General features: G+C 42.1%; 2 protein-coding genes across 7 annotated transcripts; one reads left to right on the top strand and one right to left on the bottom strand.

The window, feature by feature from the left end:
• Positions 1 to 25,083: 25,083 nt before the first annotated feature.
• On the bottom strand, positions 25,084 to 51,760 carry LOC106563520 (kinesin-like protein KIF18A). Of its 2 annotated transcripts, none has more exons than XM_014129182.2 (18): positions 51,626 to 51,760; positions 50,898 to 51,233; positions 50,499 to 50,656; positions 49,098 to 49,202; positions 48,866 to 48,976; positions 48,546 to 48,743; positions 45,953 to 46,129; positions 45,640 to 45,714; positions 45,427 to 45,530; positions 44,407 to 44,569; positions 44,087 to 44,251; positions 36,207 to 36,328; positions 35,119 to 35,387; positions 32,640 to 32,699; positions 26,794 to 27,199; positions 26,278 to 26,367; positions 26,061 to 26,158; positions 25,084 to 25,495 (listed from the first exon to the last, which is right to left on the bottom strand). In XM_014129182.2, the coding sequence occupies exons 2-18, from the start codon at positions 51,208 to 51,210 to the stop codon at positions 25,359 to 25,361; spliced, it is 2,751 nt and encodes a 916-aa protein (XP_013984657.1). In that variant the 5' UTR covers positions 51,211 to 51,233; positions 51,626 to 51,760; the 3' UTR covers positions 25,084 to 25,358. The 2 variants fall into 2 exon arrangements, with proteins under 2 accessions (XP_013984657.1, XP_013984656.1); XM_014129181.2 differs by having other exon boundaries at positions 45,953 to 46,132; positions 51,626 to 51,759.
• Positions 51,761 to 51,786: 26 nt separating this feature from the next.
• On the top strand, positions 51,787 to 121,472 carry LOC106563521 (12S rRNA N4-methylcytidine methyltransferase). 5 transcript variants are annotated; one of them, XM_045689227.1, is made up of 6 exons: positions 51,787 to 51,922; positions 52,441 to 52,689; positions 98,243 to 98,379; positions 110,718 to 110,909; positions 114,083 to 114,261; positions 119,586 to 121,472. In XM_045689227.1, the coding sequence occupies exons 2-6, from the start codon at positions 52,444 to 52,446 to the stop codon at positions 120,005 to 120,007; spliced, it is 1,176 nt and encodes a 391-aa protein (XP_045545183.1). In that variant the 5' UTR covers positions 51,787 to 51,922; positions 52,441 to 52,443; the 3' UTR covers positions 120,008 to 121,472. The 5 variants fall into 5 exon arrangements, with proteins under 5 accessions (XP_045545183.1, XP_013984659.2, XP_045545184.1 ...); XM_014129184.2 differs by having other exon boundaries at positions 51,817 to 51,922; positions 52,431 to 52,689; XM_014129185.2 differs by lacking the exon at positions 51,787 to 51,922 and adding an exon at positions 52,057 to 52,209.
• Positions 121,473 to 139,651: the final 18,179 nt, after the last annotated feature.

Raw genomic sequence — 139,651 nt, 5'->3', positions numbered from 1 at the left:
GCATCAGCAATCGCTGAGCGACATGACTCCAAAAAAAAGGATCTTGCACGGGGGCTGTTCCAAAAAGGTAATTGATAAATAAATCACTTGGCATCTCATTAGAAGAACAACAACATGTTCTCTCTCATATCTGCAAATACAGCACAATGCAAGGTGGCGTTCTAAGTAGTAGAAAATTCATGAGACTTGTTACCTATGAGAGTTTGTTTGAGGAGATTATTTAGCATTTTGTGTAGAACTTTAAAATGATTTTCAGCGTGTCTGAAATAAAGTGCATCGCAACTGAATTTAAAATGCATAGTTGGGTCACGATTAAGCAAAGTCAGAAAGAGCTAACCAATACTGAGTACCATGCTTTGCTATCCTATGCAATGCTATCCTATGCTATACTATAAGTGTCAGCGCAAATGATCAGCCCTTGCACCCACAGTACACTATGTGTCTGATGAAGGTTACATTGGGTGCCTGATCAGAACTTACTGCCCCTAAACTAAAACTCAGACACACTTACTCATGCTAACATAAGACCATTATATTATGTTGAGCAGTGAACCAAACTGGCTTTCATCATGCCACTTTCAGAATAAAAGATTTCAGACAATCACCAATCCTTTTTCAGAAAATAGACATAATTCTTAAAGTTACGTGTGGGACATCTCCTACTAGGGTTATCTTTGTCAAAAAGTGTCATTGCTATGCAAAAGGAGTTCTCAAGAGTGATGGGTGCTTTACCATGAATGGTGTGGCAAGCCAACATTTCCTTGTTTCACCTCTTTCATAACGTTACAATCCTTGGACAGAAGCGGTATACTCATGCTTTCTTTTACCCATTGAACAATTTTCTACTCAGAAAAGGGCAGCATGATATTTAAAAAAATATTTGTATATAAACATGTAAAGTTAGGCTACTTGAGGTGGTCTGAGCATGCAATTTAGAGCACGGCGATGGAGCCCTGTTCACTCCCATAGGTTCCCTTAGGGTGGCAGTAATCAGAAATCTGAAGTATGGAATATACACTCTCTCCAGCTTTTACACCATTTTCAATGTAAGTGAACATTGAACTTCATTTTGTATTTTGGGTGAACTAAACTTTTAAAAACTAAAACAGACATCAACTTTTAAATAGATGGTTCTGAAGTCCATAAACAAATAATTTAGAAATATTGAATAACGTTTTGAAGTTAAAGTGTGGCTCATACAACATGATAGTCTTCACTTAGCGAACACAAGAAGCACACACTGTGGCACCCTATACCTGCTCTTCACTGACCAGATGCCCAAAACAACACTGATGACACTACACACAGGCATACATCTTTCACATCTTCTCTTGCCAACTGTGACATCATTCTGACAAGTCAGCGATGCCAAGATCCACACTGTGACATGAACATTCAATTAAGACACCTTCAGAAGATACCTCTTGGAAGTAATCAGACGATAGAATAACAAGGCTCTGTGGCAGCATCAACATGGCTATCATAAGCATATCTGCTGAGAATTAGCTACTCTCCCTGTGGCTCAGTTGGTAGAGCATGGTGTGTGCAACGCCAGGGTTGTGGGTTCGATTCCCATGGGGGGCCAGTACAACAACAAAAAAATGCATAAAATGAAATGTATGTATTCTCTACTGTAAGTCGCTCTGGATAAGAGCATCTGCTAAATGACTAAAATGTAATGTAAATGTCTATATCAACATTCACACTTCAGGGTACAATTAACCCTTTCTCTGCTTCCCATGAAACATAATGAATGTCTGGCTATAGTGTTATTAAGAACCAGTGGTAAGTCTGAACTCTAGTCTGTCTATGTATATACTGCCCAAACCCTGTGGGAACACCTGGATGAGAAAATGCATAATGCATAACAAGCTCAGTTCAGGGGAATTTGCAAGAAGTCACATATATCTTTTTCTCTCACACACACACCACAACACAAACAAAACAAAACAAAAACACACACTTTGTTTCGTCAAATTGACTGCAGCACCAACTCACACAAATGAAATGTACAGACACAGAACAATGTTTGTCAGAAAGTCTGGGGGATCTAAGCTGAGCTCTTATTTGAGCACTACACCTAAGTATTTCAATAGGTAAGGTAAATGAGTCGCTCGCCCCTGTCCATAACACAGGGATCCAACTTGATGTCAATACCAAAAGAGTGTGGAAAGCCAACCAGTGGCAGAGCTCAGCATACCATTCCATATTCAAACACTCATGGCAGGTATCCTGAGTCAAACTTTGCCACATAAGACATCTAAAAGTTATGCTGTATACAGATATTAATTAGGCTACTGTACAGACACATATGCATAATATGCATGCACAACAAATGCTTTAACAATTACATCTATTTTTCTGAGCACATTCAGTACAATGCACTCTCTTTAATCAATTACATGTAAGAACAGAATTGAGTTGATTGTAAATATGACAATTCCCTTATGCCTCTTTTCTGTTTTCTGAACAGACGCAATTCATCGGACCTCTTTGTTCCACACACACACACACACACACACACACACACACACACACACACACACACACACACACACACACACACACACACACACACACACACACACACACACACACACACACACATAGACACACACAAACACACGCATACACACAACGAATTGTCCTGCAGTGGCGTCATGCCAGCAGCCAGTCAGACTCTTGTCTCGTTGGTTACAATTACTGGACAAGCAGCACAGCAAGGTATTGGTTTTGGAAACAACAACCTCGACATATTGTGTTGGATCAGCTATTGTAATCGTGTATTCCCATGATTTAAACTAACCAAGATGTGTCTCGGCATCGTTGAATAGATAAATAGCTGGATTCAAACGTTTCAACCCGCCATAACTCATTATGATGACATGATAATTAGATGGGTGGAGGTGTTGATAATGAAAATGATGACGCCACCGCCAATTATAATCCGGTTATTGTAATATTATTATCATTAGCCAATCAATATTATGATAATCATTAGCCTTTTGTTGTTTTTGTTTTTTACTGTTACGGAAATGTTAAACTATCCCCTATCCAATTACGCACAAAAAGGATGGAAAACTGATTTTTTTTGTAAAAATGTTGTGTTGAGACTCAGAGTTCCAACTGGAGTGTTATCAACTATTAGCCTACTTCAGATCCTACCAGGTAAAATAATAAAATACTTCCGAGAGCTATAGGCTACAGCTACAGCTATACATGTTCATAGCCCTCACCATTTAAAGTTCATGAAAGGTTGACTCGGGAAACTAAACACCTTTATAGGAACGCAAACAGAAATATCTCTCATCGCCCCTGTGAGTCATCTATAAAGAATGAAACACGCATATTCTGTCAAATATGATGCCACAATAGCATTTCATGTTATTTGGAATGAAACCCACCATCCTCAGATTTGTTATTGACGCCCACCCCAACTCTGCAGCGCTAAGAGTGCGGAGAGGGGGGCGGGTTGAGGGAGATTCTCAGTAAGATAACACAACCCCATTTATGGACTGATCCGATGACGTACATTGCAGAAAGTTCTAAAAAAAAACTTCATACATACAAAGTGTGTCGTGCCACCCCACAGACCCCCCCTATCCCGCCTCCGCTCTTCCCTCCCTCCGCACGCCTACACATAAACCCACGTCTCCTCTCGCTACGACTTTCCTGAAGAAAATATGTTATTCCTGGGAAAATTATTAAAAGAAAAAGCTGACCAAATTAAGAAATATAACAGATAACCTAAAAATCGAATAAATAACAATATACACGTTGCTTTGTATGCAGCCAATTTGTCATATTGTCGCTGGTCTACTCATTCATAAACCCACTGCAACAAATAAAACGAAAACGTTTTAGGCGATCGATTCGTTAAGCATAGCCCTAGTAATTATCATCTTATTATAAGGCCTATTATATAAAACATTTGATTCATAATAATAACATGATTCCTCTTGTTCTTATTGTTGCAGCTGATATATGTTACAACACACAGCGTCATCCTAGCTAACGGGTCTCCTGCTTTCCTATAGGCAATAGCCTAATAAGTATACTCAATTCGTTAAATTATTAAGTACATTATTTAATTAAATAATGAGTCACGCATGGACTATGTTTTAAAGAGCCTTATTTGGTTCTCTAAAGCAAGCTAGAATTGAACTTAAACATGTCATTTAAAAACACAATGAAGCTGTAATAATTCAGACGTAGCCTATAAATGAGGATAGGCTCAATAATGCATTGAAATGTAACCCCACTGGAAGCCTCTTGATTAAAACAGGGCTGCGAGCGCTTGTGGGCGTTGATATCTTAGGGTTTCTCGCGCAGCTGTTTGCCATTCAATAGCATCATCCTGAAATCAGAATATTTGAACTGAAGCCGTACAAAGAGATAGATTGAATACAGACAATATCCACAGTTTCTTCGCTGGCACGCAAGACGAATTTCTAAAGTCCGTTGGCTGTTAAGTCAGCAAAAACATTGTCGCGGACTAATCAATTTGAAGATCATCGCAATCTTGCATGTCTGATTTTATACTGTCTTAAAAACACACTGCTTTCAGACAATTTGTTATCAAGCCATCTTATCTCGCACCACCTTTAGCCAGCCATAGCCTAACATCTGTGAATAGGCAGTTTGACCACGCCTATCTTTCATGTAATTTCATATCTCTGATTGCATCTTTGAAATTCCTCTGATTTCTATGCGAGGATTTTTCTGTAATGTGTGTGTTATTCATATTTCATTAAATCATTGTGCAATAATTTGTGGTTTTGCTATTTGTTGTAAACGTGGAAGTTGTCTCCGACAGGTCGAATGTGGGCTGCACAGACTTGCGCGCGGACAAAGACGGGTAGCAGGTGATGCTAGCGCTAGAGTGAAAGCGCAGTATGAATGAAACCGAGGAGCGGCCGTAGTAAAAACACAAGTGATTTGATCGCGATGACGGAGGATGGTAAGATGTTAAGCAGATAAGAGTAAGCTATTTTTTGCAGCTTAGGGTCGAGAGAGGAATAAAATAGTTTGATATGAAAAATACATATAGGCCTAGATAGATAGATAGATAGATAGATAGATAGATAGATAGATAGATAGATAGATAGATAGATAGATAGATAGATAGATAGATAGATAGATAGATAGATAGATAGATAGATAGATAGATAGATAGATAGATAGATAGATAGATAGATAGATAGATAGATAGATAGATAGATATGAAGCGAATCAGTGAGAAGGAGGTAGCCTGGGTTGAGACTAATATTTTATTTAGGACATGCACCATTATTCTGCTTAGTGCCGGGTAGAATGATTCATGAATTGCGCATTACAAAGTTCCATTTCGATTGGGAGACAGGATACCGTAGCCTAGATTGTGTTGCAGTAAATGTAAAAAAAATATATTTGAGTGATTCTAAAGGTTCTGTTTACGAGTTGTATTAAGCTTCCCTTCATGCATAGCCTTGGTAAGTCACTCTGAACAAGAGCGTTTGCTAAATGTCTACAGCATAAACCTAAACGAGTGCTTTGCGTGTTTCATTTAAGGCTCCATCATGTACTCATAGTAATGATAAATATTGTAATCTGTGTAAAAATATACATCCTTCAAACGAAACTTTGATGAGGTGAAATAGCACCCTGCATAAATCCATAAACGCTGACTGTTATCAATCAAATCAAATCAAAATAGTAATTCAAATTGGAAAATAATTAGCTGGATATAATTTCACGCAAATCAATGCACAATACCATGACGGTGCATTTGATAGGATCCAAGTTCAATTTGAAACCACAAAACAATATAGTCGATAATGACAAGGATGGCGGATGAATAACAATGAATCACATTGGAGGGAACTCTTACCTTTTTAAGGGCTGACAACCACTATCAGTGGTTAGATCTCCAAGACCAAGACTTGCATTTCACAAAGTTAACGCGGTATACCAAGACTGGAGCTTGAAAAGAACGCACGCCCTATACAGCGGCTCTAAGATTTCAACTTTCACATGCTCTAAGTGGCGAGACAAATCTCAAAGCGCAAGCCCTTCATTGATACGCGCTTTTCTCCTATTTTCCGTTTTAGATCACAGGGCTCCCTCAGCATACTCTTACCAAAAGTTGCAAAAAATTCCCCAGCTTTGGTAAGGGAACAGCAAAAGAGAGTTGATGTCCACTTGGTGTTTTAGTCCATGCAACGACTCCGGTGCCTCTGTCCAACGTGCTGAAAGCATAACACAGCGAGGGTAACTAAGGGGGCAAAAAAAATCTATAGTTTTGTTAAGTGCCATTTGATACTGCTTTACTCTACTGCTACCCAACGCCTTGTCACGTGAACGTTTTTCTCCCCAAGCCCGTCCTGTTAATATTTGATCACATGTTGGCCGGACCTTAAGAAAAGCAGCACCTATACCAAAAGCCTCTAGTCACCACAAAGGCTCAATCAAATAGCATCTCCAAATAGCTGTACACCTAACAATGCTGATCCTACTGCGTTATTGTCGCACTCTTCAAGTCATGTACAGGGCAGAACGACAGGTACACACATGTTGCTTTCATTGGCACCACACTTGAAAAAAAGATATTCAATACATACCATAAAACCCTGGTTAGCAATATACACAACCTTAAAGCCCTCAAAGACAATACAGCGCACTCGCTCATTGCGCGCACAGATGATACAATATATCCCAATACATCATTTACCTGCATTTCTTGAGCTTAGAAATGTCTTCCAATATTTTTACGCAAGCTTTGCCAATATCATCCTTCTTAACAAACACATGGGTCTCTGTTGAGAGTTTCTTAAGTAGCCCACATAGTCCATCCCATCATCCAGCTAGCCTATATTAATTCCCGGATTAAATCGCAAGCATTGCTATTTCTTGGATACCATTCCTGTTTCGATTGTATTTCCATGTTACTTACCATTTTCCTCTTCGCTGTCCTGGAGATAGAAGTGTGTTAATATCCACTCACTCCAACAGATGCAGGTAGGTAATGTGTCTTGTTTGAAGTCATCATATGAGAACTTCTGCTGTGCTCAGTAGATCGCCCACCACTTCCGTGACTTATCAATCTAATAACCCTTTGCAATCTCCGCGTGCTTAAACTCTGTAACACCTTGGTGGCTCTACAGTCAGGACAAACAACAACCAGCCGCGATTTTCACAAAAGCCTGTATAGATAGAAAGACAGATATACGCAATACCCTCTCCCGGACAACGCCATTAGAGGTCTTGCGTGATTGAAATAAGCGAAGGCAGTCAAGTTTATGAGGGACCCTAACTGACCACTCAATGAATACTATCTCAGTTCTTTAAATTAGGCTGTTTGCACAATAATGTTGAGCCCCCCTAACAGTTGTACAATATAAGACATATGTACGAAGTAGCCTAGGTTATAGCTTTTGCTGCCTATCTATTGTTACCACTCAGGCAATATTACGCAAAGCCGGCACAACTTTTAACATTTTGATTTTTTTCAATCAGAGGTGGGATGATACCCGATAAGACAAACAATTCTCAATCTTTTATCGTCCCTCTCGCTAGTGAGATGATGTTCTTTGAGAACTTGTTGCTGCTAAACAATCAAACTAGCGTTGAGGACGGAACAGAGCCAGACTCATATACTTACATTTGTAATATACTGTTATTTGCTTCGTTTTCAAATGCCTAGACAAATCTGAAGTGAATCCACGTCTTCAAGTAGCCTAAGCTATGCCCTAAACTTCTAGATATGTTTAGGTATTTTGTTGTAGCCTACACCTCAATGGTTTAAATCCTAAATATTTCAGTTTACAACCATTAATTCCAAGTTCAAACGCGATATCTGTTTTCAGTAAAATTCCATCAGTTGCACGGCGAACACTCAGCCATCTAATTGTTATGCAGTGACGAAGCGCTATGCTTGGGGTATTCGTCACACCTGTGACACTTCTATATGCGCTACAAATGTACTTGTAAGTAACAAGAGTAATAGGAGATATTTGCCCAACTTTGAACCAGGATTCGAACTATCTAGGGAGTTGTAAAATAAGTGAAACAGAATGGTATTAATAATTCGTCGCTCATGGCAAATACTGTAGGAATGGTAGCCTATGGCTACATTAGATCTCTAGCATATGCACACTGCACGCACCACATAGGCTACGTGGACTGTCGGACTAATTAGACAACTAGGTTTAACAATGTAACACATAACTCAATCAGAGGGCTGTACCCGAAAACACGATGCCACTGACACTTGCATGCATGGTAACCCTCCCTTAATTCTGATTCTGTACATACTGTATGTCTATTTTAACTTCCAGTTCAAAGGACCACTTCTAGAGTAGAGATAGCATTCCCCAGGTAAACATACATAAACTCCATCAACCTGTGTGTATGTGTGTGTGTGTGTTTGTACATATGTGTGTTACTGTGTGTGTGTTTGGGGTGGGTTATGGAAGTCAAGAGGGCTGTGCAAGACTATGAAGTCCCTGAAATCAACTTGATACCTTAAAAAACATCACATAGAAAATATATTTAATTACATAGCTCATCACATACCAACTAAAAGTGGATGTAGTTTCCATACCTGTTCTACAGCAAGGCTATTCCCTAACACTGTTTTTGTTTGGAAAAAATAACAGCACCCAAAAATAAATCAGTTTCCCTCCATGGCAATGGATACTACATTTTCTTTAGTTAAATTCTCACATATTTTAGACGCCGATCAGCTCCGTGCTAAATTAAGGCAAACTGTGGATGAACCACACATTATTAGATCACTCAGATTGATTAGTGGTAGCCCTCCCACAAGCACATAGAAGGTGGTACATTAGAATGTACTTCACCCGTCACCTCTCCGTCTTCTACCGTCATCCTACTCTCAGTCCTCCTTAGTCCTCCTCATAACATGGCAACTTGACTTACATCTACTTGTTATGTTGTTAACGCTTCTTCTGCTCCCACAGCTTTCACACACTCTGCCACTGACTCATGCTCGCCCCTTTTCCACTATCCATGCCCTCCCCCGCACTCTGCACCACAATATCTTATGGCTGACTCCGAGGTCACCAATTGATCACTTGATTCCTGGACTGCGTGTTAGTTGGCATGGAATTCTCCCCTATGCCATATGCACTACCCTACAATATCAGTCACCTCTTGTCTACAAAACATGCACATGACTTTAAGTGTTGTAGATGAACTGGTTTGTTAGGATTATTCTCTTCTTATCTTTCCAAGCTGTGATTGGACAGATCCAAGACTAATCAACACCAAGACCATTCCAGGAAGGGATTCCTACAATGGGGCCATGTACCAAGAACTTCATGTTTAAAGCAAAACAGGTCAGTGAACAGCAGGGACCGTACATTTTAGCAATCTTGAAACAAAAGTCCCAAAGCAATTAAAACCAATGAGACAATGTTCCATTACAGCATATTCACTATGCACACAAAAAGGAACTCAATTTCAGTCAGCACAAAAACTCAGTATGAGCAAAAAACATTGTAACAAACATATGATAACTTGTTACTCCGAGTCAACACATTGATATGATACATTTCCAGTTCCCGAATCCTCAACGAACAGAAACTAGACCTACTCCTGTGATAACTACTCACAGGTCCCACCATTATGCATTCTTCACAGGGTCAGACTGGAACCTGAAATCGGCCCAGGGATTTCTAATACACCGGCCCATTTTTTCCCTTGAGGCCCATTGTTAGCCAAATAATGATAATTCTGTACAAAAAAACCTATTTAGACCTGCCCACTGCTAAAGATGGACCAGACAATATGGCATTTGCCCTAACTGCCCTATGGCCAGTCTGTTTCTGCAGGGGGTGAGCAACTTTTCACCTGCAGCATCATCAACTAACTACCTGTAGGTTCTCTATCCAGGATTCTCTCATATCATACAATAGTCACTAAGGCTTTAGTTTTTTGTTCATTTTATAGCAACAGTACATAGTTTTGAGTTGCAATATCAGTTTTACCCTGATTTAATAATCAAAATCAAATCAATAGATCCACAGTCTGGTAGAATTCAATCACTTTTTTTTATTGTTTTGAAGGGTTTGTAAGATAATTTCCTCAATAGATTCCTCATGCATTATTACTTATGCATGTAGTGCAGTCCTTAGAGATGTGTGATTACATTGGGTTTCTCTCAGTAGGCTCCAACAGGTGAAATAGCGTTAGTATTGCAGTGCTAGCTTGGAAAATGCTAGGCCAAAATACAATCCTTAGCTTGTTTACCTGTAGCTATTTATTTAAAATGTGTGTTTCTTTATAGTTTAACATGTGTTTTAGGTCATCCGGCTTTCTTGTTTACGTCTGTTAATTACATTTGGGCATAGCCTGGTCTCTGAAATCATTACTAAATGTAAAGTGCCCGCCTACCATTTTTTTGTCCATCAGCATTTTCCTTTGTTGCCTGTAACGAAAACTATTATGGGTGGATGGGTCCTAAGAGGACTGCGTATCATTACTCTGTCTCAATCTTTGTTCCATAAATATTGATAATGAGTGCCTCACGTCACGAGTTACTAGTACCTGCGCTAAAAATAGCGTACACACTGATGGCGGGATATCTCTAACCCTCAGATCCCAGTCCATCTCTTCAACTTCTCTCCCCATGTCTCTGTTTACAGGATGTTAGGCTCTACAGATGAGTGCAGACTGAGCACATGGATTGCACAATTACTAGCATGACAGCGAAACTGTTTCACTCCCTTTTTATTTACCATTAAGAATCCAATATGCAGAAAGAGTAAGTATTTTTTCTGTCACAAAAGGACAGAGAGAAAAGAGAGAATTGTTTTAAATGATGCTTTTGTAACACAGACACCCCTCTCGTATTTCGACTGCCCTTTAGGAAGAGAACACTAGCAAACCTATTTATCTTCTCATCACGGTGTGCTGAACTCTTTGTAGTTCTTCTCTGTCATGCTGCACTGCAACATCAGAATCAATCTAGGTTTATCAGATTACATGTCCCCTCCCCAGTCTACCTGCTAGTGTCATACCCAAGTCATATTCTGTTGGTCCAACTTGTGACATAAAGTGACTGGCCTTCATGGCCAAAACCCTGAGGTAACCACAATGATATGGGGTAAAATAAAGTCTAGATGAGGAAAAGGAATAGTCGGCATAGTCATTACAGACTATCAGTCATTTCCTTCATAACAATGTATGTTTTTACTCTTTCTTAACTCTCGTCCTTGTTGTTGTCACATCCCATAGGGCACAGACGTCAGTTCAACTAACATTACCTCAATGTGAAATCAACAAAAAATGTCACCATGATGTTGGATTTAGGCAAAAAGTTGGGTGAAAAAAAGTACTTTTTGAAAATCCAATCAGTTTTCAACATTGATTCAACGTCATCATATTTTTGTTGTTGTTGTTGTTGTTGAAATGATGTGTAAACAACATTGATTCAACCAGTTTTTGCCCAGTGGGGTGATGTGTGTTTGTTTATGGCTCTGCAAGGGCCTGTTGCATGCTGCCAGCTCTGAGCTTGTCATAAATCATACCCTGTCAGGTTTGCCTGAGCTCATCACTAAATTGCAACATTTCAGAACCAAACGTACATTTTAAAAGAAAGTAAATATGCATGTTGCTATTACTTTTGGGGCTTTTGCAAGTCTGTAGAGCTGTTTGCCCTCTCCCTGAGCTGAGGGTAAGAATGAACACACCCATTTCACTAGGGTAAGAATTGCTCCTCTTAATAAACAACATATAGAGACAGATACAGTGATGGTATTGCTCAGTCAAAAAGCAGTAGTTCATTGGCCCATGTATGTGTACAAAGAAGTAGGTGTACATTTGAATAAGTACATTTGCATACGGTTCCTTAGCCAGGCCAAAGGCATTGCAGGCTTCCATGGAGTGCTGACCTGATCATTTGCATTCATGACTAGCCTGACAACCCACACAGTCCATTACACTAATATAAATAAATAACTATCTGAAGTGTAGTAGATTGACCCTCAATTCTTACAATATAATGATATTAGTCCAGTAGTCAGAGACACTGTCTTCCATACTCATGGAAGTTTCTGCTGGGGGCCAAGTTCAAAGCTAACTACTCCCATTACAAATAAGTGAGAGAGAAATACTGGTCATACCATCCCCTTTTCAGCATCCAACTTTCACACCCCTGAAAGCTATCTGTTACTCCATCTTAAGCCCTCACTCTATTCACTGGAGTAGGACTCATATCTATACTTTTGTCTATGCTATGGGAAAAGCAGTTTAGGGGTCATGATCGGTTGGGTTCTATTCATGATGTTGTTCACAGAAGGCAGCTGAGATAAGAGAAAAACTTTTATTCAAGCATACAGTCAGAACAAAGCTGTCAGTCAACACAGAAAGTCAACACACAATTACAGTGTTGGGGCCTTGTGTAAATCTCAAACTTCTCTGGCTCCATGCAGATACTTAGCATTTTTATATTATCAACTTATACCTAAGAAAATGACCAGACCCATGCAGCCGCTGTGTTTAAATCCATTGGACTTACAAACAAATATTATTTAACCTGTCAACATGTTTTCTTTGTTTCACCCCCGTGAGCAATTTGCTACTGATGTTGAATATAATTGAGGTAGAATATTTGTCTCAAAACTTGAAATCCTTTTAAATCCAGCAGGTGCAAAGCTGAATGCCACTATAGGATAGCTAATGAAGCATCAACACAGGGCTAATGTGTTTGTGATGTGATGCTTCTGTAGCATTACTCAACGATTCCTAACATGTCCCTCACTTCAACTGACTATCCACCCCCAACAATAAAGTCATACAAAATTCCTCATTACACTTGAGAAACAGACGGTAGGCACAAAGGTTAAAATTTAAGGTCTTAAAGTGAATAAAGGCACTCCAGTGAATGGTGAGGAATTGTTAAGGATGATACGAAGGAGTGGGATTGCATTTGTCCACAAGGGATATCACAGCCAAAGTTTCTCTATACATCAAAGGGCTGCGGCAAATAAAAGCACACTTGTCAGGGGCGAACAAACTGCTTCCTTTGTGCATTCTACCAGCCAAATTCTGGGACACAAAGCCTTTGGATGTAATACACTGCAAAGAAGACTTACCATTCAGATGACATGCTTTGCTCTGGCAGTTTGCTGTGTGCTTTTGTCTGCCCTGACCATCACAGAAATATAATATCACTGCATCAGAATCATTTCAGTCACTTTTACGACCTGTTAAAGACTCCAATTACACAACTTTATTTTTTTTTACAACCAAGTTAACTTGATGCAGCCAGATAAGACAGGGACTGTTAACACTTGCACCTCTAAGGCCTGAGGCCTAAAATGAGTGTCAGGTTCTTACTGGTTTTAGCAAAGAGGTACTCTCAGATCTGATCGGATTGGACAAATACACATTGTTGTGGCAGCTGGCAGGGAAGCTAAGTCCTCTTTTTTGTTGTCCCATTCTGAAAACCTATGTTAGATGCATGCTTACCCACAGTAAACTGACCTGCAGCGCCACACCAATTTACTAATTCACTATCATAAGAATATGAATTTACTCCAGAGATTTTACAGATAAACTCGCTATTTTATCTATTCCATACACAACATATTTATGATAGGCCATCATTGTAAATGACTTGCCTAGTTAAATAAAGTTTACATTTAAAATGTAATTAGTAAATTATTTCCAGCATGTACTTCTTGGTTGATTTAGTATTATTATGCTATAGCACACCATAATTAACCATGAGATAACATACCGGTCATTTGACATGATTTACTATTTAAAGAATGACATACTGTAGAACTGTAACATGTGATATGCTGTGTAGATCATGTGTTTTGCCATGTGGTAATGCCATTGCAGCCACCTCAGTATGAGCTATGTCACCCAAAGTATGACACAAGCTTATGAATGATTTACAAAGCTGTTATGTCATGTTTGTGAATGACTCATTATTTATGCAGGCTTTATGATTTGCACTTCTATAAACATGACTGATATGTTTGTTGTGCACTAGAACATGAGGGGAGTTTCCAGGGGATTTTACTTGGGAGGGCATTTTTGACAATAACCATGGCCCCATGGTCGCTCTTCACAGAAAAGCTTTACACCATTCTTCTTTCTCAGGGGCACCTGGGCTTGGAATGAAAGGATTTTTAATGTGCTTTAAAAAGTCTTTAAGCGAATGGTATGAGTCATCGTTAAGGTCATTTGCCTATCGCTGTAAATGAGTGTGGGTGTCTCACTAACTTGCTGGATATTGTTTTTATTATTTGAGAGCTATATTTGTACAAACAAGAAGGGATTTGCAATGCCAGTAAGACGTTGCAAATACAGTTAAATGTCAACAATTACAAATGTCTGCTTCTCCTGATGAAGACATGAGCTACCCAGATGTCTATGTAACCAAAGGAACTCCAACTGACATCTTCTCCCTTCACAATTCTAAGTATTCTACCATTCTAAGTACACATAAAAAGCCTTGCCAATGCAAGGACAAAAAGTAATGGACAAAAGATTCTTCTCTTGTTGTTCTGTCAAACATAAGGACCTTTTCAAGTATAAAAGGAAGTATAACACTAAGGGCATAATTGGAGCATAGAAGAACATGCTGTGTATATCATGGAATGATTGATAGGACTGGAAGCGTTGTTCTCGGATCAGCTTTCTCTACTCCAATCATGACCTTAACACGAAGAGTTAATACACAGTGTTGGCACTGCGCCATGTCTTTGAGAGAAACCTTTGGTCTGTGCTGGTCAACATCAGCCACCCCAGTCATAGACTGTTCTCTCTACTACTGCATGGCAAGCGGTACCGGAGTGCCAAGTCTAGGACAAAAAGGTAATCAAAAAGGTAATCAAATGGCTACCCGGACTATTTGCATTGTGTGCCCCACCCACCACCCGCCAACCCCTCTTTTATGCTACTGCTACTCTCTGTTTATCATATATGCATAGTCACTTTAACTATACATTCATGTACATACTACCTCAATCAGCCTGACTAACTGGTGTCTGTATGTAGCCTCGCTACTTTTATAGCCTCGCTACTATATATAGCCTGTCTTTTTACTGTTGTTTTATTTCTTTACCTACCTATTGTTCACCTAATACCTTTTTTGCACTATTGGTTAGAGCCTGTAAGTAAGCATTTCACTGTAAGGTCTACACCTGTTGTATTCAGCGCACGTGACAAATAAACTTTGATTTGATTTGATCAAGGTTAACCTGTTTTGATAGACTATGTTCATGCACAACAGCAGTTCATCTTTCCAAATGTGCATGCTTTACGAATAAATGTTGATTAAATATAAATACATATTGCCCTGTTACAATACAATTTACTTATATCAGCCTATTTTGTTCCTTTTGGATATCTAGGTTCTTGGTAACACTTCACATTAAGTTACACTTATTATTGTGTAGTAAAGCAGTAATTAATAGCAACAACATTGTATTACCATGTTGTTACATGTTAATTTAGTAAATGCTGTGTAATTGGATAGAGAAGGTCAGATGTTTTTGTTTTTACACTATTTGAATAAGGAAAGGTTGAAGGTTGAGGTTGAGAAACTGGGCTCTGAACAGTAATCAGTTCGTAATCCCTGCGTCAAACACCCCTTGAGGTTGAAACCATACAATATACTGTGTTTGTGGCACATCTACCATCATTACAGCTTCAGATTCTGTTTTCCTTTCACAAAGGGCCTCTTTACCAGGTGAAATAGTTTATTTTCAAATAAAAATGGCCAAATATAGACATCAGCTACATAGCCTTCAGTCTATTTTGTCTAGCATGTCTTTTTGAAGATCCCTTACTCAAAACCTAATCGCTTATCAATCTGAAAATCATACTCAGAAGGCACGATTCAGATGGTGAACAACATCGTGGCAAAGCTGGGGTAAAGCTGTAGTGCTGAAATGCAAGGCTACCTGCACAATACAACACATTCCCCTGAGGGTGAGTCATCACAAGCTCTATACATTTTGGGTGTGTTTTGGCTGAGTTCCTGAGTAGAGGTAGCAGGGCTGAGCACACTGCTGAGCCATCACAGCTATATAGTGATTTTATGTCACTTTATTTCACAACAGCAGACATTACCTGGTAAAGAGATTATTTGTACCCACCACCCATTCTTCATGAATCATGATGATGTGGCAACAACTTGCTTTTTGAAAAGTTCTATATCTTGAAAACTTGATTGCTGACATGCAACACATTTTGGGACTCTATCAACAGTGGACTAATGAAAAAAAAGTATACTTTTGAGTGGATTATTCCTTTAAGCAATGGTCCAGGACCAGGATACAGTATATGGGCAAAACACTGAATATATGCATTAGGAATATCCTTCTTATAACCATTCTAACAAACCAACCAACCAATCAGCCAATATATTATATTTGAATACTGGTGTATTCAATCTCCTAGCTAGACACCCTGCTAAGATCTCTCTGCAAATTAACCACCAATAAATCAAGGCAGATTCATGGTACCTGATGATACCAAATAGGAGTTTCAAATCAAAATCAAAATTAAATGAATTCAATCTAATGAAATGAATCCATTCGAATGAAATCATTCACCATAATATACATATATAGAGTAGAAACTGACAACAACTAACAAGCTAATGTACAGCTGTCTATACATTTATGGAATATCGTGGATGACCTATCAGAACAATAATGTTACTGATAGCTACAGGAAACTGCCAAAATAATGGAAACACTTCAATTGAGTAAATGAGGGATAGTATATTGAAAGCAGGTGCTTAAACACAGGTGTGGTTCCTGAGTTAATTAAGCAATTAACATTAAGCAGTGCTTAGGGTCATGTATAAAAATGCTGGGCAGGCCATTATTTTGGCTACCATGGCTATGGTCCAGTAGGATGACAATCCCTCCATCCACAGGGCACGTGTGGTCACTAAATGGTTTGATGAGCATGAAAATGATGTAAACCATATGCCATGTCCATCTCAGTCACCAGATCTAAACCCAATTGAACAATTCTGGGAGATTCTGGAGTGGCGGCTGATAGTGTTTTCCACCACCATCAATAAAACACAAAATTATGGAATTTCTTGTGGAATAATGGTGTCACATTCCTCCAATAGTTCTGGACACTTGTAGAATCCATGCCAAGGTGCATTGAATCTGTTCTGGCTCATAGTGGCCCAACACTCTATTAGGACACTTTATGTTGGTATTTATCTTGGTATTATCTTGGCAGTTACCTGTATAGCTTGCTTTAGATCACTCACCTTGATTGATAAAGCAGATCTAAGGTCATCCACATGTACTGTACTTATGAGGCCAGTTGAAAATGAGACACTAACATCTCCATTGAGGTTATCAAGTTTGACAGGAAACCATGGAAAGATTTGAACCATAAAATATGGCGAAACAAGATCCTGTGGTGCTATTCTACCTGTGCAATCCAAGCATAAAGGAATCTGTGCAGCAAACCTTACCTTATTCTGTAGCTAAAGTAGGTGTCACTTGTCAGGCAACTGCCGATGGACTGCAGTATCTCCTAGCACAGGCCCAGATCCAGGAAATAATATATCAGAACCCCAAATCAATGTAATGCCAGGGTTCTGTCCTGTTCTGTTGGTAGGGAGTGGGTCCCAGCAACCATCTTCTGCTGCCCTGCTTTACATTTCAAATCCAGGGTGCATGACAGAAATTTCCATAAACCCTTTTTAAATATTTAAATTAAGCAACATGGGACAGATACCAAAGCTACCCTTTATGAAAAGCCAGTTTCACTGGATTGATAATGCTAATTAAAACATGGTAATAAAACATCATCATACTGTACTACTCTCCTCCAACTGACTTACTCTAACTTTTGACTTTGGTTTACACCCGCAGCTTCCTCATCATCCTTTCAAATGCATTTCTTTATGTCATACAGTTTCCAATGTTGCAAAAATGAAACATTGGGCTTCAATGGTAGCAACAATTTCTGGTAATAAATTATATTTAAATCACATCAAAATGGACCATAAGCATTTACATGTGATGAAAAATATTGTCTTAATGGTATATACATTTAAAATGAAGTTATATTTTGTCTGAAATAGCCAAATTGATCAACTTGAACAATCCAAATGTTTATATGTTTTAAAGTACACACTAGTTTTTTAGTTTTCTGTGTATGGAGAACATATAACTTACTTTGAGTAATATCTGATTGTCCTTTCTATCTTAAATTGTAGAGAACTTTCAATCTAACTTCTCTACCATAAAATGAATGGTCGTCAACAGCAGTATTCTGACCTTATAAACTACATAAAAAAAGATATACAGTTTTGTTATTTAGATGTGTAGAGAGGGCATCAAAGTTACTCTTGAAGTATTTGGTTGTCCATATTTGCAGAATTTGGAAAGGAAGGGTTCTTCTGCTGTCCCCATAGGAGAACTCGTTTTGGGTTCCAAGTAGAACCCTTTTGGGTTCCATGTAGAACCCTCTGTGGAAAGGGTTCTAAATGGAACCCAAAAGGGTTCTTCAAAGGGTTCTCCTATGGATCAGCCAAAAAAACTGTTTAAACTCTAGAAAGCAGCTTTTTTTCTTAGAGTGTATCTATCAGTGTGTCAACCCTTCAAACCCAATTTAGCCTTTTTTTGCAACACTTACAAAACTACCTCTCGCTCTGATTCAGAATGTTTGTTTCTAGATTATTTTCTTTTGTACATAATCACTACATCTTATAAAAGACAGGAAAACATATTTCATGTCATGTACATGCATGGATGGCCTACAACGTATGCCTGTGTAGGGGCCAGTGTGGTGTTAGATGAGTGGACAGTTTTCAAATTTTCCAGAGGCTACTGATGCTACAGCAATCATACTGACACTGAACAAATATTATTGTAAGATACATCTGGGTCTACGGAGATGTACTATGCAGTGTTTGACATGATTGCAGGATGCAATTAAGAACACACTGTATGCTGCTACCAGCTCTCACGTCAGAATTAGATGTTCATCCATGTTTCTCAAACATCAAATTTCAAAGTTGTTCCAAACGACAAATTTGTTAAAGGTTAAGTTTAGGCATTAACTCCACATTCTTAAGTTTAGGGTTAAGTTCAGGCATTAACTCCAAATTCTTAAGGTTAGGCATTCATTTCGAATGGTTAAGGTAAGGGTTAACTTTCTATTGCTAGATTCAAACTTGCAACCTTTGGGATCAGAGGCAGTTGCTTACACCCATCCACTATCCCGTCCCCAATACCCTAGCAAAATCAAAACCTTCTTGAAGGTAACAGCGCTCACTGTTGCCCCTAGTGACCGATTTCCATGTCCTCTCCTGGCACCCTCAGACATGGATGGACGTCAAATACTGACTTGTATCACGGGTGACTTAGCTGGTATTTTTACAATGTTGGGTCACACAGGGTTAATGAGCATCAGAGACCCAGTAGGAAATAGAGAAGCCAGAGTTAAGTGCAGGCAATTGAATTTCAAATGTGAACAGTTCCAATCTCTCTACAGTTGAAGAGATTAACAAAAACCCTGCATCACAGTTGTGTGGTGTTGTTGAGATCGTAAGGGAGGATGGTCGGCCACCTACTTGGCAGGGATGGCTCAAAGCTGTTTGCTTGGTGCTGATGCTGGGATAGAGCTAATTCCAGCAGACAGGATTCAGTGTAAAACATTTATTTAGGCTCAGGAGAAAATAAGTTTACTGATAAAAAAAACCCTGGTCAAAATAGATTTTAAGCTTGCAAGAGAAACGCTTGATACTATTTTGTCTGTTTTCCCTCCCTGATTACCAAGGACAGAATTCATTCCTACCTTCACAATCACTTTAGAAAAATAGCATTGTTCATTTCTATACTGCCGATACAATGCTATTCTGCAGAGTGATTTACAGTAGCTTGAATGGTAGTCAAAGTCTTAATATATTTAAGTGTATGCAAGCAAAGAGAAATTTAGTATTATGTAGTAACATTTATGACTAGATTGTTTCCACAAGGTGCATTGAAGAACTTGACTTCTATTTGTCTGTAGGTGAGTCTGTGTTCTGTTGACATGCTCTTGATTTGTGGTTTATAATGATAGTCATTACTGTGATATTACTTGTGTAAGATTATTTTGTTTATACTTGTACTGGACCCTCCTGAGGATGAAGTGGTGAATCTTGAGAGGTTTTCCCCACCCTTCTTTTGGGTAATATTTTTGGGTGATAATGTCTTTCATGCACGTAGTATTATGTCACCTTGCCTGATCTCTATGTTTAATATATCCTTTTTGGACTTGGGTTGAGAAACAGACTTTCAGAAACACAGCCACCTACAAAGATAAACCGAACCAAGACACTCCACAGAGTAAAGTGTAGTTAAGTAAAAGTAAAAGCTGAAAAACTACTGGAAGAAAAAAGGGGGGTGACTGAAACAATAAAAAGCAACTCTTCACTCAAGAAGAGTCTTAAGACTTCAGTTTCTCTAATTAGTCAGGAGACTAAAGGATCACAGCTGTGACGCGCTGCCTTGTGGGAGACGGCAGCATTGTAGGAGGGGAGTGCGTATGTTTGTGTGGGAGTCTGTGCTTGTTTTCCTGCTTACCAGTCATGGAAACAGCAAGCTGCAATCTGTCTTAAACTTCAGCATCTACCCCTCAAACCATGTTCTTTCTCGCGCTCAGCTTTATCAGTAGTAGCCTCCCTTAAAAGTCCAGCCAAACTCCCCTCAGCTGGAAAATCATACAATTATACAAGATGCAACCTGACAATAAAGAACATAGGGTCTAGGAAAGTATGGGAATAAAGGTTTCATTTTGTCATATCAATGTTTTTTAATAGCACAACTATAACTATAGCAGTTAGCAGCATTAATTTGATAATAGTAGGCCTTTCCCATTATTCTGCAGTAGAAAACCTGGCCGTTGATTAAGTACTATAACACATTTATGTCTCAATTAAGGAAGGTATTTTCCAATGGGTTGGCAGTATACACTCAGTATACCAAACATTAGGAAAACCTTCTGCTCTCAGAACAGCCTCAATTCGTTGGGGCCTGGACTACAAGGTTCCACAGGGATGCCGGCCCATGTTGACTCCAATGCTTCCCACAGTTATGTCAAATCGAATGAGGCAAAATAAAAATATAATTCGACGTTTCAAAGAAACCAAGACTTAAAGCCCTCAGAACTGCCTCAATTAGTCAGGGCACGGACTCCACAAGGTGTTGAATGCGTTCCACAGGGATGCTGGCCCATGTTGACTCCAATGCTTCCCACAGTTATGTCAAGTTGGCTTGATGTCCTTTGGGTGGTGGACCATTCTTGATACACACGGGAAACTGTTGATCCTAAAAAAAAACAGCAGCGATGTAGTTCTTGACACAAACTGGTGCACCTAGCACCTACTTCCATACCACAGGAGGTTGGTGGCACCTTAATTGGTGAGAACAGTAATGACTGGAGCGGAATCAGTGGAATGGTATCAAGTACATCAAACACATGGTTTCAAGGTGTTGGGTGCCATTCCATTTGCTCCGTTCCAGCCATTATTATGAGACATTCTCCCCTCAGCAGCCTCCACTGTACCATATCCCGTTCAAAGGCACTTAAATCTTTTGTCTTGCCCATTCACCCTCTGAATGGCACATGTAACAGTATAGCTTCCGTCCATCTCCTCGCCTCAACCTGGGCTTGAACCAGGGACCCTCTGCACACATCAACAACTGACACCCACGAAGCATCGTTACCCATCGCGCCACAAAAGCCGCGGCCCTTGCAGAGCAAGGGGAACAACTACTTCAGGTCTCAGAGCGAGTGATGTCACCCGATTAAAACACTATTAGCGTGCACCACCGCTAACTAACTAGCCATTTCACATCGGTTACACTCACCCCCCTTTTGACCTCCTCCTTTTCCGCAGCAACCAATGATCCGGGTCACGGCACCAATGTAACAGCATCGCTTCCATCCCTCTCCTCAACCTGGGCTTGAACCAGGGACCCTCTGCACACATCAACAACTGACACCCACGAAGCATCGTTACCCATCGCGCCACAAAAGCCGCGGCCCTTGCAGAGCAAGGGGAACAACTACTTCAGGTCTCAGAGCGAGTGACGTCACCCGATTGATACACTATTAGCGCGCACCCCCGCTAACTAACTAGCCATTTCACATCGGTTACACACACATACACAATTCATGTCTCAATTGTCTCAAGGCTTAAAAATCCTTCTTTAATCTGACTCCTCCCCTTCATCTACAGTGATTGAAGTGGATTTATGGTGACATCAATAAGGGATCATAGCTTGCACCTGGATTCACCTGGTCAGCCTATTTCATGGAAAGAGCAGGTGTTCATAATGTTTTGTACACTCTTTGGATATTTATCTTATTAAATTAAAAGTGGTCTGACTTAAAGGGACATTGTGCAGTGACATTACAAAAGGAAATAAGGTTTTAATTTAAGTATAAAAACAGACTTAACAACTTCAAATTATTTTACGCATTTAAACAGATGTCATCTTAAAAAGTCACAACACATAACATGTAATGTCTCTCTGGGAGGTAAGATAAGACAATGATACCAACATGATCCTAGATTCTACCTGCAGTTGCTAAGCAACATCCACCTACAATCTCTCAATCTGTCCCATTGGTCAGTGGGTAAAACGCAGTCGTCACCTCATTGGCTCAGAGGAAGTTAATAAACTTTAGTCAAGACCTGCCTCTCTTGGTGAAAAAAATCACAATGAAGAGTTTCTTGTGAATGAGAGAGGTGTCTACTTGCGCAGCAGAGTGCGGATATTTGTATTGAGCAGCACCGTGCACAGACATTTCAGGGGTGCTCAAAATTAAACGTTTTAAAATAATAACTTAATAATATAATATTTATGATCTTCCAACTCATGATATATGGCAGGCTGGCTAGTGGCTCGTGTAGATATTTGAGTGGTGGTTAGCTAGAGTCTAGACTACCTGTGTTGCTGCTGCCCTGACACACGTGTAACTTCCGACTGAAGAAGGGATGGAGTTGAGTCGGAGGGTCGTTGGTTCAGGCGCTCTTCTTTATGTCTTTCTGCCTCTGTGCTGAGCGTATCAGCCAACCAGACCGAATATTGATGACGTAAATCAAGCGTTGCCGTGTGTTAATGAAATGTTAAGCTGCTGTGGTAGCTTGCTACACACACTTGACCAGTGACCGCATCTCAAGCAATGCACGTTTGGATACCGGGCGTGCGCAATCTCCATACAGCGCAGACTGGAAAACAGGCGCAACCCGGACGCGCCGAGCTCTGTACAGGGCAAAGCAACAGGCTATCTTGACGTCATGACGACTTGCGGGCAGTGGGTTCAGAACAACTTTACGAAACAATATGCATACAGTGCCTTCAGAAAGTATTCACATTCCTTGACTTTTTCCAAAATACATGTTAGAATCACACCTGCATTGTACAATATTCGCCCATTATTATTTCAAAAATTCTTCAAGCTCTGTCAAGTTGGTTGTTGATAATTACTAGACAGACATTTTCAAGCCAATTTAAGTCAAAACTAACTAGGCCACTCAGGAACATTCAATGTTGTCTTGGTAAGCAACTTGTGTATATTTGGCCTTCTGTTTTAGGTAATTGTCCTGCTGAAAGGTTAATTTGTCTCCCAGTGTCTGTTGAACCAAGTTTTACTCTAGGATTTTGCCTGTGCTTAGCTCAATTATATTTCTTATATCCCAAAAAACTCCCTAGTCCTTGCCGAAGACAAGCATACCCATAACATGATGCAGCCACCATCATGATTGAAAATATGAAGTGGTACTCAGTGAGGTGATGGATTTAACCCAAACATAACACTTTGTATTCAGGGTGAGTTAATTACTTTGCAGTATTATTTTATTGGCTTATTGCAAACAGGCTGCAAGTTTTGGAATATTTGTCTTCTGTTCATTCTCATTTATGTTAGTATTGTGGGGTAACTGCAATGTTGTTGCGCCATCCTCAGTCATCTTCTATCACAGCCATTAAACTGTTTTAAAATCATCATTGGCCTCATGGTGAAATCTCTCAGCGGTTTCCTTCCTCTCCGGCATCCGAGTTAGGAAGGGTGCATGCATCTTTATAGTGACTGGGTGTATTGATATACCATCCAAAGTGTAATTAATAACTTCAACATGCTCAAACGGATATTTATGTCAGTTTTATTTTTACCCATCTACCACTAGGTGCCCTTCTTTGCGAACCATTGGAAAACCTCCCTCGTTTTTGTGCTTGAAATTCACTGCTCGACTGAGGGATCTTAGAGAATTATGTGTGGGTTACAGAGATGGGGTATTCAATTAAAAATTGTAAAAAGACTTATTGCACAGAGTGAGTCCATGCAACTTATTAAGCACATTTTTACTCCTGAACTTATTTAGGCTTGCCGTAACAAGACATGAGCTTTTCATTAATGAATTTGTAAACATAATTCCTTTTTGACATAATGGAGAATTGTGTTTAGACCAGTTACAGAAAACGGGGGGGGGGGGTGCACCTGGTATTGAGCTTCCTGGCTAAAAAAGATCTACATTGGATGCTGTGCAATGGAAAGGCTGAATTCAAAGTGATGAGTTGGCTTCTTTCCAGACATAATGTAAGTCAGATTTTTCCCCCTTTAAGATATATACAGCCATTACAAAAGAGAGCTGGTATCAAAGTGCATGTACAACACCTATTGTTAGAGCTGGTAGAAAACAAATGCATTTACTTAAGAGCGGCAACTAGATAGGGTCAATACAGCTCTCAGTGAGTAGGAATTCTGAACACTGTTCAACATTTTAAACAATATTTTATGAGCCTTCATTTCTGTTTATGTGTAGCCTGATATTGAACAGTGAAAAAAAGTTCCACAGGTGAATGAGTTTCCCTATACAGATGGGTTACAAGCGGAATGAACGAACATCACAAGTCTCCATGTCAACAGCATTCACATGCATGGCCACATGACTTGACAGTAAAACAGCATGTCTGATAACTCAATCTACCCCTTCCGTTCAATTTCACATTGAAAGGAAATATATGTACAGTAAACAGGGAAAAGCTCAGAAATGAACCATTCGAGAAAAAAAAGACTTGACGAGTTGAATTATTCATGGTAAAAACCAGCCACATACATTAGTAGTTAATTTTTATTACTAAATAACAATAGCAAATTATTGGTACAACAAATGTTAATGTAGGAAATAATGTAAAAACATTAATTCTACAAACAAAAATAAAAATAAAAATAACAATTTCAGAATCCTACACAATTCACGCAAAAACTATTCAAGAAATCCATAGGACTTATTTTCTCTCCATAGCTACACACGATTCCCCAATATCTACACGACATCAGCAACATCTGGCCAAAAGCAGGTCTCACATCCTCTTTGTCACACTCTTGAATTTCTGGGAGGTTTTATAGAATATGGACTTTTTCCTCTGAACATCCATGAGGTGGAGATTCCCCTCAGAAACACTCCTCATAACTCTTCTGGGCTCGTTCTCCTCTGACCCTAAGGAGAAACACAATGCTTAGATACAGACGGGGGCTCTACGGAGAGCTTCAAATTAAATGTTTTTCCTTTGCAGTGTGAAAAATCCATTCATTCATTCAAAAAAAAGTTGGTTATTTTAGATTACATAAATTGAAAAATAAAACAAATTGCTGTCTAAAATGCATCACATCAAAAGTATGCAATCTGATGAGAAACCAAATTCTGCAGTTGTCCAAAAGCCAAACAAAATCCTTCAAAATAAAATGCATGCCATACGTAACAGGCAGACAAGCTCCTTCATTGTTGATTAAAAACAGCTTGGCTTTCTAAAAGCTTGTGTCCTTCATAACAGGCACATAAAAAAAAGCATATTCTGGCCTGGCCCTGCCCTGAACTTTGTGTTGCAGCTGACAGATGTAGGCATAAGCTCTGAGTGTAAGCACTACTAATTGAAATGAACATGGGGATTTTAGAGGGGGAAAAAGCCACACATTTAATATATTTTATAAATAGTGAATGAAAGCAAACTACACTCTTTCCCTGGGTCACTTCAGGGGAGAAATACTGGTATTGTTGCACTCACCAGCAAAACGACGCACTCTTAGTGGTCTGCTTGCTACTACTGTGGAGTCCTGCTTTATGCGCTTGGGTGCTGAAAGAATTTCCTGCTCTCTGCTGCTGCTACAGGGGGAGATGGAAACACAAGGGATGAAATACGTTAATATCTGAGCAGCACAACACTTCCTTCCCTGATGCTTCACTAGAAAAATGTATTTCGTGTACGTCACAACCACACTTACCAGTTTATTTTGCGTTTGCCCTGCGCAGCCGAAGTCATGGCCATGTAGGTCTTGCCACGTCGGATGTCTAACAGAGACGGCATCTCCAGTCTGTGGGAAACAACAAGTCAGGCAATGTCACTTTCCTTCTCAATATTTCAACAGCCTGACATGTGACCAATACATATAAACACACTGGAATGAGTACAGCACTCTGTTACATTAGACAATTCTGAGCTTTGTCACCGCCACTTGCTCATACCTAAAACTTAAGAGACAAGGCAGCTCAACGTTTAGAAATAAGTATTTGGAGGGGCTCGAACCCGAATACAATTTCTGCCAGTCTGTCACCTGGGACAAATTGTAAAATAAAAAATGTGAATCGTTGTAATACTGAGAGGCAAAAAAAAACAATTATACAGAGAAAGTCTTAATCTATGAATGTATGCACTGTTTTACATTGTTCAGCAGCTAATATTAAACTGGACTGTTGAAGTGACGGAGTATGATGAACATCTTTGACAATACCACACCCACCTTTTGGGGGGTTTGCTCATGTCATTGGCTCGGGGAGCCTGCTGTTGGCTTGGACTCAAGGGGCACGAAGTCTCAGCCTGATGATTGGGGCTACATTGGTAAAGGACGACGGTAGCGTTGGCAAGAGCTGCTTCATTGTCACCATCTTCAATGTCAAATGTCATGTTGGGGTCATTGACTGCAGAGTGCTGGAGAGGCAGGAGTGAAGGCCTGTTGAGTGTACTGCTGGCCTCTGGAGTGTAGAGCAGTGGAAACATCCCCTCCTGTCTTAAGACCTCCTGGAGGACCATGGGAACCTGCGCTGAGGCGGAGACAACACTCCCAGGGTTTGGTGGAGACACTGCCAGCTTCCTCCTGGTAGGTTTCTTGGGAATGGGTTCCATCACTGTCACCTGGGCCGCTGGGCCTAGAAAACAACATCAATAGGATTTCATTTTTATGAAGAAGCTACAAAGAACCTAACAAATTTAGGCCTATACATGATCAAATAAATTGCTATCAAGTTACACAACACACTTCATCAAGGTCAATTCCATTTCAATACAGTCCAATCCATGTACTTCGAATTGACAATTAGAGGATTTTTTCAATTTTGGCCTAGCTCTACAAATCACTTAATGAATGTAGGTCAAATGGAATTGAAATTGAAAACAAATCATAAACATCCCCCACCAAGCACTTACATGGAAGTGTATACACCTGGGATGTATTCAGTGAGGTAAAACCTTTGGAATGTTGCGGATATAAAAACGTAAAGGTTTCCATATTTTACTTGACAGTCACGTCTGTTCTACACACATTTATATGGGAGCGTTCTATAAGCTTCTTCCTGAACAGGGTCCAGGGTTCATCCTGTTCAGCCAGAACACTTTCTGTTAGTGGTTGGTGAGGCCTTGCTACTTGGTTTACTAGTTTGAGCTCAAGTGCAAGATAAGAATGCATTATCCAGTCTAAATCACAGTAGGCTGTCAGCATGTGGGTATTCACTAACAACATGGCAGTAGTTTGCCATAGCAATGTCATACATGGCCCAGGGATGAAAGTATATTTTTTAATTTTATGTTTTATCCCATGACTGGAACTGGAGTCGATCTCAGATCGGAGGGAAAATGTTTTGCCTCGAGGTCCACATCGGGATGTCGAAATTCAACGGAGGGCTGCACAGATTTGTTTTATGACCGATATGTTTTTCATGACCGCAAATAGATTTTTAACAAAGGGCAATTATTTGAAAATAGATATGTCCATTACAGTTTCTACATACATTCTATCTAGTCTGAGACATTCACGTGTGGTCTGGAGTGTTTTTATTTTAATACCCCAAATAATCACCCTCCTGGACAACTTTAACCCCTGCATGGCCTTACCATCTGTGTTGAAGCACCATACTCATATTTTAAGAAAACAAATCACATCTGAATAGATCTTAGGTGGCACCGGTATAAAAAGAAGACAGTATCACCACCATTGAAAGGTGAAGGAATAACCTTTCTGTAAAATACTGAAAGGAGAAGTCCACGTCTGCAGTAGGCCTAATATGGGTTCTCATCTTTTGGCAGTTGGAGAAGTGTAGAGGTAGCCAAAGAAAGTGAACCTGGTGACCTTTACACAGTGCAGACATTAATCAGAAGTGTAAGGGAGTAAGGGCCGGGACACATTCATGCCCACAAATCGAGTTTCACCAGTCCCGACAAGCCCAGCTACTGTCACATGGAAGATGGCGAAGTAGAGGAAAGAAGAAAATGAATCAAATCGAATGAGGCAAAATAAAAATATAATTTGATGTTTCAAAGAAACCAAGACTTAAAGCCCTCAGAACTGCCTCAATTAGTCAGGGCACGGACTCCACAAGGTGTTGAATGCGTTCCACAGGGATCCTGGCCCATGTTGACTCCAATGCTTCCCACAGTTGTGTCAAGTTGGCTTGACGTCCTTTGGGTAGTGGGCCATTCTTGATACACACGGGAAACTGTTGAGCGTGGAAAACCCAGCAGCGTTGCAGTTCTTGACACAAACCGGTGTGCCTGGCACCTACTAACATACCCTGTTCAAAGGCACTTAAATCTTATAATCTTGCCTATTCTCCCCCAATGGCACAGATACACAAGCCATGTCTCAATTGCCTCATAAATCCTTCTTTAACCGGTCTCCTCCCATTCAGCTACAGTGATTGAAGTGGATTCAATAAGGGACTACAGCTTTCACCTGGATTCACCTAGTCAGTCTGGTCAGTGTTCATTAAGTTTTGTACACTCAGTGTATATTTCTACACCATGAGGTTGGAATAACTGTTTAATAACAGCTGTTTGAAAATACAAAAATGTAAGCCTGTTTTGGTGGGATGGAGTTTTGGCCTGCCCTGTGACGTCGCCAGGCAGTAAACTAGTTAATAGACCAATAAGAGAGTGTTCCAAACCACTCTGCCAATAACAGCTAGTTTTTAGTTTTCCCCTCCCCACTCAGACCACTCCCAGACAGTCCTAGAACAATTCTTGCTTGAGAAATTACTCTTTGCTAAGAAGCTATTTTTGCTTCTTTTTGACATTTATGGATATACAATCACAGTAAGTTGACTTAATTGTTATCCAGAAATGATTTGATACTGAGATAAAATCTGCTGCATTGGACCTTTAACCAATCAAGCAAAAATAACAAGGCCACATAAAATCCTTATGGAACACAAAGCAAGGAATGAGGGAAAACAACTTATGGCCGACAACGCAGGAGTGGACATAGGATAAGTTATTTCATGGTATAAGTGGTTCACAATCACTAGCCATAATGGATGACTCACACGCTCAGCAACCTGTCGTATAAAGGATACAGCTACACTGAATGGATCACCATATTAGTCATCAGTGAGGATGAGGCATACACACTACATACTGTTAATTATTGGTCATTTGATCAAGACTAACTTAGATACAACTAACTTTACATACAACTGATTAAATGGGAATAATTGATATAGGCTACACAATACATTTTTAATATACACCAAAGTCGTTTTAATAGAAAACGTGTCTTCCATTAACCGGCCTAAATGTTATGAATAGAACTTTGGGATTTCATTCTGTAACCAGAGCTTAAACGTATTAACATGAATAATTATGTTTTACAAGCATAGTATAGACTATGATAAAACCTGGCTGAGATTGATGATTATGTCACCTAAAGAACATAAGTAAGCAGGGTTGTTCGAGGTTAATGGCTGGTGTGTAAAAGTAAAGTGGAGAGCACGTTGCATCAGAGCACAAGGAGGCAGACTCACTTGTTGCAGTGAGACACTGCGGTTGCATCATTTACATGCTGCTGACCACAGCCCTGTGACGCCGCTTTCTACCTACAACATTTTACTGAGGAGGAGGCAACTCCCAGAAATGTGAACTGTGTGGTGGTGGATTTGACATATCAATTTGCCTACCGACCCCCGCACAGACAAAATAGAACTACTAACTAAATTGTTTAATGTAGAAGCTTTTAAGTGACAATGCTAATTTTTTTTAACAACTTACTTGCGTATCATAAAAGGGAGGGGGGAATATGGAAGATTAATGGACCTATTTATTCGTACGAAGAGCAGAAAGCAATATTTAGGAAATTTGAGTCACAGCTCAGATAGCAAGGCAGGATGAGGGGACAGTGATAAATGGTACCGTTTCTGATGGAGATCTGGCCCGGCAATAAATGGCAGCCAAGTTCTTTCAATCACATATTTTTGGCTTGTAGGATTAATACATGCATGAGGTGCTATTTCTGGTGGAGACCGCACCGTATTAGGGTCGCTTGGCTGCTGCCTCCCTCTTTATAGTGCTGCTGCTGTTATCGCTGACGGGCAGGGGCGTTTACGCTTGCCTTGCCTACCTTCTTTTCCCTGCAGTGAATTTGCATTTTCATGAATGAGGTTTGAGCAGCCTGGGTTGGGAGGGCTGGATGCTGGATTGACTGAGTACAAGATATGGAGGAAAGGGGGAGGGGGGCAAGGAGGGAGAGTGTGATCGAGCAGGAAAAAGTAAGACTGGCACAGAACGAGGTTGGAGAGAGAAGAGTGATTGAAATTGTGTGGGCCATCCTGTGCTGAAGGGAGATAAGGTTATGGGTACAAGGCATTGGACTGGCGGGGAGCAGGACCCTATTGAGAGGGTCATGTGTGGTGACCTGCCCTCGTATCCACTTAGAGATGGTGCGGTAATGAAAAGGTTGGAAGAGGGAGGATCTCCATACTCAATCATTATCAAGCGCTGATGCTAGTTGCACAAACACAGAATAAATCAAGGATTTCACACTAAACAGGTAACATGACTTGGACAAGATCTTATTTCATATCTAAAGCATAAATCATAGTGCACAGACAGAGAAGCGATAGTCCAGTGTCCCATTGTGACATAGCTACCTGGCTCTGAGACCACCATCTGCAGGGGACACAAAGCCCGAACACACACCTCCCTACAATTCCCGACCAACGCGTCTCCGGTACGCGTCCTCTACTCACTTGAAAGTGTTGACAGTTGGAGAAACTGCTCGAGGTGCACTCAGAATGAGAAAGTATGAAAGCCAACGGTCCAATATTCTAGAACACGGCAGTGCGAATGTGTACTGGTTTTGGACTATGATAAACCCTTAAGGCCATTCATGTAATGCACAATCACAAAAAGCCATTTTGAAGTAGATAAGACATGCAAAAAATAAGGCTGTGACGGTCATGGAATTTTGGATGACGGTTATTGACCGTGATCACCGTTACTACAGCTCGAATAGCAAAATAAAATACACATATTTTCTCCTCTGCTCTGCTGCTGACTGCATGTGCTGCTGCCTGTTTGCTACAACACCTTGCTTGTTTCAGCAAGGAGCAAAGTTATCACATTGTTAACATTCCATGTTACTGTAGAAACAGACTCAACCGCACAAATGCCCGGCCGTCCCGTCTTCAGTCAGCCGTTCCACAAAAAAAAAAGGTAAAATTGTTATGAGGGTTATTTTATTTTCATGACGGTTAAACAGTAATTGTGCCAGCCCTAGTAAAAAGGGGTTTTAAAGCCATTTCCTGTTGCACTGTGGTCGTCCGGTGTTGTTTTCTTTAAAAACGTAGCCGACCTTTCCCACAATGTGTTTCAATCAAACGTAGACCATCTGTTCAGCAGAAAATATCATTACAGACAATTTGGACGGCCATATTTCACATACTTCCCTAAAGGTTTTCCCAGTCCTTTTCTTTCTCTAAAGGGGTCTGGAGTGTTATTTCATTTTCACAAAATCTCTTTAGTTCCAGACCAGAAAGTCTGCAGTGCTGGAAATCGAACAACTGGAAATCAAATTCTATTTCATGTCAGAATACTTTTTGTAGTTTCTGTAACAGTTTGCCTATTTTATTTTTCCTCGTTTAAGAATCAGTTGAAGTGCCAATTGATATCCCATCATCTCGAGGATGGCAGAAGGGAAACTAAGTTGTTACACTAAACACCAGTGATCAGTGGGAATAAAACAAAAAACACTTAATCCACAGATCAATATTACTAATTTCTCACTTCAGTTTGAGCACTACAGTGGGGATGTTTAATATTGCCAGTTCATTATTTTAACCATTTCAGTCCTTGTGGTCTTCTGAAACAAGCCTTCTCTGTTAACATCCCAAGTTTATACTAGTGAATCCTGAAACCAGTTTTATCACAACTGAAATTGCTGATGAACAATTAACAGCTGAAACAGAGCTTTTACCACAGGAGTGATGACTTTGATGGACATATTTGATCCCCTCTGACTGTCACTATGAAGGATTCCATGTGGCAAGCTGTTAGATTAATGACCAGGTTAGCAGGCCTGAGGGAGAGTAAAGACAGGTTTACCTTTCGATGATGGATTGGGTTGAAGGCGCAGCGAGACTCTCCTCTTATGTTTCTCAGCACCTGAGTGACAGACAACAGTATGTTCAACAACACAGCCTCCTTCATGAATACCATGCCAACCCCCCAGTTATCAGCACAACACACAGCATGACTAGCATCACAGCTCAGCCTGCACAGTTATCAATAGAACAGACACAATCGTGCCTCAGCATTTGGCTGTGGTAAATGTGAATAGTCATCATGAGCTGTGTAGCAAAGTCTGCTATTGTACACTTGCCTGGTTAAAGAATGGGTAGCCCTTTACACTTGTATCTGTATATGGGTTGAAAATGGCAGCTTTGGACAATGATAAGCTCTTAAATTGGAACAATACAGTAACATGCTATACATGACGTCAGAACTCAGGCTCTGCACTTCACAGCTCTGTATGGGTTTTGACTGACAGCCGTTCTGAACTTGAGCGCCGTTCTGAACTTGAGCACCGCACACGACAAGTTGCCCCAATCCCTCCCGCTAATTGGGCAACTTTAGAAAATGTTTTGTCTGTCTGAGTGAGGGAAATGCTGTAAATTACAATTACAAGGACTCTATGTATTTTGAAAGATGAGACGCTAAGGATTATAATAAATACTGCTTTGATGTCATACAAGCAAGCCTAAAACCCATGAGTCCCAACATGCACTTCACATTTCCATATCATAAAACTCATGTAATATACATTGTCAACGTTTATGATTACTATGTTTGATGTACAGTTACAAGATAACATGGCGTTATACCCTGGGTTGTCCTGAACAGAATGAGCCTGTTTGTTGTATTGTGAAGAAAATTTGCCGCGAACCATGCATTTGGATTTACTCATGAATCCATTCCGTGCACACCAAAATTTCAATCTGTTTCTCTGAATTTCTTAGTGTTAGGCTTTCACAAAAATCCTATTTTATCATTTTGCTAGTCATGTTGGCAATAGAACAAGCGCTCAAATTTCACCCACCTGACCCAGATAGTTAAAAAAAATTTAAAAGAAATGCAGCGACAATTACTGTCAATTTAAAAATGCACATAAAATCAACAGTGTAATGTTTGGATTCAGTCTTGTGTCAGCTGAACAGTTGGCCTCACCTTTAGTCTAATAATTTTCCCATAATCTCCAAACTGTTCCCTTGTAATTTATACCATGGTTATGCATTTCCATATTTTTTCTGTAAGAAACATTTCAATTTAGCTCTATCCCTATCCAATTCCCACAAGTGTAAGGGGTTAAAGGTTCAATGCAGCCATTTTTAATCAAAATATGAAATCATTTCTGGGTAACAACTAAGTTCCTTACTGTGATTGTTTTCAATTAAAAATGGTCAAAAAGAAACAAATATTGCTTCTTAGCAAAGCGCAATTTCTCAAGCAAGACGTTTTCTAGGACTGTCTGGGAGTGGCCTGAATGGGGAAGGGAAAACTAGCTGTTATTGGCAGAGAGGTTTGGAACTCTTTCTTATTAACTACTTGGTGATGTCACCAGGCAGGCCAAAATGCCATCCCACCAAAACAGGCAGACATTTTAGGCTGTCTTTTCTTAAACTAAAATGGGCATCCTCATAATTTTTTATAATTTCATAGAGTGTAAATATATATATATAAAATGTAGGAAATCAACTTTTGATTGCACTGGGCCTTTAACTAAATGTAGCTTTAAATAAATAATAACAGTAGTCTTCAGGATAGTCATTGCAAGGTGAAAACGGAGGGAATAGAACAAACAGACGGGACCTATTGAGATCTGGTATCATACATTTGTGCTCATGGCTTGTGAAAGGAGGGTTAAATTACAGGATATCACTCAACTACAAGCACAAGTGGACAGGGCCAAAAATACTAAATAAAAGACACAGGGAAACAAGCATGTGACGGGTGCAGGGGGACAGGTGCGGGGTGCACCTGCTGACATTTGATGGACAGCAACATAGTAATTAAGTATTGCTGGCCAGCTTTGGTTCACGCTCCATTGTCTCCTAGGGGCTGAATGTCATGAAAGGAGGCCTGATGGCGCACTGGTGCTGGGTTATACAGGGTGTGATAGGACCTGGAGAATGGTGGCTCCAGTGTGTGTAGGCTCCCATGATCAACAGTAAATAGAGCCCAATAGCCCAGGGCCACCAGATATTGCTGTATGGCCACTGGTGACCTGAAAATAAAGCTCTACAACAGATGATTAAACAGTCAACCAGGGGGTTATACTACAAAACAAGATCAATGGCCAGCTAACTTGCCAAAATATATTTAGATTTTTTAGAAAGAATGGGCATGGTCTAATTAAATCAACAACCAAAAACACATACTGAACTTTAGCTTTCTTAATGAAGCAGAAAATCAATAGTTTTGTAGTATACCCCTCATGGGGAAATTACATGTCATCGTTGTCACTGGGAGTTGAAGCTAAGTCTGCGTCTTTTAAGACAACATAAGGTGTGAAGTCATGACTTACTACTGCAGGGACTGTTTTGATGGGGACAGATGAGGTGTGAAAATGACAGGATGGGTGCGAGCTCTGGCCTAAGCCTGGAACCCTCAGCCTGGGTCTCCTCGTCCTTCTGCTCCCCTGCCTTCTCCTGATCGGCCCAGACCACACCCCTCTCCCTGAGGACCAAGTGCTCCAGGTCCTGGTTCTCAGCCTCGTCGGCAGCTGTGACCAGGCCCAACCCCCTCAGCGTCCAGTACTGTCTGCTGTAGGCAGGCAGCAGCATGTGCACCATTCTGAACAGAAGAAAGCATGAAACTCAGGCTTAAAAGATGCCCTGTTGAGTCAGTATCACAATTTATAGTGTAAAGTTGCCAAAGTGAATTTTGTTGCACATATATGCAACACCTAGTATAGTATAATTCACAAGACGAATACTCTCTATTCACTAATTCATATAAGTAAGCGATAACGACACTGTACATTCTCTGGAGGTAATGTATGACACAGGTATGGATGGCACACAGCAATTCATACATAGTACAGTGTGAGTCACATGACTCACTCTATTTTTCATAAATATTATTTCATATCATCCCCATCTTAATGTGTCTGTATCTACCTGACCATATTTGCCCATTCATGTAGGATTGAGGCCTGAAGATTCCTTCTAAAACATGTAGCAATATCTGTACAACAGATGTTGTGGAGTATTGGCTCAGATTGACTTAAGTCTACTTGACAGGTCTGAAAAGTCTGACAAACCCCTTTAAGACTTAAGGCCATCTTATGGTAATATCACTGCATTTCCACTCTCTGTCTTCAGTGGATACAGGTGGATGATTCAACTCTGATACGCAATGCCAGGCTTTTGTTCCAGCCCTGCTGTAGCATACCAGACTCCAGCAATCAGCTGCTCAACAGGAACAAAAGCCTGCACACCCAGTAGCTTCCAGCTGGAGCGTTGGCTTGGCCACATGTTTTACACAGTAAGTGAGGTATTTTTCCACTGTGGTAAAGAGTATCAAATACAACAATGAATATCGGTATCGAAGTCCAAATTTTGGTATGGTGACATTACGTGTTTAATACTGAAAAAGAAAAAAATGACCTACTTTTTAGTCTGTTTATTCTCCTGGTCCTGGATGCCGATGAGGTGGGTCATTTGCTCAATGTGCTGCTTGAGGTCCTCTACCTGTAGCTGGAGCCTGTGGCAGCGAAGGTCCTTCTGGAGTACCTGAGGGGGAAAGGGGAAGAGCTGGTGAAATGACCATGAGGGAACATATTGAGTAACCCTGACCACAGCTAGAGAACAAGCTGGCAGGGAGTCATCAGTGACGCACAAGACAATGAGTCTTGAAGGGTTTATTTTGTGCCATGCTTCATCTCTGAGAACCTGTCTTCTGGGTAAAAAAAAAAAAAAAAAAGCTGTCATCCAACTCTGACGTAAAAGAGTATACGAAACGACAGCAGAGAACAGTGAGTGACGTAAAAGAGTATACGAAACGACAGCAGAGAACAGTGAGTGACGTAAAAGAGTATACGAAACGACAGCAGAGAACAGTGAGTGACGTAAAAGAGTATACGAAACGACAGCAGAGAACAGTGAGTGACGTAAAAGAGTATACGAAACGACAGCAGAGAACAGTGAGTGACGTAAAAGAGTATACGAAACGACAGCAGAGAACAGTGAGTGACGTAAAAGAGTATACGAAACGACAGCAGAGAACAGTGAGTGACGTAAAAGAGTATACGAAACGACAGCAGAGAACATTTGACAAGCGGATGAATCATTGTTCTGTGCCACTTCCTAGAAGAGGGATGAGAAAGAGAAATCTACATAGTTTTAGGTAACTGGCTGTGTGAGGGATGCGTAAAGATCATTGATCCATTCACCTCAGTCATCCACCAGTGAACAAGAGCAATAAAATAAACACAGTTCTAATTACCTGGAGAACAGATGGAAGAAAACAAACTGTCACAACAAGTTGGGATATATTTGCAAAAACAAACAAAGTAAAAATGCAAAAATAAAAGTAGCATCACTTCCTGTGATGAGTTCCCATCCTTTCTATAATTCTCTCTGGGAGATGAAAAATGACATATTTAAAAGGGATAGTTCACCTTAACTATAAGTATAACCATTTCTATGTATAATTAGCAATTCGTTTATTATATGGATCTTATCCAGCGAGTCAGCAACCAAAAAGAAGGCTTAGTTTAGGTAGCTTACAATTAAGAAGCATTGTCAATAAATCTTCACAATCCCTCCTGGATTTTGTGAGGATTTTGTGTGATATTTGCGGGCAACAATGCACTGACGAGGAAAAAAAATGTGTGTTGACGTGTGGCTTGATTGAACCATATTATGCTGTAAATGTGCAATGATTGTCTAACATTGAAATTCTTGCTGACTCAAAAGGAACACCTACAGTTGAAGTCAGAAGTTTACATACACTTAGGTTGGAGTCATTAAAACTCGTTTTTCAACCACTCCACAAATGTATTGTTAACAAACTATAGTTTTGGAAAGTCGTAAGGACATCTACTTTGTGCATGACACAAGTAATTTTTCCAACAATTGTTTACAGACAGAATATTTAACTTATAATTCACTGTATCACAATTCCAGTGGGTCAAACGTTTGCATACACTAAGTTGACTGTGCCTTTAAACAGCTTGGAAAATTCCAGAAAATTATGTCATGGCTTTAGAAGCTTCTGATAGGCTAATTGACATCATTTGAGTCAATTGGAGGTGTACCTGTATTCAAGGCCTACCTTCAAACTCAGTGCCTCTTTGCTTGACATCATGGGGAAATCAAAAAGAAAATCAACCAAGACCTCATTGTAGACCTCCATAAGTCTAGTTCATCCTTGGGAGCAATTTCCAAATGCCTGAAGGTACCACGTTCATCTGCACAAACAATAGTACGCAAGTATAAACACCATGGGACCACGCAGCAATCATACCACTCAGGAAGGAGACGCGTTCTGTCTCCTAGAGATGGACGTACTTTGGTGCGAAAAGTGCAAATCAATCCCGGAACAACAGCAAAGGACCTTGAAGATGCTGGAGGAAACAGGTACAAAAGTATCTATATCCACAGTAAAACCAGTCCTATATCGACTTAACCTGAAAGGCCGCTCAGCAAGGAGCACTGCTCCAAAACTGCCATAAAAAAGCCAGACTACGATTTGCAACTGCACATGGGGACAAAGATCGTTCTTTTTGGAGAAATGTCCTCTGGTCTGATGAAACTGAAATAGAACCGTTTGGCCATAATGACCATTGTTATGTTTGGTGGAAAAAGGTGAGGCTTGCAAGCCGAAGAACACCATCCCAACCGTGAAGCACGGGGGTGGCAGCATCATGTTGTGGGGGTGCTTTGCTGCAGGAGGGACTGGTGCACTTCACAAAATAGATGGCTTCAAGGGGAAGAAAATTATGTGGATATATTGAAGCAACATCTCAAGACATCAGTCAGGAAGTTAAAGCTTGGTCGCAAATGCACTTCGCTCCGCAGGTAATATTACATTTCATTACATTACAACGGTTTGATTTGTTTGATCTGAGCAATTGTTTAGCTAGCTACATAGCTGTCTTTGTATCAAAGATAATTGTGTAGTTTAGAGTAATTATCGAGGTTAGCTAGCCAGCTATTTTCGTCCTCCGCGACGCCGTTCTCCTAACTTAGTCAACACTGCTAGCTAGCCAACTTCTACCGACTAGCAGCACTGTAGAAACTAATACATTACAATGGAACGATTTGATTAGTGTAGTGTTAGCTAGCTACATAGTTGTCTTTGCTGTCTTTGTATCTAAGATAATTGTGTAGTTTAGAGTAAATATCGAGGTTAGCTAGCCAGCTATTTTCGTCCCCCGCGACGCCATTTTCCAAACCTAGCCAACTATTACCGACGAGCAGCATTTTAGAAACTAAATACATTACAAAGGAACGTCTTGATTAGTGTTGTTAGCTAGCTACATAGTTGCCTTTGTATCATGATAAAGGTGTAGTACTGAAACTATCGAGGTTACCTAGCCAGCTACACTTTCAAACAAAGTCAACAACGCAGCCACTGCTAGCTAGCCTACTTCACCAGCCAGCAGTACTGTATCATTTTAGTCATCTTAGTCAATAAGATTTTTGCAACGTAAGCTTAACTTTCTGAACATTCGAGACGTGTAGTCCACTTGTCATTCCAATCTCCTTTGCATTAGCGTAGCCTCTTCTGTAGCCTGTCAACTATGTGTCTGTCTATCCCTGTTCTCTCCCCTCTGCACAGGCCATACAAACGCTTCACACCGCGTGGCCGCTGCCACTCTAACCTGGTGGTCCCAGCGCGCACAACCCACGTGGAGTTCCAGGTCTCCGGCAGCCTCTGGAACTGCCGGTCTGCGGCCAACAAGGCAGAGTTCATCTCAGCCTATGCTACCCTCCAGTCCCTCGACTTCTTGGCGCTGACGGAAACATGGATGACCACAGATAACACTGCTACTCCTACTGCTCTCTCCTCATCTGCCCACGTGTTCTCGCATACCCCGAGAGCATCTGGCCAGCGGGGTGGTGGCACTGGAATCCTCATCTCTCCCAAGTGGACATTCTCTCTTTCTCCCCTGACCCATCTGTCTATCGCCTCCTTTGAATTCCATGCTGTCACAGTTACCAGCCCTTTCAAGCTTAACATCCTTATCATTTATCGCCCTCCAGGTTCCCTTGGAGAGTTCATCAATGAGCTTGACACCTTGATAAGTTCCTTTCCTGAGGATGGCTCACCTCTCACAGTTCTGGGTGACTTTAACCCCCCCACGTCTACCTTTGACTCATTCCTCTCTGCCTCCTTCTTTCCACTCCTCTCCTCTTTTGACCTCACCCTCTCACCTTCCCCCCCTACTCACAAGGCAGGCAATACGCTTGACCTCATCTTTACTAGATGCTGTTCTTCCACTAATCTCATTGCAACTCCCCTCCAAGTCTCCGACCACTACCTTGTATCCTTGTCCCTCTCGCTCTCCTCTAACACTTCTCACTCTGCCCCTACTCGGATGGTATTGCGCCGTCGCAACCTTCGCTCTCTCTCTCCTCTTCCCTCTGCTCAAACCTTCTCCAACCTATCTCCTGATTCTGCCTCCTCAAACCTCCTCTCCTCCCTTTCTGCATCCTTTGACTCTATGTCCCCTATCCTCCAGGCCGGCTCGGTCCTCCCCTCCTGCCCCGTGGCTCGACGACTCATTGCGAGCTCACAGAACAGGGCTCCGGGCAGCCGAGCGGAAATGGAGGAAAACTCGCCTCCTGCGGACCTGGCATCCTTTCACTCCCTCCTCTACATTTTCCTCTTCTGTTTCTGCTGCTAAAGCCACTTTCTACCACTCTAAATTCCAAGCATCTGCCTCTAACCCTAGGAAGCTCTTTGCCACCTTCTCCTCCCTCCTGAATCCCCCCCCCCCCTCCTCCCTCTCTGCGGATGACATCGTCAACCATTTTGAAGAGAAGGTCGACGACATCCGATCCTCGTTTGTTAAGTCAAACGACACCGCTGGTCCTGCTCACACTGCCCTACCCTGTGCTTTAACCTCTTTCTCCCCTCTCTCTCCAGATGAAATCTCGCGTCTTGTGACGGCCGGCCGCCCAACAACCTGCCCGCTTGACCCTATCCCCTCCTCTCTTTTCCAGACCATTTCCGGAGACCTTCTCCCTTACCTCACCTCGCTCATCAACTCATCCTTGACCGCTGGCTACGTCCCTTCCGTCTTCAAGAGAGCGAGAGTTGCACCCCTTCTGAAAAAACCTACACTCGATCCCTCCGATGTCAACAACTACAGACCAGTATCCCTTCTTTCTTTTCTCTCAAACTCTTGAACGTGCCGTCCTGGGCCAGCTCTCTTGCTATCTCTCTCAGAATTACCTTCTTGATCCAAATCAGTCAGGTTTCAAGACTGGTCATTCAACTGAGACTGCTCTTCTCTGTGTCACGGAGGCTCTCCGCACTGCTAAAGCTAACTCTCTCTCCTCTGCTCTCATCCTTCTAGACCCATCTGCTGCCTTTGATACTGTGAACCACCAGATCCTCCTCTCCACCCTCTCCGAGTTGGGCATCTCCGGCGCGGCCCACACTTGGATTGCGTCCTACCTGACAGGTCGCTCCTACCAGGTGGCGTGGCGAGAATCTGTCTCCGCACCACGTGCTCTCGCCACTGGTGTCCCCCAGGGCTCTGTTCTAGGCCCTCTCCTATTCTCGCTATACACCAAGTCACTTCGCTCTGTCATATCCTCACATGGTCTCTCCTATCATTGCTATGCAGACGACACACAATTAATCTTCTCCTTTCCCCCTTCTGATAACCAGGTGGCGAATCGCATCTCTGCATGTCTGGCAGACATATCAGTGTGGATGACGGATCACCACCTCAAGCTGAACCTCGGCAAGACGGAGCTGCTTTTCCTCCCGGAGAAGGACTGCCCGTTCCATGATCTCGCCATCACGGTTGACAACTCCATTGTGTCCTCCTCCCAGAGTGCTAAGAACCTTGGCGTGACCCTGGACAACACCCTGTCGTTCTCCACTAACATCAAGGCGGTGACCCGATCCTGTAGTTTCATGCTCTACAACATTCGCAGAGTACGACCCTGCCTCACACAGGAAGCGGCGCAGGTCCTAATCCAGGCACTTGTCATCTCCCGTCTGGATTACTGCAACTCGCTGTTGGCTGGGCTCCCTGCCTGTGCCATTAAACCCCTACAACACATCCAGAACGCCGCAGCCCGTCTGGTGTTCAACCTTCCCAAGTTATCTCACGTCACCCCGCTCCTCCGCTCTCTCCACTGGCTTCCAGTTGAAGCTCGCATCCGCTACAAGACCATGGTGCTTGCCTACGGAGCCGTGAGGGGAACGGCACCTCCGTACCTTCAGGCTCTGATCAGTCCCTACACCCAAACGAGGGCACTGCGCTCATCCACCTCTGGCCTGCTGGCCCCCCTACCTCTGAGGAAGCACAGGTCCCACTCAGCCCAGTCAAAACTGTTCGCTGCTCTGGCACCCCTATGGTGGAACAAGCTCCCTCACGACGCCAGGACAGCAGAGTCAATCACCACCTCCCGGAGACACCTGAAACCCCACCTCTTTAAGGAATACCTAGGATAGGATAAAGTAATCCTTCTAACCCCCCCCAAAAAAAAGATTTAGATGCACTATTGTAAAGTGGTTGTTCCACTGGATATCATAAGGTGAATGCACCAATTTGTAAGTCGCTCTGGATAAGAGCGTCTGCTAAATGACTTAAATGTATCTTCCAAATGGACAATGACTTCAAGCATACTTCCAAAGTTGTGGCAAAATAGCTTAAGGACAACAAAGTCAAGGTATTGGAGTGGCCATCACAAAGCCCTGATCTCAATCCTATAGAACATTTCTGGGCAGAATCGAAAATGCGTGTGCGAGCAAGGAGGCCTACAAACCTGACTCAGTTACACCAGCTTTATCAGGAGGAATGGGCCAAAATTCACCCAAAAGACCCTGGGACTCAACACCTCCCTCTGCAACTGGATCCTGGACTTCCTGATGGGCCACCCCCAGGTGGTAAGGGTAGGCAACAACACATCTGCCAAGCTGATCCTCAACACGGGGGCCCCTCAGGGGTGCGTGCTTAGTCCCCTCATGTACTCCCTATTCACCTCCGACTGCGTGGCCAAGCATGACTCCAACACCATCATTATGTTTTCCGACGACACAACAGTGGTAGATCACGACAACGATGGCCAGTCAAAAGGGAGGTCAGAGACATGGCAGTGTGGTGCCAGGACAATCACCTCTCCCTCAACGTGAGCAAGACAAAGTAACTGATCGTGGACTACAGGAAAAGGAGGGGCGAACAGGCCCCCAATAACATCGACGGGGCTATAGTGCATCTAGTCAAGAGTTTCAAGTTCCTTGGTGTCCACATACCCAACTAACTATCATGGTCCAAACACACCAAGAAAGTCATAAAGAGGGCACGACAATGCCTTTTCCCCCTCAGGAGACTGAAAGAGTTGGCATGGGTCCCCAGATTCTCAAAAAGTTCTACAGCTGCACCATTGAGAGCTGCATGGCATCCGACCAAAGGCGCTACAGAGGGTAGTGCGCATGGCCCAGTAGATCACTGGGGCCAAGCTTCCTGCCATCCAGGACCCATATATTAGGCGGTGTCAGAGGAAGGCCCCCCAAAAATTGTCAAAGACTCCAGTCACCCAAGTCATAGACTGTTCTCTCTGCTATCGCACAGCAAGCAGTACCAGAGCACCAAGTCTTGGTCCAAAAGGCTCCTTAACAGCTTCTACCCCCAAGTAATAAGACTGCTCAACATTTAATTAAATGGCCACCTGGACTATTTACATTGACTGACCCCTGCCCCCATCCTTTTGTTTTTACACTGCTGTTACTCGCTGTCTATTATCTACTGTATGCATAGTCACTTTACCCCTACCTACATGGACAAATTACCTGGACTAACCTTAGCCCCTGCACATTGACTTGGTACCGGTACCCCCTGTATATAGCCTAGTTATTGTTCTTTTATTGTGTTACTTTTTTACTTTATTCAAGAACTCTTTCTTGAACCACATTGTTGGTTAAGGGCTTGTAAGTAAGCACTTCACAGTAAGGACTACTACACCTGTTGTATTCGGCACATGTGACAAATAACTTGATTTGAACTGCGAGCCCTCTTTTTGTACTGTGGTAATGGGTCAGCTTTGTGATAATATTGCAATGTTTTTACTGTTTTATGCAGAAATAGTGCAGTGATTGGTCAAATTTGCAAGCCCTCACATAATATGCAGGGAAATGTTGATTTAGCAAAAAAATTACAAAAATACAATCCCGGAATCCTGGAGGGACTATCTTCCTCTACATCTCCACCTACGAGTATATGAACAAAATAAACCATATACCACTAACACCAACCCTGGGTCAAGAGCTACCATATATCCTGACCCCTCCAGCAGTTGCCTCACCACTGGTGGCTGGGAGTCCTGTCCCAGTAGCTTCATGTCATTCTCCACACGGTGCAGCCAGCTGTTGTTCTCAAGGAAGCGCAGCTCAGCCTCCTCCAGCCTCTTGCGGATGTGCTGCTGCTGTGTGAGCAGGGAAGCCAGCTTGCGCTCATGCTTGCAGGTGGCCTATTCAACAACAGAGCCTATCAGATTGGGATATGACAAAGGAGTGTATGCACTTTAAACATCCATCTATCACTGGTACATCCTAAAAGACAAGCTCCTTCTGGGACCATTTTCTGGCTAAAACGACATGGTGATAAGCAGGGCCTTTAACAGACCTTCTCAGTCTTGTCTTTGGCACCGAAGAGCTGGGCCTGCTGGTTGCACTCCTCGCTGTGGCGCTGACGTAACTCGTTCTCCTTCAGCTGCCGCTCCAGAACAAGGTGCTCCCTCCTGATCTGAGAACGACTGGAGAAAATGCTCTGTAGGGACTCTGACACCCTATCCAGAAAAAGGAGCAACCAGCCAGTTATCATTAAATAGAGTTTTTGCTTAATAATGGAGGGCAAATGTTTATATAAAAAAAAAAAAAAAACATTTCAGTGTTTGCCCTTCCTCAAGTAAAAATGCTATGTCATGTTATTGTTCGACTCAACAGGTTGAACAGTGTTCAAATCAGGCAGCTGCCCTGGATCACCCCCAGCAGCTTTTACCCAATAAGGCAGAGGCCTTGCAACAATGTCTCATTCTGGTAAAGGAAGAGGGGTATGCAGGTAAATAAATAAACAGACAGTGGAGAGCAGCCGCTGAGATGTGACTGCAATCTCCAATGTAACCCCTGTGACGTAGGAGCCGCCGTGGCCTTGCCAGACTGATGAATTTTTTATTGTGTGAGAAGCATGCTGCCTCTCTTCAGAGCCTCACATTGTGCGAGTTGTGAATTCTGATGCCGGTGAATGAAATGCGTGGGAATGAGACTCATTCAGCTTTCCACCCCCCCACCCTTCCCCTCGCTCCCTTTTTAAACAGATGCCACTGCAGCCCTTAGAGGGGACTGAAGGAAGGACATTTTTAGCTAATATCGATATATTGTGTAGTTTTATTTACATTTTTTACGTGGCTCACAGCTGCCCCTATCAAAAATGCAGAGCAAACTCTCCACCCACCAGGTCCTTGGGCTTTGTACTTTTCCCTCAATATTATAAATTATCTATGGATTTCAATTAAAGTGTACAAGTTTAAAGGACAACACTCAAGTGTGGTGCACATTATGCATAACAGAACTTGTATTAGTATATAAATACAAGTTTTGCCTTTTGGTTGTTGCATGCACATTGGCACAAGAAATAAGTGCTTACTTGTGAATCTCTGTTTGGTTCTGACTGGAGATGGTATTAGAGCCTCCAGGAACAAGAGGGCCCATCTTCTCATATTCTTTCAACTTCTTCTTCAATTGAACGATCTGAAATGGCATAAACCATTGATAAATTGTGAAATTTATGTCCACACCTTTTCTGGCCATAAAGGCCTCCAGTCTGTGTAGTAGAGATGGGTGCTTCGTCTTATATTACCTCTTCTCGCTGACTCTCACATATCACTGCATACTGGCCGATGTGACTGTCCAAGCTGACAACATTCCTCTTGAGCTAAAGGACAGGTAGATGCATGTAAAAATGTATGGAGGGAGAAAGAGAGGCATTACAAACAGAAATATTGTAAGAAATGCCATGTAGTACAAGTTTCACTGTCAAAACCACCTCTGAACTTATGTTTGGCTTTTAAAAACAGAGTTTATTACAAATGAAGGTACACTAAGGAGAGCACGGCCAAAGAGGCCTAAGTAAATCCTATAACATTGTTGGGATGGGTGAGTAGTTTACTGACCGATGATTTGATCTCTTTGGCCCTGTTGGCGTATTTCAGTGTGTTGTGGGTGTCGTCATAAGATTTGGAGGAGGGGCTAATGTTGGCGATCATGACCGTCCTGCAGTTCCCGCCAAGAGAATCTTTAAGGAGTCGTGTTAGCTTGCTGTCCCTGTATGGTATGTGGGCTTTCTTACTCTGCTAAAATAAATATAGCAAAAGCAACATTAGCCTGAGAAAAGAGTAAAAGTGCAAAACAGGAAAAGGTTAGGCCTACACATTCAGGTTTGAGGTGGGGAAAGGTCTGAAAAACCTCACTGGACATTAATGCTTTTTTATTTATATCAATTCATTCCAACTTGCTTGCGTTAAAATGGAATTTACCACAGTCCTATGACCCCATTGGGACTCAAGGCATACAGTAAATGCCCAGTGACAATGGGACAACACACAAATAAGGCTGTATAGGGGGGGCGTTTTAGAAGTGAAATACACTGAATGTACAAAACATTAAGAACACCTGCGCTTTCCATGACATAGACTGACCAGGTGAAAGCTATGATCCCTTATTGATATCACTTGTTAAAGCCACTTCAAAATCAGAGTAGATGAAGGTGAGGAGACAGGTTAAATAATTATTTTTAAGCTTTGAGACAATTGAGAGATGGATTGTGTATGTGTACCATTCAAAGGGTGAATGGGCAAGGCAAAATATTTAGGTGCCTTTGAACGCGGTATGGTAGTAGGTGCCAGGCACACCAGTTTGTGTCAAGAACTGCAACACGGCTGGGTTTTACATGCTCAACAGTTTCCAGTGTGAATCAAGAATGGTCCACCACACAAAGAACTTCCAGCAACTGTGGGAAGCATTGGAGTGAACATGGGCCAGCATCCCTGTGGAACGCTTTCAACACCTTGTAGAGTTCATGCCCTGACAAATTGAGGCTGTTCTGAGGTATTCTTAATGTTTTGTATATACACATTCTTTTTGGCAGACAGTAACTATTTGTTTCCATAAACAGGTTCATTTCTATAGAATTTGAAAACGCCCAAGCACATTATCTTCTGCTGGTGTGAATGTGCTATGTCTGAATTCAGCCTGGCTTCACTAATGGCACAGATGCGTCTTGAGTACATTACATCTGTTCAGGTGAGTCACAGTCGCATGGAGATTCAAATGGCAGGAATTACAGGAACTTGCAGAGGAAAAGTGATCTGCAATGGGCTGGGGGCTGCCCAGCTGTTCTCCCTGGCCGAAACCTACATCTGGAATCAGGAAACCCTTATATTTCCAGCGGATCCTATGGGAGCTCAAAGTTTGCAGCTAAAAGGAGGTTGTCCCAATTAAGCAGAGCGAGTCTTTCGCCAGAGCAGGATTTACAATGTACAGAGAAACAGCCTGAGAGAGAGGAAATGGGCCAATGGAGAAAACCACAAAGGCTAAATGTGCCACTGCAATTCATAGCCATGGGACCAGTCCTAGCTGGGACATCAAGGTATCATTCCCTATAGCAAACAACGGTGCCATAAAAATAAACTAAATAAAAAAATACATTTCAGTACAGCGGTGGCATGTTTGTGCAGCATTTCCTAAATGCAAGTGGCCTGCTTGTGGAATCCCCAGGGTCAGTGGTAAACCAAGAAGACTCAGTGACAGGTTAATATATGCGACTGGAATGAAATATTACCCAAATACTTGGCTTGCTAACAGACCAAGCAAGGCTCCTTGAGTCACAGGGAGCTGCTCACTTTTTTTCTGGCAACGACTGAGCAGGGGAGTATTGCTGCCAGTAGGATGCAAAATTGCAATCAATTAAACAAAATAGAGACAAAATGAAGGCAGAATAAATTAGACTAGACCGACCTAAATATCCACAAAAAGAAAAAAAATTACCTTAAAAAATGCAGTGTGACCACAGAAATCAACTGGCACAGAGAAAATGAACGACAGCAAGGGATAACCCTAACACCATTCACTGGTGAGATAAACATATGAAATCAGTTGTAACACCAGGGTAGTGGGTTCAATTACCGGGACCACCCATAAATAAAATGTATGCACACATGACTAACTTGCTTTGGATAAAAGTGTGTGTGTGTGTGGGGGGGGGAATGAACTCAATAGTTTAAAATGACTAAAACCAAATGGAAACTGTGTAGAAATTATAATGATCCTACATTCATACAGTTTCTTGACTGTGTCCAGCTCGCTTATAATCCCAAAAATGAAAGCCAGACAGTCCGGGAGCATTGAAAAGTCCAAATGATAGATAGAGGACTATCTTTAGCAAATTTTGATGGCAAGGAAATATAAGTTTCAGTGCATCCCTCTGGACTTTGAAGACCGAATGCGGCCCCCAGGGCAAAATTAGTTTGACACACCTGTCTTAGTGTTAAATCTAGACATAAGTTTGTGTATTCTCAGTGGTGAGGTAGCAGCACCCAGGCCTGCTCAACATTGTTTATGAGTCACACAGAAATGCCTGTGGGTGTTATTGTCAAAAGATCAACCAGCATTTTGAATTATATTGAATTCTGTGAGCAGAAACATTTCCTTTGAATAATTTAAGGTCCTATTCAAACAGAAACATGAATCAAGATGCTTTACACATACCTTAGGGTCAGCCAAAGCGTTGATGACATTTCCCAGGGCAAGGAGTGAACGGTTGATGTTAGCGCCTTCCCGTTGACGTGCTCCCTTTGCGTTAGTGGCACTTGCTCGCTCGGAGCCAGCGAGGTCAATCAGGCTCATTTTGGCCACACGGACATTTGGATTAAGGCTGGCCGTCCTGTCCTGTTGCTTCAAGTAAATCTAGTGGGACAAGAACACCAACAATTTAATCTTCACCTGTTCAGTGACTGCAGTGGGTAAACCTGCTTGCCGTCTGGTAAAGGAGGAAAGGTAGATGACACCACTCCATTAAAATAGCCTACCTGAAATACAGCATGGGACCGTGACGAGGTGGCATTCATGTCAGTGGGGTGCTGCGTTCTATTCCGATTGCCATAATCCAAAGCTTCAAGGATGTGCTCAGCAGACTTAGGCTACAAGAGGTCACATGAATACTTTTAAACAAATAAAATCAGAACACATCGAGCAAAAAGAGATTTTAAAAAAAGTACAACACACCTGACAGACACAACAAATGACCTGTTGATCACTAACCTGGTGCAGAGTAAGGCCTTGGATAACCACTCCTTTCGAGGGGTCCTCCCTCACTGCAAGAGGGCCCACATTAGCTAAGAGATCCCGGATCTGCTCATTATAGACCTGCAAACCAGTTATGACAAAAACTTGACTGATTTCTATTGACAATTTAAATTCTGATTGTTCATTAATAAAATGTGTTTATTTCCCAGGTATGATGGAGGAAGATTTTTCCTTCATTTCTGTCTCCGCACCATGCGCTCTCACCACTGGTGTCCCCCAGGGCTCTGTTCTAGGCCCTCTCCTATTCTCGCTATACACCAAGTCACTTGGCTCTGTCATATCCTCACATGGTCTCTCCTATCATTGCTATGCAGACGACACACAATTAATGTTCTCCTTTCCCCCTTCTGATAACCAGGCGGCGAATCGCATCTCTGCATGTCTGTCAGACATATCAGTGTGGATGACGGATCACCAGCTCAAGCTGAACCTCGGCAAGACGGAGCTGCTCTTCCTCCCGGGGAAGGACTGCCCCTTCCATGATCTCGCCATCACGGTTGACAACTCCCTTGTGTCCTCCTCCCAGAGTGCTAAGAACCTTGGCGTGATCCTGGACAACACCCTGTCGTTCTCCACTAACATCAAGGCGGTGACCCGATCCTGTAGGTTCATGCTCTACAACATTCGCAGAGTACGACCCTGCCTCACACAGGAAGCGGCGCAGGTCCTAATCCAGGCACTTGTCATCTCCCGTCTGGATTACTGCAACTCGCTGTTGGCTGGGCTCCCTGCCTGTGCCATTAAACCCCTACAACTCATCCAGAACGCCGCAGCCCGTCTGGTGTTCAACCTTCCCAAGTTCTCTCACGTCACCCCGCTCCTCCGCTCTCTCCACTGGCTTCCAGTTGAAGCTCGCATCCGCTACAAGACCATGGTGATTGCCTACGGACCTGTGAAGGGAACGGCACCTCCATACCTTCAGGCTCTGATCAGGCCCTACACCCAAACAAGGGCACTGCGTTCATCCACCACTGGCCTGCTGGCCCCCCTACCTCTGAGGAAGCACAGTTCTCGCTCAGCCCAGTCAAAACTGTTTGCTGCTCTGGCACCCCAATGGTGGAACAAGCTCCCTCACGACGCCAGGACAGCGGAGTCAATCACCACCTTCCGGAGACACCTGAAACCCCACCTCTTTAAGGAATACCTAGGATAGGATAAAGTAATCCTTCTAACCCCCCCCTTAAAAGATTTAGATGCACTATTGTAAAGTGGTTGTTCCACTGGATATCATAAGGTGAATGCACCATTTTGTAAGTCGCTCTGGATAAGAGCGTCTGCTAAATGACTTAAATGTAAATGTAATTTCTGTGCAAATTTATTAATTGAAAAATCTGACAGACAAAACCAAAGAGTCACCTCGAGATAAGAAAATGCTACATCGAATATTTTCTCTTCCTTGACTTGATCCATACGTTTGAAGAGCTCCGTCATGGTGCGATACATCACACCCGGGTCATTGCTTGAGCCCAACATGGTGTGTGTCTTGCCTGCTCCTGTTGCGCCATAAGCAAAGACTGCAACATTTCAGAGGATTAGTAATTAAACATTATCAAAACTTCCACTTCAAATTAAAATAAATCCGATTTTGGTAGGTTTAAATGTGACACCAAATGTATTGGAATTTAACTGCTAAATGTGGTACAAAGATGTAGGCTACTGTAGCATACTAATTACTATTTCTAAAATGGGCCAAGGGCCTACTAATCAGAAGGTGTAGTCGTGTAAAGATTAGTAGGTTTAGGCCTATTTTATTACCTGTACAGTTGAAGCCATTCAACACTCCATCAAGTATCCTTTTAGTGGTGTTCTCAAAGATATCCACCTGAGAAGAATCCTCCCCAAAAACATTATCAAAGACAAATTTCAGGTCCTTATTGGCTCTCTTGTTGACATCTCTGTTTCGAACTCTTGGTCCCCCGAAAGATGTAATTTGCTGTTCCTTGGGGTCAAATATTAGCATGTGGTTGTCCACAACTTGGACCACATTCCTGAAGTTCTCGCACTTCTTCTCATTGTCGTTAGTTGGCCGCACACGAACAACCACTTTGACATGGCTGCACACGTCCATGACTCTTCTTATTGTGTATTGATCTAGTTGAGAGATCACAAGGAAGATGCTTTAGCTGACAAAACTCCAAGATGAATGATGTATCTGATATACTCCAATGGAGTGGCGCAGAGACCAGCCTTTGTGGAATTGGGCGTGGCCAGATGTAATAACATAGCTAGCTACTTGCATTCGACAACATTACATTTTAAACAGTGGACATATACAAATATGTTGTTACATAAAGAACAGGGCGACTTGAATGTCTCGTGTATTCGTCGCCCGTAGTGCCTTGTTGTGGCTAGCTAACGTTAGCAGTCAACAAAGAGCTATATAAGCTCACCTCCGAGCGAAAACAGCAAGTGCCGCGAGTTGTAAAATACATCATAAACATTACTTTTGCTCTGGAGCGAAGTATAATACACCCACAGCTTACCTTTGACTATAATTGTTTCACATTTGCAATTGCGGCTTGCTAGCAAGTAACGTTACAGCCACCGCTACTTTTTCTCCCAAGACCAGCGCGTCTTTTCAAAAACAAGCCCACTCTTCCTTCGCAACAGCTGATTGGCTATGCACCTTGAGTGACGTCGATGGGCTTGGTGTTGCAGTCATTTGATTGCTGTGCTGGTGGAGGAAGTGGTTTAAAAACTATTTTCGTATTCTAGCTATTTTCTAACAATTTTTTAATCATGTAAATGAAACCATTATGACACATAGCTAACATAACAAAGTAAGTATAATATTGCGTCAAGACCAATGTCCTAAGTACGATTTCCATCGTCCAGTTGCAAGCTATTCAAGGTGTTGTAACCCTAGCTACGACAGCTGAACGGAACTCACTTATCCGAACACTTTTCCCCGAGAGTTTTTTTATGAAGATGCACCTGAGAATAGCTAGCTAGTAGCTGTCTAACGCTAGTAGCTACACAAATCATTGTTCGCAGTACTCCACTTTGGAATTTGATAACTCTTCAACGTGGTTTTCTTCTACTGAGTACTGTACTCTACTGTAAAAAGGTGCCCTGGAGCCCACTTTGATTTTTAGTGTATAGTTGGCTAAGTAGCTAGCTATTTACTGTAGCTGGATAACTAGATAGAAATAACGGATCAATGATTTATATTTTCTGATACCTAGCTAGCTTAGCTAGAAATGTTAGCTACATATAGTGGCATGTATTGCATTAGCCACTAGCTAGAATATTATCTTACAAAGTTGCTGTGTGTTTGTCCCCTTCCAGTTCTCTTCAGACCATGGCATGCCAGCATGTGTCGGCTTGTCCCACCTTGAGATCATCATGGAGAGTGGCTCTTGATGCTGCTTGTAGAGTCAGCCAGCCATGGAAGGGGAGTAGGTTGTCCTACTCTGGCTTTGCTCCCATGGAGCCTGGTCACCAGGACAGACGTAAAGATGACTCCACCATCTTGGCTGAACAGACACTGCACACACCTGTTATGCTTAAAGAAGTGCTCCGATGTTTAGATATTCAACCTGGCGAGGTAAGTCTTTCTTCTCTAACAAGCTGTAAGTGTGTGTCAACCCACCTTTTCTTAGTGAGCCCTTGATGGTTAAATATTCTATTGAACAGCAGGTAAGGTTTGTTGTGCATTTTGCCTGTTTTTACCCCAATGATGAATCATATGAAAATCTGCTTTCTTTGAAAGATTGTTCATGGCCTAACTTCGCTTCTCAGTTCATAAGATTGGCTACTTCTCTTGAGAGGGCACATTAAGTCACCAGGATCCCACTACCTTGGCTTTCCCTTACATACTACCAGGACAGATGGACATGAGTCAAAGGCCTTCTGTTTCTGGTGGGCAGTGCCGAGGGAGACTTGATGGGCCCCCTGGGTGGCCGAGAGATGCTGCACGGACAGGGCAGGTGGGGGCCATGGGTCAACATCTTAGTCAGGCATTGTGCCACCGTAAGGCTGTTGGCAGGACATAGAGTGCTGCCTGCAACACTCCTGCCTGAACTTTAGCGCCTCTTACTGTAACTCCTTCAATGTCCGCCCATTGGCCAACTGTCCCAATAAAGCTTGCCAAGAGCTTGCCATTAAAAACAAGTGTTACATGGATTTTTTATGTAATTCTAGTCACTGCACATTGACAGGCTCTATCTAGGGTGTAGCCTAGTTGCATATATATTACGGTATTGCTTTATACAGTTTGTGCTTCAACCCCAAATGCTGAAATAAAACATATTAAAAGCTGGAAGACCGGCAACGTAGCACAGTAATTAAAAGCTGTAATACTTTACATTAAAGCAGCAATCTGCTGTTTAAACAATAATAAAGGCCACCCCGCCACTGTTTTGGTAAAATGCTGAGGGAGGGGGCTTAAGAAATGTAACCACTCTCAAATTCATAGACACCTATGTATGGACTGATTATCCATCATGCAACATTTAGAGTTTTAACCATGTTTTGAGGCCATAGTGTTTTATAATTACATTATTTACAAACAAGTTTAGACAATATTTTGTGTTCTGATGGGGTACGACAGTTGAACTAAGCTCTTGAGGAATTTCTAAGGTATATTCTTCAAGAATCAGTGGGTATACATCATTCATTTAAAAGTCCATGTGGGTTGTAGTAGTCACAGATTGCCCCTTTAAGTTGTGCTTACCTGTGCTGTAATTACACTCGTAGCAACATTGTCAAACCAGCATTCCAGTATATACACATTGGCATACTCAGTCCCCTCCCCCATACTCAAATACATTAGCAGAATATTTTTGGTACTGCACATCCATCTTACCTTCTTCAGCTTTCAGACTGAGACACTTGTGTGTGCCGGAAGTAGGCTAGTTGTGTAAATAGAAACTACATAAACACTAAGCCTACTTTGGCATGTTTTATTGAATCCAGCTCTTACTGTAATTTGTCTTTGATGGAGAATTGAAATGCGTCATGTTCAGACTGCTCGCTGAAACATTGCAACGACAATGGCAACTATTTATAAACTGTAATATAAGGTCTCACAAACCTGCTCTTAATAAATAAAATGTTTATTCATTCATGTGGTCTATTAGGCTATGTGTAATAGCAGCCTTGGTCAAGGTATACATGTAAATAAACAGCTACCAGCACATGTAAACACTTAAGCAGTCTTACAATAGAAATTCTTATGGTAGAGATTCTCCATGTGAAATCCCCCCACCATTTCTGTTAATGAACCAGTCAGGCAATCAGGTGTCTGCACTCTGTTTCCATCAGCTGTCCTGTAGAGCAGCTAGGTAGTGTAATCACAGACCCTGTTTGTTTAAGTGGGGGTTTCACTGACAAGTCAATGACTGGGAGGAAACCCACGCTCCATGTTAGCCAAATACTCACTTAAATCACTGAACTGAGTCAGATTAATATTTTGATCTGCTATTGTAAAGCAATCAACCCTGCGTAGTTGCTCTTGTCAGGCTAAGCATAGTGTGTATGAATGGAGCACTTAGAGAGATGATGGGTATCTGAGAGCAAACGCTGTAATTACACTAAAGTGGGTAAATGGCAATGTAGCCTTTCACGCCCCGCCGCCTCCCACGCATGAAGTCCAGCGCAGATATCTACACAGGTGGACTGTGATATTTCCCCACATTTCTCTCACACTGTCACGGCTAGTAGTGATGCACATGCACAGCCCTTAAAATAACAAGTGATTGTACTACTTACAGAAATGACGATAAGGTTGTGGGCTTAGGTCTTAATTGTGCTGATCAGTCTAGAGATAGTTGATAAGTCTAGAGACGGACCTTGTAAAACCATTTTATACTCCAGAAATGAGCTTTATCTCAAGCAGCCTCAGTGTTGCTCTCCTGCTGGCCTTCCTTCCCTTCCCATCAACCATAAATTACCCAAACTAGATTGGCCTCATTAACCACCAAATTAGCTCTTAAAAGATTACAGTTTGTACAATTGAATATTTTTCTATTCACCTTGAACGTGAATGCGCTTAGCCAGCCAGATAACCATTTTAACCTAATTATCTTCACCATCTTGATGCAATTGTAGCATTTGGCTAATTGAATAACGGGCAGTGTGAGGCCTAAAGGTGGTTATAAACCGTGATGTGGGAGACAGCGGTCGGGGGCTTGGAGAAGGATATCCTTTCTCAGGGCAGAATCAGGCTTTTCCTGACCTGGAGGTTATTAGTTTACTCAAGACAGGAGTAGCTGGAGGATAGGGTGTTTTATTTACATGGAGGAACAGGATTTCTTTCTGCTTATTGCTATGAAAATGACTAAAATAAATCCAATTGAATCAAAGTAAGAAGGTGTCAGAAGATGATTAACACTAACAAAGTGCCACTACGATTTTGAAATAGATGAATAGGATGGCCATATTTTAAAAGACCACATTATGTACATCTGTCACTCCTTTTGATACTTGCAAGTCATTAGTTTAAAGACTGATCATAATCCACTTGAGAAGGTAGTGTCAGTCAGCATCACCACATAATGTCAGGGCCGCCCCGTCAGCTAGGAACATACAGAGAGTATCTATGTTCCTAGCCCATCAGTCAGTAATCATAAATCACTGTGGTACACCCTGGCTGATGATATAATTAGGCTTTTTTACTCAGGCTAAGTTAATAGCCTTGATGAAACCCCCTGCATCATCCCTGACACTCCCTTTGTTGTAACCTAATTGTTTGAATGAAACAATGAAGAAAACTGTCTTGTACAAGTGTAGAACATAGCTTTTATACAATGTTTAAAAAGAAAGAATAACTTTAAACTTTTCTCAGCAAGTTGAACCATTTATCCAGCCCCCATTCACGACCTGCCCAATCATTCTAAGGAAAAGAGACATCTTTTCAAAATGTATGGACTAAAAGCCTGTCGCCCAGCCCCGGAATTCAATATTGTTGAGTGTTTTGTCTTTGTCAGATCCACCCACAACCACTGCAATAGATTTTCTCCTCCAGCATCCCTCATTACCAGCCCACAGATGATAGCGGGTGAGTGTTTCTCCGTGTGTGTCGCCCCCCCTCCTGCTTTCACACGCCCACTCACAGAGGGCATCCCGAAAGTGATTTCTTTGTTTTTATGCTGCCAGGAATCCCTCATCTTGTTGTTGTGGCCCTTGTCCCCTCCTCACCTCAGTGGTTTGCCCAGGCAGGTGAGAGTGAGGACAAGGTGTGGGGAATCCTTTTCTCTGGTGCCAGGATTGGGGACCTCCGCCAGGGCAGATTAATGAGCCGTCAACTGAGTGTCCAGGGAAAGATCCACTACTGCTTTAGCAGGGAAAACGAGGAGGCCACTGCAGTCTCACCACACTCCCCCTTGTGGAATTAAAATGGCCTCCCGTGTTACACCTTCTCCTTACCTGAATTTAAATACATAACAAGAACAATGTCCTTTTACAAGAGTGTTTTAGTTCCAATAAAATTTGTTAGCCAAATAATGAAATACATTTTAGGAAATCAAAGCACCTTTATACTTTCTGCTGTCTGAAAAACAGGGAGACAGGAAAGTGTATGTGCTGAACTGCGGAGATTCAACTTACTCAGCATAAATAGTTTTTTAAATATATAGTTCAGTCTGTTAATTAAAAAAATAAATAAGTGAAGAAATGGATGACCTAACTGGCTCTTATCCAGAGACTTTTGCAACTGTTTGTGGTTGCCTATGCATTTACATAAATAGCTCTATTTACATAAAGGCTACCGCTGCTAAATCGTTGCCTCCACTCCAAAAAATGATAAAACATACATATTTGTTTACATGTTTCAGTGTAAACTTAACGACTAAACCATATATAAAGTATCTAGAAAAGATAATGGAGCTATATCTACAGTACCCGTCAAAGGTTTGGGCACACCTACTAATTCAAGGGTTTTTCTTTAGTTGTACTATTTTCTACATTGTAGAATAATAGTGAAGACATCAAAACTATGAAATACCACATATGGAATCATGTAGTAACCCAAAAAGTGTTAAACAAATTAAAATATATTTTAGATTTTAGATTCTTCAAAATAGCCACCCTTTGCCTTGATGACTGCTTTGCACACTCTTGGCATTCTCTCAACTAGCTTCACCTGGAATGCTTTTCCAACCAGCTTCACCTGGAATGCTTTTCCAACAGTCTTGAAGGATTTCCCACATATGCTGAGCACTTGTTGGCTGCTTTTCCTTCACTCTGCGGTCCAACTCATCCCACCCCATCTCAATTTGGTTGATGTCAGGTGATTGTGGAGGCCAGGTCATCTTATGCACCACTCCATCACTCTCCTTTTTGGTCAAATAGCCCTTACACAGCCTGGAGGTGTGTTGGGTCATTGTCCTGATGAAAAACAAATGACAGTCCCACTAAGCGCAAACCAGATGGGATGGCATATCGCTGCAGAATGCTGTGGTAACCATGCTGGTTAAGTGTGCCTTGAATTCTAAATAATTCACTTTTTTTTTTATTTATGTATTTATTTATTTATTTATTTCACCTTTATTTAACCAGGTAGGCCAGTTGAGAACAAGTTCTCATTTGCAACTGCGACCTGGCCAAGATAAAGCATAGCAATTCGACACATACAACAACACAGAGTTACACATGGAATAAACAAAACATATAGTCAATAATACAGTAGAACAAAAGAAAACAAAAAGTATATATACAGTGAGTGCAAATGAGGTAAGTTAAGGCAATAAATAGGCCATGCTGGCGAAGTAATTACAATATAGCAATTAAACACTGGTAGAGATACCAGAGATACTGGGGTGCAAAGGAGCAAGATAAATAAGTAAATACAGTATGGGGATGAGGTAGGTAGATAGATGGGCTGTTTACAGATGGGCTATGTACAGGTGCAGTGATCTGTGAGCTGCTCTGACAGCTGGTGCTTAAAGCTAGTGAGGGAGATATGAGTCTCCAGCTTCATAGATTTTTGCAGTTCGTTCCAGTCATTGGCAGCAGAGAACTGGAAGGAAAGACGACCATAGGAGGAATTGGCTTTGGGGGTGACCAGTGAGATATACCTGCTGGAGCGCGTGCTACGAGTGGGTGCTGCTATGGTGACCAGTGAGCTGAGATAAGGCGGGGCTTTACCTAGCAGAGACTTGTAGATAACCTGTAGCCAGTGGGTTTGGCAAAATATATAATATTGCAGGAAACTAGCTTTAAAACTGTAAAATTCACTTCGCAGGATGTTCTCCCACACTAACTTTGAAAAACATCCCAGGGAAAAAACAGAAAACCATGCCAATGACTGTATTTTGGAAGTGGGTAATTTCATGACACCTACCATCTCGGATTGTTCTGAAATAGTTTCCGTAGTTAGAAACAGATAAGACTAGCATTCCTGCAACATTATTTTGTTGAAATATAATTTGATCTCTGATAAATTAAGCTAATTAAATTGCTCCCAAATTGGCATTTTTTTAATTTATAGGATTCATATACTATTCAATAAATGCCTAACATCTGATTTGGACCAAACTTTTTTCTAAGAGGGAGTAAGATTTGAGGAATCCAAATAAATAGTCAAAAGCCACCCACGGACCCCCTGCACCCCACGCCAATCCCACCCTAACAACCAGTATACAGAATCTTATCAGTTTCTAACAACAAACAATTTCAGAACAATCTAAGATGGTGGGTGTCGAAAACCCTCTTTCTTGTGCTTTTTGAAGTAGAACGACCTCAATATTAGGAACACCTTCCCTTTTCCTTCAAAACAGCCTCAATTTGGGGACTCTACAAGGTGTCAATGCTTACCAGACAAAGGATGTCCTTTGGGTGGTGGACCATTCTTGACACATGGGAAACTGTTGAGTGTGAAAAATCCTTGACAAAAACCAGTGCTCCTGGCATCTACTACCATACCCCGTTCAAAAGTACTTCAATATTTTGTCTTGCTCATTCACCCTCTGTATGGCACACACACCCAATCCATTTCTCAATTGTCTCAAGGATTAAAAATCCTTCTTTAACCTGTCTCCTCCCCTTCATCTATACCGATTGAAGTGGATTTAACAGGTGACATCAATAAGGGATCATAGCTTTCAGCTGGATTCCCCTGGTCAGTCTATGTCATGGAAAGAGCAGGTGTTCATAATGTATTGTACACTCTGTGTATGTACAAGAGCAGGGGGTTAACTGTCCCCCAAGGGTAAAATTGGGCCCCCCTGTGGGCCACGGCCACTGTTTTTTTTTTCTCACTCCTCCATTGTTTTTCGGAGCACAGTGTAGTGAAAGAGGAGGCTGGTGAATAATTGATCCTTGTAATTAAACACTCCAGCTAGGGGCACCGGGGCTGATTGACGGCCAGATATTAAGCCCTTGTCTCGTAAGGTTGCAAGTTTAGTCTGAGGTTATCAGTGGCCAGCAGAGTCTCTCTCCCTCCCTGGCTCATTACTTTCATGAGTAGACCATTTCATAGTGGTGATGGGGGCGTGGTGTGAAAGAGAGTCTGGGACTTCATTAGTGAAATGGGGTGCCTGAGTCTATAGAGCAGCAGGTGGTTCAGCATTGCTGAGCAGACAACCCCCTTGTGGGTGCTCCACCGGACTGTCATGTTGAGCTACGTTAACCCTTTCATCTTACACAGTCTGTGGCTTTAGTTTCATATAGATACATGTACATCAATGTACTGTACATGCAAACTATTAGTGGCATAAGTCCATAATGTGTGAATATAGCCGTTTTTATCATATCACACCCAAATGTATCCTTGTGCCAGTTTGTTTAGTTGCTTACATTACAAATGAGAACATTACTGTGCCGAATGTGGTTGTTTTGTCAACAGGTTCCATGAATTTGACTTCAGTTATTGATATCTTGAGATCAAAATGTACAATTGAATATCTGCCTTGATGGTTACTCATGTTGTCAATAATGAGGATGATATTTATACTAATGATGAAAATGGCAGGAGAGAGAGCATAAGGCACAGAATAGAGAGGAGGCTGCCTGTAGAAGAATCTCAGAAAACTGCACCTGAAATCCAGTTTTAATAACTGTTATTTGCGTACTTGCTCACAGTCATACAATATGGCTGAAAGTGGGAAAAATAAACAAAGCAAAGCCTTTCCAAGACACGGGAGCAGTGTTATTACGGAGGGTTTTATTACAATATTTACATTTGCGCCTGGTGTGTGAGCGTGGGTATGCTAATCAGATGTATGCCCCGTGGACAGCTGGATTGAGATGATGACTCATCTCTGCAACATGTCCTTGATTGGGGTTTGAATGAGGGCTCAAAAACTGCATTTTTTGAATGAGGATTTCTCTTAAATGTATTACTGTAGATCTCCATAATGAAACCTTTTCCTGAAAAAGTACATCTCCAGCTATGTTTGTGAATTTAATGTTATCATTATGTCCACTAATATTTCCTTTATTAGTTTTATCTTTGGGGTGAGGGGGAGTATGGGGTTTAGTGTTCCCCTATATTTATTTAGCAGCGGCGCACGACCGCTGCCAAATCATTGCCCCACTGCACATTAAAAAACATATATAAATGTATTTATTATAATAAAAAAATTCTGCCGAGACATGCTTTTAAGATCAGATTGACAAGTTACAAGAAGTTACATATCTTCCTCATATTCTCTTCAGATCATCTGAGAAAACTCCTAGGTAACTAGCTAGCTTGTAATCCTGGAAGTGTAGCCAACCCATAGAGATGGATAGAGGACTCTAGTACCCCAAAGCATGTTTTAGATTAGGCAGTGCCATTGGGGACTTTCACCATTATGAAGTAGTCAACTGGTTGGGACTTCCTATGGGTTAAGGAAGGATCACATAATTCCATCCAGGTCACTAGGAGGGATCAGCCAATGAATTATACACATGAGCAAACATTCCATAACTGCAGGTGGCAGTAAATTGCCAACCTTGGCTTTATACCTGTTCAAATAACACACTGCAGGTGGCCGTATGGACCCTTTCAGTTTGTTTACCAACTCATAAAGTAGTAGTAGAAGAAGAAAATGTACTACTTCAAAATGGTGATGGCCTCAATTCATCTGACCATGCTCTAATGATGCCATAATGGGACAGATACAATGTTTCGTCCTCTATCTATCTCTGAGGCAACCCTATTAATAGATGTATGTAATAATTGTTAGCTATGATACAGTAAAGTTACGGCAGATAAATTCTTTTTTGGGTTAATATTAGGGATGTAACGATTTACGCATCGGTCCCCAATTCAAAAATGTTTAAGATAGAAGTGCATCGGTCTGCGGATCCAAATGTAGCATACATCAGTCAGAACATGTATTTAAACATTACGAATTGCCGGTTCACAAAAATGGTTTCTTTCTACCTTCCGAAAATACCTCTCATCTTTTGTGATAACTGATGCGTCTACTTCAGTGTCGAGCTGCATGTAACTGTGTTAACAGTCATTGATCTACAAGTATTTTTGCATGCCAAACAACCCCAGGCAATATCAGTAGCCGAGACAGAACCTTCATCTGGCTATACCTGCTGAACAGGGCTTACAATAGATTTTATTTTGATTTGTTCAGGTTTTGCTTTAAACAATCAGTCCTCAAAAACAAGTCCTCAAAGTATGTACCCCTATTTCTTTCTTTCTTGTTGCAAGTATGCTCATGCCACCATGGATCCCCCTAGCGGTTTTGTGTTTATTTTGACAATCGTGGGGGGCAGCTAACAATGCATCGATCCAATAAATGCATTCATAAGTAATGGGGCCTGTGTATAGTGCATACATAGGTCACAGAGGTTTGGGTAGGCATATGGAACAATTTTAGTGCTTTGTAATACAGCGCTGGAAATGAAACTAGCTCTCTTGTCTGAGGCAAGTTCAGAGGGGGCGAGTTGAGAAGCCTGTCATTTTGTCTTGTTTCATTTTGTGACCCTCCCTAACACTGTGCTGTCATTTTCATATGATACAGGACATGTCAAACATTGTGGCGCTGTAATCATCATTGGTTATTGATGTACAATTCAACATTTTAAACTCATCACTGATGTAAAACATTTCATGAATTTGCCAGCAAACCCAGTTTAACTGATTGTCGACATAATGTAGTCATTTTGGCATGACCTTCAGTCTACAGTGTTATGTCTAGCCTACTTTAGACCAGACTGACTTTGTCTCATTTACACAGGTAGCCCAATTCAAATATTTTATTTTGTTCCTTGACCAATCACATCAGATCTTTTCACATCAGATCCTTTTCAGAGCTGATTTGATTGGTTCAAAGACAAATTTAGTGAGACAAAATATCACAATTGAGCTACCTGTCTAAAAGCAGCCCATATCATCTAAATCAGTGTTTGCCAACTCCGGTCCTCAAGTACCCCAACAGTACACATTTTTATTTTAGCCCGGACAAACACACCTCTTTCAGCTCATCTGGGGCTTGATGATTAGTTGACAAGTTGTATTGGGTGTGCTTGTCCGGGGCTACAATAAAAATGTGTGCTGTTATGGGTACTGGAGGACTGGAGTTGGGAAACACTTCTCTACGTGGCTCTCTATTGAGCTAATGGATAGTACTTGAATGATGGTTGAGTGTTTGATAAACATCACTTTTGCCTCTTTATCAGAATTTTCCTGTACTTGTGTCTTGTTAGTTCTCTAAGCATCAGCCATCAGCAGCCACACGGCTCACTATCTCATGGGAATTAACTAATTGATTAATTAAATACATGACTCATTTATTTATGTAAAATATAGCTAAAAATAGGGTCCGGGAAAAATAAGGAATCACTCCACTGTTAGTAATATAATTTAAAAAATTGTAACTTTCATGATGATTTCACTTAGCAATGTTAAAAAGTACTGCTGAAGGTGAATTTTTATAAACATGAATGTTTCACATTCAATAAAACCCCTGAAAAGATTATAACAGGGATTTGGTCAATCTGCATTGGGCTTTAATATACCAATATGTTAAAAATATTGTATTTGCAATACAAACTCAATGTTTCTGATACAAATTCAATATCCAATAGGAGCTCAAGGCTTTTAAACCTCATAGCCAAACAACAATACGATACAATATCGACACTAACGGCAACAATACCATATGTTGAATTTATCTACGAATTCATAAGGTCATATGCATTCACTATGCACATGATTGTGTAACGTTAAATAATGGTTTTCCAGTGCTTTAAATGTTCTACACTGAGCCCATTGATAGTAGGATTATACTGCAGTGTTGGCCTTGTTCCTGCTCAGGCTGCTTAGTGGCCCAGGGTTCAGGTGGGGTAGGATGCATTACTCCTTGTGGTGCTGAATTACACCTGCAACTAGTCGGCTGTGGAATAAAAATCTAATAAATATATATATATATATATATTCTCACTCTGGCAAAACCAGAATGAAAAGATATGTAGTTAAGCAGTCTTCACCAGCAGAAGTTAGTCCACATAAATGATGTCTCACAAACCCAAATGGTTGCATCATGAAAGATGTGAGATTTGATATGCAGATATAGCTGCAAGGGGCCACCAAAACAAAAGCTAGGACTGCCCAAGCCAAAGTAGAACATTTTGGGTTTCCAACATGGTAAATGTTCAAGGCTCAAAGTGACAATCGAGTAATCTCTCGGTTAGCATATATTGTTGTCTAACAGAAATTGGGGCAACCGGACTAGTACCAGTTATGAATGGTCTAGTCTACACACACATTGCCTTAGCTTGTACGAAACAGGCTCGTAGAGCTTCCTGTATGCACTGTGATTGTTGCTTATTGTTAGTTGGGTAGGTCATCTGTTTGCATTGTATCTGTGTCATAGTACAAGCACACTCAATGCGGCTCAAACAGCCCCAGAATAAACACTCTGCTAGTGAAGGGAAGTGAAGTGCCATATATTTGGCTTGTAGGTAGGGTTGAGTTGACTCTGTCATTCCCAGGATGATGCTGCTGTTATTGTTATTGGGGAAACATTGGTATGGGATAGTGAAGGGCAGGTGCAGCAGGGCTTTTAACACTGTCAACAAGCAGTCTTCAGTCTGATTTCATGCATAGTCACTTTACCCCTACCTACATGTACAGTGAGGGAAAAAAGTATTTGATCCCCTGCTGATTTTGTACGTTTGCCCACTGACAAAGAAATGATCAGTCTATAATTTTAATGGTAGGTTTATTTGAACAGTGAGAGACAGAATAACAACAACAAAAATCCAGAAAAACGCATGTCAAAAATGTTATAAATTCATTTGCATTTTAATGAGGGAAATAAGTATTTGACCCCCTCTCAATCAGAAAGATTTCTGGCTCCCAGGTGTCTTTTATACAGGTAACGAGCTGAGATTAGGAGCACACTAGAGCTGAGCTGAGATTAGGAGTGCTCCTAATCTCAGCTTGTTACCTGTATAAAAGACACCTGTCCACAGAAGCAACCAATCAATCAGATTCCAAATTCTCCACCATGGCCAAGACCAAAGAGCTCTCCAAGGATGTCAGGGACAAGATTGTAGACCTACACAAGGCTGGAATGGGCTACAAGACCATCGCCAAGCAGCTTGGTGAGAAGGTGACAACAGTTGGTGCAATTATTCGCAAATGGAAAAAACACAAAAGAACTGTCAATCTCCCTCGGCCTGGGGCTCCATGCACGATCTCACGTCGTGGAGTTGCAATGATCATGAGAACGGTGAGGAATCAGCCCAGAACTACACAGGAGGATCTTGTCAATGATCTCAAGGCAGCTGGGACCATAGTCACCAAGAAAACAATTGGTATCACACTACGCTGTGAAGGACTGAAATCCTGCAGCACCCGCAAGGTCCCCCTGCTCAAGAAAGCACATATACATGCCCGTCTGAAGTTTGCCAATGAACATCTGAATGATTCAGAGGACAACTGGGTGAAAGTGTTGTGGTCAGATGAGACCAAAATGGAGCTCTTTGGCAACAACTCTACTCGCCGTGTTTTGAGGAGGAGGAATGCTGCCTATGACCCCAAGAACACCATCCCCACCGTCAAACACGGAGGTGGAAACATTATGCTTTGGGGGTGTTTTTCTGGTAAGGGGACAGGACAACTTCACCGCATCAAAGAGACAATGGACGGGGCCATGTACCGTCAAATCTTGGGTGAGAACCTCCTTCCCTCAGCCAGGGCATTGAAAATGGGTCGTGGATGGGTATTGCAGCATGATAATGACCAAACACACGGCCAAGGCAACAAAGGAGTGGCTCAAGAAGAAGCACATTAAGGTCCTGGAGTGGCCTAGCCAGTCTCCAGATCTTAATCTCATAGAAAATCTGTGGAGGGAGCTGAAGGTTCGAGTTGCCAAACGTCAGCCTCGAAACCTTAATGACTTGGAGAAGATCTGCAAAGAGGAGTGGGACAAAATCCCTCCTGAGATGTGTGCAAACCTGGTGGCCAACTACAAGAAACGTCTGACCTCTGTGATTGCCAACAAGGGCTTTGCCACCAAGTACTAAGTCATGTTTTGCAGAGGGGTCAAATACTTATTTCCCTCATTAAAATGCAAATCAATTTATAACATTTTTGACATGGATTTTTCTGGAATTTTTTTTCTGGATTTTTTTGTTGTTATTCTGTCTATCACTGTTCAAATAAACCTACCATTAAAATTACAGACTGATCATTTCTTTGTCAGTGGGCAAACGTACAAAATCAGCAGGGGATCAAATACTTTTTTCCCTCACTGTACAAATTACCTCGACTAACCTGTACCCCTGCACATTGACTCAGTACCGGTACCCCCTGTATGTAGCCACATTATTATTTTATTGTTACTTTTTATTAAATTTTTTGTTGTAGTAAATATTTTCTTAACTCTATTTTTGGAACTGCATTATTGGTTTAGGTGTAAGTAAGCATTTCACGGTAAGGTCTACACCTGTTGTATTCGGAGCATGTGACAAATAACATTTGATTTGATGTGCCTGCCAGCTAAGTATTAGAAATCTACATTTTTACTATAATTGTAATATGGTTTGATATGTTTTGACAACTTCAAAAGTCTGTTTCAAAGGAAGTTCTTATTCAAACATGCCTGTAATCTGGAATACCCAGAATCTGTCACAATAATATTTTCTGAGATGTTTTTGTATTTTTAGTTGTCCAATAATCCTTAAAGCACTAGCCTTGAAGGGCGGCAGGTAGCCTAGCGGTTAAGGCTCGTAACCAACTGCTCCCCGGGCGCCAATGATGTGGATGTCGATTAAGGCAGCTCCCCGCACCTCTCTGATTCAAAGGGGTTGGGTTTAATGTGAAAGACACATTTCGGTTGAATGTATTCGGTTGTGCAACTGACTAAGTATCCCCCTTTCCGTTTCGCTAATTGGAGCTAGACCAATCCACTGCTCCCACACAAACAAATAAGAGCCTTGGAGGGGAAGACCAGGAATCTGAACACATGCAGTCTCCCCCACTGTTCAACTCCTACCCTGGGCACATAGCATAGACCTAAACCTGCCTCTTGATTGGGTCTTGAACATTTTCTCCCTTAATAATACTGATACTAAGTAGTATAATGTTGATGATAAGTAGCGAACTTGTTTTTATTTATTTTTCATACTTTCATTCATACCTTTACACCGTGTCTTCTATTTTATGGCAGCATAGGCATATATTTTGTTTGTAATTTATCAAACTCCGATATAAACAGCCTCATTAATATTTGTTTACTCATTAGATTACTCAGCTTTTCCAATGGTTTTGTTTGGTACAACTTTGGAAAGTGTATTTAGTATAACACCTAGACTACAGCTTGTTTTCCTTGCAAACTAATTATACTACAGTTATATTGGGGATAGTGCTTGCTCCAGAAACTGTACTGAACAAAAATATAAATGCAACATGTAAACTGTTGGTCCCATGTTTCATGAGCTGAAATAAAAGATCCCAGACGTTTTCCAGACGTACAAAAAGCTTATTTCAAATCAAATCAAAGTTTATTTGTCACGCGCGCCGAATACAACAGGTGTAGACCTTACAGTGAAATTCTTTCTTACAAGCCCTAACCAATAGTGCAATTTTTTAAGTAAAAAAATAGGTATTAGGTAAGCAATAGATAAGTAAAGAAATACAAAATAAAAAGGAAACAGTAAAATGACAGTGAAAATAACAGTAGCGAGGCTATATACAGGTGGTACCGGTACAGAGTTAATATGTACATGTAGGTATAGTTAAAGTGACTTTAACTATACCTACATGCAGCAGCGTAAAAGAGGAGGTTGGCAGGTGGGGGGTGAACAGAGTGCTCCATGGTGGTGGTGGGGTTATGGTATGGGCAGGCATAAACTACAGACAACGAACGCAATTGCATTTTATCTATGGCAATTTCAACACTCAGAGATACCGCAATGAGATCCTGAGGCCCATTTCCGTGCCATTAATCCTCCGCCATCACCATGGTTCAGCATGATAATGCACGGCTCCATATCGCAAGGATGTGCACACAATTTCTGGAAGCTGAAAGTGTCCCAGTTCTTCTATGGCCTGCATACTCACCAGACATGTCACACATTGAGCATGTTTGGGGTGCTCTGGATCGACATGTACGACAGCATGTTCCAGTTCCTGCCAATATCCAGAAACTTCAAACAGCCATTGAAGTGAGTGGGACAACACAGGTATCTGTGAGCAATCTGTATTCCCAGTAATGGGAAGTCCATAGATGAGAGCCTAATTCATTTATTTTGATTGACTGATTTCCTTATATAAACTGTAACTCAGTAAAATCTTTGAAGTTGTTGCGTTTATATATTTTTTCAGTATAAGTGCGCTGATAAATTGTCAAGCTCAACGGCCCATCTATTGTTCAAAGGAGCTTCACTACGAAGGCTGTTTACTGTGGATCAATGCTTGCTTTGTGGCTTTAACAGATCAGGCCCACAACACTCTTTTCCGTCCTACTCCTCATCCTTGCTTATTCTGCCCAGTCCCATAGCACATCCAGGAATGCCAACCTCTGCATATTATTGGCAACATTGAATTATGTGTCATTTAGCATATTGCTAGACGATACAACATGATACAACTGTACCATACAAAACATATATAAGACAATATATATATAAAACAATATAAGACACAAAACAAAGATAATAGATTAAAATCTGAGGAAGTTTTAGTGCCTTAATGACTTTCAGGGGTTTCTAAGGCTTAAAAAGTGAAAATTCTCTTGTGTTTTGATAGTGTCTGAGAGGTTGAACTAGAAATGCTGTGCACTTAGGCTACACCCCACCCCCTTTCTAACAGCTAGATGTATACAAAATAGCTAGCTATGGACTGATGATAATTCCTGTCTTCAAAATGCCTGGGGCATCCACTTTATCAGGAAATCTTTAAACCGTTGCAGTACATGATGAAGGATGGCACAGTCTCTCAACCCATCCAACACTCCCTGCCCCCAATTCTATTTCTTTCATCGGTTATTGTGAAAGCAGCCTTCAACTACCGGAAGCATCTCTTCATATGCCTCTAGATTTTTTTCTTCTATGAGTACTCTTTCACTGGGAGGTCTTCATTTAGCTTGACGCCACACTTGACACATACTAATGGACATGACCCTGTTCTTCTTTTGTCTTCCTTTAGTACCATAAAATTCACCTTCAGGAGGGAAGCCATTTCTCCTTCTGCTTCTTTACATTTTGTGAATATACAGTAGTTAGAGGATTCTACCCCCGAACCCCCTCCTTTCAATTTGGTTTCATTTGGGCTATAAATACTTTGCATTGTTTCCTTTGCACGCCGTGTTGACAAACTTTTACACTCTCTCATCCATTTGACAAAGTGGAGTCTTAAAATGGGCACCAACTGACCGCATAGTCATTTTGAATGGATCCGCTGTATCATGTTTGACCCTGTTTTTGTTTTGTTCTTGTTAAAATGAATTAAGAAGAGCTTTTTGGCATTGCCATTTCTTTTAAATCCTTCCCCTCATCCCCCAACCTCTGGAGCTTTTCTCATCTCTATAGTGGCAAGAAATATTTCAAATTAATGGCAATCAAAATATATTGGTGCAATATTAAGCTACGCCCCTAGTTGAAGCTTTATAATAAATGATTTGATATTCTCAGTTCCACCCCCTCCCAGAGACAGCAGGCATGACTAACATAATTTCCGTACCTCAAAGCTATGGCTTGGATTCAGCCTACTCATCAAATTTCACTCTCGTTAGACTTGCTTTTTTTCTTCAAATCAACACTTCCTTCAGTTGAGTGATGTCTGCGTACATCTGTTGACACTTTTTCACAAGCCTTTTTATTTTAAACCTTTTATCTATCTGCATATTATTTGATGGTGATGATATAAATGAGTAAGTCCACATTTATTTGGAAATAAGTGGTGCTGGTGAATAACTAACCTACAGGGCAAAATCTGTCTAGAATTCTGGGTATGGGATGATGACTCATGTTCACACTTAGAAGAGTTTTCTCCTTCTCCTTAACCTGGAACATTCAAATAACTCATTATCTGCTGCCATTCATTGCCTCCAGACTACATTGCCACCATATTGGACTTTTACCTGTGAAACATTTTGGCTTGTCTTTGACAGAGGAAAAAAATACTCTTCACATCAGATATAGCTCAGACATTTGTCTAGCAATGTATTTTGCTGACAAGTTCAGTATGTGATTCATTGCAGTCTATTTTAACGGTGGAATTAAGTGCTTCATATACAGGCTCCTCCTTACTTTTCCATCCACCACTGTATCTGTTAAGGCAGTCTCAGGGCACCTGCCGTGGGAGGCAGGGTTGACAGGGGCTTTATGAAGAGGAGGCTCGGACAGGAGTTGTCGATGGCATTTGTAACATCTAGAAACATCTTTGGGGGCGTTGATGGAGAGAGAAGATTTATCTCCCAATTCCCTCTGTCCTCCTCCACTCAGTGTGGCTTGGGGACACGACGTGGTAGCCTCATGATCTGTAAAACAGCAAGTGATTGTAGGATCATTAAAGAGTTGATCACCGGAATGAGACAATTAATAAGCCATGAATTTATGACAGAATTGGTTGCCATAAAAAAAAAAAATCCTTTGTTTGTTCTCACCCCATGTCCTGTGATTCTGAGGATGATGATGTAGGCCTATGTGGTTTGATGTTAGGCTAGATATAAGGGCAATGCCAATTAGTTTAAAATACACTAGATCCTAAGCCCTAAAGGAATTAATATAGATTTAATTGGTTATGTTGAGTCCATCTAATAATGAGAAACTTATTAAGTGCAAATATATATATTTTTAATGCAGCTTGAATACCCTATGTGGTGTAGTAAAATGTAGCTATTTTCCTTGCTAGCAAAGGGCGAAAGAAGGTAGAGCTCGTCCACTGACTGTGTGTGCTAGGTAGAACTGACTGAAACATTGGATAGCTAATTTCACCTCTGGGTCCCGGGGACAGTTCCTCTTGCACACTAAGTCCATTTCTTTCTTCCAATTAATTGCAGCATTACCACAAATATGGAAGAGGCAAGTAAGGAACTTGTATGTCGGCCCTGTATTAAAGAACATAAATGGTTAAAGAAAAGTGTGATAAATAAAAACATATACCAATTTCATTTAAGGACCATAAAACTGACAGCTGTGCCGTATAGATTACAAAGTAGTTGGGAAGAGATTTTTGATGTACCCATTCCGTGTCACATGGTTTATGAATTGATACGCAACGCCGGATTCAAAACTTCGAATTTTTCAATTGAAATTACTATACAAAATTCTTGCTACCAATTGAATGTTATATATATGGAGGATACAATCTTCCCAGCTCTGCAGATTCTGCTGTGAGGAGGCAGAGTCATTAGATCATTTATTTTGGGATTGTCCATATGTAGCTTGTTTTTGGTCACAGGTCCAGGAATGGCTGAAGAATTGCAACATTTGCCTAGAACTAACGCTGCAGATAGCAATACTTGTTTTTTTTTTAAAGCCATAATCAATCAATAATATAATAATTATTTTAGCCAAAATGTTTATTTTTAATTTACAATCTGTAGAAGCTATGCGAATCGAAAGGTTCAATACTTTTGTGAAGCATCACTGCACAGTTGAAAAATATATGGCAAATAGAAATCCAAAATGGATGATGTTGAGAGATAGATGGGAGGGGTTGAATAGAGCTGAAGGGTGGGACCAATAAGATAACCAATGTAAAACATACGGGGTCTGTAAAATGTATATAGGTTCTGAACTTTTGTGAAATAGCACAGTTACAAATAGAAATCAAACTGGACGGACATCAGAAATAGAGGAAGGAGTAAAAACAAACAAAATATAACTATTGTAAAATAGATTGTGTGTAAAATGTGTATAAGATATATAAACTGAAGGTAGAAGCCTAAGTGATTATTGGTTTAAGTAAATTTCTTTCATCTGAAAAATCACAAAAAAAATCACTTGTTTTTATAAAAAATATGTTATATTGTAGTTTTGTTATTGATTTGCATGCAATCGGTTTTTTTCATGCTGACTTTTTGGACTGAAAAATCTGTCTTGGTCTACAAAAGGCAGTCACGATTTTGTGAACATCGTGATGGGTCTAATCTCTCGTAACAGACATTCATTTAAATTTGAAGATCGAGTTAGCTAGCTACCTGGCGAGAGATGTGCTAATGGGTTCCGAGGTTAGGATGGGTCAGATCTCTAGTATGGCAGCCATTGGCCGGACTTCCACAGAGGGCTTATGGTAGGGTTCTAAAGACTGTGTGCTCTGGGCTTCTGAATCTTTTTCCTGATGGAATTCAGCTGGTAATGTATTCATTTCTTTGGGAAATATTCCCTTAACCTACTCAGACAGGGTGGTTATAGTAACAAATGTTTTGGCTCATGCAGTTCTGTCTTGTCCTTGCTAGCTTAAAAGCTTTCTCCAAAATAAATCTTTACTTAAAATCTCTAGAGGTTTGAATAGACAAAGAATACTTGTATTTGTTGTAACTCTACTGCATTCCATTAACAGAAGGGAGATTACCTCTACATACAGTAAGGTAGTTGAAGACGGCCCTCTTGCCATCTCATTTTTTGTCAGGCGGCGCACACACACACACACACACACAGAGAGGGAAGTTTTTCAGGTAGGTCTATTCAAAGCCTGTAGAGACAGTTGAGGCAAGAGACCACATGTGTCTTGGCCACGAACAGCAATGAAGCCGATAAACATAATAACCTCAGTCTTGACAGAGTAATTGCTAGAAGTTTTCTTGTCCGTGAGATATTCACCTCTCATTTGTCGTTGCTGCTGTTCAAGCCTTGGTGTATGGAGTTGATGCCTAGACAATTATTTGTTTTCTGATGTAGCTTGCTATTTCTTTTCTGTAACATTTTAAACTTCCACTTGGTTTGTATTGGATTCTGTTAAGAGTTTCTGTGACATGTTTGTATATAGTAAGTTATCCTAGTGGGAATGAGACTGACCTTGGTTAATAATGTGAAATGCAGATACAACATCTTGTGCTACAAAGGTCCATACTGTATATTAGTGCAAGTTCTTCAGCGTGGCTCTGGCTTGCCTGTTCTGAAGCAGACCTATTTTAAATTAAGTGTGAACTCTGTTTCACTGTGGTGGGTTGTAAATTATATGTGCATTTGGAGCAACAGAACTTGGTTTAAAGTAAAGGGAAAGTGGGATACCTAGTCAGTTGTACAACTGAAATGTGTCTTCTGCATTTAACCCAGCCCTCCTGTATCAGAGAGGTACGGGGTGCTGCCTTAATCCACATCCACATCATTGCTGCCCAGGGAGCATTTGTTGTTGGGGGTTAACTGCCTTGCTCAGGGGCAGAACAACTGATTTTTACCTTGTTGGTTCTGGGATTCGATCCAGCAACCTTTTGGTTACTGGCCCATACCCGCCAGGCTACCTGCCAATTGCCTTGTCCAGATACTGTACATCTTTGTTTCAGTATTATGTTTTATTCCCTCCCTGTGTTCGGCCTACACTTATTATAATTCCTGAACAGGTGTGCAGCGAGAAATACCGAATTAGCACTGATGTTTTTTCTTTGTGAGATCTGCACGTGTCTGTGATGAGAGGGAAATGTTGACCCTAATAAACAAAACATCTTCTTCTGTAAAGCACATTGACCTTATTCCAAGATTTTATCTCCAGTCTTCAAGATTCAGTGTAAATGTAGATGTTTAACAGTTCTTTACAGCTTCTTAATAGCCTTAACCAGTAAGTGCCAGTTGGCTGCCTGCCTTCCGTGCAATTGATTGAATCCATGGGCAACGGCTATACAGGAGACACTTCTGCTTCTCAACCATAAAGCCATCCAGTCGATGACAACTGCCCTCACCCCCATCACATTCTGCACCTTTATTAGCCATTGAAGACACTGAGCGCCCTACATAAAATACACACACTCCATCACAAGATTGACAAATGGATGTATACTTAATCTTGCTCTGAACTTTGAGTGACGGGGGAAATGCAAACCCACTCCCCCATCCCTGTCATGGCAACAGATGCGACAAGGAAAGCGATCCTGTACCAGTGGATCGGTCTCCCTAATGGTCTGTCTGTTAGTGTAACAAGATATTTAAAAACTCCCCTCAATGACATTTTAGATCCCTCACTGTAACTGACCCGGGCTGGGGAGTCACAAGTAGGATTTTTGTGAGTCCTCTGCCATCTCTCAGGTTCCTGTTCCCTTTTCCTAATGAACTGAAGAGGAAGATTATCGAGATGTGAACTTTCTTTCCATAAGCCAGAGACTGTCATATGTCTGCATGAACTAAATCACTAATGAACTCAATATGTAAAACCATTTTATAAAATGCAAGGGCATCCCTGAAGGATTTTCATATAGGCTATTGTGTAACTTTACCCTTTAGCAGTATCTAACTCTTCTCCTCTTTTTCTGTTAGGATGTTGAGCATAGAATGTGTTTAGAGGAATGCAGTGAGGGGACTGTGCCCAACTGCCCTGCAAGCTACAGTACCACTGCCTTGTAGTTTCAATGCCCAACTGCCCTGCAAGCTACAGTACCACTGCCTTGTAGTTTCAATGCCCAACTGCCCTGCAAACTACAGTACCACTGCCTTGTAGTTTCAATGCCCAACTGCCCTGCAAGCTACAGTACCACTGCCTTGTAGTTTCAATGCCCAACTGCCCAACTGCCCTGCAGGCTACAGTACCACTGCCTTGTAGTTTCAATGCCCAACTGTGACACTTGGGGCACTCCTGACTCTCCTGTTCCCTCTGCTGGAAAAGGCAGATATTACATCCATTGATTAGTGGACATGCATGCAACTGTATATTGACGATCATTCATTCACAAGGCTAAGGTTCAAGATGTGTGTCTCACCTGTTATGATTGCTTTACCTTTCCTCCTGCCTTGTCAAATCAGATTACAACCTCATCATTAACATATGTTAATCTAAGACAGGGGTGTCAAACTAATTTTGTCTCAGTGGCCGCCTTCGATCTTCAACGGGGTCTGGAGGGGCCGCACTGAATATTGGTTATATTTCCTCGCCGTCAAAACTTGCATAGTTTTTGAACATTTCTATACTCTTCGACTGTGTAGCTTTAATTCCGGTGATTATTAGTGAGCTGGACACAGTCAAGAAACTGTATAAATGTAGGTCCATTATCATTTCTACACCGTTTGATTTAGTTTTAGTCATTTTAAAGTATACTGAACAACAATATAAACTCACAACAATTTCAAAAATGTTACTGAGTTACAGTTCATATAAGGAAATCAGTCAAATTAATTAAATTCATTAGGCCTTTATCTATGGATTTCACATGACTGGGAATACAGATATGCATCTGTTGGTCACAGATACCTTAAAAAAAGGTAGGGGCATGGATCAGAAAACCAGTCAGTATCTGGTTTGACCAGTATCTGGTTTGACCACCATTTGCCTCATGCAGTTCGACACATCTCCTTCGCATAGAGTTGCATCAGGCTGTTGATTGTGGCCTGTGGAACGTTGTCCCACTCCTCTTCAATGGCTGTGCGAAGTTGCTGGATATTGGCGGGAACGGGAACACGTTGTCGTACACGTCGATCCAGAGCATCCCAAACATGCTCAAAGGGGGGCATGTCTGGTGAGTATGCAGGCCATGGAAGAATTGGGACATTTTTAGCTTCACAGAATTTTGTTCAGATCCTTGCAACATGGGGTTGTGCATTATCATGCTGAATGAATGGCATGACAATGGGCCTCAGGATCTTGTCATGGTATCTCTGTGCATTCAAATTGCCATCAATAAAATGCAATTGTGTTACGTGTCCGTAGCTTATGCCTGCCTATACTATAACCCCACCACCACCATGGGGCACTCTGTTCACAACGTTGACATCAACAAACCGCTCACTCACACTATGCCACGCGACGTGGTCTGTGTTTGTGAGGGCTGTTGGACAGACTGCCAATTTCCCTAAAACGACATTGAAAGCAGCTTATGGTAGAGAAATGAACATAAAATTCTCTGGCAACAGCTCTGGTAGACATTCCTGCAGTCATCATGCCAATTGCACGCTCCCTCAAAACTTGAGACATCTGTGGCATTGTGTTGTGTGACAAAACTGCACATTTTAGAGTGGCCTTTTATTGGCCCCATCACTAGGTGCAGCTGTGTAATGATCATGTAGTTTAATCAGCTTCTTTATATCTTTCCCCTCCTGCCTGATCCAGGATGTCTTGGTCCAGGCAGACTTGGCTAGAGCACTACAGACACCCCTCTGTATGTATGCGAATGATTTGCTCCAACTTCAGTGTCAATCGTCATTGCAAATGCCAAGCCCATTATAGCCAAATCCTTCAGGGAGTTGTTTGGTCCGTCTGGTTGCCGAGATGGCAGGTTGCTTAAAGGGGAAGGATCACATAAAATGATGGCCTCTGGAGATGTTACACAAGGCATTCATATTTGAGGCCTTTTCTCGTTTTCTTTTTCAAAACAGACGTCATGCTCTAAAAGTACATCACAGGAGGAGAGTTGTGGGTAAACAAATGAAAATACCCTCCAATGACACTGCTGGATCTGGTAGACTTGTTGCATTGCATGCTCCCTGCGTAGTAGGATATGTTTCCATTTGTCACATGACGTTTAACACATAGGCAGGGTTTTTTTCTGTATCAAAATGGGGCTTAGGTATGTGGGGGGTGACAATGGGCTTGGCCATTGGTGCGGCCGCCGACCAGAATTTTTTGCGGCACTTCTCTTGGCCACAGAGACAAAATGTTGCTTTTTTTAAGCCAATTTCTTGAAATTCTACAAATTTTGTGATGGAGCATGGAGAAACAATTACAGTTTTAAAGTCCTAATCCAGTTTCTTGAAATTCTACACATTTTGGCATGGCTTATGCTATCTGAGTGACTCAAACATAACAAAATCCTGCCATGACAAAAATACTCCTGAATGTATACATTTTTGATTCTCCTTTTTTGTTGTTGGTGATTGATAGTTCTCAAAGATGATCTTATTAAAAAATATATAAGTCAATTTCATTTTCTTTGTAGTGTATGTATATCTGGTTTTAGTCGATGTAGTGTACACTGAAAACGTTTTGCCATTCCCCCCAAAATTGGACTGTGGGGTATATTTGGTGCCCGAAGCTTGAAAGGTCCCATGTGTTCACACGCCTAATCCTCAATGAGCAGTCATGGTGGTGATCTTCCCATCATACATCTAAAGCATGGATTAAAAATGTAATAGATTATCTGTTCATGCCCAGAGGCAGTCCTTGTTATCCTAGACTGGGCTAGGAGACATCATGAGGATTGGTGTCTAGACTGGAGTGGGTTGTACTGTGATTACATTAACAGGTTTACTAGCTTCAGGTTAGTACTGTATTAGAAGGCATTTTAAAATAATATTAGTTGATTCTCATAGGTGAATTCCTCCTTATCTAACTCTGATTCCAATACTGCCACATAGCCTAGTAAGCCTACACTGTTTATTATCATATTTGACTCTAGCAATCCACATCACCTAGGCATGATCAGCATTGTTGTTTCTATGGCCACAGTTCTAAAGATTTAGGAGGCCTGAGCTGAGGTAGAGTTGATGAGATTGGATCCCCTGCTTGCCCCAATAGAAGACTAGTTTTCCTTTTTTTTTTAACGATTTTATTTTTAACAATACAAAACATCAATTTACAAACGACAACATACAGACTCTCACAAACATCCACAACATCACTCTGCCCAGACCCACCTGCTCACGCGCCCGTATCACTCTCCGCCACATGGCCTCAAATGGCACCATTTTGTTTCTCTCCGTCGCCCATATACTTCAAAAATGTAGATAATAGAGCATTTCACCTTTCCATTGTGTTAATGATGCAGGATTGGCTGATTTCAGTTTTTAAGTATATGTTTTTTCAAGATGATTGATGAGGAAAGTATTGCCCAACCCATTGGGTATCTTACTGCACCCTCAAATGCCATGTCTTGACATATGCAGACAAACAGATTAAAAGTACATTTACATTGTAATACTTCTGACAGCCAACTTTCTAACTCCGCCAATAACTTTTGGATTTTAGAGCATTCCCTGTGTCATTTAAGCAATAAGGCCTGAGGGGGTGTGGTATATGACCAATATACCACGGCCAAGGGCTGTTCTTAAGCACGACGCAACGCAGAGTGCCTGGATACAGCACTTAGCTGTGGTATGTTGTCCATATACCACAAATCCCTGAGGTGCCTTACTGCTATTATAAACTTGTTACCAATGTAATTAGAGCAGTGAAAATAAATGTTTTGTCATACCCGTGGTATACGGTTTGATATACCACGGCTGTCAGCCAATCAGCATTCAGGGCTCGAACCACAGTTTATAATATTAGTTTTACACTTAAGACATGACTAGAATTTGTGAATTTTTGTTTAGTCTAATAACTAGTTTGCCTTTTAGTAGCATATGCTTACCCTTTTGGTTTTGAAACGTTTGGTTTATTCGCATCCCCATTAGCTTTTGCCGAAGCAGCAACTATTCTTCCTGGGGTCCACACAAAAACAAACCAAAACACAACAAGAACAGTCACACAAATGTTAAATACAACAATATACAAATAATACAACTAAAGAAGGCGTGTGTAGATTGTGTATGATAGTGTTTGTGTGTGTATCATTTCACAGTTCCTATTGTGCCATGAGATGTTGTCTTATAAAACATGTTGGTTAAAGGCCAGCAGACTTTGCAGTTTGTATTTTTGTTGTTTTTCTTTTTTTTTGTATTGAATGGCACAACAGGCGAGTTCATTATGCGTGTGACTCATCCCACTAGCCCACACCTCCTCCCCATCTGCTGCTGTGCTTTAGATGGGGAGATGGGAGAGGGAAACGCCATTGATCACCTCTTCTCTCACATGCACGCACACACCCCATCTCGGACGTCACTATCGATCGGCATGTTTAATGTTTTTGTGGGGAACGGAAGACATTTCCCATTGTCATTTTCCATCTGTTGGCCACCAAAAAGCTCTTTTTGTTGATGCAATGTGACAAAAGGCAGAAGTCATAAGCCATAGACAACTTGACTGCAATGTTTTCCTTTTACTTTCTTAAAAAATGCAATGGTTAGGGGAGCATCCACTGTTGAGAGACGCTGAGAACAATTTCCCTTCAAACCCAAAATAAATAGGCATATGGTTGTAAAGGCACAGAAAAAAAAAAAGATATTGAAAGTACAGTATGGCTAAACTTTGTTTACTGAATACTTATGGTTATGTACATGTGACCGACTGAGTTCGAACCCGGGTTTCCTGCACACCACATGACTGTGTTAGCTCACTGTTTTTTATGAATTTTTTGCGGCTGAATGTATTATATCAAAGTCCTCAACTTTCAGGCAATGCACAAGCATGTCTTACCAAACCATCTTTATTCAACTTTAGCCCCTTTTGAGGATCTTCTTGTAAAGACCGATCTGAGGCATGGCACCAATGTCAACAAATAGGTTCAAACCCGGCTGTCTCACATGCCACAAGACTGTTATCCCGCTGAGCTAAAGCCTAGCCATACACTCTGGGAGCTAACACAAGTCTTAAGGCAAAGTTACTCTTCACACAACCACCATGAACCACATCACCCAGATGAGCTGAATACGTTGGTAGGGATCTACACAAACTATTATCAAAACAAATTCTATTCAAAATGATTTGTGGTCTAATCAAAAAATGTGATGCTTGCCGTTTTCTTTCTTCCGTCATACATTTTTTCCAAAGCCATGCCCCATTACACTGGGAGCATAACAATTTGACCACAGCTGCTGTATTTGGATGCAAGTGCAATGTAGATAATTGTACTGTAGGCCGCTCTGTAATTGGGCATTTGTGCACTACATCAATCATTTTTACATAACATTCTTTATAGTAGAAAAATAAAATGAATGGAAAGGCAGTAAAGTAACATTTTGTCACAGAGTTTGTGTGGATAAGTTGGCCCCCACCTTCTGTTTGACAGTCACAGAGTTTGTGTGGAGAAGCTGGCCCCCACCTTCTGTTTGACAGTCACACAAAAAAGGCAAGCATGTCCTGACAGGGAAAAGCTCTGTCTCTGTGACAGGATCAAATAAAAAAACATACCGAGTGACATTTAAACCCCTGGTCAACCCCTGCCACCCTGTTCTTATGGCAATAGAGTGGATCATGTCTGAAACAGTTAGAGGTGACAAGACTAGAATTGTATGGTCGCTCACCCAGACTTTGCCGACAACCTTAGTCTTCTGTCTCAAATAAGACACAAAAGTTGGCAACTTGTTTCCTTTCCAAAATGTAGAGATGTATTTTTGGGGGGTGTAAAACATATACAGTACCAGTCAAAAGTTTGGACACACCTACTCACTCCTACTTATTCTTTATTTTTACTATTTTCTACATTGTAAAATAATAGTGAAGACATCAAAACTATGAAATAACACATATGGAATCATGTAGTAACCAAACAGGTGTTAAACAAATAAAAAATATATTTTTCAAAGTAGCCACCCATTGCCTTGATGACCGCTTTGCACACTCGGCATTCTCTCCTTCACTCTGCGGTCCAACTCATCCCAAACCATCTCAATTGGGTTGAGGTTTGGGGATTGTGGAGGCCAGGTCATCTGATGCAGCACTCCATCACTCTCCTTGGCCAAATAGCCCTTACACAGCCTGGAGGTGTGTTTTGGGTCATTGTCCTGTTGAAAAACAAATGATAGTCCCACTAAGTGCAAACCAGGTGGGATGGCGTATTGCTGCAGAATGCTGTGGTAGCCATGCTGGTTAAGTGGGCCTTGGATTCTAAATAAAAAACAGACAGTGTAACCAGCAAAGCACCCCCACACCATCTCACATCCTCCTCCTCCATGCTTCACGGTGGGAACCACACATGCGAAGATCATCCGTTCACCTACTCTGTGTCGCTAGGCGCTTGGAACCAAAAATCTAAAATCTGGACTCATCAGACCAATTTGGACTCATTCCACCTGTCTAATGTCCATGGCCAAAGGACAGATTTCCACCTGTCTAATGTCCATTGCTTGTGTTTCTTGGTGCAAGCAAGTCTCTTCTTTATATTGGTGTCCTTTAGTAGTGGTTTCTTTGCAGCAATTCGACCATGAAGGCCTGATTCACGCAGTCTGATGTTGAGATGTCGGTTAATTGAACTCTGTGAAGCATTGTATTTGGGTTGCAATCTGAGGTGCAGTTAATTGCCGATTTCTGAGGCTGGTAACTCTAATGAACTTATCCTCTGCAGCAGAGGTAACCCTGGGTCGTCCTTTCCTGTGGCAGTCCTCATGAGAGCAAGTTTCATCATAGCGCTTGATGGTTTTTGCATCTGCACTTGAAGAAACTTGAAAAGTTCTTGACATTTTCTGGATTGACTGACCTTCATATCTTAAAGTAATGATGGACTGTGGTTTCTCTTTTCTTATTTGAGCTGTTCTTGCCATAATATGGGCTTGGTCTATTACCAAATACCGCTATCTTCTGTATAACACCCCTACCTTGTCACAACGCAACTGATTGGCTCAAATGTTTTAAGAAGGAAAGAAATTCCACAAATTAACTTGGCACACCTGTTAATTGAAATGCATTTCAGGTGACTACCTCATGAAGCTGGTTGAGAGAATGCCAATAGTGTACAAAGCTGTCATCAAGGCAAAGGGTGGCTACTTTGAAGAATCTTAAATATATTTTGATTTGTTTAACACTTTTTTGTTGCTACATGATTCCATAGGTGTTATTTCATAGTTTTGATGTCTTCACTATTATTCTACAATGTGGAAAATAGTAAAAATAAAGAAAAACTGGAATGAGTAGGTGTATCCAAACTTTTGACTGGTACTGTATACACTCCCGTTCAAAAGTTTGGGGTCACTTAGAAATGTCCTGGTTTTTGAAAGAAAAGCAAAAAATGTTGTCCATTAAAATAACATCAGATTGATGTTACACTCAATAACTGGTTGTGCCACCTTTAGCTGCAGTGACTACAAGGTTCTTACTGTGGAATGCAGTGTTTGGTTTTCGCCAGACATAATGGGACCCATGTCATCCAAAAAGTAATACTTTTGAATAATCTGTCCAAAAACATTCTTCCAAGAGTCTTGATGTTCATCCAGGTGCTTCCAGGTGCTTGAGTCAACTTTTTGGATGAGATGGGTCCCATCATGTCCAGCGAAAACAAAACACTGTAAGAACCACAGTAAGAACCTCATACCAATGGTCAAGCATGGTGGTGGTAGTGAGATGGTTTGGGTATGCTTTGCTGCCTCAGGACCTGGATGACTTGCCTTAATCTTAATAGAAGGAACCATAAATTCTGCTCTGTATCAGAGAATTTTACAGGAGATTGCTGCGCAAGACAATGATCCAAAACACACAATCAAGTCTAAATGAAAATGTCTGAAATGTAACAAATTTAAGTTTTGGATGTTCTAGTCAAAGAACGGCATAGGCAAGATGCAGTGGATGGTATAGAGTACAGTATATTCATATGAGATGAGTAATGTAGGGTATGTAAACATTATATGAAGTGGCATTGTTAAAAGTGGCAAGTGATACATTTATTACATCAATTTTTGCATTATTAAAGTGGCTGGAGTTGAGTCAGTATGTTGGCAGCAGCCACTCAATTGTCATGACGTTGGCCTGTGGGTAAGATTTATGACCCCCCCATAAATACCTTTCTCCCTTCCCCTCTCTTTCTGACCCTACTGAAGGACTGTTGAATAGCCTTTGTTAAATATAGAGAGTCTGGGAACATCAAACAAATGGGGAAAAGGAACCATATTTTGGTAATAAAACCAGTTGGAAATATGCTTTGGAACTTAATGAGTATGGATGTCAGTTAGGTTGTCATCTGAGACATTATGACTGATGACAGGACGACATAAACTGTACCTGGGAAAGTATACACCCTCTAGTTATCAGAGTCACATCGAATTGTTAAGCAATTGAAATGTTTGATATTGAAACTGTTTGTTAGGAGATTAAATGTAATTTTAGCTTCCAATTAAGAGAATTGGGTTTTCATAAGGAAAGTGCCCTGCTTTATCAGTGGCCCGCCCCTGTGAAGAGACATGGGTTATAAACGATGACACACCCTTCTCCCCTCGCCACTATATAAGACAATGACACAATGTAACCGGTTTCCACTACGTGAGGTCTGCAGCCTCTGCGTTACAAGGACACACATGTCAAGTACAGAACTAAGCCAACCTCGGCGTGAGCTTTGGTTGTGAATGGTATGAACTTTGAACTTATTCACTACAGAAGTGATACTTCCTAGCCGTTGAGTTAGCAGCGGCCGCTGTAGACGTGGGCTAGGAAAGGACGGACGACAGGTCCAGTCTACCACAGACGAAGATACCACCACGTATCCAATTTACCACCAGAGACATTCTTCCGAGGACCGGAAGATCTGTTGGCCAACCCGGCCAGCATCTACGACCAATCTACCGAATCGCAGCTCAGAGTAAATATTTATTGCATTTTCCTTTTCCAAATGGGCGGTAATTTAGAATGCATAAGATTCTGTATTTACGATAGCATAGCTGCTGTTTCTTTGTTCCTAAGTCTTCCCGCTCTTTCATTCAAGCCCAACCCTCTTTCTTTGTGTAACAAGCCACCATGTCAGCTCTGTCCACCAGGGTCGTTTTCTGTATGACCTCATTTGTATTCTGTGTATATGTAATTCTGTGTGATTAGTTAGGTATTTAGTAAATAAATAATTAAACCCAATTTTGTATTGCTGATTCAACTTGTTAGCCAGGGTTCGTGAAGATAACCAAGAATTTACAACTTTCATTATGAGACTGAAAATATGACGATTAATATTGACTGCTATCGATGTAAAATAATACTACGTTTTTAAGAGTTTATTCGGAAGATACCGGCTCTATAAACACTCTTCCGTGGTGTCCCGACTTTCTGGTTAATTACATTTACATGATTAGCTTAATCAGGTAATATTAATTACAGAGAAAGGATTTTATAGAATAACATGTCATATCACTTAATCCGGCATAGCCAAAGACACGACACAATGTTAGTGATGGCTGTTTAACAGTCTGATGGCCTTGAGATAGAAGCTGTTTTTCAGTCTCTCAGTCCCTGCTTTGATGCACCTGTACTGACCTTGACTTCTGGATGATAGCGGGGTGAACAGGCAGTGGCTCGACTGGTTGTTGTCCTTGATGATCTTTTTGGCCTTCCTGTGACATCGGGTGGTGTATGTGTCCTGGAGGGCAGGTAGTTTGCCCCCGGTGATGCGTTGTGCAGACCTCACTACCCTCGGGAGAGCCTTCCGGTTATGGGCGGAGCAGTTGCCGTACCAGGCGGTGATACAGCCCAACAGGATGCTCTCGATTGTGCATCTGTAAAAGCTTTTGGTGTGTGTTTTTGGTGACAAGCCGAATTTCTTCAGCCTCCTGAGGTTGAAGAGGCGCTGCTGTGCGTGATGTGTTTGTCCGTGATGTGTACGCCGAGGAACTTAACTTTCTATCCTCTCCACTACTGTCCTGTCGATGTGGATAGGGGGGTGCTCCCTCTGCTGTTTCCTGAAGTCCACGATCATCTCCTTTGTTTTGTTGACATTGAGTGTGAGGTTATTTTCCTGACACCACACTTCGAGGGCCCTCACCTCCTCCCTGTAGGCCGTCTTGTCGTTGTTGGTAATCAAGCCTACCACTGTAGTGTCGTCTGCAAACTTGATGAATGAGTTGGAGGCGTGCATGGCCACGCAGTCGTGGGTGAACAGGGAGTACAGGAGAGGGCTGAGAACGCACCCTTGTGGGGCACCAGTGTTGAGGATCAGCGGGGTGGAGATGTTGTTACCTACCCTCACCACCTGGGGTCGGCCCGTCAGGAAGTCCAGGATACAGTTGCACAGGGCGGGGTCGAGACCCAGGGTCTCGAGCTTGATGACGAGTTTGGAGGGTACTATGGTGTTAAATGCTGAGCTGTAGTCGATGAACAGCATTCTCACATAGGTATTCCTCTTGTCCAGATGGGTTAGGGCAGTGTGATTGCGTCGTCTGTGGACCTATTTGGGCGGTAAGCAAATTGGAATGGGTCTAGGGTGTCAGGTGGAGGGTGGAGGTGATATGGTCCTTGACTAGTCAGCTGGTCTGCGCATGCTCTGAGGACAAGGCTGGGGATGCCGTCTGGGCCTGCAGCCTTGCGAGTGTTGACACGTTTAAATGTTTTACTCACGTTGGCTGCAGTGAAGGAGAGCCCGCAGGTTTTGGTAGTGGGCCGTGTCAGTGGCACTGTATTGTCCTCAAAGCGAGCAAAGAAGTTGTTTAGCCTGTCTGGGAGCAAGACATCCTGGTCTGCGACGGGGCTGGTTTTCCTTTTATAGTCCGTGATTGACTGTAGACCCTGCCACATACCTATCGTGTCTGAGCCATTGTATTGCGACTCTACTTTGTCTCTATACTGAAGCTTAGCTTGTTTGATTGCCTTGCGGAGGGAATAGCTACACTGTTTGTATTCGGTCATGTTTCCGGTCACCTTGCCCTGATTAAAAGCAGTGGTTCGCGCTTTCAGTTTTGCGCGAATGCTGCCATCAATCCACTGTTTCCGGTTTGGGAATGTTTTAATAGACGCTGTGGGTACGACATCGCCGATGCACTTGCTAATAAACACGTTAACCTCTATGGGCCTACTCAACAGCCAGTTGAATCCTGTGGCGCGTTATTCAAATACCTTAGATATGCTATTACTTCAAATTTTTTTTTTTTACACCATTTTAAAGACAAGACTCTCGTTAATCTAACCACACTGTCCGATTTCAAAAAGGCTTTACAACGAAAGCAAAACATTAGATTATGTCAGCAGAGTACCCAGCCAGAAATAATCAGACACTCATTTTTCAAGCTAGCATATAATGTCACATAAACCCAAACCACAGCTAAATGTAGCACTAACCTTTGATGATCTTCATCAGATGACAACCCTAGGACATTATGTTATACAATACATGCATGTTTTGTTCAATCAAGTTCATATTTATATAAAAAAAACAGCTTTTTACATTAGCATGTGACTAGCATGTGACTAGCATTCCCACCGAACACTGCCGGTGAATTTACTAAATTACTCACGATAAACGTTCACAAAAAGCATAACAATTATTTTAAGAATTATAGATACAGAACTCCTCTATGCACTCGATATGTCCGATTTTAAAATAGCTTTTCGGTGAAAGCACATTTAGCAATATTCTCAGTACATAGCCCGGCATCACAGGGCTAGCTATTTAGACACCCAGCAAGTTTAGCACTCATCAAAGTCAGATTTACTATAAGAAAAATGTTATTACCTTTGTTGTCTTCGTCAGAATGCACTCCCAGGACTTCTACTTCAATAACAAATGTTGGTTTGGTCCAAAATAATCCATCGTTATATCTAAACAGCGGCGTTTTGTTCGTGCGTTCTAGACACTATCCTAAAGGGTAAATAAGGGTGGCGAGCATGGCGCAATTCGTGACAAAAAAATTCTAAATATTCCATTATCGTACTTCGAAGCATGTCAACCGCTGTTTAAAATAAATTTTTATGCCATTTTTCTCATAAAAAAGCGATAATATTCCGACCGGGAATCTGCTTTTAGGTAAACAGACAAAGGAAAAGAAAGCATTCGGTCGAAGCGGGCACGCGCCTAAGCCCATAGTACTCTGAGTGGCCACTTGCCAAAAGCGATAAAGTGTTTCAGCCAGAGCCTGCCTCGATATCGTTCAGCTTTTTCCCGGGCTCTGAGACCCTATGGAAGCCGTAGGAAGTGTCACGTTATTGCACAGATCCTGAGTCTTCAATAAAAAGAGCCAAGATGAAACACTACTTCTCAGACAGGCCACTTCCTGCTTGAAATCTTCTCAGGTTTTGGCCTGCCATATGAGTTCTGTTATACTCACAGACACCATTCAAACAGTTTTAGAAACTTTAGGGTGTTTTCTATCCAAAGCCAATAATTATATGCCTATTCTAGTTACTGGGCAGGAGTAGTAACCAGATTAAATCGGGTACGTTTTTTATCCAGCCGTGTCAATACTGCCCCCTAGCCCTAACAGGTTAAAGCACTAATAAACCCGTTAAAGCAGTTCTGCATGCAAGAGTGTGCTAAAATTCCTCCACAGCGATGTGAGAAACTTATCAACAACTACAGGAAGAATTTGGTTTCAGTCATTGCAGCTAAAGGTGGCACAACCAGTTATTGAGTGTAAGAGGGCAATTACTTTTGTTCCATAACTTTGTTAATAAAATAAGTAGCAATTTTTTTGTAAACTCAGGTTCCCTTTATCTAATATTACGTTTTGGTTGAGATCTGATAACATTCAGTTAAAAAAAATATGAAAAAATAGAGAAAATAAGCAAATACTTTTTCACAGCACTGTATGTGGTAGTTGTTAACAAGATAACTTTATTAGTTGTTCTCTGTTCTACATTAGCTTGAAAATGAAACCAATAAGCATTTGGCTAATTATATAGACTGTAAGTAAGTGTATATTTATCTGCAGCCATTCATTTTCTGCTGGTCGACGTTCCAATGCTACGGCACATTTTGCATAAGGTTTTTTTGGAGCACATTTGCAGAACTTTAAATCAGTCGCTTAGAAAATGGAAAAGAATGCTGAGCTTCGGCCTTAAAACCTGTTCAGGACTAATTCTCGTACCTTTATTAGTATGCCCGAGTAATTATTTTTCTTCATGTGAGGGCCATGAACAGTACCTAGTAATGCTGTGTACTGTTAGAAAGTTCTGATCCTCTGATCTTTATTTAAGCAATAAGGCACAGTCACAGGTAAATTGCATTGTTCCGCCCTACACGAAAGCAATAAGGTCCTTTAGTTATTTTCATCATGTTGCTCCAGTCGTTAATTATTTAGCATCGTTGCTATGTAAAAGTACTGGTCCTACATTCTAACAAAAATTGTTGCTATGCAGGCTGACTAATGTTTCTGACCATTTCTAGCTAGCTAGCCAACTTCAGCTAACTCAGTCACGTCAAACATTTCACCTGGAATGACTAGCTGCATTTTCATTTGTTTTAGCTTATTTTCTATTTGAATTTACTTGGCTATATCCATAATAATGACGCTGATGCATGATATCGCCTGGCTCAAATAAAGTTGAGTTCTGTCTGGACACCCGTCCACTCTCTATGTAGGTTTCAGGGGAGTTTGCGTTTCAAAAGTGAAACAAATCTTCAGAGGCCGGACAGGCAGACTGCTAGGCTTATATTAACCCCTGCTGTACCAAACCAAATGCTAGGCTGGAAGCAAGGGGAAATAATGTGCAAGTGGCGATAAATACAATCAGGGATTTGGACAGCAATGTGAACATAATGAAATTCTTATGGAGGCACAGTGTTATTTCAGATGGAATTGTTAGCAGGCATAGTGGTTTCCACTAGATTATATAGTCACAAAGTCAAAATTGTTTATATCATAAAAATGGATGAAAACCTAACATAGCAGGTGTAAAATTAACACCTCAAATTAGATCCCCTACATACTGGTCTTGAGGAGAATTTTTTTTGGGGGGGGGAGGTTCTCTTCTACACTATTCAACCAATCCAGTAAATGTGGAGGAGGAGTTAAGATGGAGTGTCACCTTGTTAACGTCCAACAACGGAAGTCGTGTCACAGGCTCTCTGTCCATTCTTTCCACTCGGCAGAGGCAAGGGTTAGGCATAAGGTTAGCAGTGTGGTTAATGTTAGGGTTATGTTTCAAATAACATTTTAAGAGGCTTAATTGTAGAAATAGGTGGGGTTTAGCCGTAATTATAACTTTGTGGCTATAGGTCATTATCAATAAAATGTCACAATAAGGTGCAGAGCGTTCGACTTGCCTGCTGGGGTCAAGGAAACCTGCAGCTCCGCTAAAACAATTGACATCTGTGTGCTGTTTTCAAGGGATTGTTAAATAAATGTTAACTATTTGGTTGTAATATCATCCATCACCCCTTGAAGAGCATAGTCAGAACTACACATTTCAGATTATTCCATGCAAAAGAATTGCACACATTTAGCTCTATCGTAAGTTATAGGCCTACAGCAAGTAACTGAAAGCTTTTCATGATCAGTAAACATCATTTTATCATGCCATTTCACATAAGTGAGGGTAGCCACACACTATCTTTCCGTATTGGCCACCATTAATTGGACATTTGAGTGATATAAAATGAAAGTGAACAATACCTGACAAATATGAGTGGTTTAGGTTAATTTCCCATCCCTTGTGGGGTCTGCCTTTCAAACCGCAGAAGAGTGCATTTGCCAATGTAACGTTACTATTTGCTGATGTTTACTTTGCAAGCTACAGGTAGAAACTTTGCAGTTGACTAAACATAGTGGTCCCGTGTGGCTCAGTTGGTAGGGTTTTTTTAATGAAATGTATGCATTCACTACTGTAAGTCGCTCTGGATAAGAGCGTCTGCTAAATGACTAAAATGTAAAATGAAAAAAGTAAGTAGAGTGTACTAGTGTACTTCTTACACCAACGTAGGCCTACCTAGTGGAGTTGGCAAGCAGTATCCCCTTTCAACGTTGTTTTTGTGTTTGATCATGATTGCTGCTGACAGACATGACAGCTAGCTAATAACAGATCAGGTCAATATGGCTAGTTAACAAGCTCACTTTCAGGAGAATAACTAGATGGCTATATCCAAATATTGTTTGATTTGCTTTCCATCCATAATGTTGATGACAGTGGTCCAACTTGACAACTTTACCAGGACAATGTCAAGCTCTTTCCAAAATCCTAATCTCTGATGAAGCAAGCTAAATGACACGTTGTTTCCTTTAGCTAGCTAGCTACATGATGAATGGATCTGGCTACCCTCACGTATCTGAAAATACATGATCAATTGATGTTTACTGATTGCTGTATTTTTTTAAATGAACTTTTATTTAATCAGGGGAGCCCAATTTGAGACCAGGGTCTCATTTTCAATGGTGGCCTAAGACCACAAAGCAAAAGATACAAAATATAACAAGATACAATAAGAAGTACACTACACCAGAACATCACAGCCATCATAAACAAGTTACTAAATCAATCACACAATTTTACACCTTTGTGAACTCATTTATCATCAGGGGTTTAAAATGCCCTAGTGGCACCAGGGAATCCAAATGTAATGCATTTTGTAAGCGATTCCAAAAATGTGAAGTGTGAAAACGGATTTACTTAATTCCGTGTAGACCCTAGGAATCTGCAGCGCTAACCAACCCTGTGAACGGGTTTGGTATCACATTATTTTATACGTTAGCACTAAAGTTAGGTAAGTTGGAAACTTGTTAGTAGGGCTTTGTAAACAAAAAAAGATGATCAATAATTCATTGATCTACGTGACTTTGATGAGGACCAGCCAACCTTTTGATACAGGATGCAGTGGTGAGTATTAAAACTGTCACGTGTCTGCTGTATTTTGATAAATGGTGTCACCATAGTCAGAAACTGGCAGGAAAGTTGATTGTACAATCTGCTTCCTGGTGTTTACAGTGAGGCAATATCTATTTCTAAAAAAGATGCCCACTTTAAATCTTAGCTTTATAACTAGCTCTTCTGTATGTTTTTCAAGAGTTTTTTTATCAATCCAAACACCCAGATATTTATAGGCTGGAACCCACTCAATGAGAGAACCATCCAATGAGTAAAAATGTAGTCCATCTGTGACATTTTTGCCTGAATTATAGAACAACATATATTTAGTTTTTCCCGCATTAAGTAAAAGTTTTAAATCAACAAGGGCCTTCTGTGATGAAACAAAATCACATTGCAGCTCAAACAGCTTGGCCAACAGTTGGTGCAATGGCATACATAACCCTATCATCTGCATACAGATGAATATTACAGGATTTAATAGACCAATATTATTTATATACATAGTAAAGAGAATTTCTCCCAAAATCGACCCCTGCGGTACACCTTTCATAATAGAGGACATTTTACAATTTCATATGCTTTGAACAACCTATTGAACAACCTATTCAACAACCTATTAATGAAAAATGGGTGAGTAGGACCTGAATATATATTTAAAAAAGTTGTGACACACATGTTCATTCCAGGGTTTTTCTTTATTTTTGCTATTTTGTAGCCACCCTTTGCCTTGATGACAGGTTTGCACACTCTTGGCATTCTCTTAACCAGCTTCATGAGGAATGCTTTTTCAACAGTCTTGAAGGAGTTCCCACATAAGCTGAGCACTTGTTGGCTACTTTTCCTTCACTCCATCTCAATTGGGTTGAGGTTGGGTGATTGTTGGGTCATCAGATGCAGCACTCCATCACTCTCCTTGGTCAAAAAGCCCTTACACAGCCTGGAGGTGTTTTGGGTCATTGTCCTTTTGAAAAACAAATGATATGCCCACTAAGCACAAACCAGATGGGATGGGATGGCATATCGCTGCAGAATGCTGTGGTAGCCATGCTGGTTAAGTGTGCCTTAAATTCTAAATAAATCAGACAGTGTCACCAGCAAAGTACCATCACACCTCCTCCTTCAGGCTTCACGGGGGGAATCGCACTTGCGGAGATCATCCGTTCACCTACTCTGCGTCTCACAAAGACACGGCGGTTGGAACCAAAAATTTCAAATTTAGATGTCACCAACAACCGGAACGTCAGCACTCCCCGATGCTTTGTATGAAGGCTTCTGCATTCTGTAAGTACCAACGCCGGGGATGAGAAGCAGGTACGGGGAGTCAAATATTCAATCAGGAACAGACATAAAACAAGACAGGAACAATGTCAGCACACGGGTATACAAGGACATAAGACAATCAATGCAGAAACCTTCATACGAAGCATCAGGGAGTGCTTCTTATGAAGGCTTTCTTGCCCCGGTTAGTGCAGGAAGGCGCCCATCCCACGTCAGGCCTCAGCCGGATCGTCAGGCTGCTACGCCGCCGCCGGATCATCGGGCTCCCACGCCTCAGCGGGATCGACAGGCCTTCATGCCTCAGCCGGATCGTCAGGCTCTCACGCCTCTGCCGGTTTGTCGGGATTTCATACCCAGCTGGCTTGTCCAGCTCGCTTTCCTCGGCCGGCCCGTCAGGCTTGCCCAGGTGGGACGCTGGGTGGTGCCGGGCTCCCCCTCCCTGGAGCTCAAAGATGCCAGGCTCCCCAGCATTACGCACTCCTGCCACCATCGGTACACACACCTGCCTTTCCCCGTCACTCGCATCAGTGTATTATTGGACTCACCTGGACTCAATCACCTGTTTTATTACCTCCCTTATATTTGTCAGTTCGCCATCTCTGTTACCTGCTGCTGCATTGATTGTTGATTGTAATTGTGTACCCGTGTGCTGACGCTGTTCCTGTCTTGTTCTTTGTCAGTTCCTCATTTAAATGTTCTACTCCCATACCTGCTTCTCGACTCCAGCGTCGGTCCTTTTACTGTATACCAACCCTACCTTGTCACAACACAACTGATTGGCTCAAAAGCATTAAGAAAGAAAGAAATTCCACAAATTAACTTTTAACAAAGCACACCTGTTAATTGAGAGAAGCTGGTTGAGAGAATGCCAAGAGTGTGCAAAGCCGTCATCAAGGCAAAGGGTGGCCACTTTGAAGAATCTAAAATATATTTTGATTTGTGTAACACTTTTGTGGTTACTACATGATTCCATTGTGTTATTTCATAGTTTTGATGTCGTCACTATTATTCTAAAATGTAGAAAATTGTAAAAATAAAGAAACTCTTGAATGAGTAGGTGTCCAAACTTGTACTGTATATTTCCTATAAACTTCATAAATTACATCCTATAATAGTTCAGCTGCCTTTTTACTGTAATAATTAATCATATAACTAGTGGGTTAGAAAAGTATCCTTATTTCTTGCAGCACTGCCTTGATTCATTCTTTCCTCCCCTCCTGTACATCTCACAGAGTTGGTTAGTGACTCTATGAATTTGTTAAGATCTCAGCTTTCGTCTCCTATAAATGTTGTCCTGCTCTAATGAAGTACGAATTATGACTGTCTACAAATTGTTCATTTTTATAATTTATAAAAACATTTGTTTATTGTAGAACAACTAGTTGCTATCAATGTGGACGGTTCTTAGTTTTCCAACTCTGTGCTGCATATGAGGGTGCGACCTATCCTTCCACCAAAAGTGTACGGAGAGTCCGACCAGCGAATGAAAGTTTAGGCGGGACTTCCCAGCCTCCAACGGATGTGGATATGATACCCGAGAGTCTTAATTTCAAGCTGGAAAAACGCAGCTGTGAGCCAAAACAGTCGGGAAGTGAATAGACTTTACATAGACTGATCTATAAGCAAATTACCTTGATAAACAAGTTATATCTTAACTGGTTTATGCTCATTGTGTTTTGTTCACTGGAAGAGAACAACTCTGTAGGTGTTTTAAAAAGATGTCTGGATGACTCAATTATTTTACAAACCACTGAAGTAAAAGAGAGAGACGGCTAGGTAGTGATTTTCTCAGACAAATACTTTTGACAAATGTCATCAATTTTATTTACTCAGTTCAACCATTTTACCATTTGTTGATTTGAATGCTCATTCACAGACAACCATTTTCCACAATCCCCATTCACAGTGATGATGCAGAGAGTGATCAATCAATCAATCAAATGTATTTGTAAAGCCCTTCTTACATCAGCTGATGTCACAAAGTTCTGTACAGAAACCCAACCGAAAACCCCAAACAGCAAGCAATGCAGGTGTAGAAGCACAGTGGCTAGGAAAAACTCCCAGAAAGGCCAAAACCTAGGAAGAAACCTAGAGAGGAACCAGGCTATGAGGAGTGGCCAGTCCTCTTCTGGCTGTGCCGGGTGGAGATTATAACAGAACATGGCCAAGATGTTAAAATGTTCATAGATGACCAGCAGGATCAAATAATAATAATCACAGTGGTTGTCGAGGGTGCAACAGGTCAGCACCGCAGGAGTAAATGTCAGTTGGCTTTTCATAGCCGATCATTCAGAATATCTCTACCACTCCTGCTGTCTCTAGAGAGTTGAAAACAGCAGGTCTGGGACAGGTAGCACGTCCGGTGAACAGATCAGGGTTCCATAGCCGCAGGCAGAACAGTTGAAACTGGAGCAGCAGCGTGGACTGGAGACAGCAAAGAGTCATCAGGCCAGGTAGTCCTGAGGCATGGTCCTAGGGCTCAGGTCCTCCGAGAGAGAGAAAGCAAGAAAGAGAAAAAGAGAGAGAATTAGAGAGAGCATACTTAAATTCACACAGGACACTGGATAAGACAGGATAAATACTCCAGATATAACAGACTGACCCTAGCCCCCAGACACACAAACTACTGCAGCATAAATACTGGAGGCTGAGACAGGAGGGGTCGGGAGACAGTGTGGCCCCCGTCCAACGATACCCCCGGACAGGGCCAAACAGGCAGGATATAACCCCACCAACTTTGCCAAAGCACAGCCCCCACACCACTAGAGGGATATCTTCAACCACCAACTTACCATCCTGAGACAAGGCCGAGTATTGCCCACGAAGATATCCTCCACGGCACAACCCAAGGGGGGGGGGGCAACCCGAACAGGAAGATCACGTCAGTGACTCAATCCACTCAATTGACGCACCCCTCCTAGGGACGGCATGGAAGAGCACCAGTAAGACAGCAAGGGTGGTTCGTTGCTCCAGTGTCTTTCCATTCCCCTTCACACTCCTGGGCCAGACTACACTTAATCATAGGACCTACTGAAGAGATGAGTCTTCAATAAAGACTTAAATGTTGAGACTGTGTCTGCGTCTCTCACATGGATAGGCAGACCATTCCATAAAAATGGAGCTCTATAGGAGAAAGCCCTGCCTCCAGCTGTTTGCTTAGAAATTCTAGGGACAGTAAGGAGGCCTGTGTCTTGTAACCGTAGCGTACGTGTAGGTATGTAGGGCAGGACCAAATCGTAAAGATAGGTTGGAGCAAGCCCATGTAATGCTTTGAAGGTTAGCAATAAAACCTTGAAATCAGCCCTTGCCTTAACCGGAAGCCAGTGTAGAGAGGCTAGCACTGGAGTAATCTGATACATTTTTTGGTTCTTGTCAAGATTCTAGCAGCCGTGTTTAGCACTAACTGAAGTTTATTTAGTGCTTTAGCCGGAAAGTAGAGCATTGCAGTAGTCTAACCTAGAAGTGACAAAAGAATGGATTCATTTTTCTGCATCATTTTTGGACAGAAAGTTTCTGATTTTTGCAATGTTACGTAGATGGAAAAAAGCTGTCCTTGAAACAGTCTTGATATATTCGTCAAAAGAGAGATCAGGGTCCAGAGTAACACCAAGGTTTATTTGAGACGACTGTACAACCATCAAGATTAATTGTCAGATTCAACAGAAGATCTCTTTGTTTCTTGGGATCTAGAACAAGCATCTCTGTTTTGTCCGAGTTTAAAAGTAGAACATTTGCCGCCATCCACTTCCTTATGTCTGAAACACAGGCTTCCAGGGAGGGCAATTTTGGGGCTTCACCATGTTTCATTGAAATGTACAGCTGTGTGTCATCCGCATAGCAGTGAAAGTTAACATTATGTTTCTGAATGACATCACCAAGAGGTAAAATATATAGTGAAAACAATAGTGGTCCTAAAACGGAGCCTTGAGGAACACCGACATTTACAGTTGTCAGCGGACAAACCATCCACAGAGACAAACTGATATCTTTCCGACAGATAAGATCTAAACCAGTCCAGAACTTGTCCGTGTAGACCAATTTGGGTTTCCAATCTCTCCAAAAGAATGTGGTGGAAGATGGTATCAAAAGCAGCACTAACGTCTAGGAGCATGAGGACAGATGCAGAGCCTCGGTCTGACGCCATTAAAAGGTCATTTACCACCTTCACAAGTGCAGTCTCAGTGCTATGATGGGGTCTAAAACCAGACTGAAACGTTTTGTATACATTGTTTGTCTTCAGGAAGGCAGTGAGTTGCTGCGTAACAGCTTTTTCTAAAATTGTTGAGAGGAATGGGAGATTCGATATAGGCCAATAGTTTTTTATATTTTCTGGGTCAAGGTTTGGCTTTTTCAAGAGAGGCTTTATTACTGTCACTTTTAGTGAGTTTGGTACACATCCGGTGGCTAGAGAGCCGTTTATTATGTTCAATATAGGAGGGCCAAGCACAGTAAGCAGCTCTTTCAGTAGTTTAGTTGGAATAGGGTCCAATATGCAGCGTGAAGGTTTAGAGGCCATGATTATTTCCATTAATGTGTCAAGAGATATAGCACTAAAAAACGTGAGTGTCTCCCTTGATCCTAGGTCCTGGCAGAGTTGTGCAGACTCAGGACAACTGAGCTTTGGAGGAATACGCCGATTTAAAGAGGAGTCTGAAATTTGCTTTCTAATGATCATTATATTTTCCTCAAAGAATTTCATGAATTTATCACTGCTTAAGTGAAAGCTATCCTCTCTTGGGGAATACTGCTTTTTAGTTAGCTTTGCGACAGTATCAAAAATACATTTTGGATTGTTCTCATTTTCCTCAATTAAGTTGGAAAAATAGGATGATCGAGCAGCAGTCAGGGCTCTTCGATACTGCACGGTACTGTCTTTCCAAGTTAGTCGGAAGACTTCCAGTTTGGTGTAGCGCCATTTCTGTTCCAATTTTCTGGAAGCTTGCTTTAGAGCTCGGATAATTTTCTGTATACCAGGGAGCTAGTTTCAGATGACAAATGTTTTTTGTTTTTAGGGGTGCGACTGCATCTAGGGTATTGCACAAGGTTAAATTGAGTTCCTCAGTTAGGTGGTTAACTGATTTTTGTACTCTGACATCCTTGGGTAGGTGGAGGGAGTCTGGAAGGGCATCTAGGACTCTTTGGGTGTCCGAGAATTTATAGCATGACTTTTGATGATCCTTGGTTGGTGTCTGAGCAGATAATTTTTTGCGATTGCAAATGTAATAAAATGGTGGTCCGATAGTCCAGGATTATAACATTAAAATCCACAACATTTATTCCACGGGACAAAACTAGGTCCAGAGTATGACTGTGGCAGAGTAGGTCCGAAGACATGTTGGACCAAACCCACTGAGTCGATGATGGCTCTGAAAGCCTTTTGGAGTGGGTCCATGTGAATATTAAAGTCACCAAAAATTTGAATATCATCTGCCATGACTACAAGGTCCTTTAGGAATTCAGGGAACTCTGTGAGAAACGCTGTATATGGCCCAGGAGGCCTGTAAACAGTAGCTATAAAAAGTGTTTGAGTAGGCTGCATAGATTTCATGACTATAAGCTGAAAAGATGAAAACGTTTTTTTTTTGTAAATTGAAATTTGGTATCGTAAATGTTAGCAACACCTCTGCCTTTGAGGGATGCGCGGGGGATGTGGTCACTAGTGTAACCAGGAGGTGAGGCCTCATTTAACACAGTAAATTCATCAGGCTTACGCCATGTTTCAGTCAGGCCAATCACATCAAGATTATGATCAGTGATCAGTAATTAGTTCATTGACTATAACTGCCTTGGAAGTGAGGGATCTAACATTAAGGAGCCCTATTTTGAGATGTATCACAATCTCTTTCAATAATGGCAGGAATGGAGGAGGTCTTTATTCCAGTGAGATTGCTAAGGCGAACACCGCCATGTTTAGTTTTGCCCAACCTTGGTCGAGGCACAGACACGGTCTCAATGGGGATAGCTGAGCTGACTACACTGACTGTGCAAGTGGCAGACTCCACTAAGCCGGTAGGCTGGCTAACAGCCTGCTGCCTGGCCTGCACCCTATCTCATTGTGGAGCTAGGGGAGTTAGAGCCCTGTCTATGTTCGTAGATAAGATGAGAGCACCCCTCCAGCTAGGATGGAGTCCGGCACTCCTCAACAGGCCAGGCTTGGTCCTGTTTGTGGGTGAGTCCCAGAAAGAGGGCCAATTATCTACCATTTCTATCTTTTAGGAGGGGCAGAAAACAGTTTTCAACCAGCGATTGAGTTGTGAGAGTCTGCCGTAGAGCTCATCACTCCCCCTAACTGGGAGGGGGCCAGAGACAATTACTCGATGCCGACACATCTTTCTAGCTGATTTACACGCTGAAGCTATGTTGCGCTTGGTGACTGTTTCATCCTAACATCGTTGGTGCCGACGTGGATAACAATATCCCTATACTCTCTACACTTGCCAGTTTTAGCTTTAGCCAGCACCATCTTCAGATTACCTTAACGTCGGTAGCCCTGCCCCCTGGTAAACACTGTATGATCGCTGGATGATTCATTTTAAGTCTAATACTGCGGGTAATGGAGTCGCCAATGACTAGGGTTTTCAATTTGTCAGAGCTAATGGTGGGAGGCTGGGGTGTAGCTTGGACGGCAGGCTGAGTTGAGAAAGATCTTTCAAGAGGGGCAAGGATGACTCAAATTGACTTTTGGATGCGAATGGAGAACTGGATAGCTGTTGTGTGTTTTCTGACAACTAAAAGAGACTCAAACAGTACGGTTGGTTAAAAGGTTCTTCAAATGTTCACAACTATGTTTAAGTGCATGATAGCAATTAATACAATGGCAATAATATATAATATAATTGCAATTATATGATTGGCCATTTCATGATTATTTTGTCTTTCATAGTGTAATGGTGCATTAGGAATTGAGGTATGCTAACTAATCATTCTCTGAGCAATTACCATAGAAATGAGGACTATGTATAGGCTAATTGATAGAGGGTTGTCATTGTAAGGCCTCTGAAAGCACTGTCCTTGACATCAGACTACCTATTGTCTGTGTCCATAGGTTGTTCTGGACATGACCTTTGGAGGTGGAGGTCACACCAAAGCCATCCTGAGGGCCTCTCCTGAGGTGACAGTAGTGGCCCTAGACCGAGACCCCACAGCATTCAGCTTAGCTCAACAGCTGGCCAAGGAACACAGGTGATTGCCTTTTTTATAATAATTACAGTGGTATGTATAATATTGGTACAAATTGTACTTAAGTCACATATTTCACAGATTTGCAAGTCAAAATACATTTGTTTGCAAATGTAATCTGCATGTAGAAATGTCAATGAACATCAAAGGGATCCTTTGTGATTTTGGCAATGAGGCCCTTTCTTCTTCCCCAGAGTCAGATGAACTTATGGATACCATTTTTATGTCTCTTCGTGCAGTATGAAGGAAGTTGCTAACTAGTTACAAATTGTGCTAACGTTAGACGCAAAGACATAAAAATGGTATCCACGAGTTCATCTGACTCTGGGGAAGAAGAAAGGGCCTCATTGCCAAAATCACAAAGGATCCCTTTAACACATCTTAATATGCAATAACATAAAAGTCATTGTAAATAATGTAGGCTACCTACAATGCAATTAATTGCACTGTACCTGCTTACATTATGATTAATATATACATGCTTTAGAGACACTTATTTGAAGTGAGACTACAAAACAGAGTAGACACTCTAATGAAGTCTGTTTCACAATATCTCTACTGCCGAATGTGATTGGTATGTGCTTGCATTGTTAATGCTGTTATGTGGGTTATTTTCCCTCAAAGTTATACAGTCAACAATTTATGGATCATAGTTTAGATTGAAGGTTAGCTAGATCACAATACAGCCTATTGCATGCATCCCACCTCCCAACCCGCTCCACCTCCCTGCCAACCCTCAAACCCTGGAAAAAAAATGAATCACTGAGTAACTGCTGCTAAAGCCCCTCGTTTCACAATCCATCCACATCCATTGTGTCAGGGAGACTTAAACCCAGTCCCCCCACGCTTAGCTGGTGGGCCTGGCGTCTCATTTGTCAGAACAGGGGCCCACGGCCCCAGTGTGAGGGAGATGCTGCCTCCCACTGAGGTTCCGTCAGTGGTGAGTGGGAGGTAAAGAGAGAGGAGAGCCCAGCAAACTTCGAAGAGAGAGGAGGGAGACACCGGGCCACTGTGTTTAATAATGAGGGAGAGAGTGTGTGCGAGAGCGAGCGAGAGCGCATGAGGGAGGATGAAAATGAGATGTTCCTAAGACCATGGCGTGGGTAGGAATCCTTTTACGTAGATTCCGGGGAAACCTCTCTCGGGGGAATGTCTGCTACAGCAACGCGCCTATGAGAGGGGGATGAGACGGAAAAGAGAAAATCAGAGTACGCCATTCTGTCAGCAGCAATATACCCCAGCTATAAACCCTTCCACACCCACTCACGATTTGAGTTGAGAGAAGCCAGAGAAATCTAGCAATTAGCTAATATTATTGGAAGCCTGTATAAAAGACCCTTGCAGCCCACGCAATGCCTCCACACAACAGGGCTGGAGAGCGTTCTCTTCTCTCTCTCTCGTATTTCTATCCTCACTGATTTCACTTCTCTTTTGCCTTGCAAAAAGTACAGCCTTGATGCAAACTATTGAAGAGCGATGTGAATCTGCACTTATGTAATTGCTTAGATTAGAGCCCAGAGGAAGAGTTAGATTTTCTAGTGTAGTAGACGCCCTGACAACTTTCACATTGGTTGCAGTGGTCTGAGGGGTATCCTACGAAGGAAGCTGGATCTACTCAGGGTTTTCTAAAGCTAACCAGCTTCAATTAGCTTCAGATTCCAGCTCAGGCTTCATCTGTACTACTACGGTATGAAGCCTGCTGCTAACTCTAGCAGGCTTGTAACGGCGCGTACATGTCACACATGGCTAGTCGAATGCTGAACTCTTCATTGAGACAATACTGAAACATCAAGCAATGGGCAAATCAGTTGCACATTTTCATTTGTGCCAAAATCAAAATGAAAGAAGGCCTGGGACGATACCAGTATCACAATATTTTTTTCCTTGCCAAAAATGCAAACGAGAAGCAGATCAAAGTCTTTGGTCCTTTATAAACCTGCTGTATGTGAAATAGTGTGTGTTATAGCTTGGAAAATCAATACATGTGACTCTGAATGACATCATGTTGTTTGTTTCCAATATTAGGGCTGTTTTCCTAAAGAAGGTAAATCCGCTGTGTTTTGTTTCCTTGCCACGACAATGAGTATTGCGAAACTGTTATTGTCCAGGCCCTAATGTTGAGACTTAATTCTCTATTCTGAGTGTGACAGTATTGTGGAGATTCTACGCACTAGTCTATTACCAGAGATATCTTTCTTATTGCTATTACTTGCGTACAGGGGACTTTATGTGTGTGCAACTTTTAGGTAGAAAATTAACAAAAGCCACATCTGGGGGGAAAAAGAGAAAGTAAATTACTAGTGATTGGTGTCTGCATGTCATTGATTTGCATGGGGTGATTAGCATTTAGCAAGTAACCTGATGTATCATGTTTACTATAGACACCATTCCACTCTCCTAGGGCGACAATCCTTAAGAAATATAGTGAACAGGCCTACCAGGGAGAAGAAAGAGGAAACGACATTAGTTGTGGCACTCTACTGATAATCTACGTAGCTCTAACTCTCTTTAGTCTTAGGCTTACATCTTAAACACATCATGCTACATTTGTTTATTTTGAAGTTTAGTTTAAACTTCCAGAGTTGAGGTTGCTTAAGTTCACATTCCAAACCAAACACAAGCATCTTTCGCCGGTGGTACTTTGTGTGTGTTCTTTTTTCATGTCCTGTAGATATTTTCATCACTGCTCCCCTGCTGAAAGCAATCAATCAGCATCTTGTCTTAGGCCTTAGTGACGCAGGTAGAGGAGCTGAGCAGGTCAGCACTGGGGAATATTTCAGACTTGATTTGTGGAGAAGCAGCGCGTCACGTTGGACACACACACACACACACACACACACACACACACACACACACACACACACACACACACACACACACACACACACACACACACACACACACACACTTAGCACTCAACAGTGAGGACTCCTGGCACTTTTACCTCAAGATGGGGCGTTGGGAGGGGAATGGCATCTGCAGATGTGTGTTTTCAAGTGCTGCTGAAAATAGTGCATTTTTGTGTAATGTGTTCAGTTTACAGTCATGAAAATGGAAAACAAAGGACGCGATCTTTACACAGTACATCCGTACTGTACATCTGTGTCATCCGTCAGAGGATGCGCTTAAAAGATTAAACAAACCAACAAAGGATTTATTTTATTTATAAAAAAAATATATATTATTGAACCTTTATTTAACTAGGCAAGTCAGTTAAGAACAAATTCTTATTTACAATGACAGAATATGTGTACCCTTATCTGCTCTACTTCAAACCCAGATAAACAGGTGACAGACGTTCATATGAAGAAGACTGCAGCAGCTCAAAGCTCTGTTCCTTTATTAAGGTCCAGCTCCAGGGCAGCAATACTGCCACCAATACTTACTTACAGGATGGGCCTACAGTACACAGACAGGGGAAGGGCTTTCTTTATAACATTTGTGGACAACTGGGGACATTTTCTGGAGCAAACTGAGTAGTGAGAATAGATGCAGGCTGAGCACTTGTGGAGAACCTTGCCAGAAATTGGAACAGGGTGTTGATTAAGAAAGATGGAAGTTTCGCCATTTAATGGCCAATCTTCACACTTCCTGAAGACCCTAATGGAACTTATTTTATTTGATTTCTTTATTTCACCTTTATTTAACCAGGTAGGCTAGTTGAGAACAAGTTCTCATTTGCAACTGCGACCTGGCCAAGATAAAGCATAGCAATTCGACACATACAACAACACAGAGTTACACATGGAATAAACAAAACATACAGTAGAACAAAAGAAAACAAAAATCTATATACAGTGAGTGCAAATGAGGTAAGTTAAGGCAATAAATAGGCCATGGTGGCGAAGTAATTACAATATAGCAATTAAACACTGGAATGGTAGATGTGCAGAAGATGAATGTGCAAGTAGAGATACTGGGGTGCAAAGCAGCAAGATAAATAAATACAGTATGGGGATGAGGTAGGTAGATAGATGGGCTGTTTACAGATGGGCTATGTTCAGGTGCAGAGATCAGTGAGCTGCTCTGACAGCTGGTGCTTAAAGCTAGTGAGGGAGATATGAGTCTCCAGCTTCAGAGATTTTTGCAGTTCGTTCCAGTCATTGGCAGCAGAGAACTGGAAGGAAAGACGACCAAAGGAGGAATTGGCTTTGGGGGTGACCAGTGAGATATACCTGCTGGAGCGCGTGCTACGAGTGGGTGTTGCTATGGTGACCAGTGAGCTGAGATAAGGCGGGGCTTTACCTAGCAGAGACTTGTAGATAACCTGTAGCCAGTGGGTTTGGCGACGAGTATGAAGCGAGGGCCAGCCAACGAGAGAGTACAGGTCGCAATGGTGGGTAGTGTATGGGGCTTTGGTGACAAAACGGATGGCACTGTGATAGACTGCATCCAGTTTGTTGAGTAGAGTGTTGGAGGCTATTTTATAGATGACATCACCGAAGTCGAGGATTGTTGCGATATAGGAAGCCGATTCTAGATTACATTTTGGATTGGAGATGCTTAATGTGAGTCTGGAAGGAAAGTTTACAGTCTAACCAGACACCTAGGTATTTGTAGTTGTCCACGTATTCTAAGTCAGAGCCATCCAGAGTAGTGATGCTGGACGGGCGAGCAGGTGCGGGCAGTGATCGATTGAATAGCATGCATTTAGTTTTACTTGCGTTTAAGAGCAGTTGGAGGCCACGGAAGGAGAGTTGTATGGCATTGAAGCTCGTCTGGAGGTTAGGTAACACAGTGTCCAAAGAGGGGCCAGAAGTATACAGAATGGTGTCGTCTGCGTAGAGGTGGATCAGAGAATCACCAGCAGCAAGAGCAACATCATTGATGTATACAGAGAAGAGAGTCGGCCCAAGAATTGAACCCTGTGGCACACCCATAGAGACTGCCAGAGGTCCGGACAACAGGCCCTCCGATTTGACACACTGAACTCTATCAGAGAAGTAGTTGGTAAACCAGGCGAGGCAATCATTTGAGAAACCAAGGCTGTCGAGTCTGCCAATAAGAATGTGGTGATTGACAGAGTCGAAAGCCTTGGCCAGGTCGATGAATACGGCTGCACTGTAATGTCTCTTAACGATGGCGGTAATGACGTCATTTAGGACCTTGAGCGTGGCTGAGGTGCACCCATGACCAGCTCTGAAACCAGATTGCATAGCGGAGAAGGTACGGTGGGATTCGAAATGGTCGGTAATCTGTTTGTTAACTTGGCTTTCGAAGACCTTAGAAAGACAGGGTAGGATAGATATAGGTCTGTAGCAGTTTGGGTCTAGAGTGTAGGGTTTGCAACAATTTTGGCAGAATTTTTTAAAGAGACGGTCCAGATTGTCTAGCCCGGCTGATTTGTATGGGTCCAGATTTTGCAGCTATTTCAGAACATCAGCTATCTGGATTTGGGTGAAGGAGAAATGGTGGGGGCTTTGGCGGGTTGCTGTGGAGGGTGCCGGGCAGTTGACCGGGGTAGGGGTAGCCAGGTGGAAAGCATGGCCAGCCGTAGAGAGATGCTTATTGAAATTCTCAATTATAGTGGATTTATCGGTGGTAACAGTGTTTCCTAGCTTCAGAGCAGTGGGCAGCTGGGAGGAGGTGCTCTTATTCTCCATGGACTTTACAGTGTCCCGGAACTTTTTTGAGTTAGTAGTACAGGATGCAAATTTCTGTTTGAAAAAGCTAGCCTTAGCTTTTCTTACTGCCTGTGTATATTTGTTCCTAACTTCCCTGAAAAGTTGCATATCACGGGGGCTATTCGATGCTAATGCAGAACGCCACAGGATGTTTTTGTGCTGGTCAAGGGCAGACAGGTCTGGAGTGAACCAAGGACTATATCTATTCCTAGTTCTACATTTGTTGAGTGGGGCATGCTTATTTAAGATGGTGAGGAAGGCACTTTTAAAGAATAGCCAGGCATCATCTACTGACGGGATGAGGTCAATGTCATTCCAGGATACCCCAGCCAGGTCGATTAGAAAGGCCTGCTCGCAGAAGTGTTTCAGGGAGCGTTTGACAGTGATGAGTGGTGGTCGTTGGGTCGCAGACCCATTACGAATGCAGGCAATGAGGCAGTGATCGCTGAGATGTTGTTTGAAAACAGCAGAGGTGTATTTGGAGGGCGAGTTAGTTAGGATGACATCTATGAGGGTGCCCGTGTTCACGGATTTGGGGTTGTACCTGGTAGGTTCATTGATAATTTGTGTGAGATTGATGGCATCAATTGATGGCCAGGGTGTTAAGCATCTCCCAGTTTAGATCACCTAGTAGCGCGAGCTCAAAAGATAGATGGGGGCAATCAATTCACATATGGTATTGAGGGCACAGCTGGGGGCAGAGGGAGGTCTATAGCAAGCGGCAACAGTGAGAGACTTGTTTCTGGAAAGGTGAATTTTTAGAAGTAGAAGCTTGATTGTTTGGGTACAGACTTGGATAGTAATACAGAACTCTGCAGGCTATCTCTGCAGTAGATTGCAACACCGCCCCCTTTGGCATTTCTATCTTGGCAGAAAATGTTATAGTTAGCGATGGAGATTTCAGGGTTTTTGGTGGTTTTCCTAAGCCAGGATTCAGACACGACTAAGTCATCCTGGTTGACAGAGTATGCTAAAATAGTGAGTAAAACAAACTTAGGGAGTAGGCTTCTTATGTTAACATGCATGAAACCAAGGCTTTTATTGTTACAGAAGTCAACAAATGAGAGCACCTGGGGAGTGGGAGTGGAGCTAGGCACTGCAGGACCTGGATTAACCTCCACATCACCAGAAGAACAGCAGAGAAGTAGGATAAGGGTATGGCTAAAGGCTATAGGAACTGGCCGTCTAGCACGAGTAAAAGGAGCGGGTTTCTGGGCACGATAGCATAGATTCAAGGCATAGTGTACAGACAAAGGTAAGGTAGGATGTGAGTACATTGGAGGTAAACCTAGGCATTGAGTAATGATGAGAGAGATATAGTCTTTAGAGACCTTTAAACCAGGTGATTTCATCGCATATGTAGGAGGTGGAACAACATGGTTGGTTAAGGCATATTGAGCAGGGCTAGAGGCTCTACAGTGAAATAAGACAGTAATCACTAACCAGGACAGTAATTGACGAGGCATGTTGATATTAGAGAGAGGCATGCGTTGCCAAGTGAACATATGGGTCAAGTGAGTGGTTGGGCTGACTGGGGACACGGCGATTCAGACAGTTAGCAGGCCGATGCTAACAGTTAGTAGGCCGGGGCTAAACAAGCCAGCAGTTAGCAGACCGGGGCTGGCAAGCTAGCAGTTAGCAGACCGGGTTAGCAAGCAAGCAGTTGGCAGACCGGGGCAAGCAGTTAGCATACCGGGGCAGGCAAGCTAGCAGTTAGCAGACCGGGGCAAGCAAGCTAGCCTTTGGGGGACGTCGCGATGGGGGTAAGTCTGTTTTTGCCTCTTCGTGCGGTGACGTCGATAGACCAGTCATGGAATTAGTAGGGCTCTGGGTAGCTAGTAGGCCGCGGTTAGCAGAATGGGCCTTCAGCGGACGTCGCGCCTGAGGGGCCTGTTGGAATCCTCGGGCAGATTATGTCGGTATTCCAGTCGTAGAGGATCGGCGGGGTTCCGTGCCCCGTACCGGCAGTAGAAGGGGTCCGGATATTGTAGCCCAGGAGTGGGCTTCGGTGGTAGCACAGGAGCCCTGGCTGGGCTAGCTTCAGGCTAATTGGTGCTTGCTCCGGGATGGAAACGCTAGCCAGGAGTAGTCACCCGGAATTGCGGTTAGCTAGTTGCGAAGATCCAGATGAAAATGTTCAGCGTTTGCGGTAGGAATCCGGGGATATGGGGGGAAAAAATAATAATAGGTCCGTTATGCTCTGGTTTGAGTCGCGTTGTTCGAACTGGCGAGAGCTTTCCGAGCTAAAGGTTAGCTGATGACCGCTAGCAATGGTTTGCTGACTGATAGCTGGTAGGTAGTTAGCTGGCCAGCTTCAGTTGAGGGATTCCAGATCAGAAGTAAATCGAAATAAATACTTTAGAAAAAAAACACATCCACGCCACATTGGGTGAGGCGGGTTGCACTTAAATGGAAGCAGTTCCCAAAACCTCTTTTAACCTGTTAGGGCTAGGGGGCAGTATTTACATGGCCGGATAAAAAACGTACCCGATTTAATCTGGTTATTACTACTGCCCAGAAACTAGAATATGCATATAATTATTGGCTTTGGATAGAAAACACCCTAAAGTTTCTAAAACTGTTTGAATGGTGTCTGTGAGTATAACAGAACTCATATGGCAGGCAAAAACCTGAGAAAATTCTGTACAGGAAGTGCCCTCTCTGACCATTCCTTGAGCTTCTTGGCTCTGTTTATTGAAAACTGAGGATCTTTGCTGTAACGTGACACTTCCTACGGCCCCCATAGACTCTGGGTAGAACCCGGGAAAAAGCTGAATGATGTAATTCCAGCCCCTGACTGAAAAACATTATCGCCTTTGGTAAGTGGCCGATCAGAGGACCATCAGACTGAGGCTCGTGCACGAGGGGATCCCATGTTTTTATTTTCTCTCTCTTTGAACGTAAACACGCTTTCCCGGTCGGAATATTATCGCTTTTTTACGAGAAAAATGGCATAAAAATTGATTTTAAACAGCGGTTGACATGCTTCGAAGTACGGTAATGGAATATTTAGAAATTCTTTGTCACGAAATGCGTCGTGCGCGTCACCCTTCTTTACACTTTACACAAAACAGAGGATATTTGAACATAACTATGGATTATTTTGAACCAAACCAACATTTGTTATTGAAGTAGAAGTCCTGGGAGTGCATTCTGACGAAGAACAGCAAAGGTAATAACATTTTTCTTATAGTAAATCTGACTTTGGTGAGGGCCTAACTTGGTGGGTGTCTAAATAGCTAGCCCTGTGATGCCGGGCTATCTACTCAGAATATTGCAAAATGTGCTTTCACCGAAAAGCTATTTTAAAATCAGACATAGCGAGTGCATAGAGGAGTTCTGTATCTATAATTCTTAAAATAATTGTTATGTTTTTTGTGAACGTTTATCGTCAGTAATTTAGTAAATTCACCGGAAGTTTGCGGGGGGTATGCTAGTTCTGAACGTCACATGCTAATGTAAAAAGCTGGTTTTTGATATAAATATGAACTTGATTAAACAAAACATGCATGTATTGTATAACATAATGTCCTAAGATTGTCATCTGATGAAGATCATCAAAGGTTAGTGCTGCATTTAGCTGTGGTTTGGGTTTATGTGACATTATATGCTAGCTTGAAAAATGGGTGTCTGATTATTTCTGGCTGGGTACTCTGCTGACATAATCTAATGTTTTGCTTTCGTTGTAAAGCCTTTTTGAAATCGGACAGTGTGGTTAGATTAACGAGAGTCTTGTCTTTAAAATGGTGTAAAATAGTCATATGTTTGAGAAATTGAAGTAATAGCATTTCTAAGGTATTTGAATAACGCGCCACGGGATTCCACTGGCTGTTACGTAGGTGGGACGAAATCGTCCCACTGGCCCTAGAGAAGTTAATGTGATATGTGACATGGAAGTTGTAGTGACTACAGAGCCTCAGTGTTAACATCTCATCTGACGAATGGCGCTCTTTGCAGGACAGTAACCCCAGTCACCACCCTGGGGCATTGGGGTCTACCTTGTCCAGAGGGAAGACTGTCCCTACTGGCCATAGTTTGACACATGCACGTGAAGGAGAGTGGTTGTAACAATAACCAGTTGATCATTATTTTTTAAACAAGGTTGCCCTTGTTACCTCACTCAGCAGGGCAGGGCATCCTCCAGCATTACTTAAGGTCATTCAATCCACCATATGCCCCAATGTGGCCTTCTCTTCAATCATTTAACATGTTGTAGGTGGACCAGGGGAGATGGCATTTAAAACAACGACAACCTTTATTCAGTTCTAAGTTAAGAATGATGTCAATGTTGTGGGTTGCACAATTACGTATAGATCAGTTCTCTAAAGCAATTATACTTGGACCCCCCCACACACACACACACACACACACACACACACACACTACCGAAACTGGTCATGTTTAATAATATAACACCTTACATAAGGCATTTATATATCCAACCATGTGTCTAAGCCACATAAAGAAGTTAATCAATAAAAAACGTTGTAACTGTTTTGCATATTCTTAAATCCTTCTGTGGCTCACAGAAACAGAGCATCGGAGCCTCCTCAGCGTGGAGGGGAGTTCAACTGGCATAGCTGAGGGTGTGTAGAAAAAAAGTACCAGGATCTTAAATATAGTAACTGAAAATGGTTACTAATGATAAGGAAATTGCCCACTTGGCCAGTGTCTCATCTCTTGCAATTATCAATTAATAAAGTCCATAGATTAAAATCCCTTACTAAGAAAGCTCCATCATAATCTTTTGTAGTTCAACACGTTTTAGCCATAACTACTATAACAGTTTGTTAGGGTCTTTGTCTCTTCATTACTTAATCCTCCTCCTCTCCTAGCTCGCCTGCCTTATTGCCGAAGACAATGTACGATTTGTGGAGGAGGCTAGAAGAATTGACACGACACCATCTGTACCAAACCAAGTTTATGATTAAACCTTACGAATCATTTAAACAAGTCAACTACCTGGATGAAATGAAATGCATCTCCACACACTGTGTTGTTTACCATGGTAACCAAGTTTAATTGAATTAGGGGGATAACAAAGGTTTGTAAATTTAGATGTTATGTCCATGAAACATTGTATGGATAATATCAGTTTTCCTACACTTTATTACATTTTATACCCAATGTAACTTTTTAGGGGTCTTCAGTCTCTGAAGGGAGTGAAATACATCAAGAGTCCTGATTGATGAAAACGGTCTTAAACCAATGAGCTGCAGAAGCCATAAATTCTCAGCATATTGACATAAGGTCTTACTGTATACTGCATTGGTACACAGTAGGCATGGTTGCTCTGTCTGGGGGCACTGCTCTGTTGAGATGGGACCGGGAGGGGGTGGACGGGTCTTGTGAAGCACGTGGGTGTGGAGAATGCCTTGCTATAGATTTTACAGCATATTAATGACTGCTGCGAAGAATGAAAAACTTCTAGAGCATGATAAGGAAAAGCCCTGGCCTGACAGCGCGGGGGAGATGCTCCACTCAACCTTTGGTCTCTCAAGCTTCAGTGGGTGTATAAACACAAGGACCCCAAGGCCTGCTTGGTAACGCCCCTTGCTAAGCCGTTAGTGGGAGAGACCTTATCGAGATGGCCACTGCTATTATATCTTTATTGCAGCAATGGGGGTCCTTTATTTCATTTAAACAAGACTATTGAGAGGAGACTAGAGGAGGTTAGATGAGGAGGAATCGCAATTGTCTGCGGTGCTGAGATGTGGAAGACGTTATATGTCAGGTTGGTGTGGTGTCTAAGACCCCGCCTATGTCTCTCCCTTTCTGTCTGCCAGTGTTGGGTGACCCCTTAGGCTGATTTATGGCTGCCCCTCTAGCTCACACCAGCCATCATCTCTGCTGACTATCTGAAAAGGTCACATGAAAAATGCAAGACCGTGATGGGAAGATCCCACAACCTGTGTGTGCGGCAGGAGGCTGTGTCTTGTACAGGGCTGTGTGTGTGTGTGTGTGTGTTGAGGCAGGAGACTGTGTCTTATACAGGGCTGTGTGTGTGTGTGTGTGTGTGTGTGTGTGTGTGTGTGTGTGTGTGTGTGTGTGTGTGTGTGTGTGTGTGTGTGTGTGTGTGTGTGTGTGTGTGTGTGTGTGTGTGTGTGTGTGTGTGTGTTGAGGCAGGAGGCTGTGTCTTGTACAGGGCTGTCTGTGTGTTGAGGCAGGAGACTGTGTCTTATACAGGGTGTGTGTGTGTGTGTGTGTGTTGAGGCAGGAGGCTGTGTCTTGTACAGGGCTGTCTGTGTGTGTTGAGGCAGGAGGCTGTGTCTTGTACAGGGCTGTCTGTGTGTGTTGAGGCAGGAGGCTGTGTCTTGTACAGGGCTGTCTGTGTGTTGAGGCAGGAGGCTGTGTCTTGTACAGGGGTGTGTGTGTGTGTTGAGGCTGTGTCTTGTACAGAGCTGTGTGTTATACAGGAAGGATTTGCATGGGGATGGGGTCCAGAGGAGACAGGGGTGTTGAACAGCAAGGAAAGGGTGACTTTTTCTGTCAACCACTTTTGCTTTAAAGGTTTTTATAGTGCTTTTTATTTGTCTCATTAGCGTTCATAACAAACAGGAAGTGTCAACAGGAGTTTTTGTACACATTCTTGTACAGTATTTCTGACCTGTGTTGAATGTGTTTACATAATCTGTACCCATTTCTCCATGTCTCTTTCCTGACATTTAATTATCTGATGAAAGGTTTTCTCCCCCCCTCCCTCCCTGCCTCCCCCAGTGGCCGGGTGCACCCGTTACTGGGGCGTTTCAGTGAGCTGGGAGCCCTGCTGTCTAGACTGAGGTTGCAGTCAGGTAGTGTGGATGCTGTTCTTCTGGATGCTGGCTGCTCCTCCATGCAGATGGACTGTCCCGAGAGAGGCTTCTCCCTCAGTAAGGATGGCCCTCTGGACATGAGGATGGATGCAGACAGGTGGGACCACGCATAATCACCCCGACACTGCTGATGCGCTCTTAAAGTGGCAGCGCACGGTGAAGGCTCCGTGCAGGATTTCGCCACAAGTTGCACAAAGCATTATTGTCATTTTATGTCCATCACTATGTATTATAGGGTAGCATCAGTGATTAGTAATGATATAGGCCTATGTGTCTGGAGGATACATTGAACTACCTTCAGCCCAGGTTACTCTAACATAGTATGTGTTCCTCAACACACATACGGCATTTCCTTCCTACTTCATGCTGGGAAATTTTATAATCTGTGGTGGCAATTTTATTTCCCTGCTTCTGTCACTGGCATGAGAGGAAAGTCATTTGGGTCAACAATTTATTCCCGTGTGTGTGTGTGTGTGTGTGTGTGTGTGTGTGTGTGTGTGTGTGTGTGTGTGTGTGTTTGTGCGTGTGTGTGTGCACATTGAGTACTCATAAGGCCTGGAATTTGTAGTCTATCAATCTATCCTTGCCTCCGAGGACTTTGACAGTGATTTGACATGAGCTTTTCAAATTGACAGGTATTATGTTTCTGTGGAGAGGAACGGCAATTGTTATTGTATAATCAGTAGGATTCTGCCGCATCAGCCAACCCTTACAGCAGCAAAATGAAAATGATCGATACATCTCACCGTAGCAAAGCAGAGTGGTTCATGAACTAGTATATCATGTTAGTGTTCGATGAAGGAATGAGTCACTCTTGCTGTGGTAGATTAACAACATATTAGGGCTTGCATCTGTTTTTTATCTTTACCTCCCATTTACACTGTAAAAACCCATCTTGGTCAATTATGTGGTTTATTTTTGCCCCATTTGAGGAACCCCGTAGGCAATGTATTTTAAACACCATTTGAAGCTACCTATTTTTGTCTCTTATGACAGCATAAACAGACATGGAGCAAAATATCCTTTGTTTTTAGGTTATGATAAGGTGTGACAATTGTACTTAACTCATTAAGGCATTTTATTGTAATTCATATTCCTTAAAAAAAATATTTATTACATTACCCTTGTTCTGTTACCCTAGTTGAAATGACCAATGAACCTATTTCAATAATTGTTCATATCGCAGATCTCAAGTTTATACAGTTGAAGTCAGAAGTTTACATACACTTAGGTTGGAGTCATTAAAACTCGTTTTTCAACCACTCCACACATTTCTTGTTAACAAACTATAGTTTTGGGAAGTCGGTTAGGACATCTACTTTGTGCATGACACAAGTCATTTTTCCAACAATTGTTTACAGACAGATTATTTCACTTATAATTCACTGTATCACAATTTCAGTGGGTCAGAAGTTTACATAAACTCAGTTGACTGTGCCTTTAAACAGCTTGGAAAATTCCAGAAAAGGATTTTATGGCTTTAGAAGCTTCTGATTGGCTAATTGACAACATTTGAGTCAATTGGAGGTGTACCTGTGGATGTATTTCAAGGCCTACCTTCAAACGCAGTGCCTCTTTGCCTGACATCATGGGAAGATTTAATGAAATCAGCCAAGACTTGGAGACCTCCACAAGTCTGGTTCATCCTTGGGAGCAATTTCCAAATGCCTGAAGGTACCACGTTTATCTGTACAAACAATAGTACGCAAGTATAAACACCATGGGACCGCGCAGCCGTCATACCTCTCAGGAAGGAGACTCGTTCTGTCTCCTAGAGATGAACGTACTTTGGTGCAAAAAGTGCAAATCAATCCCAGAACAACAGCGAAGGACCTTGTGAAGATGCTGGAGGAAACAGGTACAAAAGTATCTATAGCTACAGTAAAATTTGTCCTATATCAACATAACCTGAAAGGCTGCTCAGCAAGGAAGAAGCCACTGCTCCAAAACCGCCATTAAAAAGCCAGACTACAGTTTGCAACTGCACATGGGGACAAAGATTGTACTTTTTGGGAAAATGTCCTCTGGTCTGATGAAACCGAAATAGAACCGTTTGGCCATAATGACCATCGTTATGTTTGGAGGAAAAAGGGAGAGGCTTGCAAGCCGAAGAACACCATTCCAACCGTGAAGCACGGGGGTGGCAGCATCATGTTGTGGGGGTGCTTTGCTGCAGGAGGGACTGGTGCACTTCACAAAATAGATGGCATCATGAGGTAAGAAAATTATGTGGATATATTGAAGCAACATCTCAAGACATCAGTCAGGAAGTTAAAGCTTGGTTGCAAATGGGTCTTCCAAATGGACAATGACCCCAAGCATACTTCCAAAGTTGTGGTAAAATGGCTGAAGGACAACAAAATCAAGGTATTGGAATGGTCATCACAAAGCCCTGACTTCAATCCTATAGAAAATTTGTGCGAGCAAGGAGACCTACAAACCTGACTCAGGTACACTAGCTTTGTCAGAAGGAATGGGCCAAAATTCACCCAACTTATTGTGGGAAGCTTGTGGAAGGCTACCTGAAACGTTTGACCCAAGTTAAACAATTTAAAGGCAATGCTACCAAATACTATTGAGTGCATGTAAACTTCTGACCTACTGGGAATGTGATGAAATAAATCCTTCTCTCTACTATTATTCTGACATTTCACATTCTTAAAATAAAGTGTTGATCCTAACTGACCTAAAACAGGGAATTTTTACTAGGATTAAATGTCAGGAATTGTGAAAAACAGAGTATTTGGCTAAGGTGTATGTAAACTTCCAACTTCAACTGTAGATAGTAGTCTACACTGTCTATTTCAAGGTCTACTGTACAGGTGATGTTTGTATGCCTGCTCCTTTTCTATGCATTCAAATCTGTTGAGGCATATGTGGATTATTAATATGCAGAGGTCAGCATGGATTCTTCCTCTGACATAACCTTTTGCATTTGTTTTCCAGCACCAACTAAAACGACACATGATATGTATGATCATTGGCACGTTATTCTTCTAAAGCGTTAAATGTCTTTCCCTCCTAACACTTTGTTGTAGTTGTATTTTTATCCACATGAATTATGTTTCTCTAACGAGATGTACCGAGAACCTGTCGATGAGTAAATGGAGACAAATGAACTGGCAAATATAGACATATGGCTCTGCCACTGGCTACATCTCCCTTGTTAGCCACAGAGGTTTTCAGCTGTGTCTGAGATATGTCAGACTTCGCCGCTGTCAGCAAGGACGTGACGTCAAGCAGCCTAATTGGGCTCTTCTTTGTGCGTAGGTACCCCGACATGCCCTGCGCCGCTGACGTTGTGAATGCCTTAGATCAACAGGCTCTTGCGTCCATCCTCACTGCCTATGGGGAGGAGAGGCATGCCAGGAAAATAGCCTCGGCCATGGTGGAGGCACGCAGTGTCTACCCCATCACCCGGACACAGCAGCTGGCCAGCGTGGTGGCAGGTACCCTCATTAATTCCCTACATTGTCTTTGAGGCTCAGGGCAGAAACGATAGGGAAATATTAAGCCCCTGTCTCCCTGTGGGACCTATTTGTCTGGGGAACAATCACGATGGCTCTAATCTCAAGCATCATCCTCTCCTGTCTGGGTTTTGGGTGCCTTTCACACCCCTTTGCTGATGAGATTACTATTAATAAGGAGGAGAGAGATGTGTCTGGAGTAGGGTGTGTCTGCCGCTCTGACAAGAGAGAGTGACTTACCTCTCTTTTTCACACGAGCCCCCATTCTCCCTTCCCTCACTCCCGTCTTCCTCCTCCCCTTTGTTGCTTTTGATTTCGTTTCCCACCCTATCTTATTTTATGTCCATCCCCGCAGCCCGTCTCGTTCACACACATGCACACACACTCATGCACAGATTGAGGATGGATCATCATTTTTTAATGCATTTTTGTAAATGTTTTTTTTGCCTCCCTCTGAGAGCTAGAAAGAGAGGTCTTCTCAATGGCTGTTACGGAGCGAGGCGCTACGTGCGTCACACAGGGAGAACAGGTGTGAGGGAGGACAGTTGTTTGATCTCTTTTGAAGAGCAGAGCGAGTCACCAGCAATCTTTATTCCAATCAATCCAAGAGGTCCTGACTCGTGCAGGTCCCAGGGGGTCAGCTAGGCTGCTGGTGACACCGTTGCCTAGGGAAGAATGCCATGTGGGCGGAGGGGAGGTTGTATTTGTGTAAGGGGGCACACTTTGTAGCGCAATGGTTGGGGGTGTTCAGGACTGAAATGATAGTGTGCTATAGGTTTATTGGACGGGTCTTTCTTTTTCTCTCTTCATCTCTCTACCTTTTTGCAGGCACACTTAGATCAGGAGGCAGATCTCTTAAGCCCCATAGACTACAGTGGCTGGAAGCCTTCCAGACTGTTTGGCCATGTTGGGGTGCAGAGCTTATTTTGAGCCAGGGCTCAACACTGTGTTTGCTACCGATAGCCCTGCAGCGCTTCTATAAGGAGTAGTAGCCCTGCAGCGCTTCTATAAGGAGTAGTAGCCCTGCAGCGCTTCTGTAAGGAGTAGTAGCCCTGCAGCGCTTCTGTAAGGAGTAGTAGCCCTGCAGCGCTTCTGTAAGGAGTAGTAGCCCTGCAGCTCTTCTATAAGGAGTAGTAGCCCTGCAGCTCTTCTATAAGGAGTAGTAGCCCTGCAGCTCTTCTGTAAGGAGTAGTAGCCCTGCAGCTCTTCTATAAGGAGTAGTAGCCCTGCAGCCCTTCTATAAGGAGTAGTAGCCCTGCAGCTCTTCTATAAGGAGTAGTAGCCCTGCAGCTCTTCTATAAGGAGTAGTAGCCCTGCAGCTCTTCTATAAGGAGTAGTAGCCCTGCAGCTCTTCTATAAGGAGTAGTAGCCCTGCAGCTCTTCTATAAGGAGTAGTAGCCCTGCAGCTCTTCTATAAGGAGTAGTAGCCCTGCAGCTCTTCTATAAGGAGTAGTAGCCCTGCAGCTCTTCTATAAGGAGTAGTAGCCCTGCAGCGCTTCTATAAGGAGTAGTAGCCCTGCAGCTCTTCTATAAGGAGTAGTAGCCCTGCAGCGCTTCTGTAAGGAGTAGTAGCCCTGCAGCTCTTCTGTAAGGAGTAGTAGCCCTGCAGCTCTTCTATAAGGAGTAGTAGCCCTGCAGCTCTTCTATAAGGAGTAGTAGCCCTGCAGCTCTTCTATAAGGAGTAGTAGCCCTGCAGCTCTTCTATAAGGAGTAGTAGCCCTGCAGCTCTTCTATAAGGAGTAGTAGCCCTGCAGCTCTTCTATAAGGAGTAGTAGCCCTGCAGCTCTTCTATAAGGAGTAGTAGCCCTGCAGCTCTTCTATAAGGAGTAGTAGCCCTGCAGCTCTGCTATAAGGAGTAGTAGCCCTGCAGCTCTTCTATAAGGAGTAGTAGCCCTGCAGCTCTTCTATAAGGAGTAGTAGCCCTGCAGCTCTTCTATAAGGAGTAGTAGCCCTGCAGCTCTTCTATAAGGTGTAGTAGCCCTGCAGCCCTTCTATAAGGAGTAGTAGCCCTGCAGCTCTTCTATAAGGTGTAGTAGCCCTGCAGCTCTTCTATAAGGAGTAGTAGCCCTGCCTCCTTCATTTCCTTTCCATTTGCCTGTATTATGAAAATGTAGTGACGTACTAAATCAAATAGTTCCTGCCTCAATAGAGCCATTCAGAGTTAATTGTACTGAACGTAATTCTGAAATTTGAATTTGATTCATCTGTTTATAAACCTCTTTAGCAGAGCTAGCTAAAGGACATGGATCTGATTTCATGAGGAGAAAAACACCACAGAAATAGACAAACCAGTCAAATAAATATGACTTAACCAACCCATAGTTTATATAAATTGATATGAATACAACTAAAACAATTTGGGGTGTGATGAACAAAAGCAACAATCCACTAACAGATCAAATATTACACTATTAGAATTAATTTTGTGTGTTTAGCTTCCCTACATTTGCATAACACAATCATGCAGTTTTGCTTCAGTTATGGCTCCAATATATTAATTCTAAGCCGATTGTCGCCCACCCCCTTCCCTGCCAGAGTCAACAGTAATGCCTAATGAGTCTTCCCTACCCCCTCTCGCTTGCACCCCAGCATCTATTTTGTTACATATTAAGCAGTGGTGGTTAGGTTGTTGAAGGTGTTGAGACATCATAATGACAGATGCCTTGAGAGCCTTTTACTCCCCCCACTCACTCACTCCCTCCCGCCATACATCCCCTTGTCTCTCTCTTCCTTCCTTTGTGTAAACCCACACAGCTGTGGCTGACTGAGGCCACCACCAGTACATTAATTCTCCCCCCCCAAAAAAGTGTTATATATATATATATATATATATATAAATGTCATGTCTCAATGTAATCAAGGTATGAAATGATTGTTATTTTCAAATACAATCTCTTTTTAGGCTAAGATGTGGTCAATTTGCAGTGTAACATTATTCTAATTATGTTCCGGCCCCCTGACCGTCCGCTCTGACAAAAATAGGCCGGCGGATGAATCTAGTTTTCTACTCCTGCCATATAGGCTCTGTTATTCACTGGGTCAGAGTGGTGTATCCAACCACTAATGCATCTCAAATGGACTCAAGGTGTTGAGAGTTAACGCAGCAGAGTGAACAGGCACATCCTTGATATGGTGATGGACACAGCTAGTGAGGATAACATGATTGACTGTTGTAGGAGTGTGTGGCCTTTCAACCCAACATTCACTCACGTGACGGATGTGGTTAGTAATGGTTGTTTTCCTCGCAATAAATGCATTGTGTCAGTGTGAAGTTTGCCCAGCTAAATGGACACCCTAGTTTTCTTCAATTACAAATGAACAGCCCTTAGAATTGCAATGCTGTGTTGATTTCTAGATCACACTTTCCAGTGTTAAACAACCTCAAAAGAATAACATTCTAATGTGAATTCTAAGTCAAGTTGAGAGAATGTTTTCTATCCTCGTCATGGTGTCTGCAACTTGGTGACATTTGGCGGTGGTGTTTCACTAACCACAGACTGTGAATGAGGCGGTGGTTTCAGCTCACAGAAGCGAATAATCATCACGGCACAAGCCCAAGCTCCATGGAGAGTTCACGAGCAGTCCGTTGCACTCATGCCTCAAGCCCTGACAATATTAATGATGTAATACATCCTCAAGTGCCTCACTGCTTTATAGAACACAGGATTTATGAACTAATAATCAAGCATCACTCTGAAATACTCTTGTGCATAAACATGCAGCGTATGGCTGCCTAGGAATGGTTCTTCCAGGACTCCAAATGAAGCCATGTAATTTGGATCCCTTATCTTTAGTGGTGTGTTGTTCCACAGTGCAGTACTGTCCTTATTGAGATGCAATTGCTGTAATATGATTGTGAAGTGAATGCCTTTCCCTGACCCCCTTTATAGAAACAAATGAGATGGAAAAGAACATGTACAGCTCAGCGATACCCTTTCATTTCATAACAAGACAGAGTCCATCACGTCAGCCTTCGGACCAGACAATCACCAGGGGTAACATCACCTGGAGAAGAAATGTATTTAAACAAGGGCATTCTTATGTTTCTTAAACTCAATTCTTCTTGTAGCAAATACCATTAGACAAAAGTATTTTTAGAATATTATTTATCCATTAGCGATGAAGACAAAGTGATTGGTCTTATAAAATGGTAATAACCACTACATCCCAGAGGGGTTTCAGTACTCCGCTGCCTCCAACAGGTCTGGAGGATTTGGTGTCTGTTTGGCAATGCTATTTGTTCAGCCTGTTCAGTTGATCAATGAGATTGTTTGGATGTAGCTAGATTTGTGTTATCTTTCCCAGTCTGCTGCTTTGTGGCATCTTTGCTTATTTTTTTCTCATGCACTCTAGCTGTGAGACCCTTGAAAGATAAATTAGAGAGAGAGAGCACAACTTGGTGAGGCTGGGCCACGGCCGCAGCGCAGGTTTTCTATTGATTGCTGGGTGACTCACAGTCAGTGCTGTTGAACGCAGGAGGAGAGAAATGCCACACTGCTCTCTCCCTTTCTCTCTCTCTCTCTCTCTCTCTCTCTCTCTCTCTCTCTCTCTCTCTCTCTCTCTCTCTCTCTCTCTCCCCCCTCGTGCTATCTCTCTCCCGCCCTCCCCGTCTTCTCCTCTCACGTACACACATGGGCTGGGTCCTACGTCAATGCTGGCATTACTCTGGACAGGGGACACCAAAGCTCCAGATAGGAAACAGAGCAGCGCTTCAGCAGCCAGGAAGGCACTGCAGTCTGGACCCCTTCCCTGTCAATCAGTGCCAGGGAGAAGTGGTCGTGCTCTTCACCCAGCACAGATTGTTTTGTGGCACTTCAAACAGTACCAAATGCAAACATGACCATCTGAGCTTACTTGAACACAGTCTGTCTGAACATGGCGTCATCAAACCATACAAGCAAAGGCAACCATTATAGGCTATTTGCTAGAAATGGGGGGATGAAAAGAGAGTAATCTGAAAGAGAACCACAACTTTATTTTCAAGTATTATCACAAGCACCTGTTTATTTACAGGTTTTACTTACTGTCATTGTCAATCACATATTAAAGCTGCAGCCTGGACAGGATATGGGGAAATGTGGCTATGATTGGGGCTTATTCAGACTGGGAGTTAGGTTAAAAACTAAGAGTCATTAGAGAGCTGTGAGACTTTTGGTCTGTTGCTGAGAACCATGTGTCTCCTGGATAGAATGTGAAACATTTCAGGTATGCTGCTCTCCAGATGAATAACATGCTTTCTGCGCTATATAAATGCTTCATGTCATTTGTTTGATTTATTTAAAATAAAAACATTTCTTTGTCTCTAGGATCTTTTGCAGCCAGCGCTCTCTATGCCCGCAAAGATCGGCTTCAGCGGCCCTCACACGTTGCCACCAAGACATTTCAGGCGCTGCGTATGTTTGTCAATGATGAGCTGAATGAACTGCATGCTGGACTCTGCACTGCTCAGACAATGCTTAAACCTGGCGGCCGCCTCTGTGTGCTGACCTTCCATTCACTAGAGGACCGCTTGGTAAAGCGTTTTCTCCATGGAGAGGATGTAGGTGCCCCACCCCGTCGGAGTCTCTGTCAGAGAGTCCAGCGATGGGAGGAAGAAGAGAAGGATGGGGAAAAGGACAGTGGTCACTGGGTTGACCTGCAGAGAGGGGTGCTGATGCCACAGGCAGAAGACGTACTGAAGAATCCACGGGGACGCTCAGCCAAACTCAGGGCAGCATTCAAACAATAACCCTCTGGAACTTGGCCTCAAACTGCACCAATTAAATCCTCCTTGTTTTTTAACTAGACTACAGAACCACCAGGCTGGTCTTCGTCAGACACGACCATACTGATCATATCCAGGCAGTCTCACTGGTGTCGGTCGGGTGACATACAGAACAAGTGCCTTGTTAATGGTGGAACGCTGAGGCTGACTGGTATTTAACTGCCGTGCACTAATAGTCAACAATCCATGTAGGCATGTGCTCCGTAGTTCGTAGTATACTGCGTGTTGGCACTGAGTATTTATTTAATTTAGTTTAAGTGACTTGTGTACAATTTTTGAAGTATAGGAAACACAATTGTGCTGAAGCCTAAGTTGAAGATAACAAAGGTTAAGACAAGGATTCTAATATCCCATAACTCTTTGCATAAATGAGAAGGAATTAGAAAACAAAGGGGCCAGCTATGCTAGTTCGCAACGGCGCTGGTCCCATGAATCTGTTTATTTTACGAAATATTCTAATCTGGGTATCTTCAACCTAGGCTGAAGCCAGAGATACGGAAGACAAAAAGTCACTCTCACTCACTCACTCACTCACTCACTCAATTTGTACTGCATTACTTTATGGCTGAGCTGACACAGTTGCATACAGTAACAAGTTCTGTCTTGAATTCTGAGTTTCCTCAGTTCTCCCCGTTGGCTGAACCCATAATTGTCTTTGCTCTTTTGACTAATTAATTCATCAGAACAATGTTGCCTCCAACCGACTGATGAGTATCCAGATCAACGGATATAGGCACTAACCTCCCTCACTGATGTCTGTATACTCCAGCAATGAGATGACAACTTCCTAGGTAGTTTTGGCCGAATGTGTACTGCACTGCATGAATCAGTAATGTCTTTAAATACCAAGTGACTCAAGTGTCACAAGTGGCGGTGAATGAGCGGATGACTGTTTCGTTCATGAGCCTTCTCCAACTGTTAACAGATGAGGTGTTTTGATCTGTACTATTGGACCTTGTCTATTTGTAATTGCTCCATCAAGAGGATCAACAATTTTCTTCCCCTCTGCCTTGTTCTGTACACTCTAAATATACACTTCTTGTTACCTTGGAAACTAAACAGCACAAGTAACATTAAACTGTGTTTTAATCTTCTGCGAAACGATGCCGTATGTAGAATTTTGACGCCCCTCCCTTTGAGGTCAGTCGACGTCACACAGTCGTCATGGTTATTTGAATTCAATTTGAAATAAGAATGGTAATCCTGTTTGTTCTGTTCTTTAATGGATGGTCCAAGGGTTCTAAGCCCCTTAGTCTGTAGACCCCCATTCCTCCCATCTAATCAGGAATGATTCAGACTCAACAATTGTTGTCAGTTTTCTCTGTTTTATGCTCTTGTTCATGGATCCTGATTTGGCAATATTAAGACTTGTAACGTACAGTTGTTGCCCAAAATTTTGAGAATGACACAAATATACATTTTCACAAAGTTTGCTGCTTCAGTGTCTTTAGATATTTTTGTCAGATGTTACTATGGAATACTGAAGTATAATTACAAGCATTTCATAAGTGTCAAAGGCTTTTATTGACAATTACATGAAGTTGATGCAAAGAGTCAATATTTGCAGTGTTGACCCTTCTTTTTCAAGACCTCTGCAATCCGCCCTGGCATGCTGTCAATTAACTTCTGGGCCACATCCTGACTGATGGCAGCCCATTCTTGCATAATCAATGCTTGGAGTTTGTCAGAATTTGTGGGGTTTTGTTTGTCCACCCGCCTCTTGAGGATTGGCACCCCAATGGTGGAACAAGCTCCCTCACGACGCCAGGACAGCGGAGTCAATCACCACCTTCCGTAGACACCTGAAACCCCACCTCTTTAAGGAATACCTGGGATAGGATATAACCCTTCTAACCCCCCCCCCCCAAAAAAAAAGATATAGCTGTACTATTGTAAAGTGGTTGTTCCACTGGATATCATAAGGTGAATGCACCAATTTGTAAGTCGCTCTGGATAAGAGCGTCTGCTAAATGACGTAAATGTAAATGATTGACCACAAGTTCTCAATGGGATTAAGCTCTGGGGAGTTTCCTGGCCATGGACCCAACATATTGATGTTTTGTTCCCCGAGCCACATAGTTATCACTTTTGCCTTACGGCAAGGTGCTCCATCATGCTGGAAAAGGCATTGTTCGTCACCAAACTGTTCCTGGATGGTTGGGAGAAGTTGCTCTCAGAGGATGTGTTGGTACCATTCTTTATTCATGGCTGTGTTCTTAGGCAAAATTGTGAGTGAGCCCACTCCCTTGGCTGAGAAGCAACCCCACACATGAATGGTCTCAGGATGCTTTACTGTTGGCATGACACAGGACTGATGGTAGCGCTCACCTTGTCTTCTCCGGACAAGGTTTTTTCCGGATGCCCCAAACAGTCGGAAAGGGGATTCATCAGAGAAAATGACTTTACCCCAGTCCTCAGCAGTCCAATCCCTGTATCTTTTGCAGAATATCAGTCTGTCCCTGATGTTTTTCCTGGAGAGAAGTGGCTTCTTTGCTGCCCTTCTTTTGACACCAGGCCATCCTCCAAAAGTCTTCGCCTCACTGTGCGTGCAGATGCACTCACACCTGCCTGCTGCCATTCCTGAGCAAGCTCCGTACTGGTGGTGCCCCGATCCCGCAGCTGAATCAACTTTAGGAGATGGTCCTGGCGCTTGCTGGACTTTCTTGGGCGCCCTGAAGCCTTCTTCACAACAATTGAACCGCTCTCCTTGAAGTTCTTGATGATCCGATAAATGGTTGATTTCGGTGCAATCTTACTGGCAGAAATATCCTTGCCTGTGAAGCCCTTTTTGTGCAAAGCAATGATGACGGCACGTGTTTCCTTGCAGGTAACCATGGTTGACAGAGGAAGAACAATGATTCCAAGCACCACCCTCCTTTTGAAGCTTGCAGTCTGTTATTTGAACTCAATCAGCATGACAGAGTGATCTCCAGCCTTGTCCTCGTCAACACTCACACCTGTGTTAACGAGAGAATCACTGACATGTCAGCTGGTCCTTTTGAGGCAGGGCTGAAATGCAGTGGAAATGTTTTGGGGGGGATTCAGTTCATTTTCATGGCAAAGAGGGACTTTGCAATTAATTGCAATTCATCTGATCACTTTTCATAACATTCTGGAGTATATGCAAATTGCCATCTTTCAAACTGAGGCAGCAGACTTTGTGAAAATTAATATTTGTGTCATTCTCAAAACATTTGGCCACGACTGTACATTGTGAACATCAATTGAGTTAATCTTGTGTGGAGGGGAATGAGCATAAAGCAGATATGTCAGTGGTTGTAAATGAGACCTGACCTGTGCTTGTATGTTCTCAATTACCATGGAAACAGTGGCTTAAGTAAACAGTCGTTGGGATAACTTGCTCTATTATTAACAGCCATGTATCAATCCATGGATTGAATTACTACCAAGTAATACCTACCAGGAAGATGTTAATCAGTTCTCAGAAGCCCGTTTCTGGCTAAGTCTTTCAATGTGCAGACAAGAGTTACACACGTCTGTCCCCATGTACTAACAAAAGGTGTGTATTGGGTCAGTTGCCATAGGAACAAACTCACAAAACCGGTTTCTTAACTCACCTCAGTTTTCTGAGAAAGGATTTACAGAGGAAAATTGTAACTGAATGCAAATAAAAATTGAAATCCAGTCCTTTTCTCTGTGTATGCTTCGGTTGTTTGCTATACGTCTCAAAAAGGAATAGATTTGACAGCCTTGACCATATTGGAATAAGCCTGTCTGTCAGGAGACAAAGGATAAGGCTATGAATGGATCTGCTTTCTACATTAACAACGATTTGACACTTTTCCAGATGTTTCCACAAATTTGGCTATATTTACAGTGGGAGGGGCAATGAAGAATGTTTAACACTTCCTGTTACCTGCTCTGTGCATTAGCTTTGGGCTGCTCATTCTAGACCAAAACGAATACATTCATCGCCTAACTCCACCCTGACTTTGCATGCTGTTTCTTTTAATGTACCAATTAAAAATGTGAGTCAACAGAATATCTGGGCAAGTAATGAGATACCTGCTTGCATTCATTCTAATTAGCCATAATTAGACACCTTTTGTCCATTATTTGAAATCCTGAGTGGGCTGAGTGGAGATGGTATGGTGGTGGGGGGTAGGCTATTTGTGGAGGTTGGGCGTGCACGCTGGATCCCCGCTGTCGAGTCACCTTGGAAAAGGGAAATTATATTTATAATAAGTCTTGGAACACTATCCATAGCTTTGAAAAAGGGAGTATAGAATGAAGAAAATAAAAGAAAGATAATATATGAAATATGCATTGAATGAAAAAAGCAGGCAGAATCATGTTAAGATTCAATGAGTATGGCTGAAAAAATGGCATCCTCTTGAAATTGGGAAAACGTCGATGATTGAAGACATGCCCATGACCCAACCAATGGAATCGGAGCTCTGCAGTACATGCGTGTGTAGGCTGTGTGTGTGCTGTGCATTCTTGCTAAACTGGGAGATGAACAAAGGAGCTGAAGTATTTTTGCCTGTTTCCAAGTCTAGCTCACTGTTTCACTTAACCTGTCTGCACTGCTGTAGCTTGAGCCAAAAGCCTTCTCTAGCCAATCCCTAACCAGAGGGCTATTCCAGCCAAGGGTTTACTGTTCAATAGTTGCACGGTCTGACTGTTGCTTGCTCCAGCCAATTTTTCACTATCCGAAGCTGAAGAGATATGTATCTTGGCCAATAGCTCGTCACACGAGATGAAACAGACACATGTGCCGGCCAATGGCTCCCCCTCTGAGAGATGGAGAGGAGCAGAAGCAGTGGCTCAGAGTACATTGCTAGTCAGGTAAGGACAGCACAGTCTGCAAACCCCCTCCCTTCACAACTCCCACCCTCCTGCTCTCACTCACTCCCCGCTTGTCTCTGCTGCTCCTGCTATAAAAAGATTTCTCAATGAAAAAGGCTTTGAGGTCAAAGCCATTTGAATGATTTTTGTGAATGACGCAGGGACTGTGGGAGGAGACAGACATGGAAGCGGAGCCAGGGAGCACAGCTACTGTAGGGGGGCATCTGCTGCATTTAGCTGACTTTCAATTAAAACTTAGATATGGAAAATAAAATATTAAATTAAAATAGTATTTATGAAGTCCTCCCCCTCCTGAGAATGCATAGCTAATGCCTTGAACCCAACCATAAATATCCCCACTCTGACTCAGTCTGTTCACAAAATAATCTATTTTATTCTCACCTGTAACAGAATGCACCCCTCTGCGTTGTCAGATGACATAGTAACCTGAGGTAGTATGGTCTCGTCTCAGGAGAGTAGATACCCTGGAGACAGACTCCCCAGTGGACTGTATGAATGGACTGAATTCCACATCACTCTGCTCATATGGTAATGATCAACACACTGGACAGGCTGAGAAGTCCCAGAGCTAGAGGATTACCTTGTGCTCAGTCTGTAACATCATATACACAGGGCACAGACATTACTATAGGACTTGGGGCCAGGAGTTTTACCTCATCAGTAAATTCTCCAGACCTGAGGTTAGATGTGCTCTAGCTTGTAAGCACAGTATGGCTATTGGAAAAAGTATGTTGGTTAAGGCTTCACCAAAGTCCATTTATGAATTTAGAGTTTTGAAAAATGCAATTTATTTTCGTACATGGGAATAGATTAATTGAGATGGGTTATTTTTTACCAATCTCTTTTTATTGGTCGTTGGTTAAAATAACAAAATAGGTGCTATAAAGTAAATCACACTGACAGGAGGATTCTTTGGCACAGTGAGGAATGACAAAGCCCAGAAACCAGAAGCTATCAGTAATCAACACCAATGAGGCAATGTATTGGATAGTGGCGGCAGAATAAAATCATCTTCCTCACAGTGGGGGGCCCTGACTCAGTCCAGCGGCCCCTCCACTTTGGCTGCATTATCCTTCTCTGGGAAAATCATGTTTGCACTGCGACCTGTAATATTCCCAGTGGCTGTCCATGGGCTCTCACCACGGCACCATTTTAAGAGGACAGTGAATTGGAGGTTGCAGACATAACAATCACCCTTAGGTAATGGCAGGGTTTGTTGCAGGTGTCATTTACTCCATACAAAGCAGCACATCCTCCTGTACGGCCCAAATGGAGTCCTCCTCAGCCTGGTCTCTCCTGGCAGCTTATCAGCAGCTACCCTGTTGGTGTGTCAGATTGCTGGAGCAGTGTACCAATAGGAGTCCTGTGGTCTGTCTATAATGGACACGGCATCTGTCTCTCATCGTTAGTGAACTCTAATGCAGTTAGCGGGGAGGGTGATTCCTTTTTTAATCAGGGCCAAAGAGACTGTTAATGATCCCTGGTGTTGGATTTGTGAGCTGTGATGGAGCATTTAATTAGATGATGAGAGGGAAGGTTCCTATGATTCCTCCACTCCTCGGTTAAACCTTTTTATGTCTTTATGATGACTCCTCCCTCATTTTACACTGTCACCTTGTCTGTTTGATCCACACTGTTACCAGAATCAATCTGGTCCCAGGTGAATTGAAACACTTGTGATCAGTCCTATATTATTCCACTGTGCTGCATGGTGTAGCTGAAATGATTTATGGAACAGTATGATCAAGTGTCAAAGATAATAAAAAAATGTGTTTGCTATGGGTCAAAATCACATGAGGTTGGAGGCACCTTAATTGGGAGGATGAGCTTGTGGTACTGGCTGGAGTGGAATAGTATCAAACAGATCAAGTATCAAAACGTATTTTTGTAGTTTTGAATGGCCTTGTTGAACCACAGCTCTGTCAATATCTTTGGATAATAATTGTTCATTGAGGGGCTACTGTCTTTGATGCATTTTAAGTACAGTATGTACAACACAAATATGGAATCCAGTGGAGGCTGGTGGGACGAGCTATAGGATGATGGGCTCAATGTAATGGCTGGAATGGAATAAATGGAATAGTATAAACACATCAAATATATGGAAACCACATTTTATTCCACGGAAACCACAATTTTATTCCATTCCAGCCATCACAATGAGCCTATCCTCCTATAGCTCCTCCCACCAGCCTCCTCTGACTGAATCACGTCACATGCACACACTCGTACACACACACAGCTATAGCTACTGTATCTTCCATCTCAGTTTTAACACAATGATTTTTTGTCTAATATTCCACATCAAAACATTCACTCTTGCAGCCCAGCAGCATGACTAAGACTGTCCTTATTCATTATTAACAGATACAATTACCATTGAATCAGGCAGTTGGTTATTTTACCGCATGCTTGACATTTTACCAGAGAGAAAGAAAGGGAGCAAGAGGAGGCAGGGCAAAAAAAGAGACCGGAATAGTTGTTGGTATTTCTGGTTTCTACCAGGCAAATTATATGATTATTGCTGATTACAAGTAATTGATCAAAACAAGTCGTAAGTGCCACAGCAATTACCACTGATGCATTATTTGCCAGGCGAGATAATAACGTACAATTTTCACGTTTGAGGAGGCCCACTTATGATTTAATTGCAATGTACCCCTGCCTCTTACTGATCTATGCTTTGTTAACTTGTGGTGTTTGTGTGGTTCTCTTGCATAGTTTTCATTCAAAAGGAGAGGCCACCAATGTACACAAACCTGTAGCATCATGGTCCTTTAATGCACAGTACATTCATTTTCCCCTGAGTAGTAAAACCAGTGATGTTCTCCCCAACTTAACAAAAGGTATAAACCAAATTGGTCAGCCCAAACCCCATTGAATAATGTGATGCAACTATTGCATCATGAGACCTGTGCGTAGGTGGCAAACAGACTAAAACTGTCACTTTTCTGGAGAAAACAGTTGATCTAGTCCAGTGTGATTGTTTTTCATTTAATTTGATCTTGTAGACATGATAAAATGGCAATATACCCAGCCATTTACATCTGTTTCCAGCACTAAGTAGCCAGAAGGTTTTGGCTGAGGGTTAAGAGGGAATCATTAGGTAGACGAGTGTTGACATGAGCAGCAATAAACAGCAATATGCCAGAAAAGAGGCTGTGAGTGAATGAGACTGCAGGAGGGAGTGTACATATTTGTGTGAGTCTTTTAGAGGAGAGGGTTCGAGTGCGCCTGCCTGCAAGTGAAGTTGAAGCAGAGAAATGCCACAGCCCGCCGAGTGACGTCAGCCAGGAGGCCTCGTGGGGATGAGGTGAGTCAGAGCCAGGGCCGCGGCCTCGCCAGCTCTCCGCAGCCATGAGCGCGTCATCACCAGTCTCACTGACACCCTCTCACATTTCTCTGCATCTGCTTCAATGTGCCGCCTCCTCACGAGGATCACTTTATCTGTGGCGTACGCCAGTCCTCTCTCTCCCTATCCTCCTCACAGGCAGGCATGCTCACAGGGGAGAGAGGTGCACATCAGCCTTCATCCTTATTATTCTTCAAAGCCAGCACACAAGCTGTTAAGTTTCTGTTTGTGAGCTCAAATAGTGAGGAGACTGATTAAAACAAAAGAGAATATCTGGAGCTGGACAGGATGTTTCATTGTTTTCAGTTGTTAGGTAATAACGCGTTGTATCACACTCGAATATAGGTGTGTACTGTACCCTTTTGCTTAAAACACTAAATGCACTGTACAAGGGCAAGCAGTGGGAGTTGACAGGTGTGGTGTGGAGGTGCTTTCCATATTGATATTTATTTTACATTTATTCTTTGGAAAGAACCTGTTTTGCAGCCCAAAGTGCATCCTGAGACATTACTACCATCCATTGTTGTTGTTCTGCTGCTGTTTGGGATTCATATGACTTCTGATGATTACAGCTAGCTTTCAATCATGGGAGGGATTGTTGTTCAGAATATTAGGCCACTAAACCTTGATTAGGCTGATATCAATCCTTATTTTGTTTTATGATTTTCAATTTGAGTGTCATTTCTGTATGTCCAACACTTTCTCATTCTGAACTAACGCGGGTGGGATATAAGGATGGGTGTGGTTTCGTCACAATGACCCCAACAGCAGCCACTCACCAATTTGACAGCACCAATGCAGTTACACCTCTGACATCGCCTAAACAAAAGCAATGATATGCTATGCGTTTGTCGGTTATTGCGGGTAAACTAATCTGATTGAATCCTGGCCTTAAAGAGTAACTTTCATAAACATTTTAAATAAATGCTTTAGGCTTAGTAATAGTGAAACACATCAATTCTGGTCTTTATTTTGACAGTTTGTTGCAAAAGTGATATAAACTCAGCAAAAAAAGAAACGTCCCTTTTTCAGGACCCTGTCTTTAAAAGATCATTGGTAAAAATCAAAATAACTTCACAGATCTTCATGAACCATAAACAATTAATGAACATGCACCTGTGGAACGATCGTTAAGACACTAATATCTTACAGACGGTAGGCAATTAAGGTCACAGTTACGAGAACTTAGGACACTAAAGAGGCCTTTCTACTGACTCTGAAAACACCAAAAGAAAGTTCCCCAGGGTCCCTGCTCATCTGCGTGAACATGCCTGAGGCATGCTGCAAGGAGGCATGAGGACTGCAGATGTGGCCAGGGCAATAAATTGCAATGTTCGTACTGTGAGACGCCTAAGACAGCACTACAGGGAGACAGGACGGACACCTGATCGTCCTCGCAGTGGCAGACCATGTGTAACAACAACTGCACAGGATCGGTACATCCGAACATTACACCTGCAGGACAGGTACAGCATGGCAACAACAACTGCCCGAATTACACCAGGAACGCACAATCTCTCCATCAGTGCTCAGGCTGTCCACAATAGGCTGAGAGAGGCTGGACTCAGGGCTTGTAGGACTGGCAGACATCACTGGCAACAACGTCGCCTATGGGCACAAACCCACCGTCACTGGACCAGACAGGACTGGCAAAAAGTGCTCTTTACTGACGAGTCGCGGTTTTGTCTCACCCGGAGTGATGGTCGGATTCGCGTTTATTGTTGAAGGAATGAGCGCTACACCGAGTTTTTTTCAAGTAAAAAGAAAATCGATACATGCAATGACTTGTTCAACTACAAATCTTTGTTTATTTATTGAGGCTACCAGACAGCTCTTTTGATTATTTTGTCTACAGCACATTTTTGATGATGTAATTGTAAAATAGGGACCTTGTAGCAGTGGTAAGGGAATGACATCAGCAGAAGGCAAGGCAGGTTGACTATACTAATTATACTAACCTGCTATGCATTTTAGCTAAGCCTAACCCTTTTCCTAACCTTAACCTCACTCTCCTAACCTGCTACGTTAATTCTCCTAACCTGCTACGTAAGTTCTCTTAACCTGCAATGTAAACATTAAGCTGACCAGCGGTGATCCTGACTATGGCCGGTCTGACCAATAATGGAGCGCTGATTTTACACCCATCACTGTTGAGCCACCCACTTCTTTTGCAACGCCCACTTTCAGAAACAGTCCAAGTATGCAGTTACCCATAGTTGGAGCCTCCCCTTGAGAAACCAAATCGAATCTGTGTAATTGGAGCTCAAACAGGTTCAGTACATAAGCACTTGGCCCCTCCCAGGATCATACAATTACAACATTGGCAATTACAACCAATAAACTGGTTCTACATTGTAAAATACAATTTCCACATCCATTGTTACATTGGTTCATTCATCTTTATCAGAATTAATGATTATTAATGATATTTCATCCCCATTCATAGATGGAACAATAATTGTATCTTGTTCAATGTACTGATTCCAAAGCGTAGTGCGCAGGCAACGTAGCCTATTTCTGTTTGTACGTTCCTATTATGCACAACCAGAATGATAGAGTGTCACGTCCTGACCAGCAGAGGGAGAAATTGTATTAGTTTTGGTCAGGACGTGGCAGGGTTTTTCTGTGTTAAGTGTTGTGTTGGTGATTGGACTCCCAATTGAAGGCAGGTGTGTTGAGTTGCCTTTGATTGGGAGTCCTATATAGTAGTGTGTGTTTTTCTTTGGGGTTGTGGGTAGTTGTTTTTGCACTGCGTTTGTTAGCCTGCAAAACTGTTGCTGTCGTGAGTATCATTTATTGTTTTTTCACTGTGGATGCTCTGCGTGTTTTTTCATTAAAGAATATGAGTATCCATATACCCGCTGCGCCTTGGTCTTCTCTCCACTACGACACTTGTGACAGAACTACCCACCACCAAAGGACCAAGCAGCGGACGAACGAGGAAGAAGGATGGACGTGGGCAGAGATAAGGATGAGCGTTTCCAGGGCTATGGAAGAGTTAAGTAAACTCGAGAGGCAGCCCTAATAATTTTTTTGGGGGGGGCACAAGGGCAGTTTTGCGGGGCAAGAATGGAGCCCCAGGCCAGCTCCCCGCACTAGCCCTGAGGTGCGTGTCTCCAGGCTGGCACGTCCAGTACCAGCCCCACGCATCAGGCGTCTAGTGTGTCAGCCCAGCCTCGCCAGTCAGGAGCCGCCAGAGCTTCCCGCCAGTCAGGAGTCGCCAGAGCCGCCCGCCAGTCAGGAGTCGCCAGAGCCGCCCGCCAGTCAGGAGTCGCCAGAGCCGCCCGCCAGTCAGGAGTCGCCAGAGCCGCCCGCCAGTCAGGAGTCGCCAGAGCCGCCCGCCAGTCAGGAGTCGCCAGAGCCGCCCGCCAGTCAGGAGTCGCCAGAGCCGCCCGCCAGTCAGGAGTCGCCAGAGCCGCCCGCCAGTCAGGAGCCGCCAGAGCCGCCCGTCTGCCCGGAGATGCCAGAGCGGCCCGTCTGCCCGGAGATGCCAGAGCGGCCCGTCTGCCCGGAGATGCCAGAGCGGCCCGTCTGCCCGGAGATGCCAGAGCGGCCCGTCTGCCCGGGTCTGCCAGAGCGGCCCGTCTGCCCGGGTCTGCCAGAGCGGCCCGCCTGCCCGGATCTGCCAGGGTGCCCCGTCTGTCCTCCGACCCAGCCCGAGTGGCCCGCCTGTCCTCCGGCCCAGCGCGAGTGGCCCGCCTGTCCTCCGGCTCAGCCCGAGTGGCCCGCCTGTCCTCCGGCCCAGCCCGAGTGGTCCGTCTGCCAGGGTCAGCCCGAGTGGCCCGTCTTCCCGGCGCAGCTATCGGCGCCACCGAAGTGGGCGACGCCGAAGGTGGAGCGAGGTCCACGTCACGCACCTGAGCCACCTCCAGGATAGGTCGGTTGGGGAGGGAGGGTGTAGCACAGTGCCGTCGTTGACGGCAGCCACCCTCCCTTCCCTCCCTTATTGTTTAGGGGTTATTGTTTATGGGTTTTGTTGGGGTATTGGGGATATTTTTGTGTTTTCTTTTGTAAGGTGCATTCCGGGGTCTGCACCTTGAGGGGGGGGGGGGGGTACTGTCACGTCCTGACCAGCAGAGGGAGCAATTGTATTAGTTTTGGTCAGGACGTGGCAGGGTTTTTGTGTGTTAAATGTTGTGTTGGTGATTGGACTCCCAATTGAAGGCAGGTGTGTTGAGTTGCCTTTGATTGGGAGTCCTATATAGTAGTGTGTGTTTTTCTTTGGGGTTGTGGGTAGTTGTTTTTGCACTGCGTTTGTTAGCCTGCAAAACTGTTGCTGTCGTGAGTATCATTTATTGTTTTTTCACTGTGGATGCTCTGCGTGTTTTTTCATTAAAGAATATGAGTATCCACATACCCGCTGCGCCTTGGTCTTCTCTCCACTACGACACTTGTGACACAGAGACAGGACACAGACACACAGAGATAGGACACAGACACACGGAGACAGGACACAGACACACGAAACTCTAACATAACCTGGTAAATATGAACAAAGGAAACCGTACATTCAATTATACTGAACAAAAATATAAACGCAACTTGCAACTATTTCAAAGATTTTACTGAGTTACAGTTCATCTGAGGAAATCAGTCAATTGAAATAAATTAATTAGGCCCTAATCTATGGATTTCACATGACTGGGAATACAGATATGCATCTTTTGGTCACAGATACCTTAAAACAATTTACCTCACAATGGGCCTCGATCTCGTCATGGTAATTCTGTGCATTCAAATTGCCATCGATCAAATACAATTGTGTTCGTTGTCCATAGCTTATGCCTGCCCATACCATAACCCCACCGCCACCATGGGGGCACTCTTTTCACAACGTTGACATCAGCAAACTGCTCGCCCACACGATGCCATACACGTGGTCTGCTGTTGTGAGGCCAGTTAGACATACTGCCAAATTCTCTAAAATGACGTTGGAGGTGGCTTATTGTTTAGAAATGCACATTAAATTCACTGGCAACAGCTCTGGTGGACATTCCTGCAGTTGGCATGCCAATTGCATGCTCCCTCCAAAACATGAGACATTTGTGGCATTGTGTTGTGTGACAAAATTTTAGAGTGGCCTTTTATTGTCCCCAGCACATGGTGCACCTGTGTAATGATCATGCTGTTTAATCAGCTTCTTGATATGCCACACCTGTCAGGTGGATGGATTATCTTGTTAATGGAGAAATGCACACTAACAGGGATGTAAGGACATTTGTGCACAACATTTGAGAGAAATAAGCTTTTTGTGCATATGGAACATTTCTGGGATTTCAACAAGAGAACAAAGCACTCTCCACTGGTGGGAGTTTGGAGAGCACAATTGGAGCGACACCTACAGTAGGGTGCTTCTTCACCACAGTTCAATTCATTTTCACATCAAATTCCATATGCAAGCTTTACAAGTAAATTGTCCCTTTCAACCAATTTTGACATACCAAAAAACAGTAGGTAATGCTGAGCGATTAAGCCGAAATATCTGTTATTTTTTGTTTGACCAAAGTCGATTCAATTATTTTAATTCAATTTCCTTCAGGGTTTTTTTCTGGGAGCTCAAAGTGCACATAGCAGTTTCTCTAGAGATAAATCAGATCCAGCCTGAACTGTGCGATGTAGTATGGAGTTCTCAACAGGCCAATATTCTACATAGTTTAGCGCATAAAATGTGATAATAACCTACAATGACCATAATCCACCTTCTTGTCTGGTCTGTGTTCTTTAAAACTGTTAAGGAAGAGAGAAGAATGTGCGATCTTGAGGTGATATAGAGAGCAGTTTTTGATTCGCCAGGTATCTCTACCTGAAAATACATGATCTAAGTGATTGATAGTTGGTATTCAGCAGTCATAAAAGTATGTCTTGATTACTTTGAAGAACTACAAAATAGGGATTTTGTCAGACAGCATAGGCAGAAAATCTATAGATATGAGATGATGATTTGGAATGAAATAAAGTAATCAAATAAAACAAATGTAATATACACAACAAATGAAATACTGATTTTGTTAAAGTAATAGTGATAAAAGTGATAAGCAGTAATGCGCAGTCACTATCCTCATGAGACTTTTATTAATTGTTTTATTCTGTGTTGTTACAGCATTCAACCCACATAATGCATAGTGCATTTAATGTAAAAAATAATATTCAAAACCGAAAACGAAAACCGTGATTATTTTTTTATAATTTAACCGAAACCGAAACAACCTCAAAACACACTTGGCTTAGCACTACCAGTAGGCCTTAGCTAGTAATTGTTGGTTGATGCCCCATTGCTGGCAAGTTTGCAAAAGTTATTGATCACCAAACAACTTTTGGAGCTGCATATTTATTTATTATGGCTATCCTCTCTCCCTACAATTTGACATTTGCGCTACACCCAATCCTGTAGCTTTACCACAAATCAGCAATCTGTTCGCTAGCTCACCCTGACCTGCATTAATTGACAGTTTTCTGGTCCAATCAGAGGGCTGAGTGTGCGTTTCACTAGCCAATCTAGTGAAACGCGATGCTGCGGCTACTGTCTCTGGCTGAGTGGAGAGTAATCCACGGAGACTGAGTGACAAAATGAGTGACAAAACCTGGCCAGATCATTTCAAGTCATCAGTCTCAAGTCAAAGTCGAGTCCCAAGTATTGAGGCTCCAAGTCAAGTCTCAAGTTATTTTATTTTATATCAAGTCGAGCCTCAAGTCATCAAATTTGTGACTCGAGTCAGATCGTCCAAGTCATGTGAATCCACAACTCTGTTACCACCTCAAGGCTTACTATAAAAGCAGGTGACAGCGTGCCTTATTTGTCAATGGTCTTGGTAAGTGAAGTGCGCCAATATATTTTCCATGATGCTTCCTTGACTAGACTACATGTTACACAAAATACACAAAATTCAAAAGGCAGTAAGGCACATTTATGCATATGACCAAATTCGATGTTTTTGCTTATCGTTTATGGGATTTTACAACAAAAAAAAAACATGTAGTCTATGTGGATTATATGTTTATATTCGTAGATACATCCATCTTAACAAGAAATAAATGACAATGGTGGACAATGGTATGTTTTCCCGACCGCTAGACTAATTGGTGCTGTAGTCCGCTAAAATAGTTGGCTCATAGATCAATGGTTCGGAGTTTTAATCCCACATGGAGCAGATATATATTTTCAAATCCTTTATTTAAAATATTCATCCCGTGCCCACCCACTTCTAATTCTGAAAAGTGAAAGCATACCTGTGAAAGGAGTCGCCCTGGTAGTAGTTGTAGGTTTCTATACAGAACCCAAGACCAATCTGTGAGTGAATTTGACCATTTGAAAAAGAGCTTCTGGGTAAATACTGCCTTGCAGGTTGGATTGAATTGAGCCCCTAATCTTCATTTTCAAGGTGATGATTGCACTTTTCATCCCAACATAATACCGCAATAAATGTGAGTCCACATAAAATATTTTTTTTGCGGTCCATGAGTGATTAGAATTTACTCCGCAAATGGCAATAGCTCTCAGGAACTCAGCACCCTACCACTCACTGTGAGCTAACTGTCAGGAGCCGTATTTGCTCTCGATGCACATCATTTTATTATCAGAGCATGCCAGTGGACTTCTGGTAAGTATGCTTTAGTGAGAAAGTGTTGGGATCAGGTGCAACTACATTTACCCACCCCAAAATTAATATTTATGAGCAATTCTCCTCACCAACAACTTCTCACCTAAATGCATTCATTTTTTTATTTTAAGGGGTTGGGCAAAGGCTGTAATTGGGGTTGAGAGTTACCCTTTAAGATGTAGTACCCCAGCTAGCACATAACATTCTGAGAAGCATGTTTTTCGGGCTTGGTGAGAGCATGGTTGTCTTATTATTTTGCATACAACCTTCCCACAACTTTCTGGGAAAGGTGTAGGATAGTTGCCTGGCTTTGGAACATTCTCAGCACAAAAACAAAACCAAAATTATTGGTATTTCATTACTTTAACAAAAAAAGTTCAAACATGATTACATTTAATTTTGGTAATGTTCTAGGAACATTCTACAACTGGTTTGAAACAACATTCTTCTGTACTTCAGTATACTTCAGTATAATGTTTCCTAGAGGTTTCCTCATGGTTCTATTGAAGGTAATGTTCTCAAGCTCAGGGAACTTTAAGAAAACTTTCTTTAAAAACCACAAGAAAACTTTAGTAACATTGCGAGAATGTTCTAAGAATGTTATTTAAAAACATATACGTTCTGTTCTCAGCGTCAACAAAACTCTATCATCTAGCTTGTTAAAACCTGTTGAGTATAGGGGGCAGTATTTTCACGGCCGGATGAAAAACGTACCCAAATAGAATATGCATATTATTAGTAGATTTGGATAGAAAACACTCTGAAGTTTCTAAAACTGTTTGAATGATGTCTGTGAGTATAACAGAACTCATATGGCAGGCAAAAACCTGAGAAAAATCCAACCAGGAAGTGGAAAATCTGAGAATTGTAGTTCTTTTGAATCCCTAAAGAAACTACAGTGTCTGTGGGGTCACGTTGCACTTCCTATGGCTTCCATTGGCTGTCAACAGCCTTTAGAAAGTTTTTTCATCCTTCTCCTGTTACTAGGCAGAGAATAGTAGCTCAGTCAATGAGTGGACTGCCTGAGGACAAAGGGCTTGGTGATGCGTGAGACCACGAGTGCACCGTTCCTTCTTTTTCTCCTGGAATGAATACGCTATTGTCCGGTTGGAATATTATCGCATTTTTACGTTAAAAATACCCTAAAGATTGATTGTAAACAACATTTGACATGTTTCTACGAACGGTAATGGAACTATTTTACTTTTCGTCTCTGGTACTGCGCTCGCGCGTTATGCCTTTGGATAGTGATCTGAAGGCATGAACAAAATGGAGGTATTTGGACATAAATATGGAGTATTTCGAACAAAAATAACATTTCTTGTGGAAGTAAGAGTCCTCGGAGTGCATTCTGACGAAGATCAGCAAAGGTAAGAGAATATTTATAATACTAATTCAGAGTTTTGTTGATGCCAGAACTTGGCGGGAGTAGTGTATCTATAATTCTTTCAATAACTGTTGTAAATTTTATCAACGTTTATGATGAGTATTTTTGTAAATTGATGTGCACATTCACCAGCAGTTTTGGTGGGAATACATTTTCTGAACATCACGCGCCAATGTAAAATGCTGTTTTTGGATATAAATATGAACTTTATCGAGCAAAACATACATGTATTGTATAACATGAAGTCCTATGAGTGCCATCTGATGAGGATCATCAAAGGTTAGTGAATATTTTAGCTGTACTTTTGGTTTTTATGATGCATGTCCTTGCTTGGAAAATGGCTGTGTGGTTATTCTTGTGAAGTTTATGTCCTAACATAATCTCATTTTATGCTTTCGCCGTAAAGCCTTTTTGAAATCGGACAATGTGGTTAGATTAACGAGAGTCTTATCTTTAAAATGGTGTAAAATAGTTGATGGTTTGAGAAAAATAAATTATGAGATATTTGCTGTTTTGTATTTCGCACCATGCTATTTCACTGGCTGTTGAATAGTGTGTCCCGCAGGTGGGACGCTAGCATCCCACGTAGCCTTGAGAAGTGTTCAGGTGTGTTGGCCGTGCCCACTAATTGGCCTCACCTGATCTTAAAGCTGCACTATTTAACTTTTTGGGCGACCTGACCAAATTCACATAGAAATGTGAGTTATAGATATGTAATTGTCACTGAAAGCAAGTCTAAGAAGCAGTAGATCTGTTCTATGGGCACTATTTCTATGCTTCCTGTTCTTATGTTTCGTTTTTGCGTCTTTTACTTTTGGTTTTGTACACCAGCTGAAAATAATATTTTTTTTTGTTATATTTTACAGCGGTTTAAATGGTACAATGATTCTCAACACTATCCATTGCTTGTTTTGTCACATAAACTGAAATTAGGTGAACTATTAGAATTTTAGCAATTTCTGCATATTGTACCTTTAATGAGTGCTTGTTTCCTTTGAAATTGGGTCTGTTTGAATAGACTAAAATGAACAGCTTTATATGCATGAAGAAACATGGCATGCTAGCTCCATTCTGGTGAGGCAGTGGACTAATTCCATTTGTAGAGAACAGAAGATAGGTTTGAATCTCTCATGCCATGTCACAATAAAAAATACATGATTAATGTCTAACGTTAACCCAAAATAAGTTAGCAGTGTTATTAAAAGTCTTATTGAAAAATTATGTTAGTTTTAAAGAAGTTATTCAAAAACCTCCAAATCATTTCCATTATCAGAGTGTAGATTAAACCTCCCAGGAAAACCTTCAAGGAACCAGAGTAAAACATTCTCAGAACCTGCAACCTAAAAATAAACGTTCCCAAAACAGGAAAAATATTCACCGTTAAAAAACGTTTAAAAAGTGTTCAGTTTTACCACCATGAAACGTATAGCTTCATTCCGACAACTAGTGTGAAACCAAAAACATACTTTCCTACAACTTCCGAAGTACCAAATGTGCTAGCTGGGACACCCTTCATGTTGCTGCTGATGGCTAAATGTTAAGTACAGCAACATATTATTCTCCAGTCAGAATTTCTATGGATTTACCAGGTTAGAGAGCAAATGTGTGACCAGAGTGTAACTTGATGCTGATAAGGAGCTCATTAGTAGCTTGTATGGTACTAGTGGTGGACAAGGGGCAGGAAGGGGGGGGGATGATTCACCCATCATTAACAGAGATAGGCACTTTTAAAACAAGCACAGACACATAACCCTCCCTCCTCACCCTTCAGAACAGTTTTCTGAGTCGGCCGTTGGTTGTCAATAATGAATATAAAAGGATGAAAAGATAAGTGACTCCAGGATTACTCATCATCAGCATCAGTAGCTTGTCATATGTCCCTCAGCCTGTTTAGCATCATTTTTATGAGATCTCCTCAACAGTCCTTTAAGCGCTTGAGTCTCCTTCATCATTTATTTCAGAGAGCCTATCTCTATCTTAAGTGTGTAAAATGCCCTAATTGGTGTTTATTTTCGTTATGTTTATTGGAGGACATTGCAGTCCTCATTACAGACAGGCCATCTAGAAAGACACATCTTTCTACCATTGTTTATTAAAACTCTAAAAAGTGATGCTATGAAGCGATTAACCCTTGGTTGCACTCCCCCAGCCAACTGAATTACAATGTGGAATCCATTTTCTTTTCCCTGTGGCAAACGTGACAAAGTGATGATGCAGGAGGACCTTAGTCTTCCAAAATGAAATTAATCTATTATCAAAGCCCAAGCACCTCTTTCACAAGCTCACCATTTTTTTTTACATTTGCGTTACATTTCCGAAATGATATAATAAAGAGTTTAAAATGTTTATCTCTGGATTGCTACAGTAACAACATAGTTAAACACCTATAGACAATTCAAACGCGTTTGAGTTTCATTATGCAAGAAAGTTATTTATAGAAA

The sequence above is a fragment of the Salmo salar genome, chromosome ssa11 (genome assembly GCF_905237065.1).
Source record: "Salmo salar chromosome ssa11, Ssal_v3.1, whole genome shotgun sequence".
Classification (NCBI taxonomy): Eukaryota; Metazoa; Chordata; class Actinopteri; order Salmoniformes; family Salmonidae; genus Salmo; species Salmo salar.
Note: the sequence above shows the minus strand (reverse complement) of the source record. Positions and strands in the feature narration are given on the sequence as shown.

Bases quoted from the DNA above. Each gene is read 5' to 3' on its own strand.
- LOC106563520 (XM_014129181.2), bottom strand. From the start codon at position 51,210: ATGGACGTGTGCAGCCATGTCAAAGTGGTTGTTCGTGTGCGGCCAACT. The intron at 45,531-45,639 runs GTAATATAAGAC...ATGCCATTTCAG, and splicing joins GTGAGAGTCAGCGAGAAGAG to ATCGTTCAATTGAAGAAGAA. The intron at 26,159-26,277 runs GTAAGTGTGGTT...CTCCCCCTGTAG, and splicing joins GGCAAACGCAAAATAAACTG to CAGCAGCAGAGAGCAGGAAA.
- LOC106563521 (XM_045689227.1), top strand. From the start codon at position 52,444: ATGGCATGCCAGCATGTGTCGGCTTGTCCCACCTTGAGATCATCATGG. The intron at 52,690-98,242 runs GTAAGTCTTTCT...CTGTGTCCATAG, and splicing joins TAGATATTCAACCTGGCGAG to GTTGTTCTGGACATGACCTT. The intron at 98,380-110,717 runs GTGATTGCCTTT...TGCCTCCCCCAG, and splicing joins CAGCTGGCCAAGGAACACAG to TGGCCGGGTGCACCCGTTAC.